This window comes from Vicia villosa, linkage group LG7 (genome assembly GCF_029867415.1).
Source record: "Vicia villosa cultivar HV-30 ecotype Madison, WI linkage group LG7, Vvil1.0, whole genome shotgun sequence".
Lineage (NCBI taxonomy): Eukaryota > Viridiplantae > Streptophyta > Magnoliopsida > Fabales > Fabaceae > Vicia > Vicia villosa.
In genome coordinates, this window is record NC_081186.1 from 92,725,632 (window position 1) to 92,852,737 (window position 127,106).

Sequence of the window (127,106 nt, forward strand, 5' to 3'; positions counted from 1 at the left end):
TTGTATCCTTTTGTGTTATTTTTATATTTTTAAGACTTACGAATCAATAATTGGTAACGTATGCATGGAAATCATTCTTTTTTGTCGCTTCTTAACTTCCTTGTTTAGATATTGGGACGCCACAGAAAAAGGATTATTTTCTATGCGCGGAGACTCCTGGCGCAGCTAGAGCATGGGTGTCAACTTTGCAGTATGTTTTTATAATCCCTGACTTTTCTCTCCTTTTTTGAATTACATATCGCAGTATATTAAGAAATTTAATGGTATTAACATTGTTATGTGCAAAACATCAATTTATTAGATACTTATAGAGGTGCATCTTTATACCAGAGGTTAAGACTCCGTTAGGTTTCGATAAGAAAACAAGTATAAAACAGAGTAGTCAATCCTAGATAGCGGTGCGGAGTGGCCGACCCCAAAAATAGGATGATGAGATAGCGTATAATGGGATAGCCGCTGTCTGATCATTTTTTGGACAAACTACATGAATAATAATTATGAACATATGAAGTGCACCGAGAGGCAAGGGAGGAACTTGTGATTTTTCTTTGGAGCGATTGAAGTGCAGAAACGTCGATGAAGGAAGGTTAGGGTTGAGTCTCAACTCAAATTTGATTGAAAAACCCAAAATTACCATTAAAACGTTTTAAATTTAAGGGGTAATTTCGGTTTTTCCGAGAGGAAAAGGATAGCGGGACATAAATCGCTCCTCCTCCGCTACCCGCTATTTACCCTATAGCGGCCACTATAGTTTTCTGCACCGGTAAGGCTCTTCTTATAGCGGCGATAGCGCCGCTATTGAATACTCTGGTATAAAATAAGATGATTGCACTTAGTTGTTTGGTAGGAGAGGAAACAAAAGGAAAGAAAGTTATAACACATCTCTTCTCTCGCTTGATTGTGTAAAAGGTAAGAGGATAGAAAGACTCATGTATATTAAATTACAAAAATACCTTCCAAAAAGAGAGATATTACAATACAGTGTTATCGAATACCAGCCTTGGCAGATATATTAGTCGCAGTTTTCAGGCTTGCTGCAATTGTAAATATCAGCTGATATTGCGGGTGTTTCCGTAATAATCCGCTAGGACAGCACCACAATGCGGCCGATAAGGCGGGATTTTGGCTCTCCGCCATGGACCGCCATCTGCCATCGACAGCACTGTACAAAAAGAGAGTTTGAATTACGTAAGAGAGTATTTTTGTTGGGGACACTTACATTTTCCCATCTTTGCTCACTTTTACGGGACTCCAAATCATGGAAGAGTTTTTTCGAATTATGCGGTTTCCTTTCTCTGTCCTGCTTTTCCTTTGGTTTTTGTTTTTCCAAACTGAGCGTAAAACTACTGTTACTTTTGCATATAGTGTTTTCATTAATTCACCAATTTCTTGCTAAAATTCATTTTTGAAAGTTACACTTGCTTGCCCCGTCCGAAATTATGCGAGATTCATTATTGTAGTAGTATCTTTTGTAAGTGCTCTCAAATGTGTTTTTTGTATTCACAGGAATATGCCTCTTCTTTGAAAGGGAGACCTGTAGATTACCATAGTTTAGCTTAATTTTCTATGTTCATCTTATTGTTATTTATTCTATTATCTTGTGTTCTTCTAGCTACCACTAAAACGAATCAATTTGTATTGCAACTTTTCTTGTTTAATAATTTGTAATTACTTTCTTGTTTGATTTATCTTTCCTCGCACACCAGTGCCACTCAATTGGTTCTGAAAGCTCATAAAGAAGCTGTGAATTCCTTAAGCGGAAACGGTTCTGCGAAATTAGGAACTGTTGCAACTGTTGTTGCTGCAGCCAACTCAACAGCGTCGGAATGTTCTAAAGAAATTGAAGCAGCTATGCAGATTTCTTTGCGAAATGCTCTTGGAATGATGCCAAATAGAACCACTGATGGTCCCATGGATGATTTAGCAATCATGAAGGTACACCCTATCGATATAGATTGTCTCCTTGGACCTTTACGGTTCTTTATTGATTTGCGTTCAGTTGTGAAAGATGCTGTTTTACTTGTAGGAAACACTAAAAGTTAAGGACGAGGAGCTACAGAATTTGGCTCGAGACCTTCGGGCACGCGATTCAACTATAAAAGAAATAGCAGATAAGTTATCCGAGACTGCCGAAGCTGCTGAAGCCGCAGCATCTGCTGCTTATACTATGGATGACCACCGGAGAATCGCCTGTGCAGAAATTGATCGTTTGAGAAAAGAATCCGAGAAGCAGCAGGAGGTTTATGCACAGAAAGTACGTTTAACCAAACTGTTTCAAATGATTGGCCTTTAGTTGTTATTACTTTCAATGAAAGTTTCTTGAACGTTATTATGTTTTAAATCGTCGTTTTGTAGCTAAAGGAGTATGAAGAAAAAATTACCGGCTTAAGCAAAGAAAGAGAGCAATTAACCAGCCAGAGAGAAGCTGCTCTCCAGGAGGCACATATGTGGCGTACCGAACTAGGGAAAGCTAGAGAGCATGGTGTGATTTTAGAAGCAACTGTAGTAAGGGCAGAAGAGAAGGTTAGGGTTGCAGAGGCAAATGCTGAAGCTAGGATAAAAGAGGCTGTACAGAGAGAAACGGCAGCAACGAAAGAGAAGCAAGAGCTTCTTGCATATGTTAACATGCTAAAAGCACAACTTCAAAGGTCAGCATCTTGTTTTCTTTACCTCTTGCATGAAACTTTGGATTTGGCCGGGTTGACCGGTACTCGTGAACATGCCTATGTGGAGTAACCGATTTTTTTTGTTGACATAGCTGATAGATTTTTTCGTTGTTAACAGGCAACACATTGATGCAACTCAAGTTGTGGAGAAGACAGAGTCATGCTCGGACACAAAGCATGTCGACCCTACAGAAGAAAATGTCGATAAAGCATGCCTAAGTGTTTCTAGAGCGAACCCTATCCCTGCCGAGAACGTAGTTCACATGGCAACAGATCAGGTAAACAACATTCAACCAGTTGGTGACAACGAATGGAGCGATATTCAGGCGACAGAGGCAAGAATAGCCGATGTAAGGGAAGTAGCAGCGCCAGAAACTGACGGAGGAAGCAGCTTAGATATTCCAGTGGTTAGCCAACCAGGTATCAATCATCACCATGAACAAGGATCAAACTCGTTCCATCAGCCTTGATCATAAACCAAAAACATGTACAAGATAGAGAATTTTTTCAACATTATAGAGTGTAATTATATACCGTTTTGTTGATTAAGCGTGTAAACTTAATCGATTTTCATTTCAACAGTTACTTAATTAAGCTGTGATATGTTCTGACAAAAATGCTATACAAAAAAAATGTTTTTTTTTTTTTTTATGCTGACACTACATATCAATTAAATGCGATCAAACTTCGCAGTTGTATAAGGTGTAGTAGTATTAGTATAAAGTAGATAGTTTATGATGCTATTGAATTATATCTAATTAAAGTCTTTACAATCATAAACCTTTGAAGGATCAAAGGCAAACTGAACCATAGATCTAAGATCATCCCAATTCTCATTTGCGAATACTTCATCATCGACCATATTCGGATGTTCATTCCAAAAGCTTGATTGAGACAAAGTTGTTGGAACTTGAGTTAGAAATGATTGGTTAATCCTCTGGTCGACATGTCCATTGAAGAATAGTTTTGTTTCATGATTCTGTTGAACAAGTTGCGAGTCTGTGAAAGTCGAAGTCGAGTATGGATTGGTGTTATCAGATTCGAAGCTGCATGTGTTGGAAGATGAAGAGTTGTTGGTGGTGGTGGGAGTAAATGGCGGTGGTTGTGAGTCTTTTTTCAAATTTGGTGTGTATTTTTTGAATGATGGGATTCTTTTGAATATTCTGCATAGTGTCCACACTTCCTGCAACACAAACAAATAAACATAAAGTTCTTAGTTAGAAACATGTTGGAAACAAAGACACTTTTTAAAAGGTTGTGCAAATTGATAGATAAAACAAAGTACCAGCTAAGTCAAACAGAATACATTTTTGTTGATTTTTCAACAAGAACAAAACCGGCTAGCTATGTCAAACAGAGTTGACTTGGTTGCATTAAGTGAAGACATTTGATTACACATATGCGAGTTTGAAACCACGACATGTTATTTATTTACGACATGCTATTTATTTACCTTAAAAGATGAAATTCTAGTATTTCACAAATCCTAATTCAACTGACAAAAATCAATATTATTAGGTTTGACGTCACCATCCTAATTCAACTGACAAAAATCAATATTATTAGGTTTGACGTCACCATCAGAATTCAAACCTTGATATTCATGATTATATGCGTGAATTTTTAACGGTTATTTTGTCTAAAAAAAAAAAATGAAATTCTATGTAATTCAAAAGTAGAGAATTTTAATTCTAAATTTTCAATATCTTTAATTTTGTCTTCATACATGGATGTCATGTATGATGCATCCTAGAAGCTTTTGAAACACCCAAAGTCATTCTTTTTTATTATAAACTAGTAATATGATTAATTTTCTAACCCCAAATCTCATGCTTTTCTAATTCAATACAATAGTTTTTATTCAAAATTTCATCAACATGCTGCTGTCATTATTTTGAATATACTCTCTCTAAATTTGTTTTTACTCATGGTTCTAGATGAGTTTGCTTTTTATTCACATTAACAAAATTTTGCTTTCACATTTTAATAAAACTTATCTATTTTTCAACAACATAAAAAAATAATTTTAATTGTTCCATCAGCTCAGTTAATATCTGAGCAGAAACATTAGACTGCTGGAGTGCGTATTCGAATTTATGTGATCCTACTTATTTACCCTTAAAAAGATGAAATTTTAGCAATCGGCTACTAAAAAAAAAACTTAAACTTATCTTATGACACAAGCAACATATACTCATAAACCATTTTCAGTAATAGAATGAAATAAACATAAAAATGCAAGCAAAATCAATGACTTACAGCTTCAAGAACATCATTGCTATGATTATTAACAAGTTGATTATTCCCAGTTTTTCCTTTAGCCGGTGGAAGACGAAACTCATGCATCATCCAATCAGTTTTAGTACCTTTTCCCGCACTTCCTCGATAATAAACCAAAGATTTCTTCAATCCAATGCATCCATGTGACTCTTTAACACCATACACAGGTTTATCAATTCCTGTAGCTTTCCAAAATCCAGATCCTGTCACTCTATTTGGCCTTATGCTGTTCCTGTATTTTCTTCCTCGTAGACAGAAAAAGTAACACTCTTTCTCCCCCATAGTACTAGGTTCTTCATGTTTCATCACAAACATGTTCATAAGTTAAAATCAAAAACCATATAGTAAAATAAAAATATATATTATAGTTACACCTAGCTATATTTCCGTAAATCCTAGCTCAACTGAAAAATATATTAAAATATACTGATATCTCTGCACAACTATCGACTGAATTGACTTAACAGAACGTGTGTGTATATATAAGTTTTAGTAACATAAATATAGAGGAAATGAAATCTTACTTGGAAGATCCCATGGATCGTATTTATAGATGTTGATTTCTTTGATGAGTTCAATACGAAGAGGCTTCTTCTCGACTTTTCGCCGAAGATAAAACCCGACAAGCTCTTCATCGGTTGGATGAAATCTAAACCCGGGAAGAACAACTTCATCTTCTTTCTTGTTCTCCAAGCCATCTAATTTAGTTACATCCATTTGTGAATGTTGAGTACCACAAACTTTTGAAGCTTTCTTATGACATGAAAATAACTTTCCTTGTTTTCATATATATAAGCATTTATTTTATAAAAAGAAAGAATGTGTCATTATATTAGGATTTTTCTGATGAATTAATCAAGTTGGAAAATAAGTCAAATATTTCCATTATGAGATGTATGTATGTTAGAAAAATAGTTCAAAAGGTTTCAAGTTTATGACCTAATGAATGAGATAAATATAGACTTTTTTGATGGTCCCTATACCCTGTGAGGGCACCAAAAGACAAACGTTGAATATTAATGATGGAAGGTGAAATGGCAATGACAAAATAATTTTGAATGAGTGTTAGGTTTTTATGGAAATAACAAAAGAAAGTCTACTAGAGTGGGCATGACTTTGACTATTTCATGCATATATATGGATGGAATAGAACAGTCTTACATATTTGGTTTATGCCATAATCAAATTTATTACATAATCACTGTTGAAAAAATGCTTAGAATATAAAACTGAGACAAAAAAGATATTGGAATTCCCATACAAGTGGATGAGGTGAATTTTGGAATGTATCATAAACATTGGTGTCAATGTGCTAATAATATTCGCGCTATTAAAGCCAATATTTGTTTGTTTGAACAAAATTTTCAATATTCATAAACGTTTATTGGTTGGTGTCAATGTGTAACACTCTAACTTAGGGGAGACAAAACGAACTGTGGCCCGTCAGATCGATCCGCGCATCTGTTAGAAAATGGCGGGTTGAGTTAAGATTTTAGGTTCGCCATCCACCATAGTCCGCCCCGCCAAAATCTGACGTCCGCTAAAACTTGCCTGGCCAACATCTGCTGCCCGCCAAAGCCCGCCTTGCCTGTTTGTTGATCCTGTCTCGCCTTAAGCCCACATTTTTTTAGTTAATTCTATTAATTCTAATTTTTAGATGATTTTATTTTATACATTTATTTGTGAATATATGCAATATTTTTAGGTAAAATTTGTTAAAAAATATTTTATAAAAAAATTGTTCTAAAAAATAAGTGAAAAATGTAATTAAAAGATAAAAAATAACCTATTAATCTATTAAAAAAATGAAAAATAAAAATATAGGCGGGCAAGCCCGCCACCCGCCAACCCGTCACGTTGGCGGGGCGGACATGATTTTCATACCATTTTCACTTGGCGTTGTTTTTTGAAGGACTTAAGGCGGAGCGGGCAACCCATTTTGCCACCCCTACTCTAAGTTGGCGGTGGCATCAGTGTTCTTAAATGTATACTCCCTCCAGCCTGAATTATAAGCAAATATTCTCTTTTTAAGTTCATTGAGTAATGAATGTATCTGGTCTACATAAAAGACCATATACATTCATTATTCAATGAATCTAAAAAGAGAATATTTGCTTATAATAATGGTCATAGGGAGTATGTTGTAATATGTCTTAAAACCTCAAGTGAAATAAGAGATAGAAAAGAGACATATTTTGATACTGATAATTTTGGGCTTGTTTGTGGATCCGTTGTGCCTCGTTAATATTTTGTTGACTATAAATATGAGTTTTCTCGAGAAAATGCATAAGAAAGAAATCCTATTGAGAAAACAATGGATAAAATTCTTAAAGTTATATTTTAGTGATTTGTTAACCGTTTAGGATTATCATAGAGATTGATAAATACTTCTAAAATCTCGAGTTTGAGTGATTTATATATTGAGAGTTGGAGGGATTGAGAAACGCTTTGGTATAAAACAAGTGATTGAGAAAGGTGAAATTCGCCGGACGAATCCTTAGTCCGCCGAACGAATTTGTCAAGGCAACATGGGTATATAATGATCACTTGTAAATATTTTTGGATACTTTTCATATGTTTCCGCATTCAAAAGACATTTTTAGGTCAAAAAGAGAGAAACTTTGATTGGAGGTCAATATTAAAGCTTTGGAATCAATCTTCAATCTTGTGATTTTGATGCTAGTAAAACTTTTTTTTGTTACTTGTTGATCAAGCTACCATGATTATGGGTAATTAAACTCCTTTTGTGTCAAGATTAGAGGTAGTTAGCCTAGCTATTATGTATTTCTTTTAATCTCTTGTGTATGAATTTGGTTGATGATTAATATATGATGAATATCTTTGTTGTTAATGTTATATGTTTGATTTGTGTCATTATTGAGAGGTATTTTTTAAACCATATGACCTAAGATATTTATCATTCAATGAACAAACTCTAGATATAGATTTGTAAATTGATATTCACTTGTATCAAGCTCTAAAAATTATTGTGTTACTTGTTGGCATGAGATATCATCTAGTAATTAATATGATAATACTCACGATATCGCTTTAGACATAAATGGTGTTGAAAGGATACATGATTATATTGATCACGAATAAGTTCATATGCTTGAGTAATCAGATATATGAAATAGGTTAACAAAATCTAATCTTAACATGCTTCTTAATCCATAAAACTTTAATTTTTTATCATTATTATCTAAAACCCTTACTAAAAACATTAGAACGAAGGTAATATCAAATCAATCTCCGTAAAAACCATAAAACGAATATTTATCCTAACAAAAATATAATATATATATATATATATATATATATATATATATATATATATATATATATATATATATATATATATATATATATATATATATATATATATATATATAAAAGTTGAAGCAAAAAATATCTTATTATTTTATAATCTATTTGATTATAGTAAAACTTTATAAGTGCGAGGAGATTGAATTTAAGTATGAATTAAGAGAGTATAATATCTATTTAATCCCTCTTATTTTAGATTTCTAATGTTTGATTATAGTGTTTGATTATAGTGAAAAGTCTGATAAAATTGATATTGATATCTTTAAGACAAATATTGCGCGTTTCATATTTTTTTTAAATTAATTTTTATATTTTCATTTTGATTGTGTATAAATTTTTCTAATTTCGACCAACACACTCTTAATTATATTTTTGTTAAATGTATTTAATACTTTAAAAGTCCTAATTTAGACATTTTTCATTTATTTTAGAACTAGTATTAGTAAATGGTTAAATTTACTAGATTTTTGGTTTGAACTTTACTCTCTTACTATTCTAATTGACTTGTATACTCTAAGAGAGAATCTTGTCAAGTTTTTTGTTCAGACAGTTGCTATGATAGAGGATCGGTGGAAAAGCAACCAAATAAATACAACATGGCTAAATAATTCCAAAATAGGAGGAAATAGGAATCACTAAAGAAAAAAATAATTTATTTATTTTCTTAAGGTGTCATTTTCCCTTATTTTATATTCATCATTTTATTAAATATGAGAGGAGGAGACCGACTCTGGTCAAGTCATGAAAAGAAACTTCTTTTTCACTTTGACCAAAATAATATAATTTTAGATGATTTTATGTCATGACCAAGTCAAAACAAGCAATAAAGAGCTTAATTTTTGATACAACTAAAAAACTTCTTTATATATATATATATATATATATATATATATATATATATATATATATATATATATATATATATATATATATATATATATATATATATATATATATATATATAGAGAGAGAGAGAGAGAGAGAGAGAGAGAGAGAGAGAGAGAGAGAGAGAGAGAGAGAGAGAGAGAGAGAGAGAGAGAGAGAGAGAGAGAGAGAGAGAGAGAGAGAGAGAGAGAGAGAGAGAGAGAGAGAGAGAGATGAAGTGATATTTATATAAAATTATTTTAAAAATAACTATTTGTATCACTATTACTTTAGTATTTTATTTATAATAAAAGTAAATGCTATATAATAAAGATATTTAATAATATTTTTTTTATAATTTTTTTTAATTTATGTGAAATGAACAACTATATATTATTATTTCAATGTGAAGAAAATATATTAAAAGTCAAACATTTTTAATTTTGAGTCTTTTAATAGTATCTAGAAATTAAATTAAGTTCTATTAAATTTTACATAGAAATCTACCAAATTCAACAAGCCATTAATAGCCCTCTTGGGAGACCATATATCGAAAGAAGTAAACAACTTGCAAAGTTGCAAATGAGATAGAAAATACATAATTAGAGTGTGACCATTTCTTCACAATAATCTTTGTACAGCTAATTCCATTAAAATTTCATGCAAATATCTACATTTCCTAATTATTATTATTTGTATTCAATGCTCATTTTAAATCAACCGATACTAGCAACAACGTCACAAATGACGAAAAAATGAGTAGCGAATTTCATTGAGTATCAACGAAAAATATAGACCATCCCTAGTTGAAACTCTTCCTAAATAAATTATCTCTAGTTGAAGCTATAGCCCTAAGCAGCTATCACAAGAAAAATATGATTTTGTAGGATGCTTACCCCAAAGAATAAGGTAATATGTTACAATAATGATCTTGGAGGAAGCTAAGTTCTTCCTCACTAAAGGAAGATGAGGCGACACAATATTGTAAAATGCCCCTCACTTATCACGATTGTTAAGCCATATATGTCGATCTAATTAATGTAAGCCCTTAGATTATGACTCAAATTCAATCAATCCAAATCTTCTAAAGGAGTGGCCCCTTTTATTTCTATTGGGAAAAATCAATCTTCACCATTGATTAAAGATAAAGACTCAAAAGAGTTTATAAATATTGCCACCATTCACCTTACAAGTTGGTTTTGTAAAGATGAATTTGAAAAAATTTAAATTCTAAATTAGTATCAGAGTATATCAATTGGACCACCCATCATTTATTCCACGTACTAAGCCCAACAACGTTGGGCTTAATTAGGTGCATTAGAAAACCCAAGACCCATAGAACGATAATTTGGGCCACCCACCATTTATTCCACGTATGCAAGCTCAATAATGCTAGGTGTGAGACAATGTAATGGAAAATAAGACCCGCATATCGATAATTTGGGCCACCCGCTGTTGATATATGAACAATCATCTATTTTAGTTAACTACTTTGCCCATACAGTCCTCGTGCTTGAGCGACAATGAACAATTATAAATTCTAGTTAATTACTTTACCCCATACAAGCCTCTTGCTTAAGAAACTATAAACTGAGATGTTAATAATGACCCAAGCCGACTCAACATCAAAAGAGCCCATTCCATTTTCTCCAGAGCACGATGAACCCTCAAAGAGCACATGTGAGGTGAATTCGACCCCGAGTCATATTTACTAGCTCACCATGATATATTGTGTAGGCAAGATCATCTGACTAGGATATCGACTCTACTTTAAGGCAAAAAGTTGACTTAGCTCAAAGTCAGGCACACAATCACTACAACGCGCAAGGCTTACTAAAGCGCTTTTTTTGGCCTTTAACAGCGCTTTAAAGCGCTGCCAAAGCCAGCGCTGGCATAGGCTACGAAAGCGCTTTTAAAAGCGCTCTGGTAGGCCCCCCTATAAGAGCGCTTTTCTGGAAAAAGCGCTCTTGTAGGCCCCCCTTTAAGAGCGCTTTTCAGGAAAAAGCGCTCTGGTAGGCCCCCCTTTAAGTGCGCTTTTTCCAGAAAAGCGCTGTGATAGGCCCACCTGTGAGAGTAAAAAATAAAAAAAAAACGCAACATACTAAAGCGCTTTTGTAAAAGCGCTCTTATAGGATTAGCTTTAAGAGCGCTTTTTCCATAAAAGCGCTCTGATAGCCCCCCCTATAAGAGCGCTTTTACAAAAGCGCTTTAGTATGTTGTTTTTTTTTTTTTTTGCTTTTTTAGTAATCTTTGGCAGCGCTTTTAGAAAGAAGCGCTTTAGTATGTGGGCCTTTAAGAGCGCTTTTTTAAAAAGCGCTTTAGTAGCTAAATGAGGTATTTTAATGTGCAGCCTGTAATTTAATCCTCCCAGTCGACCTGTAATATTTTCGACCTGTAATATGTTTTCAGCCTGTAATATTTTCGACCTGTAATTTATTTTCGACGATATTATTTCAGCCATCAGTAAGACAATATATATATATATACTAATATAATACCATTATAATATCCAAAATTATATATATACATCATTACAACATCAATAATATTATAGTACTTCAATTCGACACAAATCCTACATGAAAAAGCGCTTAATATAAAAATGACACAAATCCTCTTTTATTTCTTCCAACTTAAGTCTCGGGTATCCAGCGGCACGGAATTCGTCAAGGTACTACAAAACAAAAACAAAATATGAATGATACATTTAGTTAAATGTAATAAATTATATGAAATTATCTTAAGTTATAAATTCATACCGTGAGCGGAATCTCTAATTGATTTGCCTGAAGGATTTCTTTCATAAACCTCAATACAAAGTATCCGCAATCGTAACTGTTTTTCTGTTGCGGACACTACATAGAAAAACAAATAAGATTCTATAGTTGTGCATTGTTTTATCAAGTAGCATAAATATATTATAAGCAACATTGTGAAAAATAATGTACCTGCACTTGGATCCAAGTAATGTTGCTAGATTTAGTTCGGGATACCTGTGCGTCCCGTTGACTTCGGAACACTTGTATTGATCTAATTAACAAATATATAAAAGCATATGTTTAGATCAATCCCACAAATAAGTAAATATATATATATATATAAATATACACGAATATATATTTAGAACGATCCCACTTACAAATCAACGATGTCCTTCATGGCCGGATAATTGGTCCATTCACCATTTACCGAATTCAGATAATACACGACTTCCCTTATAGGGTTGATAGCAAGCAGCAACCAGTGTGCTCTATAAATAAAAACAATAGGTTATATGAAAATTTTGCTATACACAAAAGAAACAGAGATTAGATGAACAAAGAATGAGAAACTAACCCTACTGGTCGGGTATTATACGCCCAAAGATGCAGACATTCTGTATTGCCGGTGGACATGAATCTATCTACTAAGCGCTGTCTAACTGATTCCGGTTCCGAATCAATTGCCATTCCGCTGCAGTGGGCGGAAGACACGAAACGGAATCTGTTAGACAACGGAGTCCCGCGCAACACTCTGTCATACAACAACCTTAAATAAAAACATAATAAACATTAGATTATTTTCATTGAAATGTGTAAATAAATTATATTGTGGGACTAATTAAATAATATATCGGATGAGGGAATATTACCGAATGTATGAGTGCATGTTATTGACGCCTAGTTGATCATGCTTAAAAATCTCCTCCAAGTCATCAAGTGTAATAAGTGACTTGAATTCAATACCGAAGACACTCTCATCCATAACGATTTCACGTAAAGCACCATCCTTCAAATCGGACATATCAACCATTGTTGCGAGCGTCGACCGGTACCGAGGCACAAAAGCACCGCCTTTTTTTCCCGCTGGCTTCGGAGGACCAGTGGGTGGTACGGTACGAACTTGCTGCGTCACTTGTTGTGACTCTCGAGCGGATGCCTAAAAATCATATAAGTTATGTAAAATATAAAATCATGCAGATTTAGATTCAGATTAATTATTAACACTTTAAATGTACCTCTTTTAGTGATGCAACAGACTCCTCCTCCTGTAAAATCCCTTTACCCTTAACTGTGGGTTTTATAGGAGCAGTCTAAAATTAAAATGTAAAAAATAATTAATAAACGGTTTAGAATTGACATTCGAAAACTAAATGATTCATAATCGTTTTCAATATACCTCATCACTAATGGTAATGAGCTCCGAGGGCCATGCAACAAATGATCCTATTGCATCTCGCAGCAATGTCGTCTCTGGTATAAAATGTGTATCCATTAATTGCGTATGCGCTATAAGAAAGCACAATTACACTTGGACCATAGGCTAAACATCTCAACCTTTCTGTTACTGAAGCAGGATCTGAACGATACTTTGAATAAATATGATCCCTAAACCACGGTATGAAACTTCAATTGTGCTCTCGTACTATCCAGTTCTCATTTCTATTTGGATTTAAATCTCGGAGAACAACCTTGTGCATTTCAACATACGGCTCAACCTCAATCTCATTGTGCAGAACATACAAGTGCGCTTGATCCCGTTCGACCATTGATACTGTCACAACTTTATTTCCAATTAGCCTTTTTCCTTCTTTTTTTTCGACAATATGAGATTTGGGGAGTCCAATTGATTGAACATTTGACAGATATTCAGTACAAAACTCAACCGCTTCTTCAACAACGTATCGTTCGGCAATACAACCCTCCGGTCGACTTCTGTTTTTCACGTACCCTTTTAATATTTTCATATAACGTTCAGCAGGGTACATCCATCTCATATAAGCTGGTCCGCACAATTGTGTCTCTTTCACAAGATGAACGACTAGATGAACCATTATGTCAAAAAACGAGGGAGGAAAATACATTTCAAGATCACATAAAGTAACAACTATCTCTTTTTGCAATGTTGGTAAGATCGCGGGATCGACCACCTTACTGCAAATTGACCTGAAGAAGAAACACAGCTTAGTTATTGCGCTTCTTACTTTTTCTGGCAGAATAGAACGTATACCTATTGGTAAAAAATGTTCTATTATAACATGGCAATCATGCGTCTTCAAACTCTTTAACTTGAGGTCTTTCATGGACACAAGTCTTCTAATATCTGAAGAGTAGCCTTCTGGAACTTTAACTTCACTGAGGAACTTACACAATGTTTTCTTCTCCTTTCACGGGTCTCAATTCAGTTCTCATCCCCATGTTTACCATGTCATTCCTTATGTTAACGCCATCCTTAGACTTTCCTGGTATATTGAGTAACGTACCTATAACGTTGTCAAATACATTTTTTTCAATATGCATAACATCCAGGAAATGTCTTACGTACAACGACTTCCAATATGGAAGTTAAAAAAAAATGGACTTCTTCTTCCACCCACCCTTGACAAGTGAATGTGCAAAAGGCTTGCCAAACTGAGTGCTCACATCTTTCACCTTTTCAAAAATTTGATCACCTGACAAAAAAGGCGGGGCTGTACCATGTTCGGCCTTTCCGTTGAATGCTTTTCTCCACCCACGGTAGTGATGATTAGAATTTAAGAATCTACGATGACCGAGAAAGACATTCTTCTGACAAAGATCCAATCGTGTCGTATCGGTTTCATCTTCACAAACGGGACACGCCTTTTGACCTTTATTGCTGTACCCGGATAAATTTCCGTATGCTGGAAAATCATTAATTGTTCCAAACAACATCGCCCTCAAGTTGAAACTTTCCTTCCTATACCCATCGTAAACCTCCACACCGTTGTCCCACAAAAACTTTAAATCTTCGATTAACGGTGCCAAGTATACGTCTATGTCATTCCCTGGTTGTTTAGGCCCAGAAATTAGCATTGATAACATCATGTACTTACGCTTCATACATAGCCACGGAGGTAGGTTATAGATCATAAGAATCACAGGCCATGTGCTATGCGAGATACTTTGAATACCATGCGGGTTCATTCCATCAGTAGACAATGACAACCGAAGGTTTCTTGCTTCTTTTCCAAATTCAGGATAATCAATATCAACTTTCATCCATTGTGGTGAGTCTGCCGGATGTCGCAACTTTCCATCAATAATTCTTTCATCTGCATGCCAAGTCAAGTGTCTTGAATCGGTCTCACTACGATACATGCGTCTAAATCTCGGAATTATAGGAAAATACCATAAGACTTTAGCAGGAGACAACTTTTTCTTATATCGAGGGGCACCACATTTAGGACACTCATTCAACGCTGCATACTCGTTTTGAAACAAAACGCAATCGTTTGGACATGCATGTATCTTATCATAGCTCATGCCAATAGAGGACAACATCTTTTTGGCTTCATACGTTCGATTGGGAAGAACATTATCCTCTGGTAGCATATCTTTCATAAGGGCTAATAACTCTGTGAAACTTTTATCCGACCATCCATTGTCCGCCTTTAAGTTGTACAACTTTAACACCGCAGACAATCTTGTGAATTTTGAACAACCATCATACAACGGTTTCTCTGCATCGCTTACCAACCTCTCAAACATTTTGGGACAATCCGCAAGATCTTCTTCAAGCGCTTCTGCAATCTCTTCGACTCGATCGCAATCGTATGTGTCTGTGCAATCGTCGTTTGAAGCATACTTCCTATTACAACTCGACCCAGCATTCCCGTTACTTTTCTCACCATGCATTGTCCAACATGTATAACTTCTATCAATTCCAAACCGTAGTAAATGGGATCCCAACTGTTTCCCGTCAACCTTATCCCCATAACAGCAACCCAAGCAAGGACACGGCATTCGAAGCGGGTCTTCGGAGTGCTTAACCGCAAACTCAACGAATTCCCATACCCCTTTCTCGTACTCTTTCGACAATCGGTTTGATCTCATCCATGTCTTATCCATGACTTAATTAAGCTAAACAAATGCTTCTTGGTTTCTCTATCAGGTACTAAGGAATTCTGTCAAGATAATAAATAGCTATCATCATAATAGAATACCTAATCAGAATACCTGATTTCTTAAAGAAGACATTACCTTATTTCAAGGTAATATAAGTCCACAAACCAAAAAATTGGTTGAGAGACACTAAATTGATATTAAAATTTAAAAAGAAGAAAATAACAAACTATAACAAACTATAAATTTAAAAAGTGAAATTTCTTTTTATATTAAAATTCAAACATTTTTTATGAAAGCAAATTTGAAAAAAAATAGAGAAACACATGTAACCAAAAAAAAAAATAGAGAAACACATGTATACATATTTTTTTATTAAAATGAACTAAAGTGCATGCAATAAAATTATTCATTTTTAAAGAAAACAAAAAGTGTCAAGTTTTAACATTTTAAAAGGATGAATTCAAGTATTTTACTCCAATTCAACAAACCACAACAACCATACATGTGTTTTAACATTTTAAAAGGATGAATTCAAGGATGAATTCAAGTTTTAACATTTCTTTGTATCATTAAAAGTGGTTTTTTTAATGATACAACAACCATATTTCCATCTTCTAATTTTACTCCAATTCAACAAACCACAACAACCAACAAACAAAAAGTTACGCCAATATTATGGCATAAGAATGACCCCTAATTATTTCCTAATTTTGATCTATCACCATTCATGGAACAAGTTATACACATGTTTTAACTATCAAAACTGAAGGATAGAAAAACACTTAGAAAGGGGGGGATTGAATAAGTGTGACTTTAAATCTTGGACGATAAAAATAAATTGCACAATTATTTTTATCCTGGTTCGCTGTTAACGAAGCTACTCCAGTCCACCCCCGCAGAGATGATTTACCTCAACTGAGGATTTAATCCACTAATCGCACGGATTACAATGGTTTTCCACTTAGTCCGCAACTAAGTCTTCCAGAGTCTTCTGATCACACACTGATCACTCCAGGTACAACTGCTTAGATACCCTCTAAGACTTTTCTAGAGTCTACTGATCAACACGATCACTCTAGGCTTAGTTCACTCCTAAGACTTCCCTAGAGTATTCTGATCAACACGATCACTCTAGTTACAAACTGCTCAGCCAACTGCTAAGACTTCCTAGAGTATACTGATCACACTGATCACTCTAGTTCCTTACAACTTAATGTAATTCTAAGAGTATTACAAATGCTTCTTAAAAGCGATAATCACAACTGTGATATTTCTCTTAACGTTTAAGCTTAATCTCACTAATATATTACAACAGCAATGTAGTGAGCTTTGATGAAGATGAAGATTCTGAGTTTAGATTTGAACAGCGTTTCAGCAAGTTTGATATAAGTTGTTTTGGTGCAGAATCGTTAACCTTGCTTCTCATCAGAACTTCATATTTATAGGCGTTGAGAAGATGACCGTTGAATGCATTTAATGCTTTGCGTGTTCCGTACAGCATTGCACTTAATGTTATACGCTTTTGTCAACTACCTCGAGCCTTGTTCACGCTGTGTCTACTGACGTAGCCTTTAGTAGCTTTTAACGTTCCTTTTGTCAGTCAGCGTAGTCTGCCACCTGTACTTCCTTCTGATCTGATGTTTGTGAATACGACGTTTGAATATCATCAGAGTCAAACAGCTTGGTGCATAGCATCTTCTGATCTTCTGACCTTGAAGTGCTTCTGAGCGTGATACCATCTTCTGATCGTCAGTGCTTCTGATCTCATGTTCTTCTGATGCTTCCATAGACCCATGTTCTGATTCTGCTTCGACCATCTTCTGATGTCTTGCCAGACCATGTTCTGATGTTGCATGCTGAACCATTTGAGATACAACTTCTGAGCGCTGAATCATGCGTACTCTTTATATATATTTCCTGAAAGGGAAATTGCATTGGATTAGAGTACCATATTATCTTAAGCAAAATTCATATTATTGTTATCATCAAAACTAAGATAATTGATAAGAACAAATCTTGTTCTAACAATCTCCCCCTTTTTGATGATGACAAAAACATATATAAATGATATGAATTTGCGATCAGAAAGAGTAGACGGCAAAAGACAAATTACACAGCTATAGCATAAGCATATGAATATGTCTCCCCCTGAGATTAACAATCTCCCCCTGAGATAAATAATCTCCCCCTGAAATAAATACTCGAAGAACTTTGATAAAAGACTTCCCTGATTATTTCGGTAGAGACGATCATATAAGCTTCTGCCTTCAGAGAATTCATAGCTTCTGACTTCTGCTTCCATTGGACAGCTTCAGAACTTGAATTTCTTTAGATCCTTAGAACACTCACAGCTTCTGATTCCTGCTTCCATTGTGGACAGCTTCAGAACTTGAATTTCTTTGATCTTCAGAACATTCACAGCTTCTGACTTCTGCTTCCATTCAGGACAGCTTCAGAACTTGAATTTTCTGGATCTTTTAGAACATTCACATCTTCTGATTTCTGCTTCCCTCGGATAGCTTCAGAACTTTGAATGTCTACCAACATTACTTCATGCTAGATTTGTATCAGAACATTGTTGAATGTACCAGAGCATCATCAGAGCATCTCTACATCCTGAAATGTTACAGAACAAAAACTAAACGACAAAAGTCAGCATGAACGAGTTAGAACATAAAATGTATGTTTGAACACATTATATGTATCAGAGCCATATAGGCTGAAATAATGTATCAGAGCAAATAATGTATCAGAGCCATAACATTATATGTATCAGAGCAAATAGAATTTTGTCAGAGCAGGATAGACAATGATATTAAAATTCTATTCTCAGTGCTTCTGATTCATTCTTCTTTCTTGCTTCTGATCTCTGAAGCTTGACAGCACTCAGCTTGCTTCAGTTTCCAAGAGCTTATTCCTTTTACAGAATAACGCTTCTTATGGTTTTGCTTCTTGTGTTTGCTTCTGAAGATCCACTTCACTTCTGTACCTGCAAAACACTTAAACCATATAGAACTTGCAGTTCTTGTTAGTGAATGCAACTGATTAAATCAAATCATTTATCACAGTATTTCTCCCCCTTTTTGTCATATCATCAAAAAGTAGAAAAGATTCAGATGAATAAAACAGAACACATGGAGGAAGAAGATGATTTCATTAAGGTTCAACCATTGGGTACAGAAGTACAAAATGATAAGATCAGATGCACAGAAACAAAACAGATGCAAAGAAAAGAAAGAAACAACACAGACTCAATCTAAGATGGCCCTAGTCTTGACAAGATCTTGGCCAGCATCTCTTTAACATCGTTGTTGTGTCCTTCTTGCCTTTCAATGAAAGCATCATACTTGTCATTGAGTGAGCTTTGCTCATCCTGTCTCCTCTTAATCGCTTCTAGAGTCCTTGCAAGACGAGAAGGTTCATCAGAAGAAGCTTCACCGCTTTCAACTACAGGAATGGCATGTTGATCTGCAGCTTCCATAGAAGTATCATTTGCTGGGATTTCCTCAACAGGGTCTGATTTAGCAACATGATCTTCAGCATCTGCTTCTTGCATAGAAGCATCTCCATACTCTGCAGCAGGAATTTCAGAGTCTCCATTCTCTAGTGCCTGAAGGATGACAGCTAAATTCCTGGGAGCAGAGGGACCTTCAACTTCTGGTGGGTCAGCAACTTCTGGAATGACCAAGTTTGGATCTTTCTCAGACGGGTTTTCCCTCAGAAAGTCAAATAAGGTCTTGAAGTCTCCAAGCAGAACAGGATACTCAGGAATCCAGATAACCATGTCCCTGCATGGGTTTGCTTCCATTGCAGCAGCCAGTCTTAATACTTCCAATTCATCCACAAAGGGCTTCTCCTCAGCAGCAACACACTTTCTGAGAGGATGGTAGTATATACCATTGTCTCCCTCCAGAAGGTAACCAGGGTAACCAGGGGCAGCAGCCACTAGTCTTTTCTGTACTGCTATTGCTTCTACTTGAAAATCCTTGCGAAATCTTCTCCAGAGATTTCTTGTAGAAACATCATCCAGACAATTTAGGAATGCATCCTTCAGAAGGTCTAGACTGCTAATCACCTCAAGTCTGAAAAGTTCCAGGTAGGTATGGGGTTCAGGTTCAGGCGGGTTGAAGGTGAATTTGTAGTCAGGATAGAGAAGACAGTAAGGTTCGGAATTTTCGATGAGAAAGGGATGAGATATAGAAGTTGGAGGAACGGTGGATGAGGAAGAGGGGATATCTGAGAGAATGATTGATGAGGATGGAATATCAGAAATGATGGATTGAGACGAGGATGGAGTGTTTGTAAAGGGAATTGGTGAGAGAGATTTATCAGAAGGAGTTGGGGGAACAATACTTAAAGGTGTGGGGTTTAGTATGGGAGAGGAGAAAGATGATGGAGAAGGATTTGGTAGGGTGAAGTTTACTTTTGGTTCAGATGGAGGTGATTGGAAAGATGGTTTAGGGACAGAAGGAGGTGGAGTAAAGACCTTTCTGGAGATTTGTACAGAAGAAGAAGAAGATCTGGTTCTGCGAAAGGAATCTCTGATCCTTTTATCTCTTCGTTCTTGAGAGTCCACCTTGTCAGGATCATAGGTGACCCTCAACTTCTTGGCTCTCTCAGCCTCATCTTCTTGTGCCTTTCTTTTTAGCCTTGCCTGACGTTCCTTTTTATCCTTCTTCAGAATATCATCTTTGGATGGAAGTACTCTGCCACGGATCCAAGCAGGATCAACGTCTGATTGCTTCCTCACACAATCTTCCAAGTAAAACTTGACAACTTGATCAAGTTCTTTATGATACAAAGATATGAATCCTTCAACAGCAATTCTTCTTGACAGAATGTCAGGGAAGCTTGTGCACATAACAGGTACATTCTTAATGACTTCCAGTCCGAACAGATCAACACCATTGAAGATGGGACCTTGAGTTACTCCAAGAAAATGCGAGGCATTACGATTTCTGATGGAGTCCACCACTTTGCTTTCAATCAGAATGTCTGAAATCATCCTTCCGAAAGGAATGGTTGTTCTTGGAATATGAGGGTACTTCGCCCTTTCATCTTCTCTTGACTCAAAGATAGAGGTTTTCAGATTCTCAAATAGAATATGAGAGATGTTGATTTCTATCTTTTTGCCAATGCAGAAAAGAGTATACTTGTGAGTCGGACTGATGTAGGAGGAGCAGCGCATTTTTTTTCTATGGTGAAGAGAACCCAGAATAATCTCAGCCCATACTTTATAAAAAGGCTTTAAGTGGCCCGTAAAATGAGAATCAGTTCCAACAACCGTAGAGATTAGTTTTTCAACTAAAGTCCAGTCAACTGTATGGGGTTGAAACTCAGACCAACCTTCTTCATCATCAAGATTGTACAGCTTTCTGATGAGTTTCTCAGTGATAGTCACTTCATGCCCTAGCACGAATGAGATGATGGCAGTTGGGGTAACTGTTGCATGTACCCAAAACTCCTTTACAAGTTCAGGATAAATTGGACCAACCAATCTATCAAGATATTTAGACCATCCTTGCTCAAAGATTCTTGCATCACACTGAAAGCCATTTGCTTTAAGGTTGTTGACGTCCACAGCCGATTCACATAGAACTTCCAGTTCTTTCGTGGGTATTAAGCATGTTTTCAATGGAGCATCATTTTTGCTTAAACGGTTCTGTGTGGAAGTGATTCTATCTTTAGAGATTGATGAACGAGAAGATGGATTCATTATGATAATGCTTTGAGATCAAATCAAGAACTAGGGTTTGAAGAGAAGTGCAACGAAGTGAATGCACAAAAGAGAGAGAAAGAGAGAAAAAAAAAGAGGAAATGAAGATGAAGCGGGTTATTTAAAAGATTTAAAAAGAAATCATTATGCATTTAATGAGAAATGACATTAGGAGAGAGAACGCAGTAAATGAAATGATTTAATACAGTTACCTAGGTCGGCGTCTTTTCAACTGCACGTTTTGTACAAACCGTACAGACACGTGTTCATCATCAGATAATAGATGACAGCTGTAAATATCAGAGAGATTTTATGCCTTCAGATTTAGATCACTGCTTCTGAGTTGATCAAGTTTCTCTTCTGGAAATACTCCTTCTGAAGTGTGCTGATATAAGTCTGAATGATCTTCTGATCCATTACTTCTGATATACACAACTTCTGGAGGTTCACTTCTTTGTTCTGCAGCTTCTGATAAGACAAAACTGTATCTGCAAAAATTCTTAAGCTCTTTGTTTCATCAGAAACAAGTTTATCATCAAAACAGATGTTTCTTGATTTGTCCACAAACAATGTTTCAATGTTGTATATTCTGTAGCATTTAGAGCATTCAGAATAATCAAGAAAGAAACATCAAAGCCTTAGAGGCAAACATCAGAGATGGTTCCAAGACTAATAAGCTTCTTTTCTGAAATCCTACAAACATAGTTTCTTCAACAGATTTAAGAACCAGAACTTGGAAGACAATCTTTCTTCCCTTCAAGTGTTGAGACCAACTTGAGTCCAGGAGACATGTCATGTTGATTTTTATCTTCTTTGTCACCAAGAGAATCTGCAAAAGAAATAGTCTTTTTCTTTGGTACCCACATTTTCTTGGGTCCTTTCTTGTTAGATTTTCTCAAGTTCTGATTGAACTTGGGTTTAACATTATAAGCAATAGGAGGAACAACATGATAATTTTTAATATGAGTTTCATGATATTTCCTAGGTTGTGTCACATGCTTCTTGGTGTGTGTTATGTGAAAACTTTGAGCATGTGAAGTGTGCCTAATATCATGAGAGTGGCCATACTTGAACTGATCATACAATGGCTTGTATGTAATTTTCATTTCATCAACAGGTTCAAGTTTGTATGGGGTTTCACCCTCATAACCAATGCCAACTCTTTTGTTTCCAGATACGGCATATATCATAGAAGCTAGCTGACTTCTGCCAATACTTCTAGATAAGAACTTCCTGAAACTTAAATCATATTCTTTCAGAATATGGTTTAGACTAGGAGTGGATTTTTCTGAATCAGAAGGAGATCCAACATTATTGGATAATTTTAAAAGTTTTTCTTTTAATTCAGAATTCTCCAACTCAAGCTTCTTTGTTTCAAATTCAAATTGCTTTTTCAGCTTTTTGTATTTGAGACTAATCTGAGACTTGAGTTCCAGAAGTTCAGTTAGACCGGAAACTAACTCATCTCTAGTAAGTTCAGAAAATACCTCTTCAGAATCTGATTCTGATGTAGATTCTGATCCGTCATCTTCTATCGCCATCAGCGCACAGTTGGCCTGCTCATCTTCTGAATCATCTTCTGACTCATCCCAGGTTGCCATAAGACCTTTCTTCTTATGAAACTTTTTCTTGGGACTTTCCTTCTGAAGATTTGGACATTCATTCTTGTAGTGTCCAGGCTCATTGCATTCATAGCACATGACCTTCTTCTTGTCAAATCTTCTTTCATCAGAAGATTCTCCACGTTCAAATTTCCTTGAACTTCTGAAGCCTCTGAACTTCCTTTGCTTGGTCTTCCAGAGTTGATTTAGCCTTCTGGAGATCAGGGACAGTTCATCTTCTTCTTCAGATTCTGATTCTCCAGGATCTTCTTCTTTGGCCTGAAAAGCGTTAGTGCATTTCTTGATATTAGATTTTAATGCAATAGACTTACCTTTCTTTTGAGGCTCATTTGCATCCAGCTCAATTTCATGGCTTCTCAAGGCACTGATCAGCTCTTCCAGAGAAACTTCATTCAGATTCTTTGCAATCTTGAATGCAGTCACCATAGGACCCCATCTTCTGGGTAAGCTTCTGATGATCTTCTTCACATGATCAGCCTTGGTGTATCCTTTGTCAAGAACTCTCAATCCAGCAGTCAGAGTTTGAAATCTCGAAAACATCTTTTCAATGTCTTCATCATCCTCCATCTTGAAGGCTTCATACTTCTGGATTAAGGCTAGAGCTTTAGTCTCCTTGACTTGAGCATTTCCTTCATGAGTCATTTTCAAGGACTCATATATGTCATAGGCCGTTTCCCTGTTAGATATCTTCTCATACTCAGCATGAGAGATAGCATTCAGCAAAACAGTTCTACATTTATGATGATTCCTGAAAAGCTTCTTTTGATCATCATTCATTTCTTGCCTTGACAGCTTCACGCCACTGGCATTTACTGGATGTTTGTAACCATCCATTAGAAGATCCCATAGATCACCATCTAGACCCAGAAAGTAACTTTCCAGTTTATCTTTCCAGTATTCAAAGTTTTCACCATCAAATACCGGCGGTCTAGTATAACCATTGTTACCGTTGTATTGCTCAGCAGAGCCAGATGTAGATGCAGGTGTAGATGTAGACTTTTCACTTTCATCAACCATCTTTTAAATGAAGCGTTTTTCTCTTCCTGAATCTTTTCTAAACACGGTTAAGTGCTTGCACCTTAGAACCGGCGCTCTGATGCCAATTGAAGGATAGAAAAACACTTAGAAAGGGGGGGATTGAATAAGTGTGACTTTAAATCTTGGACGATAAAAATAAATTGCACAATTATTTTTATCCTGGTTCGCTGTTAACGAAGCTACTCCAGTCCACCCCCGCAGAGATGATTTACCTCAACTGAGGATTTAATCCACTAATCGCACGAATTACAATGGTTTTCCACTTAGTCCGCAACTAAGTCTTCCAGAGTCTTCTGATCACACACTGATCACTCCAGGTACAACTGCTTAGATACCCTCTAAGACTTTTCTAGAGTCTACTGATCAACACGATCACTCTAGGCTTAGTTCACTCCTAAGACTTCCCTAGAGTATTCTGATCAACACGATCACTCTAGTTACAAACTGCTCAGCCAACTGCTAAGACTTCCTAGAGTATACTGATCACACTGATCACTCTAGTTCCTTACAACTTAATGTAATTCTAAGAGTATTACAAATGCTTCTTAAAAGCGATAATCACAACTGTGATATTTCTCTTAACGTTTAAGCTTAATCTCACTAATATATTACAACAGCAATGTAGTGAGCTTTGATGAAGATGAAGATTCTGAGTTTAGATTTGAACAGCGTTTCAGCAAGTTTGATATAAGTTGTTTTGGTGCAGAATCGTTAACCTTGCTTCTCATCAGAACTTCATATTTATAGGCGTTGAGAAGATGACCGTTGAATGCATTTAATGCTTTGCGTGTTCCGTACAGCATTGCACTTAATGTTATACGCTTTTGTCAACTACCTCGAGCCTTGTTCACGCTGTGTCTACTGACGTAGCCTTTAGTAGCTTTTAACGTTCCTTTTGTCAGTCAGCGTAGTCTGCCACCTGTACTTCCTTCTGATCTGATGTTTGTGAATACGACGTTTGAATATCATCAGAGTCAAACAGCTTGGTGCATAGCATCTTCTGATCTTCTGACCTTGAAGTGCTTCTGAGCGTGATACCATCTTCTGATCGTCAGTGCTTCTGATCTCATGTTCTTCTGATGCTTCCATAGACCCATGTTCTGATTCTGCTTCGACCATCTTCTGATGTCTTGCCAGACCATGTTCTGATGTTGCATGCTGAACCATTTGAGATACAACTTCTGAGCGCTGAATCATGCGTACTCTTTATATATATTTCCTGAAAGGGAAATTGCATTGGATTAGAGTACCATATTATCTTAAGCAAAATTCATATTATTGTTATCATCAAAACTAAGATAATTGATAAGAACAAATCTTGTTCTAACAAAAACACCATATTTCCATCTTCTAATTTTACTCCAATTCATCATTGAATCTTAGTTTTATGTCACAACTCAAACCACCTAAACTCTCATAAAACTAATAAGGAAGATTCAAAACTCATAATCATACATGTAAGATTTGCTAAATCATAATTCTACCATGATTATCCAAACAACAACACAAAACATGATCATCCAATTTCATCAATTCACCATAACTATGAAACTCCCCAGAATTTCAGAATTTCCTCAATCTTTCCACCAAAACTCAATGTTGTTCCAAATGTCAGTGTTGTTCTAAATGTCAGTTCTAAAGATTCTAAATGTTCCATATAAAATTCCAAACAAATTCTCATAAGCATATTCAAAAACATATAGCAGTATGAATAAGAACATATAGCAACCCACCAAAACTCAGTGTTGTTCCAAATGTCAGTGTTGTTCTAAATGTCAGTTCTAAAGATTCTAAATGTTCCATATAAAATTCCAAACAAATTCTCATAAGCATATTCAAAAACATATATCAGTATGAATAAGAACATATAGCAACCCACATACAGCATATTCAAAAACTTAGAAATTACCTAAAGGGATGCAGGGAGAACGGAGAACGGAGGGAGAACGGAGAACGGACGGAGGCGGAAACGGCGAACAGAGGCGGAGACGGAGGCGGAAACGGCGGCGGAGACGGAGGACGGAGGAACTGAAATTGATTTAGGGAAGAATCTGAGATTTAGGGATTCTGGGTTTTGTTCGCGAGGAGAAGAAGAGAAAGATACTGAGAAGCGCTTCTGAAATTAATTGGGGCAAGTTTAATTTGTTTTATTTTAAAACACCTACGAGGGCGCTTCTGAAAAGCGCTTTAGAAGGGCCACCTATGCCAGCGCTTTCTCTTAAAAAGCGCTTTTGTAACCCCCCCTTTAAGAGCGCTTTCAAAAGCGCTTTCATATCCCCCACTATAAGACCCCTATAAGAGCGCTTTTGAAAAGCGCTGTCATACCCCCCCCTTTAAGAGCGCTTTTAGAAAGCGCTTTCATAGCCCCCCCTATAAGAGCGCTTTTGAAAAGCGCTTTCATTACCCCCCCTTTAAGAGCGCTTTTTTAGCGTGTTTTTTTATTTTGTTTTTAGTGCAACCTATAACAGCGCTTTTTACTAGAAGCGCTTTAGTAGGTGTGCTGCTAAAACTTAAATTTGGCGTAGTGAATGTAGGATAAAAAGCTACATAGTTGAGCACTTGACAAAGTAATAAGACAACAAATGGTTGTAATAATACAACTACCATAACATTATAAATCATAAGAGCTGGCCACGTAATCAAAATCTCAAACAAGGGAGAAACAAAGCAATGGAATATAGTAACAACATAACATATGTAACAATCAAATTCTTGATGGACGAATTATCATTTAGATTGAGGCATTGCTTGTCCATCACAAAAAAGTATCAACTATTATACTCACATCCGTTGCAGGGCCCAGTAAAACTAATATGAATCATACTGATTTCTTAAAAGAGTCTTTGTTTCACTCAACCACTATTTCTTAATGGTGGGTACGAGGCACAAATCTAAATCTAGCGACAATGATGTGACAATAAAGATGCAGACACCCCAAAATGAGTTGTGTCGTCAAAACAAAACTCTTCAAACAATCGTCTGAACATCTAACAACATAACCAAGAGGATGATGACCAACAGAGCATAAATGATTTGGATCCTCAACCTCTCTTTGTCAAAATCTGTGATGCCCTTGTCTCAGATAAATTCATGTTGCCGTCATTGGTAGTATTTGATGGAAATAGTGATCAGTTAGAATAATTCATAGCCATAAATACTCAAATGGAAATAATTAGCCCACAAAACTCCCTCAAATCTTTTGACCGAAACATTGAAGGAAGCGGCCCTAAACTGGTACGTGAACCTTCCTAAGTTCTTATCTGTTAGTTATCAAACGAGTAATAAACAATGAAAAACCCAAGTAAAGACAACAAAGTAAAGAGACAAGGAATAGAGACTTACACCAAATATTTATACAAGTTTTGCCTTAATTGACTTACTATTGTCCCCAATAACTATTCATGAGAGCATCCAATAAAATTGGGAGATTTTAGAAGGATCTGCCCACAGACCTCCATATACAAGGAAATGATGTTACAAGGCTAACTTCCAATCAAACAACAAACAAAGTCTAGTGTTGTTATCCTTCAAAATAAATAGAGATTTTTCCAAAGGCTGGTATTACCCAAAGATTGAGTTTAGAGTTGACTATCTTATAAATGGAACTAGTGTTTTATACAGGCTGACCACGAATCTAGTCGAGACTTTATACAGGCTGATCTCAAACCAAATGAGATTTTATATCAGGATGAACTCAAGAACAAAGTGAGGCTTTAACTAGGCTAATCTCAAACCAATAGAGCTTTTAACTGGGTTAAACTCAAGAACCGTTGTAGAATTTTAATGGTTGATTTTCATGATCCAAAATAGAACTTCATCTTGGCTAAACTCATGAACCAAATAAAGACTTCCTAAGATAATCCGCCAATCCAAACAAGAGCTTTTACTGGCTTAGCTCGCAACCAAACAACTTTTTATGGAAAAATATTTTACATAAAGGATAATACGCTCTTGGTAAATTATAACTTATCTCTCATACTTCACTTAGACTCAAGAATATTCTGGAAGAACTTTGGATAAATATATGTAAGAAAAAAGAGAGATTTAGAGAATGATGAGAGAAATCAAAGTAAGATCAAAGCTCGTTTTCTACATGTAGAAAAGTGAGATAGAAGCTCTCTATTTATAGTCTAAATTATGGTTTAACTTTTAAAATAATCCACGGGCTAAATCAATACCATAATCGATTAGGCCAATTGATTATTGACCTTCATTAATTGATTGTCCAAGCCATAAATAGAAGATTTTGATATTTATCCATTACCAATCATTAATACACTATCTCAATCGATTTTAGAATCAACTTAATGAAAATAATCAATTAGGTCATTTGGCCATTTAGTTGGAAAAATTCTTCAAATCAATGAGACACTCCCCTAATTAGTTGGCTAGGTTATTATTTTTTTAGGTGGTTTAAGTGAAATATGATAGCCTTATCAAATATTTTTAGTGTGTGGTTTATCCATAGTATTCTATAAATACCCTTGTGTCTTAACAAGACATTGGTCACTCAAACAGACGCGGCCAGACAAGCTTTCACACTTCCTCTCTTTCTGAACTCTGAAGATTTAACTTTTAACATCATTATCTTTGAGTTTATCATCACACATGAACCTTGAGTCTCTTAATGAGACTTGAGATATTTTCAAGTTGATTACCATCATTTGAGAGTTGAGAGGTTAAACCGTGGACGATCCTAGAAACAAAAGTCTTTACTTGAACATCGCTTGATCATAGTGTTGACTTCAAAGATATGACTTGTTGTTCAAGAACATCTTCAAGAGGATAACTTGATAGCTTGATGAACCATCTTGAGCATCTTTGACCGCTTGATTTATCTTCAATATCATGACATGAAAAATTAGGTTCGGGAGTCAATTATGTATAGGGAAGGTAATATCACCCTACGACATTCCTTTTAAATAATTGTTAAATCTAATTAATTTTGCAGAAAGAATAGTGCTAACCCTAATGTACTTGATTTCTCCTAATTATTACGACATTTTTTACAAGAAAGGAAAAATATTTTTTTCTTAGGGTGTTTGATAAGATTTGTCTCTTGCTTTTACGTATCTCCTGATGCAATGGGGAGTTCAAAGCTAAATAATTCTTGGTAGCAAAAACTTGTGCGTTGGTTGATTATAAATAAAAAATTTGATCGCATAGAGGCAGAAAAAGGCTCATTGATTGAAAATAAAAAGGAATTTGCTAGCGCTATGGCGAAAAATAGAAGTTTGATGGTTTTCATTGTTTTTAGGAGGAAGAGAAACAATCAAACTACAACAAATCGTACGACCCGCGTCCGCTTACTTGAGGATAAAAGGATGTATATCCAATTATTCTCTTTTTAATCAGATTTTGGTTAGTTTATAAAAAATGAGAATTGAAACAAACAAGTTGTGCAACTCGCGTCTCGCAAACTTGACGGTTAAAGTGGATGTACATCCATCTAACCGACTTTTATTCTTTGCACTTAAATTATTAATTTATTTAAAAAATTAGCGATGCTTAGAGCGACCAAATTGTACTCATGAAGAAAAAACGAGGGTTATGACGAACAAGGCGTGCGCCTCACATCCAAACTCTCAAGAGCAAAAAGACATACATCAGACTGCTCTATTTTTAAACCAACTTTAATCTCCTACTAATTTATTTTAGGGTCATGCTAACGTGTGCCCTAAGGGCACATGTTAAAGATACTATAATTAGAAAAAGTTAAATATAATTAAATGCAATAAAGTCATATTTAAAGTTTCGATACATTAAATGCACAAATTCCAAGAAAAAATTTCTATAAATATCTCATTAACTTGTGCCCTTGGGGCACATGTTAACTTTTCCCTTTATTTTATTATTATTTTTCATAATTTAGTAGAAAATCAATTTTAGAATAATCAAATTAAGGTTAATGTCTAAAAAAGGTTACTAATCACATCTAATTAACCAATAAGAGATTAATAGACTTAATTCATAAAATACAAGTTTTTGATAAAAAAAAATAATTATTATATTTGGAAACATTTCAAAGACACTTTTGAAAGCACGAAGACCAATGGCGGATGCACCTAGGATAACAACGAGTAGGGTCGGGTGCGGGTTTCACATTATCCAAACTCGCACTCAAAATCACCACCCGAATTCAAACTCAAACTCAAACCCAAAGACTATTCGGGATGATAAAATAATACCCACACTTGCATCTGTTAGGTTCGAGTTTTTCCACTCGAACCCGAACCCCACAGCAAACCACATAAAATACAACAACATTGAAATTTTCGATCCATCCAAACAGGAGAAAAAACACCGTAGAATTAAAATATATTTAAGGACATAAAATACAACAACAACATTAAAATACAACGTAAAATTATATATAATATTTAGGGAAACTTATGTATTTTTTTTGTAAAATTATATATATATTTTAGGTACGGGTTTCACACTACCAAAACTTCTATCTTAAATATCGGATGACACTCAAATCCGAGTCCAATCAATTCAGATTTTTATCTGTTGACTTGGATTCGGGTGCGGATGGACCTTACGGGATTGAGTCTATTTGCCATCTCTAAATTCACCTTAAGTGGATTGGATGCTTAAGCCACACAAAAAAACACATTCAATTTAATAGTAATATTATACCTTTAATTTAGCCCATAAAATTGATTAAATCTATTAAATCATATTTGTCTAATCACCATAAATCTACTAGTTAAATCTTGTATTAATTTTTTTTGGTAGAGATGGTTTTCTTTTCCAATCTAAATCTTTACGAATAGTTCATGCTCAGTCAATTTTATCGTCATCCTCTAAACTTTAATATAAACTAGTTTATTTTGTTTTCTCCTCTAGTGTTTACTTTACTTCAAGTTCATCATCAATTAATTTCTATTTAATGATATACTTTTTCACAACTATTATTTAAAAGTATATTATTTTATTTTAATCAATTTTATTTTTGTTTTCTATTTTTCTTCAATAATATAATTTTTCTAGAATGATAAAGTCCATAAACAAAAGTGTCACAAAAGTTCATAAACAAAAGTGTCACAATGAATTTAATTAAAATTAAGATAAAATGTATCAGCTTTTTAAATACGTACGTTTATTTCGTCGTTCAAAGAAAAAAATTAAAGAGTTTTTGCTGGTTCGAGACAGCTCGGATTAAAAGACCGTTCTTATAATGCAAGTGTGAAATTTGTAATTTCTGATTGGAAAGTCGTCTTAACTTGGTTCTAACGTTGTTAGGACCGTGTTGACATCCTCTACATCTTTCGTGTTCGGGTCGGAAGCCAATCCTTTGAAGAAAATGCCAAAAAGTACAAATTACCTAAAATTTAGATTTACTGTTCAGCTACTTTTTAGGGGTTCAAAATTTCATAACTTCTGTCTGCTATGTGCCTATGTCAGTTTGAAGCGATCCATATGCCAAAAGAATCGTCTTGAGGCCTACTATATTTCATATGTCCGGGTCAATAATTGAACCTATTTGAGATATTAGCCCATTTCATGTGTTCAGGGACTTTCTAAAAATGTATTAAACCTATTTAGAATATTAGCCAATTTTTTTAAACCTAAAATGTATGGCAGTTCCCGTCAAATGCTTAAAAGTTTCTACGTTTAACATATATTATTATAATAATTAGAATTATTACAATTAATGTTTATTATTTTCTACGTTTTTATAAAGAAACAAAATTTACTTTTGATACGGTGATAAAACTTTTTGTTATGTGTACTAATTAAATAAAATGATAATACATAATTGTAGAAATGTAAAAATAATGATAAATTTATCTTTCTCATAACAAAATTATTTATTTTTTATCATAATTGTCTCATGCTCTTTTATCGTACACAAATATTTATAACATTTCTTTTAGTATAAATGATATCGTTTTATCATAAAAAACACTAATATTTTTTGATAAATTGAAATTTTAATATAATTTATTATATTTTAATAGTAGTTTTAATTTTAGTTAATATATTACTAAATTTTCAAAAGAAAAAATTAAATAAAACAACTGCGTAAATTTTGAATACTAAAAGTAAAATCATATCTAAAAAAATTAAATTTTTGAACATCAAAGATAAATCAGGTTTGATATTAAATAATATCTGCTTTTATTGAATGGTTTATATTAAATCAGGTTTAATATTAAACAATTTGGAAGAGCAAGTGGCTATAATTTCTAGTTGCTCACCATTTCCAATATCAGAGAGTTCTTTTATTGAATAGTTTGATGTGTCACATGATTGCTCGCTCCACTGTCAAAGTACTAGTCATATTCTTGATTGATTCCTTGTGATGCTAGGAATGCAGATTTCTCTTCCTTTTCTGCGTAGGTTTTGTCAAACCTGTAGAAGCATTACAGTGCTGTATGACCAATATTTGAGCATACTTGACAGGTAGGTTTAGGGAACCTGCCTCTACCTCTGCCTCCTCTCCAATCTCTCGAGTTGAAGCCTCTCTAGTTTCCATTTGAGCCATGGAAGCCAAGTCTATTGTTTCTCCAGTTTCCTTTATAATCAGTCTTGTTTGCAACATTTACTGAGGCATTAAGACTTAGGCTGTTAAAGGAATTGAGCTGCTCAATTCTACTCTCAAAACTCAGCAATTGCGATAGTAAATCAATCCAACTGAGATTGATTTGATCAGAGAGTTTTACCACTACAGGATTGTACTCAAAATCTAATCCATTTAGGGTTTGAATGATTAGATCTGAGTTAAGAATTAGATTTCTTGCCAGCTTGAGTTTATCAGCAAGATTTTTCTTCTTGGATGCATTTTCGTTTCACCTTTCCTGGTACTGTGGAATTCTGACTTCATGTAGGTGACTCTAGACCTTGTATGTGCTCCAACTAGACTTTGGGCCTACTCTTAGAGTTGCTTTGAATTTTCATAGTGCAAAAAGTGTGTTGCAATGTATGCAGTAATGAAATTCTTTAACCAACCTAGAAGTTGTTGGTCATAAGCTTGTCAATTTTCAAACGAAAGATTCAGCTTCTTGCTTGAATCTGAATTTGTGATATATTGCTCTAGAAACTCCTTTTTCCCTAGCATGTATCCTTCAAGTCTTCAGCCTCTAATGATGGGAAAGACTAGGGGATTCCACGAGGGAAAATTGTCTCTATCCAACTTGACAGAGATTGTTGATGGAAGATTTTTTTTTTTGTATTTGCAGCGGATGCCATGGTTATTGATTGGATAACGAGCCTTTTGGCAATGTTACTCTGATACCAAGTTAAAAATTATAATATGTATAAAATTGTGATGATTCTATTGATCAATAACATACACATATATACAGATAATGAGGAACAACATGATCCTTCAATAAAGCCAGTATTGATGGCTATACACTGAATATGGAAACATAATATTCTAGTCTATGATTACAACATAAAAGCTATTGACTTTACATAGAACAATAGGGACACAGTGCTGATATTAAGGAATTATGTTTCTAATTACATCTAATTTCAATATAGCTAAAATTGAAAAGAGAGAAATAACTGATAGTGAACAATAATCCACTATATGGTCCTAAACCTCTCACTTCCCTTGAAACTTATTAGAACCACATTTATTCTTTTCAATAATACCAATTCCACTTTCTCCAAAAGTGATATTACTTCAACATCTAAAGTGATGATTTTGTTAAAGTTAAAAAGTCTAACATTTAACAAAATTACAACGATTCATCGTGATTATGCAATTCTATCAATCCAAACACACACTTAAACGGGAAATTTATACTTTATACAACTCATGAACCTTCTTCCACGACGGTCTACTACTTATATCATCCCACCAAGCACTAACATGTTTCCTATCTTTAATCAAATAGTCTTTCCCCATATTATTAATATAATAAGTAAATGGAAGGTGACTCATATCCGCAAGACTAAAAAAATCACCAGCCAAATACTTGCTCTTTGAAAGCCTCTCTTCATAAATGTCCAACACCTTCACAAGCTTTGCTTCACTCTCTTCAATTACCTTAGGATCTGGAGTCTTGTTAGTTGTTAGTGCAGTAAACAAAACATGAATGGTCAAGTTGTATGCTGGGGGATGATAGCTGTGTGCTTCAACTTCTAACCATTGTTCTATAAGACCTTTTTCTTCTATTGTTTTTCCTAGTAACTCAACTCCTTGAGATCTGTATTTTTCTGCATAGTACCTCATTATAGCCCGAGATTCTACACAATCAAGTAAAAACATAAAAATAAGTCTGTAAAACCTATTTCATCTGGCAAATACCAATATTATATTGGTAGACTAGAGTCTGACATCATGTCTTAGGTTTGAACCCGATACTAGACCACACAACATGAATTTTCAATGGTTATTATCATTAATAAGGATATAAAGTTCATCTTGCAAAAATTAATATTGTTAGTCTCTAGCGAGACATCTTGTCTCAGGTTCAAACCCGATACTAGACAACACCTCACAACATTAATTTTTAGTAGATATTATTACTGACAAGATATAAAGTTGTAACTTACAAATATCAAGGATATAAAGTTTCTTAGTAAGAACATAAAAATAAGTCCTTAAAAACTAATTCCTCTTGCAAATATCGATATTGTTAGGTCAGAGTCAGACATCTCGTCTCATGTTCGAATCTTAGACTAGATTTCAGAATGTGAGTTTCTAGTGGTTCTTCTCTTACAAAGATATAAAGTTCATTTTACAAATATCAATATAGTTAGTCTAAAACAAGACATTGTATCTCAGGTCTGAATCTGCGATCAGATCTCACAGTTGAATTTTTAATAATTATTATCACTGACAAGATGTAAAATTCATCTTGCAAATATCAATATTATTAATCTAGAGCGATGTCTCATGTTTGAACCTGAGACCAGACCTCACAAAATGAATTTTTAGTAGTTAGATAAAGAGAGACAGGTTCGAACCGTGACCAAATCTCACAACATGAGTTTCCCGTGGTTATTATTAACGACAAGGATATATTCATCTTGCAAATATCAATATTGTTATCCTATAGCCGACATCATGTCTCAGGTTCCAACTCATATCAGATGTCACCACATGAATTTCTTGTAGTTATTATCGCCGACAAAAATATAATAAAATTTTAGTAGAAATGTAGAATGTGGGGTTAAGATGTTTAACCATAAAGGGTATAGTCTCCATCTTGAATCACAGGAACAGTTCCAAAAGGCTGCAGAAAATGATGAACAAAGAATATGAGTCAGAAAATGAAGAATTAAATAAAAATATTTTTATATACTTTTAGTATGTTTAAGAAAGATGAAAGGAAAATAGAACCTGTAATTTGAGGTACTGAGGATCTTTGTGTTCATTGTTGAAGACATTAACAGGGACAACCTCAAATTCTATTTCCTTCTCAATCAGACAAACTAGAACCCGTTTGGCTGAGGAACAATGGGGACCATACACCTTCACTACCATGGTTTGGTTTTTCTTACAAAAAAAAAATGCTCCAATTAGAGAGAAGAAGGATTATAGAAGCTTTTTGTTCGTTCACTTGATATTAATAGATTATAAGTGATAGTGGCAATGCTTAAGGCCTCAAAAACGGCCGCAATAGCGGGAGAGGCTAATATCAATACCATTATTCATGTTTTATAATGAAAAATTATAGTTAATTTTTTTTTATAAAAATTATAGTTAATTTTGTAAAAAATAACCGCAATTAATATCACAACATTTTTATTTTTATTGATCATACTGAAAAAGGTTTAGCTAAAAAAGGTGAAAATGTAGAAGCTAAAATGTTGAACAAACAAACAAGGTGGATCGGAGGAATAATGGGACCATATGTCTAGCAAAGAACATGTGAGAATGACCTACATACATTTTTTATAAAAATTTGCTGCATAGATTAATTATCAATTTAAATTTGCTCAATAATTAATATTTTTTAAACACTTCCCCCTTATTTGTGTGACTTGTCATCTCCATTTTTTCTTTTTATTGAAATTTTACAAGGTTTAATTTTTTTAATGATTTTCCAAAATAAAATCAAAAACGCAAACAGTAAGAGATAAGTAGTTTCTGTTTATCAAAATTTTACTAAGAGATGTAATTTAGATTCAAGTAGTTTGAATTTAGGTTGCATTTAAGATTCATTTGCATTTAAGTTTAATTTAATTTGCATTTAAATTATATTGTGGGTATATAAACCGAAGTTGCATTCAGTTTGTTAGAGTGATTATTCATTGGTGATAAAATTGAATTTGAAAATAAAAATTAGTTACGTATCTCTCTCTATCTAACATTCATTTCATCTTCATCTTCATCTTCTTAGGCATCAATGGAGGTGTAAACTCCAAAAATTGATATCTAGTGTTCTGGTTCTATTTACAGGGAAACATAAGTGTACGTAAGGTGTGTGATTGATTTCGTTCCTCAAATTCACACTGATTTGAAAATCAAAATCGAAGAAGAATCACGAGTGTTGGTGAGAATTAAGTGATTTGCACAAAAACGAAGATGAACAGCAGAAACGGTAGCTTGAACACAAGCTCCCAGTATTCAACGGAAAGATGTGTGTGTTGTTTGGAGCTCAAGATGTTTCTGATCTTGTCAATGACAATTATGTTCGGAAAATAATAAACATGGAGAAAAAAGAGGAACACAATAACATAACATGGAAACTCCAAAACCGGAGAAAAAACCACAGTTGTTGTCAATAGACAACCAGAGAATAACACTATGTGAAATTTTTTACAACACATAATATACTCTCAACTAACCCAGACCATAACACTATGTTAAAATTATTACAACACATAATATACTCTCAACTAACCCAGACCTCCAGTACACTCACACCCTCCAAAATAAATATTTAACTATATCTCACAACACTCTAATACAAGAGTATAAGAGAACAAAGAAAGTCAAATACAAACTTAAAGCGTTTTTGACAGGTGCATCTAGTTTATGCCAAAATAGACTCTGTTTCTGAGTTGTGTGTAAATAGTGTCGGGTGCATCCAAAAATACACCAAACCAAAATGAGTATATATTGGTATGTTGGATTTGTTTACTTCAGTGGCGCGAAGACCTCACTTGAATTTAAGGTCACTGAATACACCTCTCTTGTAGATCTGAAATCTATACTAGGGAATCTCTTAGAATACTCAGGTAATCGAAAAGTTATCAAACTTGAGTATTGTTTATCCTTGATTGACAACGAAAGGAAGACACAATTCAACAACTTTGAGCTGAAGACAGATGGAGATTTAAGGGTTATGTGGAGCACATTTCACCGTTACAAAACAAAATGTTTAGTCGAACTGGTTGTGAGGATTGCAAGATCCATCGAAGATATCTTGAAGATGTTGAAACGTCTTACTTGATAGGAAAATTTATTGTTCCATTTATTTTAACGATTATCTATAATATTTCATTTTTTATGTATGTCATAATAATTATTGATGCTAATTTATCTCTGTTTCTGTATCTGTTCCGTTTCTGTTCTGTTTCACTAGAATATGAAAATACATGTGTAAGATACATAAATATGCATTTCTAAATTTAATTTACTCATAGATTTGGGACGTGACTAAAAACAAAAAAAATTGTGTGTGAATGTGATGCACATGCGTCCGGAGATATATATTTAAAATATTTAGATTTTAAGAATATTTTTATTTTTCATCAAATTGAAAACTCAACTTTTAGGGTGCATTAAACAATCCTCTAATTCTTTATTTATGAATTTCATTATTGCATAGACCTATAACACATTGCGTCCCCTATTCCATCTCTAACAATCAATTGGATCAAGAAAGGCTTGCATGATCACAACCACGTACAAATTAAATTTATTTAGGCTCACATGCATAGAAGGGGAAAGTAGGAAAGAAAAAAAAAAAAATCAAATTTTATCATTATTATTGAAATAAGGGTTAAATAAGTTTTTGGTTCCTATAAATATTGCAGTTTTCATTTTTAGTCTCTCCTTACTTTTAACCAACGGTTTTTACAAAAAAATCATTGCTAAAATCAGATAAAACTGTTGCCTAAAGGCAGAGAGAGACTAAAAATGAAATTGTAATATTTATAGGGACCAAAAACTTATTTAACCCTTAAAATGATTAACTAATTTGTGGTTTTGTGTGTGCCCAAATAATTTAGAGAATTTCTTTGGCCACCTCCCAACCTTCTAGCTCACCTCTGGTGAAAAACCCAGAATACCCCTGACTTCGGAAATGAACTTCCGAAATGCAAGAAAAAGGTGTTTTCGGAGATGCATCTTCGAAAGCGCCTTTTTTTTTTAAAAAAAAAATTGACTTATTTCGGAAATGCACTTCCGAAAACACCATTTCGGAAGTTCATTTCCGAAATACTGCACGTTTTGCAGATTAAGCAAAACAGCCCCCTCCCCCTAATCATTTACCCTAATCTTCTTCCAAACTCACACCCCAAGAGATTTTTGTGCAAACCAGTTCCAAGCTACCTCAAAGGCTCCAACTACTTGCTCTATTACATTCAAAAGTCCTCAAATCCATTCAATCGGTAAGCATTTTGATTTTAAGATCTATGATTAAAATGTATATTAGGGTGTTTACAAATAGCAAAAAATGTATTAGGTTAGATTTATACTGATATTTAGGATGTTTAGAATGTGTAGACATAGGTTTGATGTTTGGTTTTGGGGTCTGCCATGTGAGTTGCAGAAAACTCCATCGCAGGGGTGTTTCGGAAGTTCATTTCCGAAAACACCTCCATCCCAGTTTTCGGAAATGAACTTCCAAACTGTATCAGAATTTCAATTATTTTTGTTTCTTCTTTTGTCTCGCATATTAATCGATTTCAATTGTTTACAGGAACATGTCAGGCAACCAACCAGCACGCATCAGACAGGGGAGAGAGTCTCAGACTGCGTCGGCTAGACGCGAGCGGGCGGCGGCGCAGCTGGCGTCGACCCAGGGACGGGGGCAGGGCCGGGGACGCCGTGTGCGAGTTCCCGTGGACGTGGGAGAGGGTACATCTGCTTCAGGATCTAGGAGTCGGCTGGCTCGGGTATCTTCTTCCCGCCAGCGAGAGGAGGAGGAGGAGGAGGAGGTGTCAGTGCCATACCACGAGTCGGAGGGTGTACCGGATGTTGACCCTCCATCCGGGGAGGAGGATGAGCAGGAGGATGGCTATCTGGGAGGACCCTTTGACACTTCCGTGCTGATTCACTACCACGATCACGTCGCTCGGCGGATCTGGGAGGGAGAGGTATTTTTTTAATTTAACCGTTTATTTGTCACCATTTTTTATAATCTAACCGTTTATTTGTCGCTTATTTGATATATGTCCGCTTATTTAATATATGTCGCTTATTTGTTTTTTTTTGTAACAGGAGAGAGAGCCGCTGAAAATGGTCAACCACGCCCGCAAGATTTTCGGTCTGTTTAAACCAGCAACTGAGTGGTTTAACGACCATGTGCGAGGTTCAGGGCTCAGCGGGCTCTGCATGACGGGGTACACCACGATCAGCACCGGCATGCAGGGGGCATTTGTGGAGCGTTGGCACAAGGAGACGTCCTCTTTCCACTTGCCGGTTGAGGAGATGACGACCACCTTGCACGACGTGCAGTGTCTTCTCCACCTTCCGATTAAGGGGCCGCTGTTGACCCACTCCAAGATCTAGAGGGTGGAGGCCATTGAGTGGATGATGCTCTACTTGGGCATGGAGAACGAGGTTGCTCACTATGAGTGCACCACGACTTCTGGGCCTCATGTCCGGTTCACCACACTGAGCACTTATTTTGAGCACCACCTGGACGCGGCTGCCGAGGCTGAGGGTGTGGGTAACGAGCTGTTCACAGAGTATCACCGCGGCTGCGCTCTCCGGTGCTGGTACATGCATGTGGTAGGCGCTGCATGCTTTGTGGATAAGAGTGTCAGGTACGTGATGTGACCTACCTCCGCTACTTCATGGACCTGGATACCGTTCACTAGTGGAACTGGGGGGCAGCTACTCTGGCATATCTCTACCAGAAGCTGAATGAGGCCTCCAACTGGAGGACGAGGCAGTTGGTCGGATCCTGCACACTGCTTACGGTACGTTTTATTTTAATACATTATCGTATTTATTTATTTATGTTTCGTATTTATTTTTAATACATTATCGTGTTTCTGTTTCAGAGCTGGATCATCTCCTACTTCTCCCGCATCCACGGCTTTCACATCGATCCTGCGTACGTGGACGCCATGCCCAGGGCAGCCAGATACGCTCTCCAGATGGGAAACGATGCGATGGGACCATACCGTCTGTACTTGGACCGCACGATGCACGACGATGTCACCTGGAGGCCGTTCGTCGACTACGCTCAGATTGTCCCCTTTGACGGCATTGCTCTATATTCAGGCTGGTTGGCATGCGGGACCGACATCATGGTCCGGTATCTCCCTGAGCGGTGCATGCGTCAGTTCGGATTCGTGCAGCGGATACCCAGGTCACCCTTTGAGGCAGCTCCCGACACAGTGACCCGAGTGCAGCTGACTGCCATATGGGAGGACTGGCAGCATCATGTGGTACCGCAGGAGTACCGTCTCACTCGGGTCACACAGGACTGGCACAGTGAGGAGGGGTACGTCACATGGTTCTACCGGGTGTCCCATCCTCTACTGAGACCCGACGTTCCCGGCGCTCCTAGGCCAGCACATGAGGAGATCCTGGAGAACCAGCAGGCCGAGGATGACCACGCCATTGATCTCCTGCCGATCTGCCAGCGGATAGAGATGCTTGGGCGGGACGCCTTGGATCGGGGTGTCGTTCTTCAGGGCGGTCCAGATGCAGTCGCCGTGATGGAGGCGATCGTCACTGATGCGGGCCGTGCGGCGGGGTACAGGCGGTAGAGGAGGGCTCGGGGTGAGAGGGTTAGGCACACCCAGTAGTGGTCGGGTTTATTTATTTTTTGTTTTCGGATTGTATATTGCGCACACTATTACTATTTGGTTCGACTTGTATATATTATTTGGATTTTATTTATCGTATTAGTATTTTCTGTTTATCTTATTTTATTTGGCGTTTGCGTTTAATTAAAATGCGAGACTGTTTAAGAAATAACATAAAAAAAAACACAGTTTCTGCATAATTCAGAAATAAACTTCCGAATTCACCCATGAGGTGTTTTCGGAAGTTCATCTCCGAAGACACCCCCATGAGGTGTTTTCGGAGATGAACTTCCGAATTATGGAATTTTTTTAAAAAAAAAAAGCGCTTCGGAAGTTCATTTTCGAAGCAGGGTTATTTTGGGATTTTCGCTGGGGGTGACCCCCATAAGGAGGTGGCTAAAGAAATTTTCATAATTTATATGTCCCTCTCTTGTAATTATGAGTCAATCTCAACATATAATTAAATTATAGATGTACCTCTCCGATGAAGTGCTTTTGTCCTTTGCCGTGTCTCAACAATTCTACCAAGTAATAAATATGTAAGTTTGAGTGTGCGTGTGTGTGGTCTAGCATTAAAAACGCTTGGATCTTAAAAATGTGCTTCTTTCAAGACATATCTTGCAAATTGCATGCGAGTTCTTTTTCTAAAAACTTACAAACAAACTTTAACTATTACCTTACAGCTAATACTTTTTCTAAAAAAAACTTCAATATGAAAATCATCTTTCTATCTTATAATGGTATGCGTGTTACATGCGAGTTCTTTTCTAATAACTTAAAAACAAACTCTACTTATTGCTTTCTTGGCTTTTTCAATATAGAAAACTCAGTTTACTATTATTAGACCCACACACTGTTCTGATCTACATATTATAGACTAATTATCAATACTCCAACAAGATAAAATGTAACTCAAATAAGCCAACAAATCAGCACATACATTGATGGTTTTGTATTTATTTTGCAAGTTGCACTTGCATTATTATCCTTTCATACATTGAAGAAATTATAGAAAAAATACAGCTTTTCAACAGCAATTGTAACATACTTAGTGATATTATTTCAACATTATCTTAGGGTTTGACAAAATCACGTGATTTGATTTCGTTAAAGTTCAAAAATACAACATTTAACAAAATCAATGATTCATCGTGATTCTGTCAATTCTGTTAATCCAGACACGCACTTAACCAGAAGGTTTATACAACTCAAGGACCTTCTTCCACGACGGTCTACTACTTATATCATCCCACCAAGCACTAACATGTTTCCTATCTTTAATCAAATACCCTTTCCCCATATTGTTAACAATATAATCAGTGAAAGGAAGGTGACTCATATCTGCAAGACTAAAAAAATCACCAGCCAAATACTTGCTCTTTGAAAGCCTCTCTTCATAGATGTCCAACACCTTCACAAGCTTTGCTTCACTCTCTTCAATTACCTTAGGATCTGGAGTCTTGTTAGCTGCTAGTGCAGGAAACAAAACATGAACGGTCAAGTTGTATGCTGGTGGGTTATAGCTGTGTGCTTCAACTTCTAACCATTGTTCTATAAGACCTTTCTCTTCTATTGTTTTTCCTAGTAACTCAACTCCTTGAGATCTGTATTTTTCTGCATAGTATCGTATTATAGCTCGAGATTCTGCACAAGCAAATGAAAACATTAAAAATCGGTCCGTAAAACCTAGTTCATCTTGAAAATTTCGATATTATCAGGTCAGAGTCAGACATCTTGTCTCAAGTTCGAATATGAGACCAGATTTCACAACATAAATTTCTAGTGGTTATTATCACTTGTAAGGATATAAAATTTGTTAGTCTATAGCAAGACATTTTGTCTCAGGTTCGAATCCGCGACCAGATATCATAGCATGAGTTTCTAGTAGTTATTATCATTATCATTGACAAAGATATAAAATTCATCTTGCAAATATCAATATTGTTAGTCTAGAACCAAACATCTTGTCTGAGTTTCAAATCCAATACTAGACCTTACAACATAAATTTTTAGTGGTTATTATCACCGAAAAAATATAAAGTTTATCTTATAATATCAATATTGTTAACTTAAAAGACGGACATCTTGTCTCAGGTACGAACCCGAGACTAGATCTCGCTACATGAATTTTTCGTGGTTATTATCATCGACAAAAATATATTAGTTTAATTAGAAAAGTAGAATGTGGGATTAAGATGTTTAACCATAAAGGGTATAATCTCCATCTTGAATTACAGGAACAGTTCCAAAAGGCTGCATGATCAACAAAGAACATGAGTCAGAAAATGAAGAATCAAATAAAAATATTTTTATATACTTATAGTAAGTTTAAGAAAGATGAAAGGAAAATAGAACCTGTAATTTGAGGTACTGAGGATCTTTGTGTTCATCGTTTAAGACATTAACAGGGACAACCTCAAATTCTATTTCCTTCTCAATCAAACAAACTAGAACCCGTTTGGCTGAGGCACAATGGGGACCATACACCTTCACTACCATGGTTTACTTTTTCTCAGAAAAGAAAATGCTTCAATTAGAGAGAAGAAGAATTATAAAAGCTTTTAGTTCGTTCACTTGATATTTATAGACAATAAGTTATAGAGGCCATGCCGATATTGACACTGTTATTCATCATAATTATTTTTATGATAAAAAAAAATTATAATTATTTTTGTATAAAGATAACGGCAATCAATAACTCAACATCTATCCGATCAAACTAAAAAAATTTAAAGCTAAATTTTTTTATAAGATTTTAATGCGACATCGACCGTGAAAATGTAGTAGGCTAAAATCTTGAACAAACAAACAAAGCTGAGGTGGGTCGGTGGAATCATGGGACCAAAGAATATGTGAGAATGATCTACACACAATTTTTTAATAAAAATTTGCTTCATATAGTTAATAGATTAATTATCAATTTGAATTTACTCAGTGACTAATATTTTCTTTAAACACTTCTCCCCTATTTGTGTGATTGTGCCATCTCCATTTTATTGAAATTTTACAAGGTACAATTTTTTTAAGGTGAATATTAGGGTATTTTTTAATTTAGTTGAGTATCTTTATATTTAGTGCTGGAAATGAGACGAGTCGAGTCGAATTCGTCTTATTTCGGCTCAACTTATTAAGAATTGACTCAGCTCAAATATTAGTTCGAGTTGTCACGAATTTTTCCCAGCTCAAACTCGACTCGTTAAAAATTCACAAACAATTAAGTTCAACTCATTTATTTTACAGCTCATGAACCTAACGAGTCGAACTATGTATAGTTTGAGTTCAGCTCATTTAGTTAACGAACTTAATTTTTAACTTATATTCAGCTCATTTGGTTCATGAACCTAGTTCGACGATTTAATTATTAAACCGAGTTCTGAACTATTTTTGAGTTGGTTCTGTTCATTCAATCTATTCAATATAATTTAATATTACGTCACTTTTTTAAAATTTTAAACTAAATTAAAATTTTAATACAATTTATATTAAAAATATCGATATCCAAGTACTAGGAAATTTACATTTTTTAATGGTTTTCCAAAATAAATAAATAAACGCATAAAATAAGAGGTAGGTTGTTTCTGTACCTATCAAAATTTTATTATGAAAATATTGAAATATACAATTTTCCCATAAAATGACACACCTTTCATTATGCGATGATTAATAGTGAAACAATTTTTTGAATAGCAATATGATAAAGAAAGAATTGATATTGTTGAGATGTAATTCAGATTTAAGTGGTTTGAATTTAACTTGCATTGAATATTCGTTTGCATTTAAGTTTAATTTGGTTTAAATTTAGTTGTATGTCTATAAATTGAAGTTGCATTATTACTCATTTGTAACAGAAATGAGTTTGAGAATAAAAGTTAGTTATAGATTTATTTTTTTTCTTTCAACAATTTTTTTTTATCTTCATCTTCATCTTTATTTTCTTATGCATCAATAAAGGTGTAAACTCTAACACTTGATATCCAAAGCTTCGATTCCGTTCTTAGGGAAACACGTGTGTACGTGAGGCATGTGATTGATTTTGTCCATCAAATTCACACTAAATTAAAGATCAAATTCGAAGAAGAATGACATTTCTTAATTCTTAAGAATTAGGAAACACGATTGTTGGTGAGAATTGATTGATTTGCACAAGAACGAAGATGAACGGCGGAAACAGTAGCTTGAACCCAAAACTTTCAGTATTCGACAGAAAAAATTGAAATCAGTAGTCGATTCAAATGTGTGTGTTGTTTGGAGATCAAGATGTTTTTGATCTTGCCCATGACAGTTACACGCCGGTTGTAGAAGATGAAACAGACGCGCTAAAGAAACGTGCAACGTAAAATGAGGAAGAATGACAGTTGCTCCTCAATTTGATTACATAGTTGTAGCCATATAACACTATAAAGATACCAATACCATGAGAATTGAAGAGCTTTAGAGTAGTTTAGAGGCACAAGAATTATGTCTGACTGAAAAGAACTCTGAAAGGGAAATAGAATAGGCTATGAAGGCTACTTTTGTCAAGAAGAACAAAAAGCAAGCATGGTCTAAGAACAATAAAAAGAATGGTGGTGGTGTTCAGAAGTCTGAATCCTCTAATCCAGATGAGAAAAAACATAAAAATGTTCATAAAAGAAAGGAGTTAATAAGAGAAAGGTTCGGTTCAGTGCTACAATTATAAAAGGTTTGACCACTTTGTTGTTGATTGGTGGTCAAATAAAGAAAGAAAGGATAAAGAAGCCAACATAGTTAGAGGAAATTCTAAGGATGAAACTGTATTATTGATGACATCTGAGAATGAAGATGTAAAAATGATAGACTGATGGTATATAGACACTTCCTGTTCAAATCACCTAACTGAAAACAAGCAATGATTGGTTGATTTTGACTTAGATAGAAAAATCATAATCAAATGGTTGATGATGAATATCTGAATCCGCATCTCTGTATTTAATGTCTTTATAAAGATATTAACTAAATTGTCTTGAGGGACGATTATGAGATATCTGTAAGATATTTGGTATGATAATCCTGGATATCTTCAAGAATCGTGTTTGTTCACTTTCCGAACAAAGTATTTCGACCCTATTCTTTGTCTGGGTTCACGAAATCTTTGCGGGGATAATTCTTGAAGAACGATCTGTTTCTGACAATGAAGAACAAATCAGAATGTAGAGAGGAAGTGAGTAATTTCGTATACCAAATTGAGACCAAAAGACTCCTTATATAGGAGACCAATAATAGAGACGAAAGGACACACCTTTTCGGAAACAGTTATGTCTGTTGGAACAGGTGCAACTATTCAAACCGAATTGTTATGTCCGTTGGGAAAGGGTGCAACTATTCAAACGAAATTTTTGCTCGGGGCGCTGCCAGCGGGACCCCAGCCAGGGGCGCTGCCCCTTGGACCCCGGCAGGGCGCTGCCCCGCACCCCGCCAGGGGCTCCGCCCCTTGGACCCCGACGGGGCGCTGCCCCGCACCCCGCCAGGGGCTACGCCCCTTGGAACCCCGTTTCTATTACTCATATTCAATTACACGTTTGGCTCGACGAGCGTGCACTCCGCACTACCCTAACTCGTTTCAAACTTAACGCATAATTGCATTGGCCTATAGTAAATCACATTACTACCAAAATGCATTGATGATACTAAAATCACCAACAAACTCCCCCCATTTTAGTATAATCCTTGATTTTACTTTACAGGTATAACGATCAAACAAACGCATAGAAGAAAATGTCTTACGATTGAATTTTCATCTTAGTACAAATACACATTCCAAATATTCGAAAATCGGGGTGTCATAATGATTGAACCCGTCAATCCATTTGAATATCTAAAGATATAGTACACATATGTTTCTTACAATACTCTACTATTCATACTTGACACTTTACAAGCCATGTGTCCTTATCCATTAGTAAGCATATAGGAAGCCAAGTCCAAGCTTCTTGAAGCGGCAAAACTTCATGCTCACATAGGTGATCCTTTTAATCTTGTACCTGCATTCACAATTTTTCAAAAGAACCATTAAGAAGATATACTTCAACCTACCCATCACTTGCAGGTCTGAGCACATACCTTGGGAAGATAAACACAATTGCTCCAATCTTTAACTATGATCTTTCCACATTGAATTCTGCTTCTAACATTGTATTAGAAGGGAATTGGGTATACCATAACTAATAGATTTAAATGGACTTTAATCCCATCCCAATTACCGACTTCTTTACTAAGTCTCTTGCTAACCCCTTCGTCAAGTGGTCAGCTAAGTTTTGTTGCGACCGAACAAACTCAATAGATATCACCCCATTCATGATTAATTCCCTAATCATACTATGTCTAATACCCAAATGTCTAGACTTTCCATTGTATATTTGACTGTATGCTTTAGCCAGTGTGGCACTACTATCACAACGGATTGAAATTGGTGATATCGGTTTAGGCCATATCGGAATCTCATATACCAAGTTCCTTAGCCATTCTGCTTCTTTACCAGCAGCAGCTAATGCTACAAACTCAGATTCCATTGTTGAACTAGTTATACATGTTTGCTTTTTGGAAGCCCATGAGATGGCACCTCCCCCAAGCAAGAACACCCATCCACTTGTAGAGGATGAATCTTCAACATTATTTATCCAACTAGCATCCGTATAACCTTCTAACACCGAAGGAAATCCCATATATGACAATCCATAATTCATAGTACCCTTTAAGTACTTGAATACCCTAGTTATTGCATGCCAATGATGTTTACTAGGATTACTAGTAAATCTGCTCAACTTTCCAACCGCATAAGCAATATCCGGTCTAGTGCTAATCATAGCATACATCAAAGAGCCTATAGCTCTTGAGTATTCGAGTTGATCCACAGGTTTACCTGTATTTGGCATAAGCTTTTCTCCTGGATCCATGGGAGTACTTACCGGAGAACAATTTTCATAATTGAATTTCTTGAGTATTTTCTCAATGTAATGAGATTGCGTAATTACAATCCCCTTATTCTCCCGTTTAATCTTAATACCAAGAATAACGTCCGCTTCTCCCATATCCTTCATGGAGAACTTTGATGACAAGAAAACCTTTGTTTTATCAACTTGACTTTGGTCGGTGCCAAAGATCAACATGTCATCAACATATAGACAAATAAAAACTCCTTTACCGGATATATCAAATTTGCTATATACACATTTGTCAGCTTGGTTTAGAATGAAACCATTAGACAAAACAACCTCATCAAACTTTTGATGCCACTGCTTCGGAGCTTGTTTCAGCCCATACAACGACTTAACTAGCCTACAAACTTTATGCTCATTACCAGGCATTACAAAACCTTCAGGTTGCTTCATGTACACTTCTTCTTCCAAATCACCATTCAGAAATGCTGTTTTGACATCCATTTGATGAATCACTAGATTATGAATAGCCGCCAAGGCAATCAACAATCTAATAGTAGTGATACGGGCAACCGGAGCAGCGGGACCCCAGCCAGGGGCGCTGCCCCTTGGACCCCGGCAGGGCGCTGCCCCACACCCCGCCAGGGGCTCCGCCCCTTGGACCCCGACGGGGCGCTGCCCCGCACCCCGCCAGGGGCTACGCCCCTTGGAACCCCGTTTCTATTACTCATATTCAATTACACGTTTGGCTCGACGAGCGTGCACTCCGCACTACCCTAACTCGTTTCAAACTTAACGCATAATTGCATTGGCCTATAGTAAATCACATTACTACCAAAATGCATTGATGATACTAAAATCACCAACAATATCTACTAAACTATCTTACGGACGGTTATGTGTTTGTTTGTCGCGTGTATTTTAGGTTTATTTTTAAGTTTTTTCGATTATTGGATTGGATTGGTATATTTTAATATTATTTTGGGTTAATAGATTTTTAATAGGTTTATCCTTGAAACATTTTTTGTTTTGAATATTTTTAATAATATTACATTAGATTTTTCAAAAACAAACTCGTAGTCATAGATATGAAGAAACCATCATATTCTTTCTTTATTCAATGTAGTTAATTTTTGGAACTGCTTCTTATCTTTGCTAACTCACATGTGGTGGTGGTTAACGATATGATTAAGTGTTAGTATGATAGGAAAAAGGACTAGTTGACACGAAATTGGTTGGAAGAGCGTTGTAAATACGTAATGTAAATAAGAATAGGAAAGAAAGAGACAATGTCATGACAATTTTAATTCTAATCCTAGTTATTTTAGATGATGCTATCTTAGTAGACGATCATCATTCTAATTTTTTTTCTTCAAATTTTAGATGATTATATAAATAAACAACGGCACCACATATTATTGAATTTTTGTGAACTTCCAATAAGTGCCGGATTATCATAAAACTAACAGCAGAAAGAAATATGTCACAAGTAAAAAATAAATTATAAAGGATATTAAAATGAATTAGAAATTAAAAAATTAAAATTTTATTAATTAAATAATATAATATTTTAAGTTTTAAAAATTTGAATGTGTAATTTTAAGATGAATATTTGTATATATCTTATTCTTTAGCATTTGTAATAAAGGCACAAGTTAGTATTAATTTTATTTTAAAGAGTAAATATATTAAAGACCAAAATGATAGTAGTTTTTAAATACAAAACTAGTTTGCTATAGAAATATTTTAAATGGTTTTTATTCTGTTAAAAAAATTATTTCATAATAGTTCGTAAGAGCTAACTCAACAAATAAATTTCGATATTGTTAGATCTAAAGACAAATTTTAGATTTGAACATGACATCATAGTTGTGTGTGATTTAGTTTGGTGGGGATTACTATTTCATCTACTCATTAAATATATATGAAGTTAGGGTTATTATGGATATTTATGTTTGAATTGTGCAAGAATGAAAATAAAGAGATGGGTCATTGTGAGGAGGAAATATTTGTATTGGGTCAAATACTCACATAAAATTCAAACAAATGAGAGATAAATCACATATTCATCCAAAATTTTAAGAGAATAAGTGAACGAGTCCTCTCACTTATAAAGTGTTCAACTTTCAATTTTTCAAGCAATGTGGGACTTACAACTCACACTTATTTTTCAACAATCTCTCTCAAGTGTGATTCCATCCACTATGCTTCCCCTCAAGCGGGAGCTCTTTCATCCACACGTTTGTACCGCTGTTGACAAACACCCTTACTCGTCATGGGCATTACAAATGGGACACGCCGCCTGACCACCACCATTTCAAGAAAACTTTCGATACAAGAAGTTGGTCCTTTACTCGAATTAGACTCTGATACCACCGATAGATTATCATGAGGGAAAAGCATTTACATTGAGTTATACAGTCACTTAAATGTTAAAGACTCGCCCAAACAACTGAGAGAGACATCACATATTCACCAAAAACTTTAAGGTAATAGGTGAACGAGTCCTCTCACTTATAAAATGCTCAACTTTCATTTTTTTAAGTAATGTTGGACTTACAACTCACACTTATTTCTCAACACAAAAACGGTATAACTTGTTGATCAATGCTATCTTATGATTACATCAAAGTTTATTGTACACCCTAACTAATTAATTGTATATGTGATCATTGGTTTGTTAAGTTAGATGGTTAGTTGGTTAACTATTAGCTAAGATTAACCAATAGTACCTATTTGCTTGTCTATGAAGTGGCAATTAAGTTATAATGTCTCATTCCCTATTAGAATAAATCAATAATAATCAATTTATTCTACAATATTTCTCTCTCAATTCTCTCTCTTTCATGGGCTTCTTGAGTCGCAAGGTAACTAGCAATACTTGATTGTAATATCCAACATCTTAGTATCTAAGGGTTTTACATGATTGAAGGAAAGTCTCAATCTTTCAAGAAGTTAGAGAGAGATATTGTGAAAGAAACAATACATGGTGTAAATGGGGCATTTCATTCTAACCTGACCATTCTTGATAGGAAACATTGGGATAGGTTAGTTAGGTAAATGATTGTGACATTTTTAGTTCATGAGATGTATGAACAAGTAACCAATGGTGTGAAATCAATGTATGCAAATCCATCAGAGGCATAGAGGAAAACATAGAAGGATGTAAAGACAAAAGATAACGAGATTTTGTAGTTTATCCATTGCCGTGTCGATGCTAAAGTGTTTGAGAAGATTGTTGAATTTGCAAATTCAAATAGTGATTTGGATATCCTTATGAAGAGCTATGGAGGTAAAGCGAAAGTCAAGAAAATGAAGCTTCAAACCATGGGGAATCACGACCCCATGGTCATTACTGTTAGGTGTGAGGAATGAGAGATTAAAAGAATTCTCATAGACCAAAGAAATTCTACTGATATTCTATACTGAGATGTGCTTGAAAGACTGCTTCAACCTAGATAATCTAAAGCCCTTTAAAGGCTTGCTAATTGGATTTTACGGGGAGTAGGTGCAAGGGAAATGCTACATCACACTAAAGACCACCTTTGAAGAGCACAATCAAGCCAAAAAATTAGCGTCAAGTATTTGGTTATCGATGCCCACTCTTCTTACAATATGATAATAGGGCAGTCGATTTTTAATCAGCTGAGTACCGCTTTGTCTACTTTGTATTTATTTATGAAGTAACTGCTCTCTGACGAACGCCTAAGAGTTATCCAAGGAAATCAAGAAATTGTCAGAAAATGTAATGTAGAGAGTCTCAAATTGAAAAGTATATGCATTCTATGCGCGAAAGCCAGAAAAATGAACTCAGGAATAAAACCACCAGAAAAATCTAGCAAAGGTGAGAAGGCTCCCCCTTAAATCGGTGAGAAGATTAAAAATTATAAGTTAAAGAAAAATGCTCTAGGGCTCCACTTTCTCTACTGTCATTCGTTGTTTTTTTTATTATCAATTAATTGCTTTATTATGGTTGTTTTGAAAAACAAATTCATAGATATGGAGAAACCATTATGTTCTTTCTTTTTGCATTATAGACGATTTTTGGAAATGCGTCTTATCTTTGTTAACTCACATGTGGTGGTGGTTATCTTTATCTATGATTAAGGATAATACGATAAAAAGAGGACTAATCAACATGAAATTGGTTAGAAGAGTTGGAAATACGCAATGAAAATAATAGGAAAGAAAGAGACTATTTTATCTCGACATTTCAAATTCTAACCCTTATTTTGGATCTTATTTTAGATGATCACTATCTTATTAGACGATAATAATTCTAATTTCTTTTCAAATTTTCGATGACTATCTATAAATAGTACAGCACCACATGTTATTGGATTTTTGTGATCTTCCTATAAGTGGAGGATTTTATCATGAAAGTAACAACAGAAAGAAGTCAAATCACACCTAAAAAAACAGATTTTATTTTAAGGTATTTGATAAGTGCCAAAATTTACTTATTTTGTGTATGTAAATAGTGACACTTATCGATACTTTTGTTAATATCGTTTGAGTAATTCCCCGTTTTGTGTATAAATACGTATACTTTGTGAATAGTTGTATTTTCATATACTTTTATACCATTTGATAGTATTTCTTTTGTTTTTATAGGTATTCATGTTTATTGGAGCCTTGAGGAATAAAGTGTCAAAGGCACAACTTCGATTTTGCAGTTTTGGTGCAAGCCCGCTTAGCCACCATCAAGCGGACTTCCATACGCTCAAAATAAGGATGACCAAAATCATTATTTTGGTTTCCATTCATTCATTATTGGATAGAGCATTGAATAAGATTTCCAACGCTTCGAACCGGGCGCAAATTGGAGTTACGGTTCTCGAGTTATGGCGAAAACAAAATCTAGTTTTTAGCAGACTCCGCTAAGCGGACTCTGTGCCGCTAAGCGGACCTGCGAATTTTCAGACTTGTTAAAAAGGGGAAAAATCACATTTTTAGGTTATGAGTTGGGTATTTTTGAGTCCCAACACCATCAACTTCATTCTTAGAGTAGGATTGGCTTAGAAAACAACACCGGATCATGCACTTTGAAGATCGGAGGTGTATTTCTCATCAACCGGAGCTGACAACCCGCGAGATGTTTGGTTTATCTCTTCTATTCTCTGTGTATTTCTTTGTGTTGGGTTTGTTTGTATAGTTACTCGAATCTTATGTATATTTACCGATTATAATGTTATGTTTAACTTGCTTTACAAATCTGTGTTGATGTTATTCTGGATTTTTGCTCTATGCTGGGGATTTGGGTTGCTTTAGAGATAAACTTCTTGAATCCTTATCTAGGATGATAATCTGTTGGTTCTGAACTCTAGAGATAGATTTAGAGCTAGCATTCACTGTGGGTATCTGTACTTAATGCTTTCGTATTTGAGCGGCGTGCGAGAGATTGCCGACGCGAGAATACAGATGTTCTCGCGACTTCGCGTTAGAGGTAACCTTAGTTGTGAGATAATCTCGTTTGTGCTCCAGAGATGGACGCTTATGTGAGAGATAAGTGATGGCATAGATGAGTATCGTAGGTTGAGTATAACGGGTTGGTAAGTGTATGTTTGTGAAGAGTGAATATATTTACATTCCTGATAAGTTATTTCTCTTCTAAGAATGTGTTTATTCTTTTCCTGTCTATATCTTTGTTTACTTTTTGCTCATTCAATTCAAAGTTCGAAATCGTAGAAACTGTTGAATGGCATCTCTCCATCTCTGAGGACGATAATTCCCGGATCAATATTTCCAAATCTTTTTTGTTGTTTGCCCTATACTGCATTCAACAGTATTATAAATTAGAAATTAAAAATTTTAAAATATTAGAATTTTATTTATCAAATAATTATATTAATATTTTGAGTTTTAAAAAATTGAATGTGTAATTTTTAAGATGAATATTTGTATATATTTGATTCTTTAGCATATGTTATAAAGGCACAAGTTAGTATTAATTTTATTTTAACGAGTAAATATTAAAGACTAAAATAGTAGTATCATTATTCAATTTTAATGTCACATTTTTTCTTTGTATTTAGTATTTGTCATTTGATTTGGGTGATTTTCTAAAGGTTTATGACTTATTATTAAGTTTTTGATAATGTTATGACTTGTAGTTAAGGTGGTTTTGGATATGAGATAATGATTATATAATAATAATTTTGTGTTACCGTCTATTAGAAAAGAATTTATCATCTTAACTTTAAATGAATTCGATTATTTAATTTTTTTGAGTTTGTGTTTGATTATGGCGTGTATATTAAAAATTTGTTTATATTTTATAGATGTTATTTTTAAAGATTTTATAATATTATTTATATGTCAATTAATATTCTTTTTATATATATTAGATCAAGTATCATGCGATCAGACCAATGATTCATTGGTATCACCAATGATCAAGTATCTTGGCTGAACTGGTCACCGATCTGGATTTTAAAACATTAAGTTTGACATTATGTCTTTAGGGTTGGAAATAGGTCAGGGCAGTGCTTAGAAAGCCTGAGTCTGACCTACGATAAATTTAAAAGGTCTGAGTTTGACATATAACCTATTATAAGCTTATTTTTTTGGTATGGTCTGACATTTTTAAAAGTCTGATATGTCCTAAAAGCCTATTTAAAAGTCTGCTTTTCATTAAGGTTTTCAAATAGTCCATTTTACCTATGAAGGCTTATAGGTCAGTCTATATATGCATATATAAGCCGATTTATTTAACCTATTTTCTAACGTATATTCATATATAGGCCGATCTATTTAGTCTATTTTTAATATATATGAATATCTATAAGGTTTTATAGGTTTTTTTAATAGCCTAAGTCTCACCTATTTATTTAAATAGACTTTAAAAAAAATTTAAACCTAACATTTTTATTACATAAATCTGACATGTCATAACCTTAAATAAGCTAGACTACATACCCCAATAGATCAGTCTGACTTACTCCCACCCATATACGTGTTGAACACATGACCTAACACTTATGTGTTTACTTTGGGGTATTATTATTTCATGGGTCTTGCTAACGAGTGTCCTCAGGACACTCTTTAAACATGCTAAATAAAAATATATTCTTTATAAAAGTCATGATTTCAATTTCCAATACATTTTCAATCATTGATTACACGTATTTTTAAAAAAACTTACTACTTTAACAACTTAAAAAGTGTCCTAAAGGTACTAGTTAACATTTCCTTTATTTCATTTACAGATTAAAAAAATTGTTACAAAAATTAAGGTGAGTTGAAGGATTTTAAATTTTTAATAAATTTGAAGTTAGAGTTATTTTGGATATTATTTTTAAATATTTTGTGTTTGAAGGGTGTAACCATGAAAATAAAGAACAACTTGTTGATCAATGTTATCCTATGATAGACCTAGGAAAAGTTTCCTACTTCCTAGGAATGGAGTTTCTTAAGACACCAAAAGGCTGAACCCATCATCAAGCCAAGTATGATGCAGAGATTCTAAGAAATTTTGAGATCCTCTACACCAATTATATAGTGACACCTGCAGAGACAATGTCAAATCTCATTGAGGACAAGGATGATGAAGTTGTGGATCTTACTATATTTAGGAAATTGATTATTGCATTGAGGTATATATGCCAAAATAAACTTGACATTTGCTTTTATGTTAGAGTGGTAAGAAAATTCATGACAAATCCATTGAAACGCATGTGCTAGCTTCCGAAAGAGTCTTGAGGTACATCAATGGAACTATCCATTATGTTATAGTTTTATCAAGTTGTGAAAGTGAGAATGATGTGGGATAGTTAGCTGCATCCCAGTTGCAATCTCTCATGAATGGGTTGAAGGTGAAAATCAATATTGCAGTCAAGTTAAAGAGAAATAAAATAACAAGTCAGTCATGAATCTAACAAGAAATTTCATTTTCCATTGGAAAATCAAGTACATTGAGACAAGGATTCATTACCTTATAAATCAAGTTAATAAAGAGAAGCTTATAGTGGAGTATTTCCCTACTCAAGATCAATTGGAAGATTTGCTCCCCAAATATAACAAAAGAGACAAAATTCTAAAGTTTAGGAGAAAATTGGAATCATTATATTTGATTAGTTAGCTTAAGATTAGAGAATTTCTTCACCCACCTCCCAATCTTCTTGGCCACCTCCGGTGAATTTACCACAATACCCCTTGTTTCGGAAGTTCATTTCCGAAACTGTACTTTTTTTCTTGAAAAAGGTGTTTTCGGAAATGAACTTCCGAAAACGTGTTTTTTTTAATATAAAATATTGATTTCGGAGATGCATCTCCGAAATAAAGAGACTTTTTCAGAAAATGTGGTGTTTCGGAAGTTCATCTCCGAACGCACCCCCCTGGGAAATTCGGAAATGAACTTCCGAAAATATGTCTGGACAGAATAAAACGAAAAACAACAACAATTCGCTTTATTTAATCGGGTGAAGATTACAACGATAATATTACATAAAATTAAAGTTACATATTGTTCAACACGGGTAAGTGGGGATGAGAGAGTGGTGGGGAGAAAAAAAAGACTTCCAACGAAAATTAAAGTTACAATTCGCTTTATTTAATCGGGTGAAGATTACAACGATAATATTATCATCTTAGTTTTTGGAAGTGGTAACCCGGGCCGGAACATATGACGGAGGAGGTGGATGTCCGGAGGAAGAAGAACCGGAGGTACGTCCACCGCGACACAAAGGAGCCAATCAATGTAAGCTATAGTTTATCATTATCATCAGGGGACGTCATTACAAAAAATTGGGAAAAAAATCTTATTATTTTTAATCTTGATTTTTTAGAAATGACGTCCCCAGATGATAATGATAAACTATAGCTTACATTGATTAGCTCATTTGTCTCGCGGTGGACGTACCTCCGGTTCTTCTTCCTCCGGACATCCACCTCCTCCGTCATATGTTCCAGCCCCGGTTACCACTTCCAAAAACTAAGATGATAAATCCAATACAAAAACATTATTCGATACAATCCGAAATCAGAACAAAACAAGACACGTCAAACAAGACAAAAGCATGTTATTCTGCCCGACGAGCGTTACAAAATACACATCAAACAAAATAAAAACACGTTGTTCTTCCCGACGAGCGAACTCCTCCGAATGAAGATAATTATACCAATCCTCATCCCACTCAGTATCAGAACCATCAGCGTTGATCACGCCTGAAGGCTGCGAAGCAGAACCAGTCAAAAGCTTCTTCTTCTCCTTCTTCTCCTTCACCTCCTTCACCTCCTTCACCTCTTTCACCTCTTTCACCTCCTTCTTTGAAGAACCCTTTCTTCCCTTAGCGTCAGTCCTGCGTGCTGGTTGGTTGCCTGACATGTTCCTGTAAACAATTGAAATTGATTAATATGAGAGACAAAATAAAAAACAAAAAAATTTGAACTTCTGATACATTTCGGAAGTTCATTTCCGAAAACTGGGATGGAGGTGTTTTCGAAAATGAACTTCCGAAACACCCCTGCGATGGGATTTTCTGCAACTTCCATGGCAGGCCCCTAAACCAAACTTCAAAACAAATCAAAATGCTTCTAAACAACCTAAATACTACTAACAACCTAACCATATATCATTTATACAATTAAAACCCTAAATAACATGCATTTGAATAATAGATCTAAAAATTTCAAAACTTACAAAGTGTTAGGATTGAGGGCTTTTGAATGTTGCTTAGCAGTGTGATTGGAGCCTTGATGGAGCTTTGGAATTCTGTTTGCACAAATTTTCGCCTTTGCCACTTTTTGTTTTGATTTAGGGTAAATGATTGGGGGAGGGGGAGTGTTTTGATAAATCTGCAGAAATCGCAGTATTTCGGAAGTGAACTTCCGAAATAATTGTTTCGGAAATGAACTTCCGAAGTAAGTCAATTTTTTTAAAAAAACACGCTTTCGGAAATGAACTTCCGAAGTAGGGGTAGTTTTGGTTTTTCGCAGGAGGTGACCACCCATAAGGAGGTGGGTAAAGAAATTTTCTAAGATTAAGGAGTGTTGATTAATGGAATCCTAGGACCGCATCAAAGTTTAAAGTGCAACCTAACTATCTAGGTGTTTTTTTTGGTTATTAGTTTGTTAAATTAGATGATTAAAAGTACGTTAAAACTAACTAACTTTACTAGTTACTTGCTCAACAAGTAAACCAATTTGGAAGTGGAGATTGAGTTATAAAGACATATTCCTTATTGTATTATAATAATACATCAACCATAATACAATTTATTCTACGATTTTTCTCTCTCAATTCTCTCCCTTTCCTGTGTTGCTTGAGTTGCAAGGCAACTTGCACTTGGTTTTAGTCCAACATAACTAGCATACTTTACCCAAAATTATTTCAGAAGTTCATTAACTGAAATTCAAGTATTAAGGAAGTATTTTATTGGTGAATTCTCATTTCACCTCCCACGTCTCAAATTGCCAATATTGCATTTTACTAGAAGGATTCATTTGGACACTATTTTCTTTTTGAAGGATTCTTCTGGGACTTACTAATTACTATATACAAAAACCGTGTCCTTCTCCTTTCTCTTTCCATCAATTTAAAATTCTATATTTCGCCTATGTTTAAATGGATGGAGGAATTGTACACCCATCACTTGACATGTTATATTGCTCATCGGGCATGACGGATGTCATGCAATTTTCAGATAATTCATTAACTTTTAACATACTACATTTGTCTCTTAATTTTATGTCAGTTTTAGGAAAATCTGATCTTTAAATTTAAGTCATTTTGAATTTGAAATATTAAATATATCTTTTATTATTATTATTATTACTAGTTTTTTTTAGGAGATAAAGAATCCCAAACAATTATACCAAAAAAGTATTTCAGTAATACCGAATTACCTATCTATACACAAGGTAATAAAAAAAAATCTATAATCAAAATATATACTTTAAATGTACTTCTACTTTTTTAGTATAGGTGAAAATCAGAAATGAACCTATACTATTGTGATTGAAAATTGGCCTTTATAATCTCAACTCATAATGATCTTGATTATGAATTCAGGTGAAGCCTTTTTGCCACATAGCTTGGTGAAATGAGTATCACTCCTCTAACTGTGGATGATTGTTGCTGAGCATCACTCCTCAATATCCTCAAATACAACTGGTTTTGCAAATGCGAGTTTCCTGTAAATCGAAAATAACAAATTAAATCGACATTATATAAACACTCATATAATATGAATCAACTACCAGCAAATATAATACATCGAACAGCAACACTCAGCTATGCAAACTGAAATGACAAAAGCAGTAGGTTTGTCACACTCATACATGTCGTCAAGCAAACAGGCGTTCTTTGATCATCTTTTATCGTCACAGCATGCTAAACTTGTGTTAAATTTGTATTCAACTTAAATGAGCAGATGTAGAATAGCATGAATATTTTAGCGATACCTTTGAGAGAGATGTTTCTCCTCAGATAATGCCTTATTCAGCCTCTCTTCAAAGGGTGTTGCATGCCACTTAACTTTCTGATCCTGTAAACAATCAGTACAACTAAGATGAGCAATATTTAGTTTAAAAAATCTTTCGAATAAGGTGTAATGAGTACAAGTCATACCTCCTTGTACTTCTTTGTTGTGTTGGGTATTCCATTGACTTCGTGCGCCTTAGGAGAAGCAAGATGAGAATCCTCATCTTCATTCAATTCAGCAGGAACCGCCCCAATACTAGGCGTGTCAGCAGATTTCAGGATCTCAAAATCAGAAGCAGACTCCATTTCACCGTTTCCCGCATGTTCTAACCAAGAAGATAAACTTGCTTCCAGCTTATGATCTTGCTCGACACCCAGCTCACTTGAATCGTGCTCAGGGTTAAGACCTTGCACTTCAAGTAACTTGGTCAGCAGGAGATTCTCACCAGCGTTGCAATTTGTATAGACTAATTGTGACCGAACACGATGCTTACCATCGCATAGCCCATCTAATGAGGCAGGGTACACGGTTCCAGGTGTTTGCAGCTCGTCAGATAACTTCAATGGCGTAGGATAAGGTGATCGATTACTTGGCATTTGGCTATTGGGTGACTTGTTTTTTTGCACATGACCATCAACTGGCGGGCTTTGATAAGATACTAGATCATTCTCAGATTCAAAGCGCACCGATTTGTTCTTCTTCTGAGCCTCTGTGCCTGTCCAAGCTTCATTCTTTCTAATCTTATATGCAGTTTGAGGACTCCTAGTCCAACTCCCTTCCACATAGTCAGGAGAGTCATATTGAGTGTCCTGGGCCTTGAAGACAAAGCTGCAAAAGAAATTAAACTAAGATCTCAGGTTATACTTCTATAACTTCTATGTAATTTCAAAAAATAGACAAATTTTAACTACCAAAAAAATACATCTCTACCACTCAGTGAAGATACAATACAATATATCCATTTCAAAAATACCAATATGAAAAAGGACAGGGGAACAGTTTAAAGGGCACCTGCTAGGTGTGTGCTCAAAAGAATCAACATCCAGCTGAAGTTTCTCGGCAGAAGTATTGGGAAGCCAGGAATGAAACCTTGAAGGTTCGCTATCGCAAGCGGGTGACACTTTCAATTTCGTGGATGTTTTGCGAATTTCAGGAGGCGTTCCTGATATCACACCACAAGCTTGAAGAAACTTTGCCTGCAAAATATGTTACAAGCACTTTAAAAATGAAACTATGATGTTGTATAGGTAGTTAGATACAACTTTAGGCAATGCATAACAACATATATAACGTGAGGATAGCTTTTCCTGAAAAAAAAAACATGACATTGCAATGACTTATAACTTGTCAGTTAACATATATGTACATATCAGTTAACATATTCATTTACCCAAGTTGAAGCCAGGGTTTTATTTTAAATAAAGGTACATAACACAGGATGCAATTTGAGCTACGACATAACTCATAATGGTTTTTTATGTTATCGAAACCGCAATGCAACTACAATTGAAGTCGCATTGTCTGTGATTGAAGTCTCATTGAAACTTCAATGCAACTACAATTGAAGTCACACTGTCTGCAATTGAAGTCTCATAAACACTGCAATGCAACTAGTATTGCAGTCGCATTGTCGGCAATAGAAGTCTCATCGAAACTGCAATGAACTGCACTCAAAGTCGCGCTGTCTGCAATTGAAGTCTCATCGAAACTGCAAGGCAACTACGATCGAAGTCACGTTGTCTACAATTGAAGTCTCATCAACCTTATATCATAGATTTCGACACACAACTATAATTTGAGCTACAACATAACTCATAACAGTTTTGATGTCATCGAAACTCCAATGCAACTACAATCGAAATCACATTCTCTACAATCAAAATCTCATCGACCTTGTATCATCGATTTCAAGACAAACTTCAACTATTACTACAACAGCTAATCAAAATCATTCTAACAAAAAACCTTTACAAAAATTGCTATACCTCATCGTTCAGAGAAACCTCATCAGCAGCATTCCTAGCTGAATTTCCTTTCTCTTCTGATATATCAAAACATAAATCAGCATATAACAACAAAGAAACCTAAAAATAAAAAAGCGTAACAGAGAAATACCTTTCGATAACAAAGAGCACAAACGATTCTCCGATATCACCGCATCCTGATTCACAAAATCAACATTACAAAATCAACAACTAATTTCGATCATAAACCTAACATTCATCTCACATTTCCACATACACATACAAAACCTCGAATACATTTTCTTGAAAATTTCTTGAGAGAGAAAGAGTTACCGTTGTTGTGGAGCGAGAAGGTGCGGTGGAAACAAGAAGAGGTTCAGGGAGGTGATGACGACTCTCTCTGAATCCGAAGAAGCACCTCATGGCAGCTTGAACGGAACGGAAGAAGAATCGGAGGAGAAAACCTAATCCACGCTTGACGAAGGTCAACATTTCACGATGATTTTCTGAAGCTTTCTTTGTTCGTTTCGAAATGTGAATTGAAAATGGAGCTGAGAATGAGAAAGAGCGCGTTATGTGTGAATAATGGGGTTATGTTATGTTATAGCACTGGTTTTTGGATATTTTTGAAATTTGAAGTTTGAGAGGGGAAATTAAATTTATGACTGTGATCTTTTTTTCTTCATGATATATGATATAGTAACGTTTTATTTGATTTTTTTTAATTAATCAGTAAAAAAACTCTGACTTAGCATTATAAAATATATACGTTTAGTTTTAATATAAAGACGAGTTATATAACAATTTAAAATAAAAGATTATATAGAACAATTTAAAAAGTGATACGATTTGTTATTAATTAAGTTCAATTTATTCACTTTGAACTTGAAGAGGAAAAATAAAAAGGCAAACGGTAAAAGAGAACTTTTTATATGATCGTTTGGTTTTGCCCTTTTCATAAAGAAGGGGCATTAGATCAATAGACTGAATTAGATATGGCAAAATGGATTACACTATTCTCTTCAAGCTACTAATTTTTGTAATTTCTTGATGATATGTTATATAGTAACATCATATTTGGATTTTTTTAAATAATTAATCCATAATAAAAACTCGACATTACATACGGAATATACGATATTATATATTTGCCTAAGTCTTCAGAATTAATCTCTCAAGTAGTGCCCTCTTAATTTTTCAATTGTCACACTTTATGGAGATGACCTTAGAATCATCGTTATATGAGTGTGAATGTATGCAGCGTCATCATGGGACTTCCAGCTCACCCAAATCATAATTGTTAGACGAGCCTTTGATGCTTAGAATTTGGCGAGCATGTATTTTACGGGTGGAATTGGTCTCTCCTCCCTTAAAATAAATCCTCATGCAATGGTATTGAGAGTATGATGTACGACTTTGTTGTCGCCCCCGTGCACTCGATTATTTGCCTTTTTGATAGTTAGGATTTCGTGAGTGTATCTTTTGCGGGTGGAACTAGTCTGTCCTCCACTAAAAAAAATCCTCATGCGATAGTATTGAGAGTATGGCGTACAACTCCGTCGTTGCGTCCTCTTCTCGGTTCTTTGCCTTTTCTAGACCCAAGGGTCCGATAAGCATCTCACCCATGTGAGTCAGATCCTCCAAGTATTTGCATAAAATCACCCTTAACATACTTCTTCAAGTGACCTTTTTTAATCAGACGTTATATATCCTTCTTGAGTTGATAGTAGTCCCTCGTATGGTGCCCATCGACCTTGTAGAACTTGCACCATTTACTAGGCTTGGGCTCAATGACATCCAAATTGGGAGCTGGCAATTGTCGAATATCATGCATGTGGAGGACTTATTGTCATATCAACTCACGACTAGTGTATGGAGGTCTGAAGTTCTCCACAAGTTTTATGCTACGCTTAAAAGTTATCCTGCCTCTATTGGGCGAGGTGTAATGGCTCTTCTCAAATTGATGTGAATTGTTAGGACTAAAGGAGCATTCTTTTGCATCTATAGCCTTCTTTTCACCATTGTTTTACTCTATCTTTATATAACATTTTGCATGTGTCACTACCTCAGCCAAGGAAGTTGTTAGCCTTTGGGCACGGGATTTTAGTGTCCCACTCTTAAATGCTCCTACAAACATTTTCTGTTTAGAATGAATGGCCTTTATTATCACCTCATTAAAATGTGTGAGGTAATCCCTCAAAGATTCAAATGAACCTTGGCAAATGTTGAAAAGGCTGGTGGTGGCCATCTTTCTATGTCCCTTGCTACGAACTGGTGGACTAATTTTTCACCAAGTCTTGATAGATGGTGATGGAGAGTCGGGGCATGCCCATGTACCACCTTAGGGCCGCATCTGCGAAGGTGCCATAAAATAACTTGCACTTCAAGGAACCAGAAGCCCCAATAATCGCCACTTACATGTTAATGGAGGCGATATGCTCATATGGGTCGTTGCACCATCAAACTTAATAAACAAGGGAGGCTTGATGTTTTATGGCACCAAATCCTCCTATTTCATCAAAGGAGGTTAGGGGTCTAGTATTTCAACCTCTTCAGTAGGATCAACCTCTTGCTAGCGTTGTTGGAAGTAGAGGATGTTATCCTTAAATGTTTGATTCTGACGATGTAAATCGGCAACTCACGTCTCTGCCATGACGTCCTCCTCGTTGTTAGAGTCACTATTGGTTAGAGTTTCCACCTACCTGCCTACTATGATGGATAGAGGAATGAAATCTATTTTTGTTTTTGAATTTAATTGGAATGTATAAAGAAATTTTATTCGTGATTGATAATGTATTTCAAATGAGTTTAATTGGAATACATCGACGGTGTAAAGAAATTACATTTATCATATCATTTACACATACAATCAATAAAAACTCTTACATTTGTCGTATTATTTCAGTATTTTGAAAATGAAATTGAGATTTATTGTGATGCATATCAATGTAAAAATATTTTTTTACTGTCAACACATTTTTTTCTCTAAAATAAAAAGTCAAATATATTTCAATATTTCATTTAAATTTTGATAAAAAATAAAATATTTCCATAGTTATCTTCGTGAAACGAAACCGTTTCAAAATCCGTATTCCTCCCTCCACAACCCTCCCTCCATCCAACCCCTAATCGGCAACCACACTCCCCTCCACCGGAGATTTTCGCATTTCCATCGTAATGCGTCCATCTTTCTCTTCTGCTTTTCCTTCTTTTTAACATGCTTTCGTTGTTGTTATGACTTGTATCTCCATTTGAGATGAATGCAACATCAAGTTAGGATTATTCTTTATATATTTCTTCAATAAAATTATAATATCATGATTTCAGTTACTTTTTCTCTGACCTGTACAAATTTGTTTACCAAATTTGAAAAAAATTTGTGCCCTAACTATGAATAGAGTGGTGTATGTAAAAATTGCTTCTGGTATCTGTGCGGATAAAATTTTTAGGAACCTAGATATGTGTTTGAAGATTATTATTTTGACTGTAAAATGATACTTGTTGCTATATTTAATCTCTATGTAAATTTTGAACAATAATGTAATTAAACATTGCAGCCTTTCAAGAATGACAGCTAGTTTGTTTAGTTCCAATAAAAAGCGTTGTAGAAATGACGATGAAGAAGGAGAAAGACAGTGGAAGCAAAGGCGAATGTTCCGCTGTATGCAGATGCGTATGATTTTGGCTGCAGCTGCGGCTGCATTGGTATGCATCTATTATCTGAACTTTTTGGAAGACGATGACAGTGAAAGTGAAGCCGACACTGATAGTGATACTGATAGTGATTCAGATACGGATCCCACAAGTGACATTGAAAGCACAGGAAGGACAAACCAAATTACTGATCAATAGAAAAGGAAACACCTGCAACGTTGTTAGTAGAAACGGGAAGATTCTGAAACCTGAGCATTACGGCTTTCATAGTAGGATGACTCAACTTATACTCTGGTTAAATTGCTAATGAATTTGAGAACCTTGTTTCAACATGGGAAACTTTTATTTTAAATTGCTAGAAGAGAAAAATGAAATGCATTTTGGTTATTGAATTTTCAAGTTAGAGAGAAAATTTATTTTATTGTTTTGTTTAATCAGTAGTTTTGGATTATTAAATGGTCATTAGAATTATTTTTGTATATTTGCTACTAACTCCTTAATTTCTGTTTCTAATGATTTTAGTATTATGTCATATAGTTGGGTCTATGGTTCTTTTCTAGTCCTAAATACCTAATGCATTTGTAGTTTGTCTTAGTTTTATACCAATCAATCATTTTTTTTTTTACGAAATTTTGTAGTCTCACTTTAAGCTTTTCTGTTTTAGAAGTGAGCGTCTCTAAGGAGTTTGGTGGAAAATAAGTAATATTTTCGGAAAAAAAATGGATTGAAAATACAAACTATTCATATTTTGATATCTAGTTTTTGCAATATTTACCATATATGCTCACATGGCAAGCGTTGGCCGGAGAACATCATGTAGGGTGCCACTCTCATCTCTTGTACCATTATAATGATCATATCTTGGCCATGCTGCTCTTTTGCATTTGAGACAAAGAGAATAAGATAAAAAACAAGAAGATTGATGGGTATAAAAAATAATTACAGAACTCAACAAAACTTGTTCTATGTGTGAAACCAAAAAAAATGATAAAAACTTGCACTCATACCACATTCAGATATAATATTGGTTTTTATCTGTTGTTTAAAATTTTGAACAAAATTGATGTGAACAACTTGATAATGAAATGTATAGAAAATTGATGTATCCTTAGTTGAAAATTTGAATATGACAGATCTTAGAACATGGTGGTTGTTAGTAATTTACATTTTAAAGTAGTTGGAAGAGTTGACATATTTATTTATGTACACACTCAAGAAGCTGTCTTTCTTTGTTTAAGTTTCTGTTTTACCATCTCAAGTGTGTTCTGCTATGTTCTTTTCTCTTCACTATGTCTATGGTGAAATATGGAGACCAATCACATGGTTTGACCTATGACGTTTTCCTCAGTTTTAGAGGGGAAGACACACGTCACAATTTTATTGGATATCTTCGTGATGCGTTGCGGCAGAGAGGAATCAATGCTTTCTTTGATGATGAGAATCTGAGAATAGGGGAAGATATTTCACCTGCCCTTTTAAAAGCCATTGAAGAATCTCAGATTTCTGTTATTGTTTTTTCTGTGAATTACGCATCTTCCAGATGGTGCCTTGGTGAACTCGTGAAGATCATCGAATGTACGAAAAGAATAAACAAACAAATTGCTTTCCCAATTTTTTATCATGTTGACCCATCTGATGTACGAAATCAAAGAAATAGTTATGGAGAAGCCATGGTTGCACATCAGAATAGGTTTGGAAAAGACTCGGAAAATATAAAAGCATGGAAAGCAGCATTATCTGAAGCTGCAGACTTGAAAGGCCACCATATACACACCGGGTATGTAACTATACCTTTGTTCTTATATACGTTTGTCTGTACTTGTAATTTAGATGGATAAAATAAATAACGAAAAGAAATAGTTGTTTAACATGATTATCCAATAATTAGGGGTGTGCAAAATATCCGGTTTTGATGTCCAAATCCATAACAAAACCTAAATCACTTTTAAATATCCGGATATAATTGAATGGTTATTAACCAGTTTAGTTATTAATGGTTTGATTATCCATTCATATAATCTGGATATAATTAAATGGTTATTAACCGGTTAAATTATTTTGGATTCGATTATAATCCAAATCCAAATATTTTAATTCTCAAAATATTAATTTTTTTTTGAAAAAAAATATTTTCGAAAAAAATAATTTTCAAAACTGGATTTTTAAAAAAAACGGTTATATAATCATAACCAAATTTATAACCGGTTTTGTAACCAGTTTTGATTAAAATATGGTTATGGTTATAAATCCAAACCATTTAAATGGTTTTAAAATGGTTATGATTTGGTTTTTGAAAATAACCAACCATGCACACCCCTACCAATAATCCAGTTTATGTTATAGATGAAATGATTAGTCATGTTATTTTACAAACAATGTGTTGAATTTTTACAGGTTCGAAATCGATCATATTAAAGAGATTGTTGAAAAGGTCCATGCTAAGATAGCTCCTAAACCCTTACTTGTTGGCGAAAATCCAGTTGGGCTTGATCAACACATAGAGAAGGTGAAGTCACTTCTAGACATGAATCCTAACGACAATACTATATGCGTGTTAGGCATATGCGGACTTGGCGGAATAGGGAAAACAGAACTGGCCAAAGCATTGTATAACAAGATTGTGCATCAATTCGAAGCTGCAAGTTTTCTTGCCAATGTTAGAGAGAAATCAAACAAAATCAATGGTCCCGAAGATTTACAGCAAACACTTTTGTCAGAGATGTTTGAGCAGCAAGAAACCGAGCTGGGAAGTACAAGTAAAGGAATCTACGGAATAAAACACAAGCTTGGAAAGAAAAAGGTTCTTTTGATTCTTGATGATGTTGATGACATGGAACAATTAAAAAACTTGGCTGGAGGAAGTGATTGGTTTGGTCCAGGTAGTAGGATCATTATAACTACAAGGGACAAAGGTTTGCTGATAGGCACTCATTCATTTGTAGTTCAAAATATTTATGAAATGACTGAACTCAATGATCAACATTCTCTTGAGTTGTTTTGTCGAAATGCCTTTGGGAAAAGCAATCCTAAAACTGGATATGAAGCTTTGTCATCTCGTGCGTCTGGTTATGCAAAAGGTCTTCCATTGGCTTTAAAAGTTATAGGCTCCAATTTGGCTACTAGAAAAAGTTTAAAAGCTTGGGAGCATGCATTGAAAGATTATGAGAGGATTCCGCGTAAAGGGATTCAAGATGTGTTAAAAATAAGCTATGATGTTTTGGAGCCTTATGCTCAGAGTGTTTTCCTAGATATAGCTTGCTTCTTCAAAGGGGAAAGAATAGAGTATATCGAAGAGATACTTGACGAATTCAGTGCAACATCTAATATTGAAGAACTTGTTAATAAATCTCTCTTGAATGTTGATCATGGATACTTGAATATGCATGATCTAATACAAGACATGGGAAGAGAAATTGTTAGGCAAGAGTCACCAAATCCTTTGAAACGTAGTAGATTATGGTTTCATCAAGATGTCATTGACGTATTATTGGCCGACGATTCTGTAAGAATGAAATCGTCTATACTTTTCTTTTTTATCTATACATTATAATGATAATGTATATACAATTGATTTGACAATTTTTACTTGTTTCAAAGGGAAGTGATGCAACTCAAGGGATAATGCTTGATCCTCCCTACCATGTAAAAAAATTAGAATGGAGGAGCACTGCTTTTGCGAAGATGAACCGCCTCAGAATTCTCATTATTCAAAATACAACTTTTTCATCAGAGCCTAAACACCTGCCAAATCATTTAAGGCTGCTTGATTGGGAGAATTACCCTTCAAAGTCTTTCCCACCAAAATTTTATCCAAGGAATATTGTTATCTTGAATTTGCCTTATAGTCGACTTACATTCGAAGAGCCGTTTAAGGTAAAAACTTAATTTTGTTTATTCTCTTCATTTCACTTTTACGTGTATCGCAATAACACGGTTTGATCGAGCATTTTTCTTTCTTCTTTTGGCAGCAATTTTCTTATTTGACTGTCATGAATATCTCAAATAACCAATCTATCACAACAGTGCCTGATGTGTCCAACATTGAAAATTTGAGAGAATTGCGACTTGAGAATTGTAAGAACCTAAATACAGTTCATGAATCCATTGGATTTCTCAAACATCTTGTTCACTTAAGCGCCGCGGGATGCACCAAACTTGAAAATTTTCTGCAAAGAATGTATTTACCATCTCTAGAAGTTCTTGACCTTAGTTTGTGTGTAAAACTTGAACACTTCCCAGATATAGTGAACAAGATGAATAAACCATTAAAAGTTTATATGATAAATACCTCTATTAAGAGGCTGCCAGATTCTATTGATAATCTTATTGGACTTGTTTCTATTGAGATGTCACATAGCAAGAACCTCAAACATCTACCAAGTTGCTTATTCATGTTACCAAGTGTTGTTGCTTTTAAATTTGGAGGATGTTCTAAACTTGGAGAATCTTTCAGAAGATTCGTACATGATTGCCCTTCAGGAGCTAATGTTTGGTTAAAATTAAAAACATTGCATTTTGAAAATAGTGGTCTGTCGGATGAAGATCTTCATTCGATTTTCACGTGTTTTCCGAAATTAGAAGAGTTGACTGCATCATATAACAATTTGGTCTCTCTCCCGGTGTGCATTAAAGAGTCTGATAACTTGACAAAGCTTGATGTCAGTGGTTGCAATATGCTTCAAAAAATTCCCGAATGCACCAACTTGAGAATTTTAAATGTCCATGGTTGTGTGAAGCTTGAACATATTTCAAAGTTGCCATGCACTATTAGAAAAATAGATGCAAAATATTGCTTCAACTTTTCTAGGGAGACTTCAGACATGCTATGGGATCAGGTACATAGCCTCTTCATGCTACTTCTCTACAACTTTTTTGTATATATATGCTACTGATTTTTTGTTTTTGTTTTTTGCAAAATGACAAGGTTAAAAAAGATAGGCATGGATTAGAAATTGTGATGCCTAGAACCGAGATTCCAGAATGGTTTGATTATAGGAGCAAAGGAGGAATTCCTTGTTTGTGGGTTCGTGGGAAGTTTCCCAATGTTGCTTTAGCCTTGGTGTTCCAAGGTGTGGTTGGGAAGAAAAGAAGAACTCCTAGGCAACTTGTTGAACTTCACTTGGTTATCAATGGTCGATGTGTCCCTCGCAAAGGCTATTACAACTTCAGAATTGAACCAAATCATGTTTTAATTTGTGATCTACAACTCTTGTTCAATGACGAGGAGTGGAAAAGCCTTGATGCATTATTTCTTGCGCATGAATGGAATCAAGTGCAAATTTCATATGAAGCATCGGCCATGACTTTTGTGACACTAAGTGAATGGGGAATTTTTGTGTACAAACAAGGGACTATTAAATTGGAAGAACTTGTTCAATTCATGTGTCCTGGCCCAAGGGACTCAAGCATAGCTAACATAATAGTTCCTATAAAAAGTCCTATGAAGGATCAAATGATGATGATAGAGGAGTTTGCTCTTGATGAAATCTTTAATGAATTATTGGTGGAAAGCATGAAAGATCTGGTAATCAAATTACCAGATTTAAACATATCGAGAGAGCTATCGAAGATGGCCAAGGATATATTAAAAGGGAAACCATTAGGAAAAAAGTCTCTCCTTGCATGGTTCTTACAAAATATAAAAAAAATGTATGACAGTGTTTATAAAGAAAAAGATGAGCCTCTAAATCCAAACTTAAGCCACAAGAATGAATTAGTGAAACGACCTATGGATGCATATGTAGGCGAAACTGCAACGTCTGGCCATAAGGGAAGTTTGGAGGCACAAGTCAGTGATGCTCAATCTGAAGAAATAATGATGAAAATATTCTTAGATGGAATGAGGGCAGGACTCTATGAAGTACAAAATAGATTTCCTTCCCTAGATATAGATGCAACCATTAATGCTGCTTTTAAAAGAGGTAATTGGGCTAGATCAGCCCACCGGTGGTCTGACTTAAGAATGATGAGATATGTAGAAGGAATTATCTATGGACTACAGGAAGCACTATTGAGTTTCCCCTCTTTAGACTTGAATGCAACACTAAGTGATGTGTTAAGTAAGGTGAGCAGAAGAGAGAACTCAAACCGTAGTTGTTTTACTACTACTTCAACAACTACAGTTTGGGGTCCTTGCTGTGGTTCAACTACACGACGACGATGGAAAGGAGCCTCTCATTTGTATTTGCTGCGAGGGAAAGGGAAACCAACAACTTCCTCCTCATATAAAATGAGATGTCAACAATCTCATGCCTGCTACGCCAGTTGCTCACTGCCAATGAACCTTCACACGCTCCCATCTCAAGAGAACACGCATGCGAGTATCTGTTTAATCTCCTCTGGTGCACGAATTCGGAAGAATTTGTGGAGTGGTTATGGGACGCCACCAAATGTCTACATGTACGGTTCAACTGGCTACATGAGATTTTCGCACCTCCACTGTAATACTCTGATCATAATCTTCTGCATCTCCTTCCTCTTAACATGCTTTTATTACTACTAATATTAACTCATTACTCCATTGTTTTGAAGCCTTTTCTTTATTCAAGATCAAGTTACGATTATTCTTTATCTCTTCAATAACATTATAATATGATGATTTCAGTTAGTTTTTCTGTGACTTGTACATATTTGTTTACCAAATGTGAAGAAAAGTTTGTGCCCTTACTATGAATAGAGGTGGTGTATGTGAAAATTGCTTCTTGTATTGGCATTGATACAATTTTCAGGAACCAAGATATGTGTTTGAAGATTTGATATTTGTGGCTATATTTAATCTCTATGTATATTTTGAACAATAATGTAGTTTAACATTGCAGGCTTTCAAGTATGACAACTAGGTTGTTTAGTTCCAATAATAAGCGCGGTAGAAATGATGACAACAAGAAGAAAGGCAGTGGAAGCAAAGGCGAATGGCTGAGGCTGCATTGCGGTGCATCTATTACCTTTTGGAACACAGTGACAATGATAGTGATAGTGATAGTGATTCAGTCATTCAGATACTCATCCCACGAGTGAATTTGAGAAATTTGTTGCGACATGAATAATAATAGTAGTAACTAATAGATGAGAACAATGAGAGTGATAATGATAAGTTTATCAAAATATATACAGCATGATGTTATCTCCATGAAAGTTTTACTTCTATTCTGCCAATTACCTGTTGCATTGCAGTTGTAGTTTGTCTTAATTTTAGACAAATTGGTCCTTTTGATATACAGCATGATGTTATGGGCCAATTTTTAACTTTTATGAATGCTAATTAATTTCTTTTGATAAAAATTCAGTGCCTAAAACAAAAGAAAGAAGATAAGAATATCTGCAATGGGAGAACTAATTTTGGTTGCTTGAGCTATTTTGTGAGACCAAATTACCATCTAAATTAATTTTACTTCAATAGTGATTTCAATAAGCAATTTATATTTTATCCAACCAATTCATATTTGACCCTATCAATTATTAAAATTAATATTATTTAATAATAAACAATACGTTTTTTAAACTGACGCACAAAAATTAAGCAAGAGACCTCCACGTAAATATGCTCTAAGAGTAAAAAAATTAAATTCCATACCTTATATGTCCATGTAAATAAGAAGCCATTTCCATTGAAAATGCTCTAAGTGTGCAAGTATGAGTGTATGACTAGTCTATGCCAAAATGCCAAAGATGCTTTAACCACTGTGATTCCAGTCAGCTAAAAAAAAAGCTGATACTTAATCAATTTTATTTTGGAAATAATGGAAACCTAATAACAAATAACAAATGTTTAATATATTTTGTTAGATTAGATCTAATTTCTATTGGTTGACCTAGTAGTTTTTATCTACACTTATAAATGAGTGTGTATAAATTAATCAGAATTAACAATTTCAGTATTTAAAATCTTGTTTAAAATATTTCAGAAGTTCAAAGACTTATTAAAATTTGTAAACTATAGACCTAACTAAAAATTCAATATAGAATAAAGTTTTTGATGGTTCCCATTTTGTTATTCATTTTATTACTCAAAAATTAAATATAATATACACCAAAAAGAATATTTCATTAGCATTGTTACAAAGTAGGTGTACCTTAGCAACTACCATGGTAAAAAAACTAAAGCAATTGATACATGGAGAGCTGACTCTGGAAAAGTTGAGATCTTTCGTAGAAATTATAGGAGATTTAATAATATGATCTATTTACTTTCTAACAACTTTTCTATATTTTTTAATGTTTGCTTTTGAATGTGGGTTGTTGGAATCACATTTGGTTATCAAGTTTGATAGAGAGGAGAATATTTTGGTTGAAATAACTTCGCATAAAAAGATATTTTAAATATTTTATCCTTCTATTATGTTTTTTTGGCTATAAAAATATAAAAATAATTGAAATTTAAAACTATTTTAAATAGTTTTTATAATTTTTTTCAAAATAAAACCAAACCGCTCCTATATCCAATGCTACACCATATATTCTCATCATGCACCCGGAAGTATGACATATTCACAAATATAAGGTTTCAACTTTTTGGCAATACAAAATATTTATAAAGACCGACCTAGCAGCAATATTTTTGTATTGAGTTTGATTATCTTCTTCTTCTTCATACATTTGAATTGTAATATTATATATGCAAGTTATTCTTGAATTGTCATATTATATAAGCGAGTTGATGCCATACATATCTAAATATTTATTATACATTCAACTTGTTGAATTGATTCGGTGTATTTTTTTTTCTCTTTAATATCTAAACTTTGTGGTTTATGTTTGACACAATGTTATGGTGTTGTATTTATTTTTGTGACTTACTTTTTTTTTTGTTTGTATGTTATCTTGTTGTATTAAATTCAGAGTTCATTTTTCTGTGATATCGTTTGTTTTCTAGCATCATGCTTGATGTTTTAATAGACATCTTTGAAGTTGTGACCGATCAAGGATAGATACTCCTTTTAGTAAAAATTTGGTTCGAGATTGACGTGGTAGAGACTCATCTCAGCCTCAGTAGTGGCTAGATATCAAGATGAAATGAGTCCGTGCCATTTTGTGGTTTGTTATTTTTAATTGTGCACTTGCACTATGGTGTTTTGTTTGTTTTAAGCGTACGCTTCGAGTACTTGTGACAATGCCCCAGAGTCGTTTGTCGTAAAATTTTGACTGCTTTGGTCGTTTCCCTCATAGATTTTTCTATCTTTTGTGATCACAAGGAAAAAGTTTTTTTTAGTGAAAATATATTTACTCTTGTTGAAAGGAATGTCATTACATCATAGCGATAATTTAAATTTTACACATGAAATAAGAGAATTTTTAAAATAAAAAAAGAGGTGACCACTGCTTATTGTCCTTCAGTTTAGTGGCGCAAATTAGTATGGTCGACTTCGATCTTCATTCGAGACCACTTCCTACAACTTCATATGTTAGAGTTATTTATAACGTGCTTGCCGGGTACCCTTGTTCATTTTCATGGAAGTCTAATTGCCATTTCCCCTAGTTGTCTAATGAGGGAGCCTACGTTAATCTCCATAGCCTTTTCCTCGTCCTTTCCGCCCTCGTCACTTTACAAGGCCTTGTGTTTCCTAAGGATTCCAGTTATATCGACAGACACCATCACTGCTTCGTCATACACATTATGATACTTCAACATGAGGTGTATTGAGGAAGATATTGCATCTAGTGTTGTTGCGAAACCCTATCCAGGATGCAGTAACAAGTGCTTCTATAAGGAACCGTCAAGAATTGAAGATTGATTATCTCGGTATCCCTTCCTTCTTCTACGGTGAACATCAATTCAATGTACTGCATGGGCGGTTCACCATGCCACTGAAAGCCTATAAATCAGACACTTTGTACGACCACAACTTCTCTTTTCTCAGCCTAAAATTTTCAAAAAGCTCAGAATACATGATGTCGCAAGATCTTCCGCCATTGATGAGGATCTTGGACACATTAGAGTCAGCCATGGTGACTATTATTACCAGAGGAAAGATCTAGTTTGGGATGCCACCCATTTTTTACTATCCATGAATCTAAGGACGAACCTTTTCGGCTTCTTGGTCAAAGTAGTTCATTCTTCCTTACTAACAGACAACAACTAACCAATTCTTCTTTTGATGGTTCCTTTGGAAGAGGTACTCGACCTTGGGAGGTTGCCCATGATAGAAGCAATATATTGGCATTTTTCTTTGCGGTCTTCCTGTTCTTCACCAATGCTGCCCCTTTTCCTTGGCTCTGATTACCACCTCAATATCTTTCTTGGGGGACGATTTTTCTCTACAAGGAGACCGTTTCTTTTTTAGCTACTATTTTTGGTGAAACGCTTTTTTTTACCACCTTCTCAATTTCATCTTTTAGATGAAAGCATTCGTTGGTATTATTGTCACGATTCTTGTGGAAACGATAATACTTAGACTTATTTGTCCTTGAAGATTCCTTAACTGAGTAAGGGATCTTTATCCCAACTTCTTTAAACTCAGTATTGACGCACTTTCACAAGATTTTCTCCCTTTAAGTGTTCAAAAGAGTGTGGGAGGAGAATTTAGCCTAGGAACCCCGTTCCTTGTTGTTTCTTCAATGATTTTTGTCTTTTTCTAGTGCCCAATTGTATCCAAGAACATGCAATCAAACCTTAAACCCTTCTTAGATATATCGCACTTTAGTCTGTCATTTGTACCTCCTAACGCTGAAACCATTTTCCTTGAATGATCTGTGTATTTATATAGGATTTTTTTCTTCCCATGCGTGATCCCGTTGAACACCAGCAAAGTTGTAGGTTGCTGTTTCTAGGAGGTAAGTTGGACGTTGAAGCAATCACATATATTCTTCCACGAGTTAATGCTTTCATTCATGCATGTCTTCTACCAAGTAATGGCAGCTTCGGCGAGGGTTAACACAAATACTTTAAACTTTACATTCCAATGGGTATGGTAGTAGTCCAACCTATTATCGACGTGATCTACACGTTCTTCAGGGTCAATAGTCTCATCGTATCCCACCAGCTTAGAAGGTTTCTCCTACAGTAGAAGCTTCTGCATTGTCCATTTCTCTCATTCGAGAATGATGCTTCGGTGACCGACGACGACTGTGAGCTTCGAGTGGTGTATGGCTCCCTCCCAATTTCTTAGAGACAGGAGGAAGAGTACGATGTCGCCTACTTTGGCAATGGCTTAAAGATTATGGAGAAACCTCATGTGTAGTTGCTGCTTTGGTGTGGATTGGCTCTGGTATCACATAGTGGTTGCCACGCGAAACCGCCTCCTGTATGTTGCTATCTCTAATAAGGACATACAATAAGTTTTCTTCGATTGTCAACATCCGATATGTCAAGAATTGGGAGTTTTAGTGGTGTACCAATTTGTACTCGTGGTTAAATAAGTTAGTGGCTCCTTGCATGCCTAGACTGGCTCGCAACAGTTAGAGACAAGGAAACATATCTTGTCTAGGTACCAGAGATTTCAAATGAGGTCAGTTTGAAGGTTCGCCTTGATAAAGTAGAGGAGAAGGTTGAGAGGTTGGAAAATTTTGAACGCTCATTGGTTGACTCTTGAAGGAGCCAAATCCTGCGGTATTGGAACAAATGATGAAATTACTAAGATTGAATCCTCCATCTTTGGTGGAGGAGGATGAGCTATACTATTTTCAATAAATGCAACAACAAATTTGGCAGATCTAGTAATTTTCGAAGTCACCATAGCTTCAAGTGTTTGATATCAGGTTGTTCGGGAACAAATCAATGTTCGCGAGGAAAAAATCTAATATCTGGATTTGTGACACATAAACAAAGGTTCTTTGTGAAATTAGTAAGAATCATAAATGATTGGTGAGACGATGAGATAAGAACTTGGATTGGCAGAATAAGTTTCCGATAAGATAGAGAGGGGGCTGACCTTGCAAGGATAATACTCCAATGTCTAATTCAGCGAGAGAATAATAAGTGATGTAAAAGTGATAATGAATTTGAATATATGAAATAAATCACTTTATTACTTATATAGTGTGAGCAGTTAAAACCATTCAAATGAGAGAAAGCGTGTTGTACAGATGGTCGATGGATCTAATTTACGCGTATGAATGATGGAATCATTTGTTGTTGGTAGAATGAGAGACGGGCCTACTTCATGCTTGTTGCCGCTCTTAAACCTTTTGCCATGCATTTGATCCGTCCAAAACAAATTTCATAATGAACCTATTGGTGCCTCTCTTGAACCTTTCGCTATGCATATGAACCGTCCAAAACAAATTTCATATTGAACCTAATTACATTGAATTTAAAAAAGAGAGGAGATTTTAGCACTTGAAAAAGAAAAAGAAAACCAAAAATTCACATACTTTAAAAGTATCCTAAAGTTAGTAAACAAATGGAATATGAATTGTCCCAATTGTATTAGTTTTTGAAAAAGAATGAGTTTATATCATTTTTTTTTGCCAAAAAAGGTTTTTATGTAGAACTTTTAAAATAGATAAAAAAAATAGTTTAAATAACTTCTAATAAAAAGTTGTTTTAAATATTTATTCTTTCGTTATGATTTTTTTAGATATTAAAATTTTAATAAATAATTTAAAAATTATTTTAAATAGATTTATAATTTTTTTATGTGATTTTAATAATACGATCTAGGATCAAAATTACTCTTTTCATTTATAAATAATGAAAATTCAAATGAATTTAACTAATTTCAATTTTTTCTCATAAAAATCATATTTAAAAATACCAAAAAAATCTTTTTTAAAACAAATTACAAACTGCCCCTATATATATATTGATACACCATATTTTCTCATCATGCTCCCGAAAGTATGACATATTCAAAAATATAAGGTTCCTACCTTTTGGCACAAAAAAATATTTAAAAAGACTTAGCTACCACCACTATTTTCTATTGAGTTTGATTATCTTCTCCTTTCTATATTTGAATTGTAATATTAAATATGCAAATTATTTTTAAATTGTAATATTATATATTATATATGCTAGTTGATGCAATACATCATCCAAATTATAGCTTTCCTCGAAAGAGCTATAGTAAGAATAATAAAGCATTTTTTAAAATGACTGCAAACTTTTGAAAAAAATAACACTACTTGGTTTGTTACCTACTTCAATGCATTATCACTTATCATCACTATATTATAAAAGGAGTTTACCAAATATGATAACTTTTGACGGCGCAGAAAACTTTAGAAAACGATAGAAAAATAGAGAAAAGATATAAAATAATATATTTACAGAATTAAAAACATAGAATCATCTAAATTTACATAACAATTTGAATACTAAAAGGTCTTTTTAAAGAAAATATAAGTGTAAAATTTTCGGAGCAAACAAAATATTCAAACTATTTATACTCTCGAAAAATATCACTTATCGTCCGTAGTACTTTTCAGTTTACTACAACGGTCACAGGACCGTGATTGAAAGTACCGCATAAACAACAACATGCTACATAACAATGCATAGACATGCATGATTATATACTTATTCCAACCGTTGTTAAATAATTTTTTAGTAATAGTGGACGGCTTAATCTAAGTATCGAAGGATGTTAACATCACCTCTATGACGTCAGACCGATTGTGTTACTCTTCTATATTAGTTATTCACAAAAAGGTTCTAGCGGTGTGAAATTTAAGATGAATTTGCTCCAGAAGATTATCTGATGTTTTGACATATGCTATTTTTTACTGCTGTAAAAAAAAGAAGGTTCTTGGTCCTTGAAACTTAAATCTCATTATAAAAGTCTAACGAAGGTGTCTCATCAAGGTGCACGCTATTCTAACTCTAAATATCTTTCGCCCTCGACCTTCACTAACTTAGGTGTGAATGTTTTTCCAGCCAAGTTGACATACCAACACGCATAATCAATAATCGGAGTTTACCATTAGATTCTAATTCATCGTTTCATTTGTGAATTCGAAATTCAAAAGGTTTCCCATATCGATGACTATTGATGTCACTTGAATCAAAACTAATATTTGTTTGAATAATAATTAGTATATTAAAAATAATAACTTATATTTTTTTAAATATAAAAAATGAATGCTGCCAAAACATAAAAAATATTGTGAAACAAAAAATTTAAAAGCGAAAACTCTATTTTCAATTTTACATGAAAATCCTCAGCTATATTTATTTTTAAAAAATAATTTTAGTTTACTATATAACAAGAGTGCATGCTAAGTATAATTTTTCTATAAATAAAGAGACCGAATATTTCATAATTCTATACGGACAATAAAAAGTCAAAGCCGAAGAGTTTACAAATAACTAATTAATTTAATGGAAACTTGCCCTGCCATTCAGTTATGGCATGATTAAAAAAACAATTAAACCAAAACTGTTCAATTTGTGGGACTACGTACCCTACAAGCTCATCGAAATATTCATATATAATAATTTTCACATCTTACCAACATTGACTTTGATTATAAATAGTAATATTAAATTATTAAAATACCACCTACCAAAATTCACATAGCTCTTTTGTTCTATAAATACATGCATACCACTCTTCTAGCTTATTCACCAAATAACCAATATTAATCATTCATTGATTGTTCTCAAAGTTATATTTGATCATAAAAATGTGTTTTGGAAAAGTTAAATTCACTGTAAATGTCACCAATGAGGAAGTTGTGGCTGCTGCACTTCCAATGCAAGAACATTGGCTGCCACTATCAAACCTTGATTTGATTCTTCCACCTGTTGATGTTGGTGTGTTCTTTTGCTACAATAATCCTATGATTAGTACTAATGGCACACACCGTAACATTGTAGCGTCTTTGAAACATTCCTTAGCTGAGGCTCTTGTTTCTTACTATGCCTTTGCTGGTGAAGTGGTTGCTAACTCCATGGGTGAACCTGAAATTCTTTGTAATAATAGAGGAGTGGATTTTGTCGAAGCTGTTGCCGATGTTGAGTTGCAATCTCTTGATTTGTATAATCCAGATGAATCCGTTGAAGGGAAGCTCGTTCCAACGAAGAAATATGGAGTGTTCGCTGTTCAGGTAAAATATTTTTTAAAATCATATTAATATTAAATGAATCTAAAAAGTAAATTTTTTCTTATATTAAAACAATAGAGATTCATTTTCTCTATGTTGTCGTCACTGTATCACATCTATCATATCATTGTCGTATATATGTGTTTTAATTATTGTTTTTGACTATGCAGGCTACTTGGATGAAATGTAGCGGGTTAGTAGTCGCGTGTACATTTGACCATCGCATAGCTGACGCCTATTCCGCGAACATGTTTCTTGTATCGTGGGCCGAGATAGCTCGACCCCGCGATAACAAGTCTTTGATCCCAATGACACAACCTTGTTTTCGTCGATCCCTTTTGACCCCGCGTCGTCCACCTTCAATCCATCCTTCACTCTATGACATGTACGTCCCCATCTCCGAATTACCTCCTCCACCCGAACCTGAGTCCGAATCCGACCTAACCGACCCAATAATAAGTCGGATATACTATGTAACAAGTGAACAACTAAACACCATGCAATCACTAGCGAACTCAAACAATAATAGTAACACTAAGCGCTCAAAACTTGAGTCCTTTTCTGCTTTCCTATGGAAGATGGTTGCTGAAGCCTCATCAAATGATAATAAGAACATTGTTGCAAAAATGGGGCTGGTTGTTGACGGAAGAAAAAGACTAAGCAATGGTGACAAAAACAAAGAAGAGATTATGAGTTCATATTTTGGCAACGTGCTTTCAATTCCATACGGTGGTAGATCAGCATTAGAGCTTGTTGAAAAGCCATTAAGTTGGGTGACAAACCAAGTTCATGACTTTCTGGAAGCTGCCGTGACAGAGGAGCATTTTTTAGGCCTAATTGATTGGGTTGAAGAGCATAGACCGGTCCCGGGACTAGCAAGGATTTATTGTGGTGGCACCGGCGGAGAAGAGGGACCAACATTCGTGGTATCGTCCGGACAGCGGTTTCCGGAGTCGAAGATAGATTTTGGATGGGGGAAGCCTGTGTTTGGATCTTATCATTTTCCATGGGGTGGTAGTGCTGGATATGTTATGCCAATGCCTAGTCCTAAAAGGAATGGTGACTGGTTGATCTACATGCATCTTCCTAAGGGACACTTGCAATTTATGGAAGATCAAGCTCCTCATTTCTTTAGACCAGTCTCTTGGGATTACCTTCTCAATTGAAGTTTTATTGTTACTTGATTCATTTGTTTGTTCATTGTATTCTTCTTGTATGCTTCATTATTTAGTAATAGTCTAAAATTTGTTATAATTTGTTTTGATATTGAAATGAAGGTTAATGTAATGTGTAAGGTTTTGACATATTAAATGCAAAATATTCACTTTGGTTAAATCAAAATGGTTCGCATCTTTATTTTTTACAATTATATATATATATATATATATATATATATATATATATATATATATATATATATATATATATATATATATATATATATATATATATATATATATATATATATATATATATCATAAAATATTCATTAGTCTATGTAGAATATTATAGAATATACTATAATATATTTGTAATATATTTCTTATGTAATTAATACGATGAGTTGTATATTTTACTATATAATATAATTTTCATAGTATTATTCAAATATATGAGTTTATTCAAATGTCTCTCATTCACTCATAGTTTAATATGGTATTTAGAGTCTATTGAGATACAACATTTCATTGCACTTTACTCGGTTGACTCACTGTCTTTCGATGAATTTTTTTTGCAAACTGTGTCCCAACTCCGATTATCTTCCATCCATTGTCGTGAGTCATCTTGGCTTTTGTTTTTCGTCACTTTCTGCTGCCCTGCCGCAATTGATTCTGACAACTTCCCATCATACCACCTCCACTAACAGAAATGTCTGCTCCGATCCAGCCCATCCCTGGAAAAATCACGGACAACCACTGTCCCACACAAACCTCTCCGTCCTCCATGTGTGGCCTCATGTGTCTTCTCTCCTGCCGCGCGTGATAGCGCATTTGGCAACCGTTCACGATGTTATATTTGTCGGTGCATTCGATTTTCCCTCTTGGTTCCGAATCCGACCTCCTATTTGATTTTCCACTCCCAAAAAATTGTGCTCAAGTTCAAACAGTTGTCATTTTCTTCCGTTTGTATGATATTTTCTCTCTTTAGATACTCATGCCTACTCCTTATAGCTTTACGACAAACAACGACGATTTTCTCAAGTGGTGTCAGAATTATCAGAACTTTGGTTCTACTACTTTGGTTGCACACACTGGTAATTCATATGTTTGCCTATCTTGATCATCTTCTCTTGAACCTTGGATCCTTTATTGTGGTACGTCTGACCATCGTACCAGTAATTAAGTTCTTTTCTCTTTTCTCTTTCCTCTTTACCTCTGGTTTCTTACCTACTATAACTTCTGCCAATGGTTCTCAAACCCGATCCAAAGGAATTGGTACTGTTCAAGTTCTACCTTCGCAATGTTACTTATGTTCTTTATGTACCTTATCGTTCATTAAAATTAATTTCACTTAGTCATTTAACTCATTCTCTTGATTGGATTATCACATCCACTAACATTAATGTTACCCTACAGGACCAGAGTTTGGGTAAGACAATTGGCGTTATATGTGAGTCTTAAGGAATTGGTATTGTTCAAGTTCTACCTTCGCAATGTTACTTATGTTTTTTATGTACCTTATCGTCCATTTAATTTAATTTCACTTAGTCATTTAACTCATTCTCTTGATTGGATTATCACATCCACTAACATTAATGTTACCCTACAGGACCAGAGTTCGGGTAACACAATTGGCGTTAGATGTGAGTCTTAAGGTCTTTACTACCTCTTCGTGCATCTAAGACATGCTCGACCACAGATTCTCCACCCACTATCCATGCTCAGTTAGGTGATTCAGGTCTTACAAAACTAAAAAAATTGGTATCAAGTTTATCGAAGGTATATCTAATTTACATTGTGAGTTTATGCTCAGTTAGCTTATCCAGGTCTTACAAAACTAAAAAAGTAGGTGTCAAGTGTATCGAAGGTATCTAATTTACATTGTGAGTCATGTCAATCAGGAAACCACACTTGTAATCAATTTCTTAATCGAGTCATGTCAAAAAGTGAATATATCGCCTAATTATAGTAAAGTGCAGTTATTCTCATTTTATTGAAAAGGAACAAATATTAATGATAGCAGTAAAAATTAAATGCTACGTATTAGTTTTTGTTTTCTTTTACTGGATCTGTAGTTAAGTTGTACTAATAGTTAATAATATGAAATTAAATATGGAGGCCCTAGGCATATGCTTAGTTCGCCTAGCCCTTAGACCGGGCCTGGTGATTTTGCAACCTCTAACCCACTTCTAATTAAAACATTTCAACTATGCTTTTGTGAACCCTCCTTAACAATCAATTAAAAATATTTAAAAGAAAAGAAAGTACATAAACCCTTGAAAGATTAGACCAAAGGCTATAGTAATCAAAGAAATTTTACACATCAACAAAATCTTTGTCTAGAAAAAGAGAAATAATTGAAAGACTTTTAAATGCCATTGAATGGGGATGGATTGAATGACTTTACTATACGGTAACTTTAGTGTAATTGAAATGTATATGAATGATTACAACAAATTATTTTGATAAAAGATGATGTTTGGTTTAGAAAAAGATGGAGACAAAATCATCAAATACTAAAATCACCCAAACTTTATCTATTAAACGTGAGTGTGATTAAAAATTCTCTATACTGAATCACTTTCTACCATGAATTACTAATTCTTGTAAAAATAATGGCATGTTAAACAAAATATTAATATTAAAAGATAGAAGAAAAAACACCAATTTATTATTTCTTGAGCTTTTTAGCTTCTAAAAGTTTTATCTATTCTTATTTTATTCGACCAATATATGTTTTCATTACTCATTTTTTCAAAGTGGAGCAACATTGAATCTTTGAAAAAAGAAAGTGCTTAGTTACTTTATAATCTGTCTTAAAGTGTTTTTCTTTTGGATAAAAAATGCCGTTGTAATATTTCTAAGACAGTATTGCTTTGTTTCGACCAATAAGGTAGTATAGTATTTATAATCGCATTTCGTGCGGAAAAACAAGAAGCTCTTATAGCCCAGTGGTAGAGCGTCAGTCTTGTAAACTGAAGGTCCGCAGTTCGATCCTGCGTGAGGGCATTTCTGTTTTATCTGATAGTTTCTCAGTTTTTGACATTCAAACACTTGATGTCTGGTCTTGTTCAAGGTGGATTATGATGCAAAATATTTGGTACTTTTTTAGTGTTGGAAGAACAAAAAGGGTGTTAAAGTGTTTTCTAGGATAAGATTTGGAAGTGGTGCAGTGGTAGTAGAATCTTCAAGAAGTTCAGAGGAGAGGGGGTATAAAAGTAGTTTTGAAGTAAGCAGGTAGTGAGAGAAGAGATGAGGGGTGCAAATATTGAATTTGATTTGGAGAAAACTATTGATAGTGATTTCAGCAATGGTGATTTGTTGAATGATGCTTATGATCAATGTGGCCATGTTTGTGCTGAGTATATGCCAAAACTTTTTACCTTGCTATAAAGTTTTATGATTCTTAATACCTTTTAACTAAAGGTATAAAGGTTAATTGTGTCCTTGAATTTAATCTAGTTCTTAAACATTTAAATTGTCTCCAATTCAATTTGTGTCTATCAATAAAATGAGAGAGTTTCCTTTTCTTTTTTTTTTTGTTAATCTATTCTATTCCGTAATTAAGATTTTTGACCTTAATAGATGCTGCAAAATATTTTTATGGTTTAAATTGTTAGGTTATTATAGAACTAATCTTCGAGTTAATAGTGAAATATTAGTTTTTTTAAAAGGAGTTGAAACTTCTCAAACAGAATCTCGTACATTTTTATTAAGATATTGTAATTAGGATTTTTGACCTTAATAGAAGCTTCACGATATTTATATATAATTTAAACTCTTTAACTTATTATAGAACAGACCGAATGCAACATCTATTTTTCTTTTTTATGCGGAGTTGGAACTTTTTCTTGACTGAACGACTATATCTCAACACATAGTTGGTGACCCGATTAAATTTTAAATGACTCAATGATAAATTATTCACAATTTCAGAGATCTGATTACAAACTTGTTTGATCTAATTAAAATTCTCAAATAGTTCAAATTTGAATTGTACATTATTCTAATAGCTTCTTCTTGTTGATCAAAATAGTGCTAGAAGAGGAAGAGTCTATCTCCTTCAAGATGAGTTACCACAAGCTGTGAAATATTTCAGTCAGAATCCTCTACAAATGTTGTATAGTACAACAAAATTAAAACCGTTGGATTGAACTTCATATGATTAAAATCTAACGGTCTTGAAACCACTATGTGTGTGGTTGTGTCATGTGTGTGCGCATGTGAAGTTTTATTTGTAGATAACTAGATATGTGTTATGTGGATCACTCTGTTGTCCTGTGACTCCTTCTTGACAATGATTTGTTTTTTGTCTTTTTCTCATGGCAGCACACAATCAGCTGTCGCATGTTCTTCCTTATTTAAAAAGAAAAATATTTCACATATAGAACACTTTTAATCACGTGTTACATGAATTAATCATATTTCTTTATGACTTTTATATAAACAATAAGTCTGCATGGTTCAAGGTTCAGTTAATCTACCAAATTATTTAAAAATCCATACAATTTCTTCCCTTTTTCTAGGCAACACAGGTGAGTCAAGTCAACAATCAAGTGGACCTCGCAAACAACAATTTTCTTTTTTTACATTATCATATGAATCTTGATCGTAATTATTAGTATTATAGTCCGGTGACCTCACCAACAGACACTTTAATTTCATCTTAAATTTAACTCAATCTTACAAAATTTGTTTGTAAGATCAGAATTATCTCGACTTATAAATATATTATATATAACATATGATCTGATGTTGATTTCTATATAGCATCTTATTGGAAAAATACATACAAGTTGCAACATTACTTCAAAAAGACAAAACTTATACTACCAAATAGCCACTATTCTATCACAACATGGACTTCATTTTCTCCTCACTTTGTGGTTAAGACTTTCCCTTCTTGTTGAAGAGGATGTTGTAGAAGTCAATGATGACAAATTTGAATGGTTATTTTCAGCCATATCCTTGTGAAATGCCTTCTGTACCTCGTCTCTAAGTTCCATGAACCGTGCTTTCTTCGTTCTTCGCTCTTCCTCGGTTCCGTTCTCTAGGACATGAACATCGGGCATCTCGTCTTCTAGATACTTATCTAGCACCTCCGAACAATGCGGAAAGAAACGCCTACCATTCTCAACTGTATACAAAATAAAACACGAAACCGTTTAACAAATTTTTTCGACAAAAGCAACAATTAAAAAGGAACAGAGAGAGTATGAGGAAATAACTTTTAAGCATACCTGTTTTTACAAGGGATTGTAATCTTAATTGGAGTTTTCTTGTTCTAAAAGAAGGAGTTTCATTTAGATCTACTTCTTTTATATTGCCTTTTAGAGGTGATGAAGTTGCGTAGAGCGGTGTTGAATCGGCCTCAGCATTCTCTATGGCAACCCTAGCCTCAGCAGGAAAGAACAGCCTAGCAAATGCAACTGCAGCATATGAAAAACAATGTTATTTTCATAATATGTTTCCAAATTCAAAAGACTCGCGCAGATGTTTAGTTGAGATTCTTATGCACCCGTATTCCTAAAAAGATAATAGCAACTACGCGTTTCTTTGGATCTGCGTTTTCAAAATTTAATATTTGATGAATTGATAGTGTAAAAATAATTCAAGCTAAAAATGAGTTGATTCTAGTTCACTTTTAACCCGAATCAATTCACTCGGAATCAATTTTTTCCATAACGGAATCAAACACGCGCTAAATCAATGAAAGAACGTGAACTAGACAAGTAAAGTACCTCTATTTTCAAGGTAATCCAGTCTCATATTCAAATCATCAGCAGTTAACTGTGACAAAACCGACATGTCCACCGACATAGAATTTCTTCTCATTTCTCTCTCAAGTACATCAACACAAAGCCTGTCTTTATGAGACTCCTTACCCTGCACAGTCTTCGCATTATAATCCTTCCGCCTCGTCAATCTCTGACAAATTGAAAGAGCAGTTTGTCCATCAAGTGTGGTTTCTGATGCACAAGCTCCTTTCTTCAACAGTGCACACAGAATAGATGGATCCTTTCGTCGTGCAGCCACGTGAAGAACCGTGTATCCGCGCGGATTCTTAAGGAGAATATCAGCCAATCCTAGAGTAAGAACTTCTTGAACGACCTTAGAATCGCAATAAGCACAAGCGTAGTGTAGCGCGTATGCATTGTCAAGAGTCACACTAGATTCGTCTAAAAGAAGCTTTAGTAACTCAACATCATCAGAGTCCAACGCTTTAAGGATTTTCCCTATACTCTTATCGTTCACAATCACAGGCTCTACTTCCATCGCATCGGGCGTTGATTCTGGAAGAGATTGGACTCTGAGAGATTTGATTTCGGTCATAACTTCGTATGGAAGTTCTCTTTCCAAAGATATGATGTCCATGTCCGACCTCGCTACTCTCTGAATGCAATGAGTGAGAAGCTGTTCTAGTTGGCAATGATTAGCAGCAACAAGGATCGGAATGACATCTTCTACGAGCGCCTTATCAACAAAATTTAGAAGATACCTCTGCATCAGTAAAGAGATATTCACATTAGACCAGTTAAAAAACGACTTGAGTTTTTCGTCTCCTACTAACCTATTCCATATCACAAAGGCACAATCCCTCCCATTCACGCATTTAACATATCGGTGGAAGTTGGATTGAGATCAGACAAACCATCTGATCTTGATACAACGACCACCAATGTGCTGATAGCGTGAATGTGTGAAATTGCTAACCGCAAACAATCCAATTCCGAAAACCAGATAACCCTAAACAATTGATATAATAGCCGATATAAAAAGTACAAGAAATTGATGCAGAGTATGTATATACCTGAAAAAGCAAAACAAGCTCTTTCATCTGAAATGTGGAAGAAGCATAAATAAGTTCCAGCGCATAATCGATAGCCGGACGACACGAATCATGAATACAAGCTTCATCAACACAAGTCATCACTTCTGTTGGTGGAGCCTTCAACTTTCCGGTATACAAATAATGCAAAAAAACAACAAAAGCTTCATATCCAACACTACCATAACACACCAAATTTTTCATCTGATAACTCGGCTTTCCCTTTCCTTCCTTCGAATCTCCATCTTTTCCTTTCTTAAAAAGTTCATGAAAAAACTGACTCCGCGAAGCCAGTATACATCGATGAATACCGACCGGAATATCTTCAACAACAATCTCAGCATCACAGTAATCATAATCAACAACATCACTCAATAGCTTCTCAAGGCTTCCACTGAGCTTATTCAAACTCACAATTTCAATATTTGCCACATGTTCATTGTGAGTATTGCTTGAAGCATTTGATAAGTGTGATGATACAAAACTCAATGATGATGATGCTTCATTTGAATTATCCATGACCCTTTTAAGCCTCAAATTGAGTCAACGGATTGGTTGACTTAATTTGAAACCAAAAAAAATAAAATAATCAGATTCATAGTTCATAGTTCATAGTTCATACCCCTGTAAGGACATAACAAACCTCTATATCTAAAAAACCTCAAAAAAACAAACTTTTAAGAAGGGATTTTCTCCATAATCACTTGAAAGACAAGAAACATAAGTAAGATTCCATGAAACACAAAATTAAGATTTTTTAATACCATTTTGGTCAACTTGATGACCCATTAAAGGTATGAAGATAAAGAATGAAAAAGTTTAGATTTTTAGCAGTTAAATGATGTAGGTAAGAGATTAAGAGAAAAACTACATACAGGGTCAGTCTTTGATTTGAGATTGAAGATGAAATCACTCAATAGCAGCTTGTGAGACAGAGAGAATGAATCAGAAACAGAAACAGAAACAGAAACAAATCTTGAGGAACAGTAGGAATTGGTTAAGCATATGAATAGTTGACCATGGAAGATTTCAAAAAGATAAATACAAAGACATAGAAAAATTGAAGAAAAAGAATAGTTTTTTACCACAAGAATCAAGAATGCTTTCTAAGTCCATTCCACCAAAGAAGACATGACTTGGAAGGGAAAGAGAAAGTGAGACATGAGCAAAGGTTGACCAACAAAATAGAGAGAGATGGGAAAAGTTGTTCTAGATATTATTTTTTTTCATTTTTTATTATTCTCACAATTTTCTCATGTATGTTTAATTAAAGTTTATATATAAAATATAATATTGTGATGTTCGTATCTAGTGCTTATGAGCTATAAGCATACATTTGTGTACACGTAGAGGATTGAAAAAGGGTAAGAAGTGATGAGTGAATCTAAGCATACAAGCTAAATCTATTTTGGTCGTACACAAAAATAGTATTTTAAGGCAGCCAGATTCTTACCGGTTCTTTATCATTCATGTTTGGAAAATCTATAGTGATTTTATATATTTACACTTATGAATAGGTATATATAATAGATAATAATATAATTTAGACTTATGAATAATTGAATACAAAATTACAATTAATTGATTTTTAACATTCTTCCTCAAACCGGATCATATATATATATATATATATATATATATATATATATATATATATATATATATATATATATATATATATATATATATATATATATATATATATATATATATATATTGTATGACTCGGTTTGATTCAGATAGAATTCACTCGAAAATTCTTAAGAGATTTGGTAAAAATATCAGTCAATCGATTTTTAGATTTTACGAACTCTGCGGTTATTTTTTCTGACAGTACTTTTCGCTTACATAGTGACAATCTATTACTATGTGTTTGGTCCGTTCATGGAATACTGAATTGGATGCAATGTGAAGTGCCACTTGATTGTCGCTTATGAGTCTTTTGTCTTGATTGTCTCTCAACTTAAGTTCTAAGAGTAAATTCTTAAGCCACGCAAGTTCCTTTGATGTTGCTGACACAACAAAATATTCAGCTTCAACACTAAATAGTGGAATTGTGTTTTGTTTCTTGCTCCTCCATGAAATAATATTTCCTCCAATAAGAATACAATATTAAGAAGTGTATCTCCTATCCGAAGGTGGTCATGCCCACTCTGCATCAGAATAACACGTGATTTTAGCATCACCATTTTCTTCATATAATAGGCATCTTCTTAGTGTTTTTTTTTTTTTCATATATTTGAGAAACTAAATAACTGCATTTCAATGAATCACAGAGAGCATTCAAAAATTTACTCACAAGGCTCACTGCAAAAGCAATATCCAATCTGATGACAGTAAGATACTTGAGTATACTCACTACCTTGTAAAAGAGGACAAAAAGACTGTTGTCAGTATCAACTTTTGCAAAACGTCTCATCCTCACCTTCCATTGTGCCACTACCGCCACTTTACTACTGCACTACTCAATGTCTCCATGCTAGTTGTAGTTTATGAAATTCCAACTTCATCCTCTAACGGGACTATTCTTATCTATTTAAGGGAGTGTTTGAAGCCATGGAAAATGACGAATTATTCTGAAGTAGAACAACGAACGTGAATCGTCGAAATCATATTCAAAGAAGTTAAAAGAAACAATGAGAAAAAATCGAGCATCAACACAAAGAAGAAAGTTGTTATTTCATTAAAAGCTTCATAACTTTCATTCTTTGTAAATCTCATTGTATTGTGTATCAGCTTTTCAAGAAGCATTTTGTAAACACAATACTTTGTAACTTAACCAAGTTGGTTAATATTCATTGGGGGACTAAAGGTCTAGTTAGGATCCTCGAGAAGTCTTTGACGGATAGTCATTGAGGTTGTAATCAAACAGTATTTGATTAGTGGATTAAGTCCTTGTTGATAAGACAAAATTACCCGAGTAAGGAGGACTGAAAGTAGCCTAGTTAACACTAAACTAAGATAAAATCTTGTGTTTATCCTTATGCTATTCCTTATTCTTTATCCTCGAAAAAGTTTTTAACCTAGAAACCTAATTCAATCTCCCTTCCTCGTATTTCATCGAACCTTCAGTTTTGTCTTGAATTATTTGATAAAGCGTTTTAATTAGGTGTAGCAGTGCATGGTGTTTGGTATGGGTTCCGCTGTAAAATATTTGGATAATAATCGGATTATAACCAAATCCAAAATAATTTAATCGGTTAATAACCATTTAATTATATCCGGATTATATAAATGGATAACCAAACCATTAATAACTAAATCGGTTAATAACCATTCAATTATATCCGGATATTTAAAAGTAGTTTATATTTGGTTATAGATTTGAGCATCACAACCGGATATTTTGTACACCCTATTCCGTTGGTTGAGTTCATAAATACTCTTGTATTATGTTTTTTTTCTTTCTGTCATGACATGTTTAAGCTTTCATTTGGATATAATAGAAATTTTTTTGTTGCCTTTAAAAAAAAAAACATGAAAAAGGATCCACTATGATCAGCATGTTCACATATTAGAAACTTTTATGTCCGTATGATCTTGATCCGATAATATAAAATAAAAAAATATTTTTATTCAATAATTTATCATGCAACCTATATGTTATCCATTTGAAATATCATCTTATATCTTGCTCTACCATTTGTAAGCCTAATTTTTTTCTATGTAATTGATTCAAGGAGAAAATTATTCAACAAAATCAACCATAATTTATTTTTTTTTCTTCTCTCAACATCAAGACAAAACATCTTTTTCAAATATTTCATACACTAACAAAATGTCATCATGGAAAGAGTTTTGGATAATGATCAAGTTTTAGAAACATACAAAACCATTCTATTACAAAACCAACAAATGAAAAGCATTTTTATCTATTTATTTGAAGGAAGTAATAACAATTAACAAGCAATTTCAGAAAAAGAAATGTCGAAACTGGAAGTGGGGGTGATAATAGCAATGAAAGGCCATCCAGGGAGTGGCAAAAGCACTTTAGCAAAATCCATAGCTTCTTCTCTCAAACTCCCTCTAATCGACAAAGACGATATCAAAGACTGTACTCTTCCCCTTCGTTTAACCTCACCTGCTTCTCTTCTCAACGACCTATCATACGACGCCGTTTGGCAGATTGCTTCCACTCAGCTTAGCGTCGGTCTCAGCGTTGTTGTTGATTCTCCTCTTTCTCGTAGGGTTCACTTCGACCGTCTCCGTCAACTCGCCGCATCGTATGGTGTTTGTCTTGTTATAATTGAGTGTAGGCCGAAGGACTGTGGTCTGTGGCGCAGGAGGCTGGAGGAACGCGGTGGTGGTGGAGGAGGACATAAACCGGCGACATGGGAGGATTTGGAGAAGCTTCTGGAAGAGTATGGTGGTTGTAGTGAATATGATGTGGGCGATGTGGCGAGGATAGTGGTGGATACAACCGCGCCGGTGTCTCTGGATCGGTTGAGTTCGGATGTTTTGGAGTTCATTTTCTGTCAGGCTGCTAAGAACACTCTAGCGATTTAGCTACGAGACTTTTCTGTTAATAACAATAGCTGTATTATCACTGAAAATTTGTAAATAAATAACATTATGGAAATAAATAAATATGAAATAGTGTTTTGTAAGGTTTATTCTAGATCCTTGTCTATATTGGAAAATTTTATAATAATTATAGAAAGTTTCTTAAGTAACAACCAATTTCATACTTGAACTAATTCAGAAAAATAAGATTAAAATAAATGTACTAGGTGATGGCACTTGAATATCTTGAGTTCTTGACTCACTCTTTGCAAGCTAGCGTCTCAAATTCCGTGCAAACTACTATCTCTCTGCAAAGCTATTTTTTCCATGCTCCATCTTTCAATATAAAAAAGACAATAGAATTACCAACAAGACAATAGAATAAGCTCAAATACTAAAACACAACCAACAAAACACACATCCAAGCCAAAACACACTCAATAAAATAACAAATAGCATTGATATTTTAAAAATCAGGTCCATCATCAAACAAGTGAGAATACCAAGTTACTAGTGCATTGATCGAACGACTAGGTCACCGATCGAAGCATATGAATAAATTATATAATTCGGTTGTATAGCAAAATTATATAATTATTAAATTTTTTGAATCGGATGACTCACTCTCTATAAATATTACGACTCCTATAACATTTCAAAATATGATAATTTCATAAATTCATTCTTAAATTTTTTTTTTTTGATACATGTGGTATCCAACCAGTCAAATCGACTAATCCACATAGAGGGCTTTTACCTCTCGTAACCCTTAAGGGTTTGGTTTTGGTCCCGTGCTCCTTCGAACTCGAGACTTCAAAAAAAACAAACCTTTGGAACTCGAGTTCCCTTCCGCTGGGCCAACCTCTCAAGTTTTGTAAATTTAAATTTTAAACATATCTATCATAAAATAAATTTTGAAATAACAAAATAATTAAAGTGTCTAACAAATTTAATTTTAAGAGAAAATTGTTTCAAATAAATTTAAATATATTTTAATTTTATTTTTTAAAAACATTATCATACCGGCGTCGTTATTTCGGAAAAAAACAAGTATTTAACCGCCGATTTTCTAATACTGTCGGTGCTCTAGTTCTGTCCGGTTCAATAGCATACTCTATCCAAAAATTAGATCAAGACCGGAGACCTCTCCAATTCTTAGTTCAATAATTTATCTAATCATTTCGATCCAATTTTTAAAACACTGAATTGAAAAAACAGAATCAACATGCTAGTATCACTCCATCATAACCTCATTACCAACAACACTACTTGACAAGCTAACACAAACAAAATGAAACCAAACATGCTACAATTCAAATCAAAGAACTTCAAAAAAAATAAAAATAGAAGCAACATATTAGAAAAGCCTCAACAAACAAATAAAGAATGAAGCATAATAGAGCATGTATGAATATGGCACTGTATTCTCATTCTCAATCCCATCACAATGTGATTTTGATCACCCTTGATACATTATTGTGTTGTTTCCTTATACAAGTTAGACACCAAATCATATCTCTTTCAAGGAGGAAATGTTTTTTGGCTTGTCATCAACATGTCGTTATTGATTCTTTATTGGGTTTGCTTTAACCAACTGCTACAAGAATGTATTTATAATACCACCTTGATCAATTAATAAACATTTTAATTAAACTAATCATACTTATATTTTTAGGCTAGTTAAATTTGAGTTGTCAAGCACAAAATCAAATTACCATACTTAGATTAACATATACTATTTATTAGGTCCATTGACTCATGTACTTTTACTACAACTTCCTAAGTTAAGTACGCTTGTGAGTTGTGTGAATCAGAAACATAATATATGTTTGAAATTGAATTTCCAAATCAGTTGGGATAAAAACGTCTTTGCAACAGTAACAAAGAATGGGCATAGTCATTTTTGTCGATACTCGTTTTCTCAGTGATCCCAAAAAAAAAACTTCATTAAAGATTAACATAATGGAGTATTAAAATGCTCATCCTACTTAATATGTAGCCAAGAGAACTAATGTAATTTAAAATAGAAGAATTCCAAAACCAGAAACCAAACAATATTAATATTGAAACCTAAACCAATTTCCTATGGCCTTTTTTTAAATGGATACTAGGATACCTCAATTTGATGCTTGATTCACAATATAATCAATCAACCGTGCTAAGTAAATATAAGAAGAACCTCCGTCTAACAAAGTCTTCCTGCTTTTTTCACTCATCTTTTTCACTTTCTTTCTTACCTCTCCATCCTTATCCAACAAACTCCTTATCCCTTTCTCAATCTTGTCTGCAGTTACAAGATAATTAGGCTCACCATTAAACTCCACATTATAATCCAATGCAATCTCCACACCCATCTTCAACTCACACACCAATTGAAAAGCATTAGTCCGTTGTTCTGCAAAAATAGGCCAAGTGGCAATAGGCACACCAAAATAAATGCTCTCGAGTGTTGAATTCCAGCCACAATGCGAAACAAATCCTCCTGTTGCATGATGGGCTAATATTTGAGTTTGTGGAGCCCATCCAACGATCCTTCCAATCTTTGCAGTCCGATCTAAAAAACCTTTAGGTAAAATCAAATCTAAATCAAAAAGAGAGTAATCAGAGGGCGCATCCATTGAACCTTTTGGTGGAGATTTTCGAAGAGACCATATAAAACGGACACCGATATTCTCAACTGCCAATGCGATCTCCTTAATCTGATCCTCATTGAAAGAACCCCTACTACCGAAACAGAGGAAAACTACCGATGAAGTAGGTTGGTCATCAAGCCACTTAATGGTATCATTAGATCCATCAATGCCATTGGTTTTGTGCTCCAAATTTAGTATGGGACCCACCGGATATATCGGTAAACTAGCTAGATCTGCATCGGATACAAATGAGTGAACTGCATGAGATTCTAGCTCTTCAAATGAATTTACTATAATGCCATCGGCATTCTTGAGGCCTTTCCAATAGACCATCATAAACGACTCCAATTCCTTGAGTAGCACAGCACTAGGCAACGATTTTATCGGAACCGAGTTAGCAAAACTTGGGACAACCAACTCAGTGAGTTGCAGCAACTGAGTCGAATCTACGTTGTCTCGTTCATTGATAGTGTGAAGATGGAGGCTCAAACCAAGGAAAGCAACACCGGAAGTGAAGTAGACGAGCGTAGGGACGGAAAACTCTTTGGCAACGTCAATCATGGTGGTGCAGAACATATCAACAACGAAGGCAGCAAGGTGTCCATGCTGTCCTTCTCCAGTAGTGAGGTTAGAGACAGCTTGTTTGACGTATGGTTTCTGAGCTTCAAGAAGAGCGGCCATGGCGGAGCCTGGGTTGGAATTCGGGGGAAGAGAACATTCTGGAAGGTTGATGACATTGAGAGAATCTAAGATTGGAAGGGATTTAGTGTAGGCATCAGTTTCTGTGGTATTTGGGAATTTGATAATCAAGACGGTTATTCGGAGACGGTTATCACGGTTGATTAGAAGCTTAGCAAACTCAAGAGTTGAAACTAAGTGGCCAACACCAGGAGAAGGGATAAACACCAGTTGTGCTTTTTTCATCTTGTTTTTCTTGTTGTTAGAAGTGTGTGAGAGTGAGTATGTGAAACTGTGAGTTTGTTTTGAATTGATATTTTGTATCAGTATAACTATTCTAATATGTAGTGGGATAATGAAAGTGTGGTGAGATTGAAATGTTTGTGTGGCATAATGGATGGAGGGTGGAAGCTATTGGCTTACTATTCTCGTGTACTAGATATTGAACTTGGAAAATAAAACTGACAAGCTACCGACGTCGAGCGGACCTTTGTACTATCTTGTTGGAATTATTCAATAATTCATAAACACTGACAAACATTGCATGCTATCTCCTTTTTCATTTGGTATACTAGTAGTAGTGATAAAGGTAAGCTAGCTGTAACACAAACAAAAAGAGAAAGCTAACTATCCGTGTAAAGTGTAAACCCATTTGAAACCGGTTTTGAACACTCGATCACCCGCACAATCAATTTGACCTGTTCGTTTAATTAAAAATTGCTTCGGTTTCACGAAATTAATACGGTTTGTGGATTTCTGTCCACCCCTAATTGTTGGCTTTCATGGATCATTCATTATTCCTTAATTCGTTTCGAAAGAATTAAAATTTAATTTGACTTAAAGACGTTGAGTCGATCGGACTGTGGATTAGATTCGTTGTTGGAGTCATGATGATGATGATAGTGACAAGGAGTAGAAGCTCACGCAAGAGAAAAGATAAAGAAAAAATGGATGCAAGAGAAAAGATGAGTGAGTAACTTTTATATAGTGAAATTTTCGAGTTGATTTTCGGGTGAAAATCATTAAGATCCATAGAGATTTGGCCCATAAAAGATTTATTTGAAATTTTTTCCAAAACAAGCTTGCTACTCAATTACAACTAACTTAATCTATTAGATCTACCAAAATGTTTAGATTTTGCGCATTTTGAGGACCAAGCATAATCAACAACGACGAAGGTCATAGGACCAAACATCACCTTGAGGTGGTGTACTCCGATGTTTGCGGGGCCATGCAAGTCGACTCGTAGTGGCAATAGGTACTTTGTTACTTTTATCGATTATTTTAGTAGGAAACTATGAACATACCAAATCAAGAGAAAGGATGAGGTATTTGATGTGTTTAAGACTTTTAAGTCCATGGTTGAGCCAAAAAGTGGTCACAAACATAAAATTCTCAAAACGGATGGTGGAGGTGAATATACCTCGAATGAGTTTGGGAAGTATATTATGATGAAGAGGGGATAATGCTTGAGGTTGCGTCACCCAATATGCCACAACATAATGGTGTTGCTGAGAGGAAAAATCATTCGATAATCAACATGGTTCGAAGCATGTTAAAGGGAAAAGACTTGCCGAAGGAGTTATGGGGAGAAGTTGTTTCTACAGCCGCTTATTTGTTGAATTGGTGCCCTACAAAGAAGCTTGATAAGGTGACTCCATAAAAGGTATGGTCTGAATTTAAACCAAGCTTAATTTATTTAAGATTTTTCGATTCAATTGCATTTCGACACGTTTCGGGTCAACTTCGAAAGAAGTTGGATGACAAAGGTGAGATAATGTTGCTTGTTGGTTATCATCCTATATGAGGTTATAAGTTGTTTGATGTTGCAAACAAGAGGATCGTGATTAGTCGAGATATTGTGGTCGACGAATTGAGGCGTTTTGACAGTAGAAAAATTGGTTTGACAGGTCCTTTAATCGGTTACCAGAATGGCGTAACCGATTACAAACGCAACTTTTTGTTTCCTGAAGCTGTTGGAACTGATATAACAGAGGTAATAATTGGTTATGAGAATCCTGAAATTGGTTACGACAACAAAAATGTAGAAAATCAGGTTGTAGGCGGTTTTATACAACAACTTGTCGAAGTCGAAATCGGGGAAAATAATAGACGACGAACTAGGCAAAGAGGTTTGCCTTAGAGACTCCAAGATTGTGAAATATTCCGGGATGACGAGATCAATGATGATGGTGATTTTGTTCACTTTGCGCTTATAGCCGAATCCGAGCCCGTTAGTACGGAAGAGACATTAAGTAATACAAAGTGGGTGTGTGTGATGAAAATGAGCTAGAATCGATTGAGAAATACAGTACATGGGAGTTGGTTGATCTTCAGGAACGAAAGAAGCCAATCGGTGTGAGATGGGTATATAAAGTGAAGGCAAATCCCAAAGGTGAAATAGTCAAGCATAAGGCTCGACTAGTTGCGAAGGGATTTTTGCAAAGAGAAAGTATAGACTTTGATGAGGTGTTTGTACCTGTTGCTAGGATAGAAATCATAAGGATAGTTGTTGGCATTGTAAATTGCAACAATTGGTCGATTTATCAAATGGATGTGAAATCCACATTTTTTAATGGTCCACTCGAGGAGGAAGTTTATGTAGAACAACCCCTGGTTTTGTTGTGACAACTCAAGGGGAAATGGTTTACAAAATGAAGAAAGCGTTTTATGGTTTAAAGCAAGCTCCTATGGCTTTGAACAAACACATCGATGATTTTTTAGTTAACTTTGGCTTCAAGATATGTGTTTCCGAGCATGGTGTCTAAGTAATTAAGAAGAAGCATTGTCAACTTGGTAATACTAATTTTCTTAGTAATAAAAAATCCTGCTTACACTAGTAGAAAAAATGCTTGTAGGTCGGTTAAAAATGACTTTTTAAGTCGGTTCCAAGCCTGACCTAAGAACTACCGACATAAGAAGTTTGGACTTCTTAAGTCGGATTTAGACCTGACTTAAGAAAGTTTTATAAGGTCGGCTAAGCAGTGTCCGACTTAATAAGTATAAACTTTCAGATAACACTAATCCCACTTGTACCCGACTTAAGAAGTTTCATTTTTAAATCGAATATATTTAACCGACCTAACAAGATTTTTTTTTATAGTGACGTTATTTTTTTTGGATGGCACCTATATATATATATATATATATATATATATATATATATATATATATATATATATATATATATATATATATATATATATATATATATATATATATATATATATATATATATATATATATATATATAACAGCAACAACAACAAATCATCACACAGATCAACATAATAGCAGACAAAATAATAATAATAACACAACACCATATAATTTTTTTTCCATATATCTCACCCAGACTTCAAAATAAGACCATAGAAGTAAAAATATTGTTATATTAAATTAAAACATCATTGTAATCAAAATAGGTACATAGCCATTGTGTGCTAACAGGTAACATCAGTTGCACTAAAATGTAAACTTAAAGAGATAACACTATACTTATCAAAAAGCATAAACAAGAGTAACGACTAAGATGAAACAACAACTGCGCACTTTTCAAAATATAACCAAAACAAGAAACCTTAAAGACAGGTGAGAAAAGATCATATCATTGTCCGAACAGCCAACCGCCAACATCCAACACAAAATTGCGCCTAATTCATATCATTGTCTGCACTTGCTTCTGCTTCAGTGTGTTCCAATATCATTTTTGCACAACATTCTTGAACATTTTTTTGCTTCATCTTTTTAAAATGGATTTGAATCCTCATATATCTAAATAAATAAATGTTGACATAACATTAAACTATTATATCGACATTTAAATATAATCCAAACACACAGTACCAAATACGAATAGACAAGTCATCATCCAGTGGCTAACTTAATATTTCTAATGTCAATTCAAGACCAACTAATGAGGATTTATGTAAAAGAAAAAGGTACCTCGGGTTCTGGCTCTATAGGGTTATCCAATCCAGCTTTGATAACATCAGTTATTTCAGTTGATGATATCTTGAATTCTATTACCCCAGCTCCTTCGATGTGAACTTTTTTCAGAACACAAGCAACAATTTCTATAGGAAGGGGTGTAGAAGGCTTTCCAAAATCAACAATAAATTCTAACACCTGAGCACCAACAAAATTAACCTACACCAAAAGACATTTAAAATCAATAAATATAAGTTACACAAAAATTTGAATATGAAGTTCTATGAAATAACTCAAATATACTAATTAAAGTAAAATCAAAATCAAAATCAAAATATAATATATTTACCTCATTTTGACTAATATAATTTTACAATAAAAAAGAGAAAATGAAGCCAAAACAACCATAATACCAAAATTGTGATAGAAACTAGCACCTAATTTACAACACATAAGGAATGCGGAAATCATTAATAAAAGGAAGAGTAGTTGATCTTTCTTATCAGGATAGTTGAAATGGCTGTACTAAAAATTATAAATTAAAGAGATAATCTCCATAGCACTTTTGTAATTATTGTAAGTTATGTTGTTACTAGGGAAGGTCATTAGTTAATGTGAAATTGAGGCTTCTCTTAGAAAAGCAATGAAATAGTATTTATTTAGTTCTGTCTATATAGTCTACTACTGACGCACAACTTTGTATTAATTAATTTTCTTAGAAAGTCATTCAAGTTGTGCCCTCCAAAAGAGACTTGCATTGCATCTATAAGTTGCGGGAATAAAATAACAGTCAACAATAGCAAAAGGGTAAGGGGTTTAAATCATTATAAAGAGTTATACAATGTCCAATGACCATTAGTGAAAATACTCGTCAAGGGTAATTGTCCCGGCAATAGCAAGTATATTTCATAAGGGCATCTAGATAGCGGGTTAATTCACCCTGAGTAACACCAAAATCTTTAAGGCTGCGAACTTACATCATACAAGTTTTCATTAGACTATGATGATAGATCAAATGTTGTAAATGTAAGTTTTCGAGCAATTCTTAACCAAAACAATTTAGTTTTCTCTATGCATTTCTGACCATATGGACCCAGGGGACAATTGTAAGAGTATCGTGACTATTGACAAAGTAGAACATAAAATAACTAACTGAAACAAGCAATGGAAACAAAATTAGAAATTGTAATATTGAAAAGATAGGTAAAGCACAGCAGAGGAAACAAACCTCATGAACAGCAACTCTAATAGCATTTTGTCAATTCTTTGGTTCTGCAGTTATTGTTATAATACATCCTTTCCTTCCAGAATTACTATGATCCAATTCAACTGAAGTCTAATGTGAATGGTGGAATCGAACTCTGTAAATTTCATACAAAGATAACAGATTTAGATGCTAAGAGATAGACTATCCGATAAATTACAAACCAGTTTTATCAAATAGCGGCGCCATGGCCACTATGGCGGATATACATGGTGGATTTTTGGGCTCGCCGCAATGGTAAATATTTGTCGATATTGCAGGGTTTTCCGCCATAATTTGCAATAATGGTGCCGCAAAGCGGCCGGTATGACAGGATTTTGGCTCTCCACCATGGACCGCCAACGACAACACTTACAAACTGCCAAACAAAAGTTTGTTTTAGACTGACTTTGAGATTGAACTATGATGTGAGCATTGACTCTATGCTACACACACTGGTGACCTTTGTATGTATCATTAAGTACAGAAAAATATAGCTAAATAACTTAATTGATGTATCCAATATTCACATGAGTTTAATTTCTCTCACATTTATTTCTTCTACTAATTATTCTTTAGAAGTATTAACAAAAACAAATAATTTTTGTAGCACCATTCGGTACAGGGGAATATTTGTAAATAACAAAGGTGCGGAACAAAAGTCTTGCCCCAGAGGAATTGAACCATACTAGTATTTTACTAATACCAAAATATAAATGTAAAAAGTACATAAATATGAGATATCACATAATGGATGCCATATGAGTTTTTCCAGTAGGCATTTAGAAACATGTGATCGAGCATAGTATTGTAGCAGAAAAGAAGGACTTCATCTCACCTTATATCTTGTATTTATACGAAAATAAAGAGCTGACAAAAATATTCTTTTCATCAAGACAATACACAAATCGCGGTATGTTTGAACCTTATTCACTGGAATCTGCATAAGATTTCAATAAAATAATTAATGGAATGAGACAGCACACAGTACTATCTACATGTACTAACTAACTGTGAAACAATAGAGGATACCATGGTAAAAAAGAATTATGAAAGGAAGCAGAATAAAGAATAATCCCAGACTGCAGCACGATACAACAAACTCTAAAAATGCCAATGATAGGATGGATTTTTTACCAATGACTATTGATGACAACTTAGAATTTCTGTAGCCATCTTTTACCATAGTATCCACTTAACTGCCTCTAAAGATAGCTCAAGTAGGTTCAAATCAAAAATATAGTATCTAGATCAGATGAAACACCCAATCACATCTAATCTATGCATTTCTACAAAATTATAAGTGGCTTATACGATAAGAAATAAAGAGTACCTCATTCGGGGCATCCATAACAGATGGAAAAAGATCATCAAAATCCTAACAAACAAGATTCACCAATGAACAAATAATTCTAAAGAATTACAGTGCCTAATCACAATTATATACAATAAAAATGAAGGATATTCATTGGGAAATAGTATATGCGGTTTGAAAATGTTAATGAAGAAGTTTTAACGTGGATGTTAACCTGATAAAAATGCAGGAATAGGGAATACAATTATACTATTAACAACATGCAACATTAACCTGATTAAATTATACACAGAATATTCTTTAAATCACATGATTATCGCAATTTTGTATTAGCGAGAATTTATCAAGGTTGCAAAATCCCTAAGTTAGTTACATTCACAGTCAAAAAAATTCATGAAACATAGTTAACGAAACAAAGGAAATTGAAGAATCGTCGCTAGCGTACTACTTGTATGTTACCGATGTCTTTAATAATTATACCAGTGCTGAGTAAGCTAAGCTATTATGCAGTTAAACAAATTCAAAATGGAAAAAATGACTTACTAATAATGAAAGGTTCGAAAACCCTTTGAGGTTTGAGAAATTTTGAACAACCAAAGTCTTCAATTGTTAGGGTTTGAGACCTACAAAGAAGAAAGGGTTAGATTCGTAGCCAGAGAAAAGAGAAAATCGAAGGAGAACTTGCACAGGTTAAAGGAAGCTCGTACGTAGGTTGAAGAATAGCTCATAATTGATTGAGAGCTTGTACAAGAACGATGAATCGTACACAGGGGAAGAAGATGAAGCTCATATGGTTTGGAAGAAATGGTTAGGGCTAGAATTTGTGGAAAGAATCGTACCCAGTAGAGCTCTCTTTTGGTTGAGGGATTTTTCAATTTTTGTTAGGGTTAGAGTTTGGGATTTTTCAATCTCTGAGAGGCCACGATTTTGATGAGTTTGGGGAGAAGAAACGGTTTGAGAAATGCAAAAAGGTAAAAATCGGAAAATAATTTGTTTAAACGTGTTTTTTTATTTTTTTTTTGTATGTATAATGAATGGTGCATTTCTTTATACATTGATTATTTTATTTTTTATTTTATTTTTGATAAATATAAATTTATTATAAAACTTTTTTATGAAGGGTATCGAGTTCGATCCCTCGTGAAACACATTAGAATTTAATTTTTTTTAGAAATATATAAAACCTCTTAGGTCAGGTGGGTACCACGTGACTTAATAAATAGACTTCTTAAGTCAGTTAATAAACACAAGCGACTTAAGAAATTTAATGTGAATTATATGTTTTTATTTAATTTTTGTTAAGTCAGTTTTAAATGCACCCGACCTAACTAAGTTACAAATATTTAGGGAATTGCCACCGCATCACTTCTTAAGTCAGGTGGCATGTGAACTGACTTAAAAACTTCTGCTAAAAAGGTATTTTTGTACTAGTGTTAAAAGATGGAGCACAAACTAAAATTAATGTAATACAAAGCAAATAAATTTCCAAGCAAGAAAACAAGCATCATTAATGTGAACTCAATCCGCTATGACTTTCTTCTTGTAAGTGAGTACTATCATATTTGGTTCACAATATAATCAATCAAACGACCTAAATAATTATAAGAAGATCCTCCTTCTAATAAAGTATTCCCACTCTTTTCACTCATCTCGTTCACTTTCTTCCTTATCTCTTCATCCTCGGACAAGACACTCCTTATTCCTCTCTCAATCTTTTCTGCATTTACAACATAGTTATGCTCACCAGTATATTCCACTCGATAATCCAATGCAATCTCCACTGCTATCTTCAACTCACACACCAACTCAAAAGCATTTGTCGGTTGTTCTGCGGAATGTGGCCACGTGGCAATAGGCACACCAAAATAAATGCTCTCAAGTGTTGAATTCCAACCACAATGCGAAACAAATCCTCCCGTCGCTGGATGAGCTAGTATTTGAGCTTGTGGTGCCCATCCAACGACCCTTCCAATTTTAGCAGTCCGATCTAAAAATCCTTTTGGTAAAATCGAATCAAAATGAAAAGGTGAATAATCAGAGGGTGCATCCATCGTCCCCTTTGGTGGAGGTTTACGGAGAGCCCATATAAAACGGACTTCACTTTTCTCAATAGCATAAGCAATCTCTTTAATCTGATCCTCATAGAAAGAACCCCTACTTCCAAAGCAGAGAAAAACTACAGAAGAAGGAGGTTGATCATCAAGCCACTTGATGGTGTCATCGGAATCAACGCTTCCTTTGGTTTTGGATTCTAGGTTTAGTATGGGCCCCACCGGATATATAGTTGTTAAACTAGCTAGATCAGGATGGGATGCAAACGAGTGAACCGCATAGGATTCTAGCTCTTCAAATGAATTTACTATAATGCCATCAGCATTCTTGAGGCCTTTGCAGTAGGCCATAAAAAACGACTCCCATTCCTTTTGTAGCACAACACTAGGCAACGATTCTGTTGGAACCGGGTTAGCGAAACTCGGGACAGCCAGCTCAGTGAGTTGCAGCAACTGAGTCGAATCTACGCTGTCTCGTTCATGGATAGTATGAAGATGAAACATCAAGCCAAGTAAAGCAACGCCGGAAGTGAAGAAGACGAGCGTAGGGACGGAAAATTCTTTGGCAACATCAATCATGCGGGTGCAGAACATGTCAACAACAAAGGCAGCCAAGCGTCCGTGCTGTGCTTCTCCAGTAGTGAGGTTAGAGACAGCTTGCTTGACGTTTGGTTTTTGAGCTTCAAGGAGAGCGATCATGGCGGAACGTCGATCCATGTTTGGAGGAAGAGAACATTCTGGAAGGTTGATGATATTGAGAGAATCTAAGATGGGAAGGGATTTAGTGTAGATATCAGTTTCTGTAGTATTTGGGAATTTCATAATCAAGACGGTTATTCGGAGACGGTTATCACGGTTGATTAGAAGCTTTGCAAACTCGAGAGTTGAAACTATGTGGCCAACACCAGGAGAAGGGATAAACACCACTTGTGCTTTTTTCATCATCTTTTTGTTGTTGTTAGAAGTGTGTGAGTGATTATGTGAAACTGTGACTTTGTTGTTGTTATAGTGTTATTCCAAACATGGCTTGAGTTAGAGGAATCTTAGCATTGGGAGATGTATCATGACTTACGGTTTTAATAATATAGTGTGATTGAAATGTTTGTAGGGCAGAATGGATGAATGGTGGAAGCTATTGGTGAACAAGGATTTTAAAATTGACCCGTTATTATCTTGTTGGAATTATTCAATAATTCACAAAAACCGACAAATAACAAACATTATATTAAGTTTACCTGCATTTGGCTGCTTCAAATAACAACCATTTGAAAAGTAGAACTATAAGTATGTTGTTGGGTATAAGTATGTTGTTGAGTATAACAATCATTCAGCTATACATGAAAGTTGTGAATGAAAGTAGAACTATAAGTTTGTTGTTGTGTTTCTCTTATACATACGGATAGGTTGAACTGAAGTCTACAAGATCATTTGGAAAGTACTTTACAAAAAATAAAATTGCATTTTCTTTATAAGCAATGGAATCCTTAACTATTACAAAGGGTACTCAACCCAACTTACATTGGGACCTCGCCTTATCTATAGAGTGGTTATTAATCTCTTTTGAAACATAAGTATCCGATTAGAATGCCATAAAACATAAGAGTATGTTAGAAAAAGAGATCAGATCCTAGAAGTGAGATACAACATTTGCTTAAGTTTATAGAGGATGCAGAGTATGTTTATTGGAGTAGAAAAATAGATGACTCAAAAGGTGTGAGAGATATTTTTTGAACTCATTCAAATTCTATTAAGCTGTTGAATATTTTCCCTATTTTAAAATTTGGTAATTTAGTTTCTCAAATTAGTTTTTTTTTTTGTTGGAAGTTTAACCCCTTTTTAAATATTAAGACCAAATTTTGATGCTAATGGAAATCAAACCTATTGCTGAAGCACTTTCTTTTCCAACTGAGCCACACAACTTTTTTGGAAATTGACAGCAATTAAAGTATATATATTGCACTTTAGGAGATGTCCATGGATTTCCTGTGTGTATTTTTAGCCATGATGCAGGTAGCCAACGAAAGCACCAATTTAACAATAAGAGAAAAGTAAATAGTACAAAAATAATATTCAAAAATTATTTCACTAAATTGTGTAAAGAGTGAGTACAATTTACGAATCTATTACTGAAATGGTTAGCAATTACGGTTGAGAACCATTTGGAGGAATCTATTACTGAAATGGTTAGCAATTACGGTTGAGAACCATTTGGAGGACTTAGAAAATTACAAGAATGGCTAGAATAAGTGTAAGAAGCATTTCCAAACCATACATAATTTAATCTGATGTTTGATTCACAATATAATCAATCAATCGTTCTAAATAAGTGTAAGAAGATCCTCCTTCTAATAAAGTCTTCCTACTCTTTTCACTCATCTCTTTCACTTTCTTTCTTACCTCTCCATCCTTATCCAACACACTCTTTATTCCTTTTTCAATCATGTCTGCCGTTACAACATAGTTAGGTTCACCATTGAACGTTATGCTATAATCCAATGTAATCTCCACACCCAACTTCAGTTCACTCACCAATTCAAAAGCATTCATTTGTTGTTCGGCAGAAATAGGCCACGTGGCAATAGGCACGCCATAATAGATACTCTCAAGTGTTGAATTCCAGCCACAATGCGAAACAAATCCTCCTGTCGCACGATGGGCTAGTATTTGAGCTTGAGGGGCCCATCCAATGACCCTTCCAGTTTCTGCAGTCCGATCTAAAAATCCTTTAGGTAAAATCGAATCCAATTGAAAATGTGGGTAATTAGAAGGCGCATCCATAGTGCCTTTTGGTGGAGGTTTTCGAAGAGACCATATAAAGCGGACGCCACTATTCTCAATAGCATATGCTATCTTCTTAATCTGATCTTCATCGAAAGAACCCATACTGCCGAAGCAGAGAAAAATTATCGAGGAAGGAGGTTTATCATCAAGCCACTTGAGGATGCCATCAGAATCAACGCTGCATTTGGTTTTCGGCTCCAGGTTTAGTATAGGTCCGACCGGATATATCGGTAAACTAGTTAGGCCTGCATGAGATACAAATGAATGAACCGCATGGGATTCAAGCTCTTCAAATGAATTTACTATAATGCCATCAGCATTCTTCAGGCCTTTCCAGTAGAAGTCCATCAAAAACGGCTCCCATTCTTTGAGTAGCACAACACTAGGCAACGATTTTATTGGAACCGAGTTAGCGAAACTCGGGACAGCCAGCTTAGTGAGTTGCAGCAATTGAGTTGAATCTACGCTGTCTCGTTCATGGATGGTGTGAAGATGGAGACTCAAACCAAGGAAAGCAACACCGGAAGTGAAGAAGACGAGCGTAGGAACGGAAAACTCTTTGGCAATATCAATCATGGGGGTGCAGAACATGTCAACAACAAAGGCAGCCAGGCGTCCGTGTTGTGGCTCTCTAGTAATGAGGTTAGAGACAGCTTGTTTGACGTTTGGTTTCTGAGCTTCGAGGAGAGCGATCATGGCGGAACCAGGGTTGGAATTCGGGGGAAGAGAGCATTCTGGAAGGTTGATGACATTGAGAGAATCTAAGATAGGAAGGGATTTAGTGTAAACATCAGTTTCTGTGGCGAGTGGGAATTTCATAATCAAGACATTTATTCGTAGACGGTTGTCACGGTTGATTAGAAGCTTCGCGAACTCCAGAGTCGAAACTATATGACCTACACCAGGAGAAGGGATCAACACCACTTGTACTTTTTTCATCTTCTTGTTGTTGTTAAAAGTGTGTGAGAGTGAGTATAATGAAACTGTGACTTTGTTTTGAATTCATCTTTGATATAACTGTTTTATTATATAGTGTATGATTCCACCAAACATTGTGAACAAGGATTTTAAAACTGAATAGTTATAAACTATCTTGCTGTAATTATTCAATAATACATAAACTACTACAAACATTGCAGGCTACCTCTTTTTTCAATTATATGTTTTGGAATGTTGTGCGTGTATACACCAGGATGTTAACTTTACCTGCATTTGGTAGCTTCAAATAACATTCATTTGAAAAGTGCTATATAAAAAAATAGTGAATGAAAAGAGAACTATAGGTTTGTTGTTGAGTATTTCTCTGATACATATGGAATGGATAGCTTGAATCCAAGACTATAAGATCAATTGGAAAGTGCTTTACAAAAAAATTGATTCTTATCATTGAATTCATATAGTTTGAACTAAAATGATTGTTTTGAATTTATTTTTCATTTTCATTTTCATTTTATATAACCATTTAATTTATCACAAGTTTTTAAATTTTTAATATAAATTTTAAATTTAATTGGAAAAAATTGAGTAAAATGATTACTATATAAGTACTTTAACTATTGACGTTTTTAGATATAAATATCACAATAAAAATAAATGATAAAAATTATTTCAGTATGATAAGAGATTTTTTTCCTCTTAATTAGAGGCGTCCGGTTCGAATCCGGTTCTAGACACGCACCAATGTTATATTCTCTTGCGATCAAATTAGGTTTAAAAAATTATTTAAGATTTATTTTTGGGCCGGTTTCAAAGTAAAATTGATTGCAAATGAGTCCAACAGGATCTTTTAGAGCGATATCATCAGTAAGATTATAGATAATTGACCAAAGATTACATGATGTCGACGTCACCATGATGATGTTAAGCTTGTGACATCACCTTTTTTTAATATTGTTATCCTCATAAGGCTGTAGCACCATAGAGTTTAACATAAGGTTATAGCACGACAGAACTTAACACAAATCTTGCACAAAATATTTTCCATTAATGAAGGCTTTAAGTCCCAGCCATTTGAGTAGAACCGTCATATCATAGCGTGACCGATCTTTCGACATTTGTCCACTTTTTTACAATTTCTTAATAATGAAGATTTTAGGCCATTGAAACCTTAGAATCTCAATATGAAAAGTCAATTAAGATGTCATAACAAAGTACAAACTTTTCTAACTCAAAATATTTCTAATTTTTTATTGTTATTGACTGTTATTGTTATCAAATCTAGGCTCACAACCTCTTTCTTGAATCTCACCAGTCTTCGCAAAACTTTTGGTATCATTTCTGAGAATTCGATTATCAAACATTTTAAGTACAATCAACATTCAAAATGGTTAACGAAGGAAAAATGAACATCATCACAACCAACGACCAAACCACCCCGTTTTACGGCCAACAAGATCATCAAATTCATCCATGAGTCAGAAGACAAACTTGCATTGCAGCCTCTTCATCCCATTAGGAACGTCAGTTCCCTCACCCATCCACCGATTATCACACATTTTTCGTTGGCCCCGTTAAAAATCAAAGACATCCCACCAGCAACTTATTTACTTGTTGGAAATGCTCCACCACCACCTTTGAACCCATTAGGAGATAGGCACACTCGATTAGTCCACCCCTTGTCATCAATAAAGAAACAAACATGTTTCTAAGAGTTTTGTTAGTGGTTTTCAAGAGATAGTAAACAACCTTGGAACTATATAATGAAATACTTCAAGGATCAGGGCAACCTATCTAGGCCACCAAGCACCACCAACACCTTGAAGGCCTATGAGAGGTCTCATTCAAGCTGACAATGGGATAATACAATACTAAGACAAGGATTTGATGGACTCTTATTACCATCACCTACTAGATGGATATAAAAGATATGGAACACGTTCCCATACATAATGTGGACACATATCGTCTAGATCTAAATCTCATAACTATCAAGGCCCATTGTTGTTGTCACCACATACATTTTCACCTTCATTCTCATCTAACAGTACTAGAAGATATGGGGATGCTCATTATAGAAACACCTTCTTCAAAAGAATAAACTAATACCTCATTCATAAAGAACTCCAAAAAATTCCTTGAAAGAGAGCCATGGCCTGTCTCGACATGTCATATGACATCTGAAGTTTGATATACCAGAATTTTAGAAACACTATGCTGAACAAAATGCTTCGCCAACATTTATTCTAATTGGCTCTTCAGTTCTATCAACTCTGCAGGAGACATCCAATAAGGAGCAATAGAAACCAGAGCGGTTCCCAGAACAAGGTCAATGGAGATCTTAACTTCTCTTTCTAGTGGAAGAGAAATGACATCCTCGGGAAACACATAAGGAAACTTGAATACGATAGGAATCTCCGACACACTCTTCCTATCTTCTAAATCTGTGGTGAGAACTAAAAGAAAGGATTTCTCCTGTGCAAAAAGATAATTAACCAATTTAACCGTACCTTTAATCAGGTTGCCAATAACATCAATTGAAGTAGTCTCCTTAGCAGGAATAAAGATAGCCTTTTCCTTACAGCCGATATATACAGAGTTATTGGATAACCAATCCATATCCAAAATCACATCGATCTTCTTGAGCGATAGATAAATAAGATCAATCAAGAAATTGTGGCTGTTAAAAGTAATAGAACACTTTTTACAGACCTTCTGAGCTTCAAACCCAAGTCGCAGCACACAAAGGTTAGAAATAAAGGAATACATTGCTCCACAATCAACTAATACAAACAAAGGATGATTATTAACATCACATGTACCAGCAACAAGGTTGTTGTTCCCTTTTGCCTTCTTTGCATCCAAGGAGTAACCTGATCTTTGGAATTTCCTTGAATACTTTGAGCTGGACAATACATAATCACATGACCTAGTTCACCATACCTATAACACCTTACTAGACTTGATCTACAATCCCCATTATGTCTTCTCTTGCACTTATCACAGTGAGAAGGTTGGGCCGACTGATCTCCATAACTTTGCCTTCTCTTGGATTAAAGGTTATGAGGCTTCTGGCACTGGCCTAATTTCCCTTTATCCTTGTATCCCGATATGTTTTTCTCCCTTTCATCAGAAACCCTTTTCAAACTGTTCTCAGCAACATAGCATTGCCTTAAACATTAGCATAGGTAGTGAACTCTCTTTGGGACACACTATGAAAAATGTCAGCATTTAGCCCAAACAAGAATTGATATATCTTTCAAAGCTCATCTAGTGCATAAACAACTTGTCTAGAATAGGCATCCATGTCCTCAAAATTCTCAGCACACTCAGACACTAACATGTTACCTAGCTTAAACAACTAGAACTCACGCTCCTTTTGTGCACGCTGGTTGTTATGGTAGTACTTCTCCAAGAAGGTTGTCTTGAAATGCTGCCAATCCTTTGGGATCATTTGAGATGTGAAATAAGTAGATGCAGTATCCCACCACCTACCAGTCGATACCTTCATCATCTGAGAAGCAAGGATCACCTTCTCCTCTTTATTACAACGAATAGCTTAGAACATTCTCTCCCTGCCATACAACCAATCATGAGCCGCCACTAGGTCCAGACCACCTAAGAATTATCGTGGTTTCATCCTAAATAATGCACAGAAGTCTGGCCCTACTTCATTATGTGAATTAGGAGGGGTGATGGTTATTTCCCTTGCACACCCTGCATCATCTACATCATCATCTAATTATGCTATTGCATTTGTTGTAGAATTTGCGGCCATAACACATTTGCATTCCCAACTCTAACCCCAGGCTCCACATTCCTAGTACTAGGTCTGTCGGGACCTCTGTGTTCATCAACCATTTTTCTTCTTGTCTTACACATGGACTTAAGTTGATTAGGATCAAAGCCATAAGTAAGAGATAAGTAATCATGTTGATTACTACACATATGAGGTAGAATAGGACTGACTTATGATGTTTCATGGCAAAGCCGAGAATCGATATGCTCTGATATCAACTGTAACACCCCATACATATATGTCTAGAATAATATATGGAATTGTAATTTGGTACATTAATATCATACATAAGCAACGAAGCTGGATAAGTATCAGTACATAATACAAAAGTCGAATGTGTTATGGCCAAAAATATACAATCCCAAAAGTACTAATACATAATCCGAAATACATAAGCTGAAAGCTCCAAAATAAATGATAGAACATAGCCAGGAAACATCACCGTAAAGCTAAGTCATCCTACCTTTTCCCTTGTCCTGCCTTAAACAACCTAAAAAGATAATAATTGAATTGGGGTGAGATTACTAGATCTCAGCAAGTTCCACTATCTTACAGGTCCACTTGGTTCTATAGGGTACATGAATCAAACTGATCCACCATTGATCAGAGGTTTCTTCACTACAAGTTTAGGAAAACATAATAACACATATCATCTCAATTGGGATTCCTTTGACCACCCAATTGAATTAGTAAACACACAATATAACAGTGCAATCAAGTATGAAAACCTATGTACGGGGAATCCATAAGTAGCTCATACCTTCCGACCTAGGCCATACAAGCACACCATTGGTGAGTACACATCAGAACTTAATCTGAAACCCAAGTGCAAAACATCTACATGGTTGCACAAGCACACTAATAATTTAGGCAAGATCTGCCACTGCTAAGAACATCATTCAACAAAGGTCATGAGTTTATACTCCCTAACTAGGAAGGGCAATGGGTAGGATACTTAAGTATCTGTGCCCATACTTGCGGTTCGAAAAAATCCCGTTAACCGAACTCATACCTGCGTGGGTATCAACATTGGTACCCGTATCCTAGGGGTACCTAAGTACACATACCCGCATCCGTTTACCTGCATATCTAATAAAAATTATCAATCAATTATAATTTATCATGTCCTTTTAAATTTTTAACAACATTTAAAAAAAATATTCAAGAATGTTATTATTGAGTTAAGAAATAAATAAAGACTTATGTTAAAACGCGTACAAGTCTAATAGTGGTGTATTTTATAAAATTGATAAGCATACATGTGTATATAATAATGTGTATATAATAATAAAAGTAAAAATATATAAATATATATTGTGCGGGTATGGGACAGAGTGGGTACTAAGGTACCCGTACCCGCGTCTATACCCGCTTATTTTCATGGGTAATTGTCAGTGCCTGAATCTATTTTTCGGGGTTTTTTCCTATCCACTGTGGGTGATTTTTTAGGGTACCCACTAGGGATGAGTACATTTTTTGTTGTGAATTTCTGAATCTATAATGAGGTTTTTATAGACCACTTTAATATTGTTTCATAAGGTTGTGATCCTTAGTGAAACAATTCCTTTTTTCAAAAGTTACAATATTTGGCCTACTGCAACATTTACCAAGAGTTGCATGTTTTCATTTTGCAGCACTTCATGAAGTGTTGCCAACTTTCAAATTCAAAATTCAAATTTACTAGCATATTTTCTTGTTGTTTTGGAACACTCCTATTATTAATTATTGTTAATAATTTACAATAATCCCCCACTTGTTCTAATAATGACAAGTCCAATTCCAAAATTAGGGAAATAAAGGATGTTAATACAGTTAATTATCTTTCATTTTAAACCTAGTCTTAGTAAGGACAATGCAAAGTGTAATCGGAATGTGATAAGTGTCAAATTGTAGTTATTTTTGTATATAGTTTTGCGGCACTTATCTTCTCTTTTTCCTCAATTTAGACGCGTTTTAGCGTATATTACATAAATACGTGTACTTTGTGTTTAATCGAATTTTTGATTCATAAATGTACCATTTGATAGTTTTCTATTCATTTTATAGGTATTGATGCGTATTTAGAGCATGAGCAATAAAGTGTCAAAGACACGGCTTCAAACGCGCGATTTTGAGCAACAAAACTAACTCATCAACAAATAAGACTCACAATCAAAGAATAAAAAATCATCAATTTGGTTGATATTTTGTTATTGTTAGATAGGAAATTGAATAAGATTTCCAACGCTTCGAATCGGGCGCAAACCAGAGCTACTATTCTCAAGTTATGGCCAAAACAGTGATGTTGCTACTGGTTTCGTTCGCCCGGCGAATCTCGCAAGACAGAAGTGCGTTAAAAGGGGCAAAAACACATTTTTAGGTCATGGTTTTGGGGTATTGTCCCAACTCCATCAACCTTCATTTTTTGGTTGAGGGAGGCTTAGAAACATCAAATGGGGTTGCATCTTGATGATTAGAGGTTGAATTTCTCATTGATTGGTGTTGACAAACCAATAAATATTTGGTTCCTCTTCTAGACTTCTTTTTGTATACTCTATTTTTTTGGGTATGTTTGTATATTTACTTTGAACATATGTATATGTATTGATCATGGTGTTGTATAATATATGCTTTACAAATCAATTTTGTACTTTTCTTGATCTTTTTGCATTTATGTTGTTGTAGAGATAGACCTCACAAATCTTGATTAGGGAAGGAAATCTATTAGTTTCTAGATTCTAGAGATAGATTTAGAGCTAATAATCGCGTGGGTATCGAAGCTTAATGCTTTTGTGTTGTTTGAGTCGGTTGAGAGATCGTCGACAAGAGTAATACAGTTGTTCTCTCAGCTCAGTGTTGTGGAGATGGACACTGTTGTGAGCGATATATGATGATTTTGATGATTTTTGTATGTTGAGTGCGACTTATCGATATGTTTAAGTTTGTTTTGAGTTGTGTAAATTCATGCTTGATAGTTTCTCCTCTCCAAAGAATGTATTTTTTCTTATTCATATGTTTAATTCTCACATTTACTTTTTACCAATTCAATCCAAACTTATAATTGCAGACACCGTTGAATGGAAGTTCAATATCACTAGTCTCTATGGACACGATAAATTCCCGGATAAATACTTCCAAAACTTTTGTTGCTTGCCGCTTTACCGCTTCAACAGAATGCCAGGTAGCAATGCTTTTAAACCATTAATCCATGTGATTAGCGGTGTTACCTTACTTACACACATTCTTTAAGGGTTCTTCGCCTACATTTCTCTCCTATTACTTATTTATAACCATATGTTATCCTGTTTCATGAATTTTTCATGAGAGAAACTCCAACTCTCACTTTGAGACGACACCATCTCGAAATTCACATAGGTGAATTTCATATTGTGTCTTTTTCCTTGAGACACAGACCCTCGGTATTGAACTTCATTAAGAGTTTAAAATATAACTCAACCCTCGTTTTAAGGTTAACATATCATGAAATGTTTGACAATTATCCAAATCAACGACTAGTTGTTACCCATTGAATCTTGAGGTTAATATTCTGTTAACGTAAGATTGGGTTGCCGCTGTTGTCGGAACTCTTACTCAAGGAGTTTCAACCCATACCTCTCGAGGTTGTTTTTATTAAGTCTGGCCAATGGCTTGGTAAATGAATTTCCTAAATCATAGATTTATCATAAATATGTGGGTGAAATGGCTACATCTTTAATCAATTTTCTAATGAAAGAATGTCTAAGGCCTCAGTTCCAAGACTTCTCACTTTACACTTATCTGAGTTCTTTCTAAATTGGCTTGACTATCACATTGTGTTAACACCTTTGAAACATTTGTCTTTAGCCAATGGAAATTCCAACAGAAGGTCCCTTAACCATTCAACTTCTTTGGCCAGTGAAAGTGAGATTCACACACTATGGCTCCATGGTCAAGAGAGTGATTCATGTTTGTTTCTTGCTCTTCCAAGAAATATCACTTCCCAACTAGTGTAAATATCCTCTTAGTTGTAAATGTATGATCTCTAATACTCGATTTCCAACTCATATTGGTATATCCTTCTAATATGGCCGGAAACCTACTATAATAGAGGTCAATATTTTAGTTTTTAAAAGATAATAAAAAATCTTTGTGATCGAAAATCCTTGTGATGGCCTTCCAATGCTCCCCGTTTGGATTTCTAGTAAATATACTCAATTACTAATTGCAAATGCTATGTCGGATATAGTACATCACACAAGAAAACCAATTTCACTTGTGTATTCTAATATGACCATAACTTTTCCATCATCATTTTGACACTAAGATCAAATTGAATATTCACTTTCTTGAAACATGACAATTTGAAGTTACCAAGAACTTTCTTAACAAAGTGTATTTGACTAAGTTCATAATCCCCACTATTTTTCATTAATTTGATCCTCAAAAGAGTGTAAACTAGTCCAAGATCTTTCATCTTGAATGTGGAAGTTTTCTCAATATAATGTGTTTGACTATATTTTTAACCTCCACTCTTTTGCTTTACTTTGATCGAAAATAGTGTCCACAATTTAAGATTTTCCATCTTGAATGTGGAAGTTAGAAACCTCTTTGTTTCTAAGATTCCATTTATCTCGTTGCTAATGATCAACATGTAATCAACATAGAGACAAAGGAATATCACAATATTCTCACACAACTTTGTGTACAAACACTTGTCATAAGAATTAGATGAAGAAGGTTTTTTAGATAATCATGCATGATGATGCCCGAAATTTTTTAGATGAAGTGAGATATAAAATTATGAGAAATTTAAAGTAATATAGTATAAATTGCAATGGGTATCTTATTTAAGTTCTCTTGTCTCAAATATTCACTTGAATTTGTATATTCAACCTTCTTGATCAACTTCATCATTGATGTGCATGACACTTTTGATCATTTTTATTCTTTGATTACCTTTGTCTTCATCAAAACTAGATATAAGATATATTCTTCACAATCTCCCCCTTTTTGATGATGACAAGCTATTTGAATTCTTGTTTTGATAAGATTGAAAATTCTCCCCCTAACTTATGTGTCTCCCCTTTAATCGGAGAATCTTACAATGACAAAGTTAAACTTTTCATGTCATTGTTCCGGTGCTTGTTTTAATCCATACAAGGATTTAACAAGCTTGTACAGTTGTTTGTTCATTAGTAGGAAGTACATAACCTTCCGATTGCTCCATATAAATCTCCTCATGGAGATTTCTATGTAGGAATGTCGTTTGACATTTATTTGATCAATAAGATGCAAAGAAACTAATGTAAGCGATACTTTTAATTATTGTCATCCTTGTTGGTGGTGCATATCTGTTGAAACAATCAACACGTTCCTTTTATAAAAAAAACCTTGGCCACTAATCTATCATTGTAGGTGTCTAGTGTATCATCACTATGATACTTCCTTCTAAACATCCATTTACATCCAATGGATTTTTATCCTTTAGGTAGATTGACAAGTTCCCAAGTGTTGTTTGACATTATTGAATTCATTTCATCTTGGATAACATCATTCCAAGAGAAGTCCCTTGAAGTTACATCTTCATTGTAAATCTTTAGGATCATCTTCCACTCGAAGAATAATAGGAACCTTACGAACAAAATTATCACTATTTTCTTCTACTAGATATAAGAAGTGTGCCGACAATCGATTTGTTCGATCCTAGATCCTTAGCCTTTCAGACTTTTTGCTTATTCTAAGTTTGATTTGTTTTTTAACAATCATTGACAACCTTTCGGTTTGTGTTTCAATAATCCGTGGAGAACCTTTCTCACGAGGTTCTTATTTGTAAGAATCTCGAATTTCTTACCCTCCGTGATAAGATTCTCAAAATTCTACATCTTCTTATGAATCATCTTTAAATGATCTTTGCACTCGGAAAAAGAACGTTTATATGGTTTGGCATTCAAACTTAACACAAACAATTTTATCGGTTCCATTGGTTAAGTGATAGTCATTCAAAATGAAGGGTCTCGTTTGATTATTCGTGTCATGCATTTTAGATTCCTAAATTTTCACTCATCTCGTAAACCAAAATAACAACATATATAATGCATTCTTTATGTCTTAGCAATAATACTATAATTTTATTTTCAATGTTAATATGAAGTCACGGTATGAGACATGACAAAATATAGTATGTATGATATGAAACCCAATATATGATGTGCAATAACAATAAATATATTCATTCATAATATGTATATGATGCTTTAACCTTTTTTTATTAATATAAACGATTGAACCATGTATATTATAAATTTATAATTATATAATCGTGGTATTATAGTGTACTGTGATATGAGTACCATTCAACTATCAATATACAATAATTTGCTAATTTAAAACCATGATAGACATATTGAACTATTATTCCAAGTTATCAGACCATTTTATTAAATGCTTAACAAAATAGATTCATCAATATAATACTTAATTAATTATAGGAAAATTATAATATCGATAATCAGACTTTGATATCAATTGTTAAAAACATTGTGTGACCTGGTGGTGAAAATTTGAGCCTTGAGGATGTGTTTCTCTGGAATTTTCGGTGAAAGATGTACATTTTTTGTTGTGAATTTCTGAATCCAGAATGAGCTTTTTATAAGTCACTTTAGTATTGTTTCATAAGGTTGTGATGAATCTAGAATGAATAGATATTTTAAACAAACTTTAGGTAAAGCTATTCTAGAGTTTAAAATTTTACATATTAGGCGTTTATGCACAAGCAGACATGCTATCACGTGGAACATTGAATCTTTTATCTATTTATTTTTCATTAAGTCAAAACTTTTTTACCTTAATTTTACTGCAATTAAAAAGAGTACATGTGGAATATAGCTAGTTCTTCTTCATTTCTTTGCTAAGGAGCGAAGATTTTAAAACAAGGTGGGTCCCATATATTACCTCTCTCTCTCCCTCCACAATTTCATTACAAACCAATAAGAAATCAATGATTTCTCTTTAACAGACTGTGAAGTTTCTTTCTTCGTCTTCCTATCTTTCACAAATTTATCACCTCGTCTTCTCTTCCATTCCAACCACTCTAACATGAACCTTCCTCCTTTCACTCCATTTCCCTCACCTATGTTGGACGGGCACTCTCACGGCCTTGTGGATCCGAATTTGAGAAACCACCACCATAACTCATCTCCCTTACCTTTCTTCATTGTTGCAGCCATCATTGCATTATTTCTGGTGGTCGTTGCAGTAGCTTATTATGAGAAGAAGCGCCAAGGTCAAGGTAGGGCAGATGATTCTTCAACATCGACATCAATGGAGATGGTGGTTGTTCAACATCTTGAGGAGAATGAACCTAGTATCTTAAAGTTTCTATTAATAGTTTATTTGTTCATCAATTCTCTTTTTTAAAAGTTTCACTTAAAGTCATCCAACAAATTACTAGTGTACAAAGCAATTTTATGTGGCAAGGAGATGCCGAGAATAAGGGTATTACATGGACGATTCGGTCTTCTATCTGAAGAGGTAAAAAAAAAGAAACTTGAGAATTAAGAATGTATATATTTCTGTGTGCGCGTGCGCCTAAACCCACATATTTTATGGACTAAATACTTTATATATATAGGGAACATATCAAGTAGGAGCATTTTTAAAATGAGAGATGACAGAAACAAGTAGAAATGCTTTATAGATTTTTTATACATACTTTAGGTAAAGCTATTCTAGAGTTTAAAATTTTACAAAGTAGGCAGTTGTGCACGAGCAGACATGCTATCATGTGGAACATTTAAACTTTTATCTATTTATTTTTCATATAGTCAAAACTTGTTTACCTTAATTTTATTGCAATTAGCAAGAGTACATGGGGAATATTTCCAGTTCTTCTCCATTTCTTTGCTAAGGAGCGAAGATTTTCAAACAAGGTGGGTCCCATATATTACCTCTCTCTCTCTGGACAATTTCATTTCAAACCAATAAGAAGAAATTAATGATTTCTCTATAACAGACTCTGGAGTTTCTTTCTTCTTCTTCTTCTTCTTCTTCTTCCTTTCTTTCATAAATTTACCACCTCGCCTTCTCTTTCATACCAACCACTCCAACATGAACCTTCCTCCTCTCACTCAATTTTCTCCCATCATCTCTCCCTCGCCTACGTTGGACAGGAACTCCCACGGCCTTGTGGATCCGGATTTGAGAAACCACCATCATAGCTCCTCTCCATTACATTTCTTCATCGGTGCAACCATCATTTTTCAGTTTCTGGTGGTTGTTGCCGTACCTTATTATGTGAAGAAGGGCCAAGGTCAAGGTAGCGCAGATGATTCTTCGACATTGACATAAATAGAGATTGTGGATATTCAGCATCCCGAGGAAGTGAGCCACTCTACAGGCCCTTTTTCTTCCTTTTCAGAAGGAGAATTAACCTCGTATCTTAAAGTTTCAATTAATAGGTTGCCTGTTTATCAATTCTCTTTTTTTAAAGATCCAATTAAAGACATCTAACAAATTACTAGTGTGCAAAGGAATTTTATGTGGCAAGAAGATGCTGAGAAGAATAGTATTACACGGATGACTTGGTCTTCTATCTGAAGAGGTAAAAAATAAGGAGACTTGGGAATTAAGGATGTATCTATTTGTGTGTCTTCTTGCGCCTAAACCCACATATTTTATGGGCTAAATACTTTATATATATATATATATATATATATATATATATATATATATATATATATATATATATATATATATATATAGGGAACATATCAAGTAAGAGCATTTTTAAAATGAGAGGCGAGAGAAACAAGCAGTCATGCTTTATAGATTTTTTAAACATACTTTAGGTAAAGCTATTCTAGAGTTTAAAATTTTACATAGTAGGCAGTTGTGCACAAGCAGACATGCTATCACGTGGAACATTTAAACTTTTATCTATTTATTTTTCATAAAGTCGAAACTTTTTTACCATAGATTTACTGCAATTAGCAAGAGTACATGTGAAATATTATCAGTTCTTCTTCATTTCATTGCTAAGGAACGAAGATTTTAAAATAAGGTGGTGTTGCACCCCAAAATTTGCCCACTTATTTATTCCCTAATTGGCTTTCATATCATATTCATGTGCATACCTCATATAAGTCATTCATACATTCATCCATATCACAATTAAGGATCAAGAAAATTGACAAAAAGAGCTTCTATCAAGAAAATCCCTCGGTTCAGAAGAAAGGATCTGAAGTCTGATTATAGAGGATCATTTCCACCAGCATACTCCTAAAATCAAGAGTTAATCAGAAGATGTTTGTGGACGTGAGATATGGCTGTCTTGAAGAAACATCATTCACTGGAGTTTATTTGGTTGGAAGTTGATTGAGAATTGGTTCCGAAACGGATTAATCGGGAAATTCATCTGAAATCAGAAAAATCAGAAAATGTTGACTTTTTGGTCAAAGTCAAAGTCAACAGTCAAATGTTGACTTTTGGTGGAAAATCGGTCAAAGAAAGTCAAAGAAATAAATAAAATCAAGAAAATTCTCAAACCTACCAAAAATGGATGTTAGTTGAAAATGGAAATTCTAAAAGGGGAAAGTTCCTAACACTTAGAGAAAATTTGGGAATTTTAGAGTTTTCAAATTTGGTTGACCAGTCCACTTCAGGTTCATTTTGCTAACACTTAGAGGCCCCAATTCAAGACAAGGTCAACAACAAATTTGTTCAGTTCATATGGAACTATAACTTTGTAGTTGGAAGATTTCTCATTTGAATTGTGGATCAAAAGATATGGATGAGAGAAGTTCTTGATTCAAGTTGATATTTTTTCCAGCACTTAGAGAAATTTCTGAAATTTCAATTTTGGCTGGGCAGCTGACTTTGAGTCCCTTTTACACAAACTTCGAGGCTTTGATTCAAGACAAGCTCAACAGCAAAGATGTTTATTTCATGGCCCTCTACAATTTTGTAGTTGGGCATTTTCTCAATTGAAGCTCGGTTGGAGAGATGAAAGAGCGGGAAGATCGAAGTTTCAAACTAATTCATGTTAAGCTGCCGGGCAAGATTCAGGGCACACCGCATGCAAATGATCGAACACGTGGCGTGTCACTTTCAAATCCCATTTTCGAGAGTTATACGTACCTCCTTGAATCAAATTCAACATCATGCTATTCTCCCCTATGTGCTATATCAAATGGGCCAAGGATCACAAGTTTTGGTAATACGGCTGAGGAGATATAAACTCTCAAAGTCACGCCCCTGCTGAGTTGCATTTTGACACGGGCCAGGGGCATGCTGCACGCGTGTGACATAGTGAAGCGTCTACATGTTTGAGGCCATATTGCTCATACTTCCAGGTATTATTTCTTGACACTACCAACATCAAAAATCTTCTATTCCATGTTACCTTTGCATTGACCATAAGACCGGATCCATTGGTGAGCCATAGCTTGAAATATACATGCTCAAAGATGGTGTCATAGACAGAATTGTAGCTCCAGGCATGGGTTTAAACTTGCAGCAGGCACACGTGAAACCCATAAGTCTTTGCCTCAAATAGTCATGCATTGCCCTGGGAACGTAAAAGCACGTGAGAAGCATACCAAAGACAGCCAAACTTGTTCACTAAGTGTTGAAGGAAAAGAGCTACCCTACATCATCCACACCATACAACCATACACTCACATATAAAACAAAGTTCATCTTCACAAATAGGGGAGGATTCATTATTCCATTTTTCAGTTTCTAAATCATCTTCACATACTCACCTTTCGATTTCTCTCTTCACTCTCTCCAAGATCCCATTTTTCTCTCATCACTCTTCTTTCTCTAACCACCATGTAACTAACCTCCAACACCAATCTTCATCTTCTCCTTCAATCATCAACAATCTTCACCATCAATCTCGTCCATCGTCATCTTCATCAAACTTCAACAACATAAAGTTGTCAAGATCCAAGATCCTCATCAAATCTGAGTTCTCCATATTCATCATCATCAAAGAGCAAGGAAAGCCTTCGGAGTTTCTCTTCAAACCTTGATCAAATACCTTTCAAGTAAGTATTCGGATCCCTTGCATTAGAAGCATATAGGCCTGGAACCCGTCATCAGGGATTGGGTTAGGAATTAGACCACCATGTTTTCAAATGTGTGTTGCATTTTGTATATTGCTACGATTCTTGGAACGAAAAGCTTGCTGTTTGAAGGTATTGGTTGCATATATGATTTCTACTTGGAATGAGGAGTATTTTAGTGTAATGATCTTGTGTTTTCATGGAGGTAATAGAAGTTAGGGTTTAGAGTGTGAGATTCGGTTTGCAATATAGAGCAAGTATTAGGGAAATCTAGGGGCAGATTTGAACTCAGCGTGGAAAACCGAGTGGGGACGGTGGTTTTTTTTCTTTTTCCGGGCGCCTTCGCGCCAGCGCCGCCGTGGCTTCCGAGTTGCTCGTCGGAGAAGAAAGGGAATAGTGTTCCCGTTTGTTTTTTTGTGTGCATGAAGAAGGATTTACGTGGCATATTCTGATTGGGGCATGTTCCCATTATTTGGCAACCTTTGTTTTACTTAAATGATTAATTGGTAAGGTGGCAGGATCTGATTTGCTGAGGCAATTTGTTGTCTTATTCTACTTAAAATGCATATGACCAATTGATGTGTTTACATTACATAAAAGCCATGTTATGTACGTCACTTATGTGCTATGATATAATAAAAACCATGCTATATTACAATAAGCCACATATAAGCTGTGTAGAAAATGTATATGCTGTATAGTAATGTGACGTCACGTATCATGGAAAAGAAGTGGAGAAGATATAATAAATGACATGATGATAATGGAAATGAAATGAGATAAAACCTGGGCCACGAGTTTGATTTAGGCTTTGGAATTTTCGTTTTCCCACCCCCTGTTATAAGCCCAATGTGCTGATTGAAAGAACGTAGTTCAGTTGCTGATTACTATTGCACCCCCAGGTCTAGACAGATTTACATTTTGTTTTAAAAATTGTTTTCATCCAACCTTTGCTTAATAATTCAATTTCCACTGGAATAAAAAATAAATAAAAATATGTTTTAAATAGAATAATGTGTGTAGAAATTTTTGATATTTTTGTTAGATTTTTAGAACTTAGTTTGTTGTTTTTAATAAATCATTTTCTTTAGTGTGTTCATTGTGTTTTTTTAAGTTTGATCGGTTCTGCAAATTAATTTTGTTTAATACCTTAGGAGTAGAATTTGATTGCCATTTTTTGTGTGATATCAGTAGACTCATATACCATATTGTGTGAAAAAAATAAAAGTCTAATTCTATGTTTTGGTTAGGTTTTCATTAGATTTTCTATACCCGATTTATGTACGTTCCCAAACGGATAACCGTGTGAATTTGACCTATAATTTGCTTTGCCTTTATGCAATTGACTTAGTTTCTTTTGGTACATATAAGTAGGGATGTTTAGAGGTCCTAAGACCTGGAGTTGAATTTTTCAAGTCATGTTTTCTTATTTTACTTGATTTTTCCGTTCTTACATGTAAATAACTTGCTTTTGATTAACGATTGTATCGTAACTTGTCCAAATGACCTATAATTTTGTATGAAACTTCTTGACTTGTTTTGTGATTGCTTAGACACCTTTTAGAGGTCATTATCTACTGACTCATAGCATTTGATTACATCTTTCTAACTTCACTCCTAATTTGAATTCTATTAACTAGTTTTGACCTAGTTTTGTATAGTTTTGTTAGAACTTTGTTTGTTTCAAGTTAATTGATTAACATAGATTGGTATGAGGTCTTGGACCTATAAATGAACTAATTGCTACTGACTTTAAGCTTTGTTCATGGTTTCATTTGCTTTTTGTTTTGATTAATGGATGTTTGTTCGCTAATTGTTAAGTGACGATTTATGCGATACTTTGGTAACTCTTTGTGAATATTTTCGTGTAGTGTCATGATGCTTTTGTGTTTGATTTAGGACACTTATTTCCTTGGTTTGCTACTGCCCTAGGGCTCTCTTCTCATCTTGTTGGAGTTGTAACTCCATTCTATTGCCATGTTCCCTTAGACTCTTCCTTCTTTGTTAAGAGGAATTGAGATAGGTTAGGATAGTTATCCTTGACCTTAGGGCCATTAGACTTAGAATAGAATAACTTAGATTAGAGAATAGGTTAGTTCCCTTTTGTTCATTTCTTTTTCTTTTCAACATTAAAACACTAATAAATAAAGATGCGAATCACATTAAGAAAGTGATAGAGAAATGAGTGGGATTCATTCCCTAATCTGTTTCTCAATCACTTAGTGGCATAGAAATGAGTGGGATTCATTCCCTAATCTGTTTCTCGGTCACTACTTAATGGGAGAGAAATGAGTGGGATTCATTCCCTAATCTGTTTCTCAAACATTAACTAATGGGATAGAAATGAGTGGGATTCATTCCCTAATCTGTTTCTTGAACATTATATAATGGGATAGAAGTGAGTGGGATTCATTCCCTAATCTGCTTCTCGATCATTATACATTTTATGTGATTCTAATCGCAAAGTAAATTCCCTTAAAAAATACCCAACCAAAAACATCCAAAACACTTAATAAAGGCTCGAATTAAAACATAGTGACGAAGTGGTGCGAAACCTTGTATTGGGTTTTGTTCATCATGTAGTTACATAAAAAACACAAACCCAAGATTCTTTTCTTTTGCCTTGTTAGGCGCTTAAGAACAAGTTAAGTCCTTTCCAAAACTAGGCGTATAAGTCTCCAAAGGTCGAGCATCGTGGATTGTGACCTTAACCGCTGTTCAACTAAAAAACACAAAACAAATGGAAACTATGGAGCCGAACTACGGTCGTTCTGATTCCTGAAAAGGATACGTAGGCATTGGGTCGCGGGGCCTAAGCGAACACATTTGTAAATAATTCCTTCTTTTCCCCGTATTTCTTTTGCATGCATTCGCATTTAGGTTTTAGACATTAGACACCCTTTAGATAGAAACAAACATAGGTGGATACCATCGAGTACGATGGGCGTGAGGGGTGCTAGCACCTTCCCCTCGCGTAACCGACTCCCATACCCTATTCTCTGGTCGAAAGACCTTGTTCTTATTCCGAGTTAGGTTTCTGATATTCCTTTCCCGCGATGGGATGAATATATTAGTGGCGACTCTGATTCCATTTTTCGCGGTAGCGACAGCTGGTGACTCTGCTGGGGATGTTGATAGACCTGTTGCTGGTCCATCCTTAGTTAAGCCGATCCTAGCCTGCGTTTGTTTGTTTATTTACTGGGTGTTTATTTGTTTTTATGTCTATACCTTGTATATATGTTTACATGTTTACTTTTTGCTTGCATATCATGTTTATTTCTGTTTGCACATCATGCATATGGATTATATTCTGTGTTCCTTGGGGTCTTCTGTTCTGTTTTGCAGGTTGGGTGGGTTGTTCTATGAGGTAAAAGGCCCAATACCCAGGCCAGAGTTAACACATAGGATACCTAGGATAGAGTGGATAGTCATGACGCCAACAGAATGTCAGGTTCTGTTGATTGCGATCATGAGACCCACGACCAGCTGAGACTCGAATGGGATACCGTTGTTGGCATGTATTTGCAACAATGATGGTGTTTCAGGAGAGTTGCTAACGCTGGAGACCTTTTGACCTACCTTGACCTAGATTCACCTGTGAGTGGGGTGGGATATTCATGACAGGTACCGTTGGTGACTGTTCTGTTCTGTTGGTGACTATGGTTCTTATGGGTTTGTGGTATCTATGCCGGACTTTTGATCCTGCAACATCTGATCTGGTTCAGAAGCAACATACACTTCTCTTATATGGGGAGGATCTTTCATTGCATCATACTCATCATAGCATGTTTAATTTCAAAAAAAAGAAAAAGAGAAAAAAAAGAAAAAAGAAAAAAAAAAGAAAAAAAAAGAGAAAAGAGATTAACATTCATATGCATGCCATTTTTCAGGTATCCAAAGTCAACACTTCTCATCAAGAATGGCTAACAGTGTGACCATCAACAAAAAGACTACGAAGCATACCTTCTCTTGCAGTTTCTACCGTGAGGATATAACACCTTTGGTCCGATTGAGCACCCGAGTTACTGGGCAAAATTTGGATGAATTCAGA

At 34.8% G+C, this 127,106-nt stretch overlaps 13 protein-coding genes and 2 non-coding genes across 23 annotated transcripts in view; 4 read left to right on the plus strand and 11 right to left on the minus strand.

The window, feature by feature from the left end:
* Positions 1–3,312, plus strand: part of LOC131615859 (uncharacterized) — a 4,438-nt gene extending 1,126 nt beyond the window's left edge. The window contains exons 5-10 of the mRNA XM_058887029.1: positions 1–2; positions 109–190; positions 1,707–1,935; positions 2,027–2,254; positions 2,356–2,648; positions 2,785–3,312. The exon at positions 1–2 is cut by the window's left edge and continues 30 nt beyond it. Of these exons, the coding sequence (XP_058743012.1) occupies positions 1–2; positions 109–190; positions 1,707–1,935; positions 2,027–2,254; positions 2,356–2,648; positions 2,785–3,136 (1,186 nt within the window). The 3' untranslated portion in view covers positions 3,137–3,312. The remainder of the gene's footprint in view (positions 3–108; positions 191–1,706; positions 1,936–2,026; positions 2,255–2,355; positions 2,649–2,784) is intronic.
* LOC131615860 (transcription factor JUNGBRUNNEN 1-like) lies at positions 3,289–5,803 on the minus strand. The gene is made up of 3 exons (XM_058887030.1): positions 5,471–5,803; positions 4,926–5,239; positions 3,289–3,849 (listed from the first exon to the last, which is right to left on the minus strand). The coding sequence occupies exons 1-3, from the start codon at positions 5,661–5,663 to the stop codon at positions 3,421–3,423; spliced, it is 936 nt and encodes a 311-aa protein (XP_058743013.1). The 5' UTR covers positions 5,664–5,803; the 3' UTR covers positions 3,289–3,420.
* Positions 5,804–11,632: 5,829 nt separating this feature from the next.
* Positions 11,633–13,031, minus strand: LOC131617841 (uncharacterized). The gene is made up of 6 exons (XM_058889095.1): positions 12,769–13,031; positions 12,474–12,665; positions 12,277–12,387; positions 12,086–12,167; positions 11,897–11,992; positions 11,633–11,811 (listed from the first exon to the last, which is right to left on the minus strand). The coding sequence occupies exons 1-6, from the start codon at positions 12,927–12,929 to the stop codon at positions 11,713–11,715; spliced, it is 741 nt and encodes a 246-aa protein (XP_058745078.1). The 5' UTR covers positions 12,930–13,031; the 3' UTR covers positions 11,633–11,712.
* Positions 13,032–32,963: 19,932 nt separating this feature from the next.
* LOC131621194 (small nucleolar RNA Z247) lies at positions 32,964–33,096 on the minus strand. Its single transcript, XR_009289520.1, has one exon. It is a non-coding gene; the product is annotated as a small nucleolar RNA Z247 (small nucleolar RNA).
* A 686-nt stretch (positions 33,097–33,782) lies between these two features.
* LOC131615861 (glutathione S-transferase F9-like) lies at positions 33,783–35,859 on the minus strand. Its single transcript, XM_058887031.1, has 3 exons — positions 35,664–35,859; positions 35,508–35,556; positions 33,783–34,564 (listed from the first exon to the last, which is right to left on the minus strand). The coding sequence occupies exons 1-3, from the start codon at positions 35,805–35,807 to the stop codon at positions 34,116–34,118; spliced, it is 642 nt and encodes a 213-aa protein (XP_058743014.1). The 5' UTR covers positions 35,808–35,859; the 3' UTR covers positions 33,783–34,115.
* Positions 35,860–42,186: 6,327 nt separating this feature from the next.
* Positions 42,187–43,819, minus strand: LOC131615863 (glutathione S-transferase F9-like). The gene is made up of 3 exons (XM_058887032.1): positions 43,613–43,819; positions 43,462–43,510; positions 42,187–42,901 (listed from the first exon to the last, which is right to left on the minus strand). Exons 1-3 carry the CDS (start codon positions 43,754–43,756, stop codon positions 42,444–42,446), a joined length of 651 nt encoding a protein of 216 aa, XP_058743015.1. The 5' UTR covers positions 43,757–43,819; the 3' UTR covers positions 42,187–42,443.
* Positions 43,820–58,935: 15,116 nt separating this feature from the next.
* LOC131617843 (protein JASON-like) lies at positions 58,936–62,150 on the minus strand. Its single transcript, XM_058889096.1, has 7 exons — positions 61,871–62,150; positions 61,689–61,734; positions 61,559–61,614; positions 60,585–60,769; positions 59,720–60,401; positions 59,554–59,636; positions 58,936–59,283 (listed from the first exon to the last, which is right to left on the minus strand). Exons 1-7 carry the CDS (start codon positions 62,027–62,029, stop codon positions 59,235–59,237), a joined length of 1,260 nt encoding a protein of 419 aa, XP_058745079.1. The 5' UTR covers positions 62,030–62,150; the 3' UTR covers positions 58,936–59,234.
* Positions 62,151–64,591: 2,441 nt separating this feature from the next.
* LOC131615864 (TMV resistance protein N-like) lies at positions 64,592–72,542 on the plus strand. 3 transcript variants are annotated; one of them, XM_058887035.1, is made up of 7 exons: positions 64,592–64,711; positions 65,095–66,968; positions 67,586–68,693; positions 68,789–69,064; positions 69,160–70,026; positions 70,116–71,631; positions 71,997–72,541. In XM_058887035.1, the coding sequence occupies exons 2-7, from the start codon at positions 66,481–66,483 to the stop codon at positions 71,999–72,001; spliced, it is 4,260 nt and encodes a 1,419-aa protein (XP_058743018.1). In that variant the 5' UTR covers positions 64,592–64,711; positions 65,095–66,480; the 3' UTR covers positions 72,002–72,541. The 3 variants fall into 3 exon arrangements, with proteins under 3 accessions (XP_058743018.1, XP_058743017.1, XP_058743016.1); XM_058887034.1 differs by having other exon boundaries at positions 72,010–72,541; XM_058887033.1 differs by having other exon boundaries at positions 70,116–72,542.
* Positions 72,543–79,723: 7,181 nt separating this feature from the next.
* LOC131617844 (coniferyl alcohol acyltransferase-like) lies at positions 79,724–81,444 on the plus strand. Its single transcript, XM_058889097.1, has 2 exons — positions 79,724–80,176; positions 80,344–81,444. The coding sequence occupies exons 1-2, from the start codon at positions 79,754–79,756 to the stop codon at positions 81,337–81,339; spliced, it is 1,419 nt and encodes a 472-aa protein (XP_058745080.1). The 5' UTR covers positions 79,724–79,753; the 3' UTR covers positions 81,340–81,444.
* A 2,826-nt stretch (positions 81,445–84,270) lies between these two features.
* On the plus strand, positions 84,271–84,342 carry TRNAT-UGU (transfer RNA threonine (anticodon UGU)). The gene has a single exon. It is a non-coding gene; the product is annotated as a tRNA-Thr (tRNA).
* Positions 84,343–86,076: 1,734 nt separating this feature from the next.
* On the minus strand, positions 86,077–89,404 carry LOC131615865 (BTB/POZ domain and ankyrin repeat-containing protein NPR1-like). Of its 2 annotated transcripts, XM_058887036.1 has the most exons (6): positions 89,248–89,378; positions 89,038–89,085; positions 88,145–88,721; positions 87,075–87,834; positions 86,574–86,762; positions 86,077–86,470 (listed from the first exon to the last, which is right to left on the minus strand). In XM_058887036.1, exons 3-6 carry the CDS (start codon positions 88,679–88,681, stop codon positions 86,199–86,201), a joined length of 1,758 nt encoding a protein of 585 aa, XP_058743019.1. In that variant the 5' UTR covers positions 88,682–88,721; positions 89,038–89,085; positions 89,248–89,378; the 3' UTR covers positions 86,077–86,198. The 2 variants fall into 2 exon arrangements, with proteins under 2 accessions (XP_058743019.1, XP_058743020.1); XM_058887037.1 differs by lacking the exon at positions 89,038–89,085 and having other exon boundaries at positions 89,248–89,404.
* Positions 89,405–92,883: 3,479 nt separating this feature from the next.
* On the minus strand, positions 92,884–96,506 carry LOC131615866 (putative UDP-glucose flavonoid 3-O-glucosyltransferase 3). The gene is made up of 2 exons (XM_058887038.1): positions 94,782–96,506; positions 92,884–93,001 (listed from the first exon to the last, which is right to left on the minus strand). The coding sequence occupies exon 1, from the start codon at positions 96,220–96,222 to the stop codon at positions 94,783–94,785; it is 1,440 nt and encodes a 479-aa protein (XP_058743021.1). The 5' UTR covers positions 96,223–96,506; the 3' UTR covers positions 92,884–93,001; position 94,782.
* Positions 96,507–99,350: 2,844 nt separating this feature from the next.
* LOC131615867 (anthocyanidin 3-O-glucosyltransferase 2-like) lies at positions 99,351–105,636 on the minus strand. 6 transcript variants are annotated; one of them, XM_058887044.1, is made up of 7 exons: positions 103,172–105,636; positions 103,008–103,087; positions 101,988–102,089; positions 101,380–101,528; positions 101,135–101,267; positions 99,922–100,125; positions 99,351–99,750 (listed from the first exon to the last, which is right to left on the minus strand). In XM_058887044.1, the coding sequence occupies exon 1, from the start codon at positions 105,458–105,460 to the stop codon at positions 104,021–104,023; it is 1,440 nt and encodes a 479-aa protein (XP_058743027.1). In that variant the 5' UTR covers positions 105,461–105,636; the 3' UTR covers positions 99,351–99,750; positions 99,922–100,125; positions 101,135–101,267; positions 101,380–101,528; positions 101,988–102,089; positions 103,008–103,087; positions 103,172–104,020. The 6 variants fall into 6 exon arrangements, with proteins under 6 accessions (XP_058743027.1, XP_058743024.1, XP_058743022.1 ...); XM_058887041.1 differs by lacking the exon at positions 101,380–101,528 and adding an exon at positions 102,483–102,527; XM_058887039.1 differs by lacking the exon at positions 101,380–101,528.
* Positions 105,637–106,792: 1,156 nt separating this feature from the next.
* On the minus strand, positions 106,793–108,235 carry LOC131617845 (anthocyanidin 3-O-glucosyltransferase 6-like). Its single transcript, XM_058889098.1, has one exon. It carries the CDS (start codon positions 108,233–108,235, stop codon positions 106,793–106,795), a length of 1,443 nt encoding a protein of 480 aa, XP_058745081.1.
* A 2,238-nt stretch (positions 108,236–110,473) lies between these two features.
* Positions 110,474–119,086, minus strand: LOC131619708 (uncharacterized). Its single transcript, XM_058890775.1, has 2 exons — positions 118,941–119,086; positions 110,474–111,137 (listed from the first exon to the last, which is right to left on the minus strand). The coding sequence occupies exons 1-2, from the start codon at positions 119,084–119,086 to the stop codon at positions 110,474–110,476; spliced, it is 810 nt and encodes a 269-aa protein (XP_058746758.1).
* Positions 119,087–127,106: the final 8,020 nt, after the last annotated feature.

Excerpts from the sequence above, each read along its gene's own strand:
- LOC131615866 (XM_058887038.1), bottom strand. The coding sequence starts at position 96,222 with ATGAAAAAAGCACAACTGGTGTTTATCCCTTCTCCTGGTGTTGGCCAC.
- LOC131615867 (XM_058887039.1), bottom strand. The coding sequence starts at position 105,460 with ATGATGAAAAAAGCACAAGTGGTGTTTATCCCTTCTCCTGGTGTTGGC.
- LOC131617841 (XM_058889095.1), bottom strand. The coding sequence starts at position 12,929 with ATGGTTGATATGTCCGATTTGAAGGATGGTGCTTTACGTGAAATCGTT. Across the intron at positions 11,993-12,085 it reads TTACTTGGATCCAAGTGCAG|TGTCCGCAACAGAAAAACAG; the intron begins GTACATTATTTT and ends TTTTCTATGTAG. Across the intron at positions 11,812-11,896 it reads AATTAGAGATTCCGCTCACG|TACCTTGACGAATTCCGTGC; the intron begins GTATGAATTTAT and ends TTTGTTTTGTAG.
- LOC131617844 (XM_058889097.1), top strand. The coding sequence starts at position 79,754 with ATGTGTTTTGGAAAAGTTAAATTCACTGTAAATGTCACCAATGAGGAA. Across the intron at positions 80,177-80,343 it reads ATGGAGTGTTCGCTGTTCAG|GCTACTTGGATGAAATGTAG; the intron begins GTAAAATATTTT and ends TTGACTATGCAG.
- LOC131619708 (XM_058890775.1), bottom strand. The coding sequence starts at position 119,086 with ATGTTAGAGTGGTTGGAATGGAAGAGAAGACGAGGTGATAAATTTGTG. Across the intron at positions 111,138-118,940 it reads TTGTGGAGGGAGAGAGAGAG|CTCAAAGTATTCAAGGAAAT; the intron begins GTAATATATGGG and ends TGTATTGTCCAG.
- LOC131615865 (XM_058887037.1), bottom strand. The coding sequence starts at position 88,681 with ATGGATAATTCAAATGAAGCATCATCATCATTGAGTTTTGTATCATCA. Across the intron at positions 87,835-88,144 it reads AGCTTGTTTTGCTTTTTCAG|AGGTATCTTCTAAATTTTGT; the intron begins GTATATACATAC and ends TTACTGATGCAG. Across the intron at positions 86,763-87,074 it reads GGATTACCTTGAAAATAGAG|TTGCATTTGCTAGGCTGTTC; the intron begins GTACTTTACTTG and ends CATATGCTGCAG.
- LOC131615860 (XM_058887030.1), bottom strand. The coding sequence starts at position 5,663 with ATGGATGTAACTAAATTAGATGGCTTGGAGAACAAGAAAGAAGATGAA. Across the intron at positions 5,240-5,470 it reads CGATCCATGGGATCTTCCAA|AACCTAGTACTATGGGGGAG; the intron begins GTAAGATTTCAT and ends TGAAACATGAAG. Across the intron at positions 3,850-4,925 it reads GCAATGATGTTCTTGAAGCT|GAAGTGTGGACACTATGCAG; the intron begins GTAAGTCATTGA and ends TTTGTGTTGCAG.
- LOC131615861 (XM_058887031.1), bottom strand. The coding sequence starts at position 35,807 with ATGGTAGTGAAGGTGTATGGTCCCCATTGTTCCTCAGCCAAACGGGTT. Across the intron at positions 35,557-35,663 it reads CTCAGTACCTCAAATTACAG|CCTTTTGGAACTGTTCCTGT; the intron begins GTTCTATTTTCC and ends CATTTTCTGCAG. Across the intron at positions 34,565-35,507 it reads TGGAGACTATACCCTTTATG|AATCTCGGGCTATAATGAGG; the intron begins GTTAAACATCTT and ends TTGATTGTGTAG.
- LOC131617845 (XM_058889098.1), bottom strand. The coding sequence starts at position 108,235 with ATGAAAAAAGTACAAGTGGTGTTGATCCCTTCTCCTGGTGTAGGTCAT.
- LOC131615863 (XM_058887032.1), bottom strand. The coding sequence starts at position 43,756 with ATGGTAGTGAAGGTGTATGGTCCCCATTGTGCCTCAGCCAAACGGGTT. Across the intron at positions 43,511-43,612 it reads CTCAGTACCTCAAATTACAG|CCTTTTGGAACTGTTCCTGT; the intron begins GTTCTATTTTCC and ends TTGATCATGCAG. Across the intron at positions 42,902-43,461 it reads TGGAGATTATACCCTTTATG|AATCTCGAGCTATAATACGA; the intron begins GTTAAACATCTT and ends TTGCTTGTGCAG.
- LOC131617843 (XM_058889096.1), bottom strand. The coding sequence starts at position 62,029 with ATGTTGACCTTCGTCAAGCGTGGATTAGGTTTTCTCCTCCGATTCTTC. Across the intron at positions 60,402-60,584 it reads TTTGAGCACACACCTAGCAG|CTTTGTCTTCAAGGCCCAGG; the intron begins GTGCCCTTTAAA and ends TTTCTTTTGCAG. Across the intron at positions 59,637-59,719 it reads CAACAAAGAAGTACAAGGAG|GATCAGAAAGTTAAGTGGCA; the intron begins GTATGACTTGTA and ends GATTGTTTACAG.
- LOC131615864 (XM_058887033.1), top strand. The coding sequence starts at position 66,481 with ATGTCTATGGTGAAATATGGAGACCAATCACATGGTTTGACCTATGAC. Across the intron at positions 66,969-67,585 it reads GGCCACCATATACACACCGG|GTTCGAAATCGATCATATTA; the intron begins GTATGTAACTAT and ends GAATTTTTACAG. Across the intron at positions 68,694-68,788 it reads TATTATTGGCCGACGATTCT|GGAAGTGATGCAACTCAAGG; the intron begins GTAAGAATGAAA and ends CTTGTTTCAAAG.